A 144,179-nucleotide genomic window follows, 5' to 3' on the forward strand; every position below is an offset into this window, starting at 1 on the left:
GCTGGAGTGATAGCACAGCGGGTAGGGCGTTCGCCTTACAAGCGGCCAACATGGCCGACCCGAGTTCGATTCCTCCGCCCCTCTCGGAGAGCCCGGCAAGCTACCGAGAGTATTCGATATGCCAGACACAGTAACAACAAAGTCTCCAATGGAGACGTTACTGGGCCCGCTCGAGCAAATCGACGATCAACGGGAGGGCCTTTACCTTTATGAACAACTTGAGTAACTAGCCCATTCTTAGAATATTTGGAGAACAATCTCCCAAGACTAAATCAGGAGGAAATAGAAAACCTGAATAAATGAACTCCAAGCAAGGAAACTGAAATAGTATAAAAATCTTGCCTCAAATAAAAACACAGGATAAATTACCTTATTAGTGAGTTCTACAAAGTCTTCAGAAACAACTTATCTATCATTCTTGAGCTCTTTAAAATAATTTAAAGGATTTCTCCCAAAAACTTTTATGATGCCAACATTGCCCTGTCTTCTTCAATATTTTAAAAAGAAGATTTTGTCCATAAAATTCAACATTATAAAAATAAAATTAAAAGTCTAGAGCTAAAAAGTATAACAAGACAAATTATGAAAGCAGGTAACTGTAAACATTGAAGCATGATTCAACCCAATACAAAAAGAGCAAAAAATATAAAAATTTAGAATAAGTGAAATATATATGAGAAATGATTAAAAGGTCTGCCATATATACATAATTGTAATCAAATTAATGAAAACAAAATTAAAGGCATTATTTGAAAGCTAACTTTTTAAGAATTTCAAAAATTGACAAAAAAACTTCACATCCCAAATAAAGCACAATATGTACAAGTCAAATAACACTGAGGTATAAAAAAATTACTAAAAGACTGTATTGCTGTATCACTGTCATCCTGTTGTTCATTGATTTCCTCTAGCAGGCACCAGTAACCTCCTCTTCGTCCTAGCTCTGAGATTTTAGAAAGTGCCACATTCGAGGCTCTTTGACCCATCATTGTTACTGGGTTTTGGCATATCGAATACACCACAGGGAGTTTGCCAGACTCTGGGAAATGAACAAGATACTCTCAGTAGCCTGCCAGTTTCTCCAAGAGTAAGAACTAGATAATAAGATGCCATGTGGCCGCAAATGCAGCTGCAAGCTTCCAGGAGCTTGGTTTTATAGTCTCTGGTTCTTGGCCGTTGATGAGACAACATGGCGCCAGGGGCAGTTGGTTGGTGTAACGCCTACCTACTGGCAGATGGGGGATCTGGATGAAGGAAGCCCAGTCCCGATCCGAGCAGGCTTGGAGATCACAGCCCCGGATCCCTCATGCCTGGGTTCCTCTGCTGGTTCCTTCGTGTGTGAGCCTTGTCCAAATGTGTGGAGAGTGGTCTTAATCATGGTTGTGGCTGGTTCCGGAGGTCTTCGGCTGCCAGGGCTCTACTTGGGGTGGGGAGGGAAACTCAACCCGCCCCTCTCCAAGGGGACCCTGTGAGGACAGTCAGGCACAGGTGCAAGAGACTCTGCTAAAAGATAAAGCAAAATTATTTCAAAAACAGCTACTATAAAGACATATACAACTGTCCAAAGAACAACCTAAATTAGTAGATAATTGCTAAGAAGATATAGATTCTCTAATGGTAAAACTGTAAAATGTGTCTACTTCTGTGGGGAAAAAAACATGGAGATTTCTCAAAAATGTAGAGAAAAGAAATGCCAAATGATCCAATAATTATACTCTTAGATATATGGTTTTATAACTTCTCTTATGTACCTATCCCAACAACAAGACATTTAATTCAATATATGCTTTGAAAATTATTGTGATAATTTACAATCTCCAAGATCTAGAAAAAAACCCAAGTCCCCAACAAAAATTGAGTAGATGGTACATATCCTGCTAAAGAAGATGTGTGTGTATGAGAGAGAGAGAGAGAGAGAGAGAGAGAGAGAGAGAGAGAGAGAGAGAGAGAGAGAGAGATCTTGCGTTTTGGTGGTTGGACACTTGAGGGACTCATGTTATGTGAAATGCATGAGGAGAAAGATAAATACTTTATGGTCTCATTTATGTGAGGGACATAGCAAAGAGGAACAAAGGAAAGACAATGTCCAATGAAAATTAAACTTTAGACTGACCTCAGAACTGAAATTACCAAGGGTGGAGGAGGAAGTTGAAGAGAACCACTGACCTGTGGGTATTGGTATTTTGGTGGTGAGTGTGGCATGGTAACATTACACCCTAGCTCTGTGGCACTGTCCTTCTGTTGTTCATCAATTTGCTCAAGCGGGAACCAGTAACATCTCCATTGTGAGACTTGTTGTTACTGTTTTTGTCAGAGCTTGCCAGGCTCTGCTGTGCAGGCAGGATACTCTCGGTAGCTTGCCAGGCTCTTTGAGAGGGACAGAGAAATTGAACTCGGGTCGGCTGTGTGCAAGGCAAATGCTTTACTGGCTGTATTATCACTCCAGCCCTATCTATGTATCTATCAAAACAATATAGACAGATAAATAAATAAATAAGGCTTAGGGGGCCTGAGTGACAGTACAGGCAGCACACTTGTATTGTACATGCCTAACTCAGGTTCAAAGGTTCAATCCCCAGAATCCCAAATATTTTCTAAACCCCACCATAAGTGATCCCTGAGTCCAGAGTCAGGAGTAAGACCTGAGCACTTCTGGATTTGACCAAAAAACAAATAGGGTTCAGAGGTCAAAGAGATAGCTCATAGGCCTGGAGTGCAGGCACCATTAAATGAGAATCCAGCATTATAAAGATTTCCTTATAAAGCTGGAATTTATTACACAAGGTCCACCTAGCATTGCCAGGTGTAGACCAAAACAAAATACAACAACAACAAAAGGATTTGTGTCATTACTAAAATTTAAGGACCAGTAAGTTATATCAATATTTGTATAAATTTAACATAAATAGCTAAATTCCAATCCCACGGGTTACTGAATAGTTTCAAATTTAGAACTGCAATGACTACAATAAACATCAACTGTGTGTACAAACTGCCAACTTAGGAGCTTAGGTGAGCACATGTCTTGTATTTCTGTGGTCCTGGGTTATCACTAGCATCACACACAAAAAATTCTTTGATTTCTAGTAAGGTCAAATTATGTGTATGTTGTGGGCTATTTGATTCTCTTAAACTATTTGTGTCACTTACTTTTTTTCCTATTTAGGTTTGTGATTTTTATTATTTTGATAAAAGCTTTATAAATTATGGCTACTATCCTATTTGTCCTCACTTCAAATTTTATCCTCCCAGTTTTTAAACTGTCTTTTCATCCTGGCCTTCCTTAAGACCATATAAACCGATGTTACCACAATAAAAAGTATAATTAAAAAATTGTAATTTTTTTTGCTCGAGCGGGCCCAGTAACGTCTCCATTGGAGACTTTGTTGTTACTGTGTCTGGCATATCGAATACTCTTGGTAGCTTGCCAGGCTCTCCGAGAGGGGCGGAGGAATCGAACTCGGGTCGGCCATGTTGGCCGCTTGTAAGGCGAACGCCCTACCGCTGAGCTATCAAATCAGAAAATGAGAAACAAGTATGAAAACCAGGCAGGAAAAATAGCATAGCCTGTGAGATTTCTTTAGTAAAGAAAAACTAAATTAATTCTTCTATAAACTGATACATAATAATTGGATCAGATGAGAAATATATATATATTGAATCACATAATAATAGCATTATACTGTATGTGATCTTTAAGCTCAGGTGGCCTCACTGACTAATTTTCCATTTACTTAGAGAAGAAATAGTCCCTATCTCGCACAATTTTTTTCCAGATAATAGAAAAGGAGTGGTAACATTATGAGACAAAAAAAAAAAAAAAAGAAATCAATACGATCATCAGGAAAGAGAATACCAATAAAATTTCTTTCAGGAACGTTTAAAATTCTGGGTCCCTCCTCTAGGACTCTGGGTCTCCCACCAACCCTGACCCTCTTTCTGTTCGTCCCTAACGCTTTGCCGGTCTTCTTTCCCTCCCAGATCAGTTAAGCCACCAGTACTTGAACCCGGGAACTGGCTTTCTTCAGGCAAGCGCCCCAGGCATCGTCTAGGCCTCTGGGTCGCCCACCAGCCTGAGCCCCTTCCTGTTCGTTCCCAACACTGAGCCAGTCTTCTTTCCCTCCCAGCTGGTACCCCCTACACCAGGTACCTGTGGGGGCGTGGCCTCTTCAGAAGCAGGCCTGGCTTCGGCAGAAGTGGGCGTGGCCTAATTATAGGTGGGCCAGTGCTCACTCGGCTGCCTGTAGTTTACTCATACCAAGAAATCTAGTGTAACATCTCAGTCCCCATACCTCCACACCAACATGAAGAAACAGTGCAAATCCCCACCAGGTGGGGAGAACGATGAAAAGAGTCCAGAAGCCTTAGTAAATGCTTCACTTAAATCACTTAATCACTTAACTTCCCGTTAGTCATCGATTTGCTCGAGCGGGCGCCAGTAACGTCTCCATTTGTCCCTGTCGCGTGCTAGTGTAGCCCAATGGCATCTCTTCGCTCCGGGAACATGGAGGGCCTCAAACCGATCGTTCATGATCTTGACAAAGAAGTCTGACCATCTGGTAGGTGGGCGGCCACGCGGTCTCTTGACATCCCGTGGAATCCAATCAGTAACAGCTCTAGTCCAACGGTCGTCTTTAAATCTCACTACGTAACCAGCCCATCTGATTTTCGACACCTTGGCATATGAGACAGCGTCCCTGATCCTTGATCGTCGACGGATGTCAGAACTCCGGATTCTTTCTCTCATTTGAGTGAAACGTGATATTCCAAGCATAGCTCTTTCTATTCTTCTTTGGGAGACCTGAATGGCGTTCTCATCTTGTTTGCGTAGGGCCCAGGTCTCTGAGGCATATGTTAATGCAGGAAGAACAGTGGAATCAAAGAGATGTGCCTGGAGCCGGAGGTTCTTCGTCCTCTTAGCTATTTCTTCGACGTTCTTGAAGGCGTTCCAAGCCGCTCTCTTCCTCCTGCGCAGCTCGGGTGCCAGGTCATTTGTCATGTTGACCTCTCGACCTAGGTACACATAGCTGTTGCATTCGGAGATGGTCGTTCCATTGAGAGCGAATGGGGCGTCAGGAACAAGGCTGTTTCTCATAAACATTGTCTTCGTAAGATTCAGCTGTAGTCCTACCTTTCCACACTCACGGTCAAAGTCGGCCAGCATTTGTGCCGCTTGGCTGATGTTTGGTGTTATTAAAACAATGTCATCAGCAAAGCGGAGGTGGTGTAGTTGCCGACCATCTATCTTCACTCCCATTCCTTCCCATTCCAGTCGTCGCATGATGTTCTCGAGGGTGGCACTGAAGAGTTTCGGTGAAATGGTATCACCCTGCCGCACCCCTCTCTTGACATCAACGATCACTTCTTTGTAGAATGGTGAGATCCTGGTAGTGAATCCGCAATACAGCTCACGGAGGATCCTGATGTATTGGGCTTGAATGCCCTGATTGGCTAGGGCTTCAATGACCGCTTCCGTCTCAACAGAATCAAAGGCCTTCTTTAAATCAATGAACGTTAAGCAGAGCGGCATCTTGAACTCCCGAGAAACCTCAATGAGCTTGGTTACCGTGTGGATATGGTCGATGGTGCTGAATCCTTTGCGGAACCCGGCTTGCTCGCATGGTTGTACTTCATCTAGTGTTCTGCCAATCCTATTCAGGATGACTCGAGTGAACAACTTGTAGATGACAGACAATAGGCAGATTGGGCGATAGTTGCCAATGTCATGGATGTCTCCCTTCTTGAACAGTAGTACGGTCCTGCTGGTTTTCCATTGGGACGGAACCTTGCATTCAGACAGGTAGCGAGTGAAGAGCCGAGCCAGTGTATTGATGAGTACTGACGGCAGGTTCTTCAAGTGTTCAGGTCTGACCTTGTCTGGGCCGGGTGCTGTTTGCTTCTTTACCAACGAAATGGCATGTCGGATTTCGGAAGGGAGAATGTTAGGAACGACATACCCATCCTGTGGAATTTGGTATGTTGGCAAGTGGACATGGCTATCGAAGAGATTTGAGTAGAAGTCATGGATAATCTTCTCCATTGCCGTTCTGGAGGATGTGATGGATCCATCAGGACGTCGGAGGGCAGTCATCTTGGTCTTATAGTTGGCGAAGGACAGGCGGGCGTTACGAATACTTTTCCCGGCTTCTGCCGCATCTACCAGTACTTCTGCTCTTCTCTCTTTGAGGTCTTCCTTGATCGCATCTCTGCACTGCTTTGCAAGCTCGGACGTTAGCTTGCAGTTGCCTGAGGCATGCGCCAAACCACGCTGGCGAATTAGCTCAAGAGTTTTCGAAGATAGGCGACTTTTTGTGGCTATCTCTCTCTTGGCGTTCCTCGCACATTCATGGAGGTGCTGAACCAGTCGATCGTATTCCTCGTCAATGTTGTCAACAATGGCGTCTTCCCATGTTGCCGCAATAGTACCAAAGAGTTCCCAGTTGGTGGTCATTCTGGGAGTTCTCTTTTTGAACTTTGCAGCCCTTTCTCCCCGCTCTGTGAAGTAGAATTTTGCACGAAGGAGACGGTGGTCCGATCCCGTTCGAAATTTTGGGACAACAGCGACATCAGTCAGGCAAAACCGTCGATTGAATATGATGTGGTCTATTTCGTTGTGGAATCGTCCACCGGGAGACTCCCATGTCCATCGTTTAGATTCTGCCTTCTGGAACTGTGAGTTACCATGAATGGTCTTGGTCGACATGATGAACTCAGACAGTCTCTCACCCTGTTCGTTCCATTCTAGGCCATGGGTCCCGATGTGAAGTTCTTCAGCTGATCTTCTCGGTCCTATCTTGGCATTAAAATCACCCACAATGATCTTGTAGAAGGTGTGGTCTTCTTTATAGAACTTCTCTAGCTCCATGTAGAACTTCTCGATTTCTCTTTCATCATAATGAGACGTTGGTGCGTAGACAACGAAGATAGAAACTGCAGGCAGTGAGCCACATCTATTCAAATGTAAACGTCCGATTCGGGTTGTTAGGCATTCGAATGAATCAATGCTCTTGGCCAAGTTTGTGTTGACAAGGACACCGACGCCTCCAACACCTCTTTTATCGCATGTTCCGAGGAACAATTCTTCTCCGGTGTCGAAAACGGCATGGTGAGATTCGTGCCTTCTTGTCTCGGTCAGACCAATGATGTCGTACTTGATCATTCGCGCTTGTACCATCAGGTCCTCGATGGATGCATCTGATGCTAGTGTACGTGCATTTAAAGTACAGACGATCATTTTTGTCTTCCTTCGTTGTGGCAGCCTAGGTCGGCCTTCAGATTTTGTCGGCCTCTCCTTTCTCATCCTTCTCAGTGCTGCCATGTCGGTGAAGCCTTCAGGGTCAGGTGAATGAGACCAGTTGTAGTTACTGGTTTTGGCATATTGAATACACAGCGGATAGCTTGCCAGGCTCTTCTGTGCGGGCGGAATACTCTCGGTAGCTTGCCAGTCTTTCCGAGAGGTATAGAGGCTTTTGGGGTGACCTCTAATCACCCTTGTAGGTGTTACCATATTTGAACCCTATCAAATATGGTACGACAATTCCAGAAGATGGGTATTTAGTGTCTTATGATAAACAGCAGTTCAGGAACTTCATAGACTCAAAACCAAACATAAAAGAAGGGCTAAAGGGGCTACTGTAAGACAAGACAAACCCTACAAGCAAAACAGACCCTTACAGAAAGATGACACAAAACCCCATAACAATAATCTCTCTCAAAGTCAATGGTCTCAATTCACCAATTAAGAGACACAGAGTGGCACAATGGATTCAAAGACAGAACCCAAAATTCTGCGGCCTACAAGAAACTCATCTGAACAGTCAGAGCAAACACAGACTCAACGTTAAAGGATGGAAAACAATCCTGCAAGCAAACAGCTCCCTCAACAATTCTCAAAAAATTAGAATTTGATCTGCCATTTGACCCAGCAATAGCACTCCTGGGAATATATACCAGATAGGCAAAAAAGTATAGTCGAAGTGACATCTGCAATTGTTTGTTCATTGCAGCACTCTTTACAATAGCTAGAATCTGGAAAAAACCTGAGTGCCCGAGAACAGATGACTGTTTAAAGAAACTTTGTTACATTTACACAATGGAGTACTATGTAGCTGTTAGAAAAAGATGAAGTTATGAAATTTACATACAAGTGGTATTACATGGAAAGTATCATGTTTAGTGAAATGAGTCGGAAAGAGTGGGATAGACACAGAAAGATTGCATTCATCTGGGGAACATAAAGAAACAAAGTGGGAGACTAATACACAGGAATGGCTGAGATTAGTACCAATAATTTTCCTCCATGACTTGGAGGCCAGCCACACGTGCTAGGGGAAAAGGAAGCTCAGATAGAGAAGAGAGTACCAAATAAAGGGTGTTATGAGGATCCTCCCAGGGTGGGACAAGCATGCTGAAAGTAGACTATAGACGAAACATGATTGCCACTCAATGCCTCTCTTGCAAAACACAGTACCCAAAAGAAGAGAGAGAGAACAAGGGGGAATGCCCTGCCACAGAGGCAGGGTGGGATGGGGGGATGGGGGGTGGGAGGGATGCTGGGACCCGTGGTGTTGGAGGATGGGCGCTGGTGGAGGGATGGGTACTTGATCATTGTATAACTGAAACCCAAGCACAAAAATTTATAAGTCTATAACTGTACCTCATGGTGTTTCACTAATAAAAAAAAGCTGGGGTGATCATACTAGTATTGATTACATAAATTTCAGGTTTAAAAAGATTAGAAGGGACAACAAAGGCCATTTTATATTCATCAAGGGATATGTACAACAGGAAGAAATCACACTCTTAAATGTATATGCACATAATGAGGGAAAAGCTAAATATTTAAAACAACTGCTAACAGATCTAAGGAGGACATTGCTAGCAACACAATAGTGGCTGGAGACTTCAACATCGCCTTATTACCTCTGGATAGATGAACAAGAACAAACTCAGCAAGGAAACATGGCTTTGAAGGAAGAAATAGAAGAGAGAGGGTATTATAGACCTATACAGGGTTTTATACCCCCAAAGAAAGAATACACATTCTACTCCAGTCCACATAAAACATTCCATGTTCTAGGACATAAAACATACCTCAAAAGAATCAGAAAGATAGAAATAGTATCAACAATCTTTCAGACCACGATGCACTGAAGACAGAAGTAAATCACACACAGACAGAAAGAACCAAATCAAACACCTGGAAATTAAACAACTCAATGTTAAACAATGAATGGGTCAGGAAGGAAGTCAAGGACAAAATCATAAGATACCTGGAAACAAATGAGAATGAAGATACAAGCTACCAGAACCCATGGGATGCAGCTAAAACTGTGTTAAGGGGAAAATTTATGCCTTTGCAAGCATTTCTCAGAAAGGAAGAGAGGGCCCACATAAACACCTTGACTTCACAGCTCAAGCTCTTAGAAAAGGACCAACAAAAGGAGCCAAAACCATGCAGAAGGAAAGAGATCATAAAACTTAGAGAAGAAATCAATGACATGGAAACCCTAAAAACAATCCGAAAGATCAGTGAAACCAAAAGCCGGTTTTTTGAGAGGAAAAAAAAGATAAATAAACCACTAGCAAGACTCAGAAAGAAAGAGAGAGAGAGAACCCTAATAAAACGAATCATAAATGAGAAAGGAGATATCACAAGAGAAACCAAAGAAATTCAAAAGATCATCAGAGACTACTTTGAAAGTATGTATGCCACAATACAAGAGAATCTCGAAGAAATGGATAAATTCCTGGATTTCTACAATCTCCCAAGATCAAGAAGATCTAGAGTACCTGAATAGACATATTAACAAAAAGGAATTTGAAACTGTAAACAATCCAAAATATGAATTAGCAAGATAAAGATAAAATAATTGCATTGTAGCACTGTCCTCCCACTGTCCATTGATTTGCTCAAGCGGGCCCAGTAACGTCTCCATTGTGATACTTGTTGTTACTATGTTTGGCATATCAAATACACCACGGGTAGCTTGCCAGGCTTTGCTGTACAGGCGAGATACTCTTGGTAGCTTGCCGGGCTCTCCGAGAAGGGGAGAGGAATTGAACCGGGCTCGGCCAGGCCAGCCACACACAAAGCAAATGCCCTACCGCTGTCTAAGCAAAGATTTATTAAAAATAAAATACCATAAAATACAATTAAAACATATAATAAAATAAAAATACACAATCAGATTATATAAAAATTAAGAATTTTCATATGTCAAAAAACCTGCACAGCAGAGCCTGGCAAGCTCCCCGTGACGTATTCGATATGCCAGACACAGTAACAACAAAGTCTCCAATGGAGACGTTACTGGGCCCGCTTGAGCAAATCGATGATCAACGGGAGGGCCTTTTTTATATGTCAAAAAAATCCATATCCAAATAGTGAAAGGATGGAGGGAGGAAAGAAGGAAAGGAAGAAAGGAAGAAAGGGAGGGAGGGAGGGAGTAAGGGAGGGAGGGAGGGAGGGAGGGAGCAAGGGAGGGAGGGAGGGAGGGAGGGAGGGAGGGAGGGAGAAAGGAAGGAAGGAAGGAAGGAAGGAAGGAAGGAAGGAAGGAAGGAAGGAAGGAAGGAAGGAAGGAAGGAAGGGAGGGAGGGGAAGGAAGGAAGAGAGGGAGGGAGGGAGGGAGTGAGCGAGGGAGGAAGGAAGAGAGGAAGGAAGAAAAGAATGACTGAAGTCAGTCAAGCTTACAATAAGAAAGCACCAACAGAAAACTTACATGTGATGCTATGGTGCACAAAGACCCTAATGGCTAACAAGGGTATAGCAAATTATTCAACTTCATTAGGCATTATAGAAATTAAAATTTAAGTAACAAAAACAACCCCACTACGCAACTGAATGGGTATGAATAAAATTCTGACAATACCAATCATTTGTGAAGATATAGAGCTACTGGAACTCGCATTCTTACTAATAAAGGTAAGTTGCTGGACTGCTCCAGAAAACCCTTAAACAGAACCCAATAAAGCTAACATTACATATACAGCCAATATGAGCATCTATTTTATTTGTATTTCAAAAGATACTCATAAGAATGCATAGCTTCTCAAAATCTCAAACAACTCAAATGTTCACTAATCATAGAATTTTTAAAAATTATATTTTAACAGTAAGAAAGAGCAAACTATTGTTTCATTCAACAAATTGGATCAATCATGAACACATATGAGGGAAATAAACCATACATAGAAAGAATACTTAATATATAATTTAATAAAATTCAAAAACAAAAAAGCTAAGATCTTGTAAGTTAGAGCAATTGCTACCTTACTTAAAGATACGCTAGGGTAGAAAAAATGCTATTCACCTAAATTTTAGGGTAGATTACACAGGTAACATACTTCATAAAAAAAACTTTTGATTTTTGAAATAATATAATTTTATGCTAATGCAATTTTTAAAACAGAATAAACATAAAAGCAAAATAAAAATAAGAAACACCATTTTGTTTAAACACCTTTAAACCACTGGCATGACTTGCACCAGAAATTCACAACAGTAGCTAAATGTCCTGCCATGGGTTAAGATCTAGGAATTTTTTGTCAATCATGTAATCTGGATCTATTTTATAGACAAGTATCATGCGACTGGAGAGGTTCAACAGCTGTATAGTCACAAAGCTAGTGAAGACTGAAGTAAAGTATTGAAACATTCTCAATGTGGTCGGGTGACTTCCAGACCATATTCTTAATTGCTACTTAATTCCTGACACTATAATTAGTACTATGTATTGAGAACTATAATTTGAAGTGTTGAGCAATTAGCAAGGCTGAGGGATCTTCCACATTCCAAACTGTTTTCCTCAAATTTCTTTTCCTTTAATTTTGATGAACAGCGAAAATGTTGCTCAAGAAAGGAAAAGCAATGAGACTCTCACCTTGATTTCCTTCAAAGATGTCTAGATTTAGGTCAGGACAAGTTTACAGTCTGCATTTGCCTGTGAAGACAGTGAGACTGTGAAAGAATATTTATGCATACATACTAACTTCTTTATTTAGTAAAGAAAAATATCCTGTGCCCTCAAGCAAATTACTTTTCTTTCATCACTCTAAAAAATTTCCATCTTCTCAAGCTGGCCTTGATGCAAACTGACCTATTAGACCTAGTGCAGAGACCATACCAAACTCCTTCTATGGGGACTCCTCAATCCCCTACACCCTGCTTTGTGGAGGCAGTACTCACGTTTTCACTGGCCTGGTTTCAAATGTTTGATATTGTTTCCACTTCTTTTGAAAATTACTTAAACAGTGTTTGTTGCACACCTGCTGGTCCATTATCTCAGTATTCATCAGAAATCTTGGGCTTAGCTAATTGGGTCCCCGTTTGTAGAGGAGGAAACAGAAGATCAGAGATATTAAGGGCTATGTTTAAGATCACACAAATATTAAAGAACTGCTGGTCTGTTATCTTAGTCTTCATCAGAAATTTTTGGAGTAGCTAATTGGGTTCTCGTTTTGCAGAGGAAGAGAGAAGATTAAGGGGTATGTTTAAGGTCATACAAATATTAATGGGTAGTTGAGATCATTTATATGCTAGAGAGCTGTCTTTCCTTTCTAAGCACTGCTTTTAAAATGTCACAGTTGTAGCTTAAATTAAGCAGCAAGAATCTTAAAAATTAGGAATGTGATGTGCTCTAAACTGCAGATAGAGTAAAAAATCTCGTCAATTGGAGTTAAGCAAAGGTCCAATCTTCAGTATTTCAGTGGCCTTAAAAAAACATTTGCAATTAAATTATATTATAGTTGTTTGAATTTGCTGTATATTCATTTAGATCAAATGACATGTACATTTGTCAATCAGAGTTTTAACTAACATTACATGTCAACTACAGGGCTAAGAACTAGAAATTTAGATGAAACGATGATGGCTATAATGATGCTGATGGCAACAGCAATATGTTACCTATCCTCACAGAATTTGCAATATAATAGAAAGATAACATATAATTAAAGTAACAATGTCAATTTGTGGTATCTATTATGAAGAAGCTATAACTCAGATCAAATAGAAAGTACACTCAAGATTAGAGTCCTCTTATCAAGAAGGTACAAAACTATGAAATGTATTTTTAGATTTGAATCACAAGGTTGTTAAAATATATTTAAGGCTCCTCTGTGTGCACAAAGAGCCAGAAAAAAATTGTTGATAATATTTTTGGATGATACATAATTAATAAAATATTAGCATGATTTAGTATCTGCTCCAGACCCTTTGTTGTAAAATTAAAATGTATTAACATAAGTGTTGGTTCCAGTTCTACCTCTGTACCTAATCGTGTATCTTGGGAAGAGTTAGGGTTTTGGGGTTACAGTCCAGAAGTATAAGCATCAGTGTTAATTTCAATGACATTTCTAGTTCTTTATTCTATTCATTTTGTTAGAGTACTTCATAAGAATACAAGCATAGAATTGTTGTGAGCACCATCAAAGATGACGTATATAAATGTAATCTATTAGGATTTATATTGGTCAGATTCATTTTGATTGCCAGTGACAACCTTAATTCAAATTAGCTTTAGAACTGGTATTTATGAAAAGTTCATGTTGACACAAAAACTTGCACATGCATGTTCACAAGTTTGATTCTGATTGCCAAAATGTGAAGGTAACTTAGATATGGTATGTGATATTGTAAATAAATATGACCTATCCAGTGAACCATTAGTCTGAAAGAGGGAAAATCAAACCATGAAAGGGGCAAGAACCAAACCTAAGTGCATATGACTGAGTGAGAGAAGTTTATCTGAAAAGCTTGCATACTGTGTGATTCCATCTCCGTGACATTCTGGAACCAGTGAAATTGTGGGTGCAAGTAAAAGAATCCCCTATGCTATGGTGTTAAGCAAGGATAAACTTAAGGCAATGAAAATAATCCATATGATACAATAATGATGAACACATGTCAGTATATGTTTTTCCAAACCTGTAGAATATACAAGAGTGTAAGCATGAACCTTGATGCCAATGGACATGTGGTGATCATGATGCGTCTATATAGGTTCATCAGCTATAAGAAATGTGAGGGGAAATGGGTGAAGCTAACTGCAAAGGAAGGGGTGTCAGAAGCATATGGGAAATCTGTGCCTCACTCTTTACTTTATTGTGGATATAAAACTGATCTAATAAATACGATTTTGTTTGTTTTGTTTTTTATTACATCACATCCAGCAGTGTTCAGAGTATTCTACTGACTCTGAGCTCAGAAATCACTCCTGGCAGGACTTGGGGAAATACATGAGGTACCAAAAATTGAGCTCAGGCTGGGCTCATGCAAGATAAGTGCCCTACCCACTGAACTATCTCTCTGGCCCCCTAATAATGTCTTTTTTAAAAAATGATGTTTATTGACTTTTCTCTGGGAAGGGTGGGAGTAAATTTCTAAATGAACTACCTGGAGGTTTCAATGATCTGATTTGATATGTTCTCCATCTATTTCATGCCTTTGATATGTTTTTGACCTCTTTCTTTCCTGCTAAAAACAGTCTTTTTGTGTTCCTTTTTTGAGGGAGGGTATAGCCAGCACTTCTCATTGGTTATCTTAGCTCTGCATTCAGGAATCACTCCTGGTGGATTCAGGGAACCACCTTGGACACTGAGGTGGAACCCAGGTCGGCCATGTGCAAGGCAAGTGCCTTACCTGCTGTACCATTATTCTGACCCTTTTTTGAGTTTTCTTATCTCACATCGTAAGATGATTCAAGATAAAGGCTCTATCACTCCACTTTTGTCTACAAACAAATCCCAGACAATTGGATTGGTCAACTTTTCATCCTGTACCTATCCTTTGGGATAACTAATGGGTTAGAAGGAATGATTTTGACTAACTATTCCCAGTTTAACTTTTAGTTTGTGATGATATTGAATTATAAGTTCTAAAAGAAAAAATTTTTGAAGATAGGGCAATTTTCCAGAGGGGCTAAAGTTAAGAACTTCTTCACAATGTTCTGGTTATGTGATCTAGGCCTACCTAGATATTTCTCCAGTTTATTATTAAGTTTCTTTATCTAGAAAATAAAATAGCATAAGAATATTTCAAGCATTTAATAGAATAGTGAACACAAGATACTTTGGATGTGGAATTAGTCTTAGAAAAAATGATTAATAATATTAATCCACATCTCAAAGGTATAAGATAAAAATGATGCCTAATGTTATAACTTGCCTTTGACTGCATCCATTGAACTTCCATATGGAGAAAGCAAAAAATAAAGACAGGAATCTGGAGCCCTGCTGACATTTTTTGTGCTCTGGGAATTAGATGAGTGATTTATCAATTATGACATCTGGTCCTAAGGGAGATAAGGCTCACTTTTAGCTGTGCTTAAGGACAATCGTATAATAACCGTAATGCCTTGTGCTGCATGGTGCTTTCATTTTTCAAAGTGTTTCCCATCAATTACATCATTTTACTCTTAAATATCCCTTTGAGTCAGGAAAGGCATTATCACCATTAGTTGTTGTTCTTTTTATTGATTTTTTAAAATGCTCTGCTTGTTATAGAGCAAATACGCCCATTCCCATTTTTAAACTGTTTCTCATATAATTTTACAATGAATTGTGGTCCTTAGTCTCTGTGGATTTGAATTGTTGTCCCCAAATTGAAAAACATCAAGTTTCCATAAGAAATGCACAGAAAAAAAATTACTTTAGTAAGAGAAAAACAAAGAAGTGGATGGGCTGTATAATGCATTTTTACAAATGAATGGCTTAGAAAATCTGTGCCTCTTAATCCTGGACTTCTGCAGAAGCTCAAGTCAGGAGAACTAAGAAATCTGTGAACTAGCTAACACCACAAGTTAGCAGCTGTTCACATGGGACCCAGGCAGTTGCCAAATGAATACATTTCTCAGTGTAAACAGAACCAATGGAAAGTCTGGGACTCATACAATCTTAAAATCTGCCAAATCACTCCAGATGTATGAAAATGAGCTCTTATCTTCTTTACTTATTGTACAGAATAGAAAATATGATGCAGAAAGAAGAGTTCTCATCTAGGAAAAGATCAATGTCTATATTCAACCAATCAACTCTGTCATAGACTAGGTTTCAGAGGTTAGGAAAGTGACACCTACTCCTTCAGTTCAATTCACTTCTGGAGAATAAAAATATAATGAAATTCAGAGGAAGGTACAGTGTGTGGTATGAACTCAACTTTCATATATACTTTGTGCATGAAAGTTATCTGATATTCTGAATTCTAATTTCTTATTTTATGATTGATGATTAAATGCCATTGATAGGTACAAAAACTTGAAATGGTGCCTGGTATAAAATTATAGAAACTAATGTTAGACTAAAAAAATAGAAGTAGGAACAGCCATATGTTTTAGTATCAGACAAAATAGCATTCAAGCTAAAAGGAGATAGGTATGAATTTTATCTGGTTAAGGAGTCAATAGAGGAAGAAAACTTAACTCTATCAACATATATGCAGCAAGTGAAGAGTAATATATGAGGCAACTTTTAATAGATGAAGGACATACACAATAAATACACAACACACAATAATTCTTTTATCATTGGACAGGGCAGCCAGTCAGACTGTCAATAAAGAAACAAGAACCCTACTCGATGAATTGGAAGAAATGATACTAACAGACATGCACAGAACATTCCACTTCCCCAAATCTGAATACACACACTTTTCCAGTGCACACTGAACATTCATCAAAACAGATCAATGCTGGGGCACAATTCAAGTCATAAGGTCACCAAAAGTCACAAAAATGGGAATCATATCAAGTATCTTTTCAAACCACAATGTCATGAAGGTGGAAATAAATCAAAAAAGACTGTTTGGAAAAGCACCAATTTTGGAAGCCAACAACATTTGGTTCACTAACTATTGAATCAAAGAGGAAATAAAATAATAAATAAAAAGTTTCCTCAAAAAAATGGGGAATGATAATACAAATTACCAGAACCTATGGGATACAGCAAAAATAATAATAAGTAGGAAGTCCATAACAATGCAAGCTTGCATCATAAAATAAGAAAATGTTTAGATCAATTACCTAACCTCACAGCTTGAGAAAGTAGCAAAGAATGACAAATGAATTTCAAACTAAGAAGGGCTAAACAAACACTGTCCTCCCGTTATTCATCGATTTGCTCGAGCGGGCCCAGTAACGTCTCCATTTTGAGACTTGTTGTTACTGTGTTTGGCATATCGAGCCCGGCAAGAAGGACTAAAATGATAAAAATTAAAGAATGTTTTAGTTATAGCTAAAATGATTTATGTGATCAATTAAAACAGGAGCTTTTTGTTGTTGTTGTTGTTGTTATTGTTTGTTTGTTTATTTAGGAATAAATGAGATTCACAAATCCTTAGCTAGGTACATGAATAAAATGAGAAATAAAACTGAAATCAATAGGAACAGAGATAAAAAGAGAAATGATAAAAGACACCTCAGCAGTTGCTATAATCACCTCTATGCTTCTAGTCTGGAGAACCTAAAAAAAATGATTCTTTAAATCATACAACCTTTCATTATTGAATCAGGTGGAGGTAGAAACCATGATCAGACTAATCAAAAGTAAGGAAATTCAAACCATCACCCCATGAAAAAAAGCTTAGATCTAGTCTCATTCATTAATAAATCTAATAAATTTTCAAAGAAGACTTACTACCTGTACTCCTCCAGATCTTACAAAATATCAAAGAAATAGAAATCTTCTTTAATAGTTTCTATAAAACAAATTTTACCCTAAGACCAAAAGCAGATAGACATCACTTAAAAATAAAATTACCAAAAAAAAAAAAAACCCAGTCTGAACACTGACTCAAAAACTCTCAACAAAATCTTAGCAAAGCAAATCCATATGCACCATGATCGAGTAGGATTCATTCCAGAGTTGCGTAGGATGGTTCAACATATCCAAATGAATTCATACATTATACCATATCAATGAAAGAAAAGATAAAAGAAAACAAGGTCAGTTCTATTAATGCATAAAAGCTGTTGACGATTCAAAACTCATTTAGAGTAGAAATTCTCAATAAAATAGGGATAGAAGGAACATGACTCAAATCCATAATGGTCATTCACAACAAACCCAGTATAGATTATACCCAGCAGTAAAAAACTGGAAGTCTTCATTCTGAGATTAAGCAGAGGCAAAAGTGTTCACTTTCTCCATTATTGTTCAGTGTAGTTTTGTAAGCCCTCATAACAATTAAATAAGGAAAATAAATAAAAGGAACTGAAATAGGAAGAGGTTAAATCTTGCTATTAGCAGATGGCATAATAATATACATGCAAGACCTTAAAGACTTCACTTAAAAATTCTTAAAAACAACAAATCAATACAACAAAGTGCAAGCTACAAAATCAATGCACAGAAATCAATTTCATTTGTATATTTATATAATACTAATTTAAAAAATTAAAAAGAAGATCTCAATTTAAAAGTGTCTCCAAAAAGGGCCCAAGGGATAGCACAGTAGGTAAGAAACTTCTTGTATGTGGCTGGCCGAGATTCAATCCTCAGCATTCTATCTGGTCCCCTGAGCACCAACAGGAGTAATTCCTGACTTCAGAGTCAGGAGTAACCCTCATGCATTGCAAAAATATTAGGTCCCAATTCATCAAATACTTAAGGAATCAATTTAACAAAGGATATGAAAGACATAACTTTAAAACTACTAGTCATTATAGAAAGAAATAGAACACCAGTAAAAGAAAAATATTTTATCTTCATAAAGTAAAAGAATTAACAACTATCCTACTAAAAATATTATGCATAGTCAATGCAATATCCATCAAATTTTGAATGATGTAAAACAAATGCTGCTAAAATTTTAACAGGATCATAAAACTCTCCAAGTAGCTAATGCTAACATGAAAAAATGGTTTCCATTTCCTGGCTTTAAGTTATACTATGAAGCTGTAGTAGTCAAACTGTGAGGTATTCTGATAAAGGTAGACTCTCAGAACAATGGAACAGAATAGAGTATCCAGAAATAAATCCTCAAAATTATGTGTAAAGGCAATCTATGATAAAATTTCTCAGTGCATAAAGTGGAATAAGGTGTTGAGATATCTACATAGCTATAAACAAAAAAATTAACTGGATTCCTATGTCACACAACAAACAAAAATTAACTCAAAGTTAATGAAACTCCTAGAGATTAGACCAGAGTCCATATAATACATTGATGAAAATACAGACATAATTATCCATGACATAGGTCACAGAAAGGTCTTTAATCATTTAATTTTTTGCCAAACAAATCAAGACCAAATAAATAAGACTAAAGCAAAAAAAAACCTAAAACAAAGAAAATATTTACAAATCATAGATCAGATAAGTATATATAAAGCACTCACAAAGCTTAATAACAATAAAAACAATAACAACACATCAAAAATTGTGGGAAGGAGACAAAGTCACTTCCCCAAACCACTGTAGCACTGTCCTCACATTGTTCACTGATTTTCTCAAGCGGGCACCAGTAATGTCTCCATTGTGAGACTTGTTGTTACTGTTTTTGGCATATCAAATATGCCATGGGTAGCTTGCCAGGCTCTGCCATGCAAGCGAGATACTCTAGGTAGCTTTCCAGGCTCTCTGAGAGGACATATAAATGCCCAGTATGCATATCAAAAAGTGTTCATCATCACTTATTTTTTTTATTTTTGGGGGTCACACCTGGCAATGCACAGGGATTACTCCTGGCTCATGCACTCAAGAATTACTCCTGGCGTCTCTCGGGGACCACATGAGATGCTGGGAATCGAACTCGCGTTGACTGTGTGCAAGGCAAATGCCCTACCCTCTGTGCTATGGCTTCAGCCCCACATCATCACTATAAGTGAATTGCAGTTCAAATGATAATGAGAAATTATCTCATGTAGTTAAGAATGGTATACATCAAAAAGACTAGATCAATAAGTATTGGCATGTTTGTTGTTAAAAAAACACCCTCTGTTGGTGGAAGTGTCATCTGTCTTAGTCTCTATAGAAAATAGTAGAGGTTTCTCAAAAAGGCAACTGAAACTTCTATATTGCAGTTATTCCATTTCTTGACATCTACCCTCAAAACACAAAAGTATTAATTTGAAAAGCTCTATGCACGACTATTTTCACTGCAGTTCTTACTACAATAGGATATGGAAAAAAACAAGTGTCTAAAAACAGATACGATAATAAAGAAGTTGTGGCATGTATTTATATATATACATATATACATAACTGAATGTTATGTATATATACATATACATAACATTCATGTATATATAACATATATATACATAACATAACATGTATATATACATATACATGTACATATACATATATACATGTATATATATATATATATGCCATGTATATACAATGCTATGCAGGTGTTATAAAATATTACCAAGGAGGAAAGGAATAGATGGTCTGTGTGTGAAATAAGAGCACTAGAAGTGGCATAAGGACAGTGGTGTCTTAGGTATTTTGGTGGTAGTGAGGTACAGTATCTATGTACATCAAAACCAAAAGCACTAACACTATTCTAAACATGTTACCTAATAAAATTTTTATTTCATATTTTTACTTTGGGGGCCATACCTAGTGGTGCTCTGAGTTTTCTCCTGGATCTGCACTCCGGGCAGGGAAGGGAAGTGATGGAATCATTGATGGGTGTTGGGGTCAAACCCGGATTGGCCACATGCAAGGCAAGAATCCTATCCTCTATACTATCTCTCTGGCCCCTATTTTGTATTTTTGTTTTTTTTAAAAAAGAATATCTTTGTGAAAAATCCAGAGACAAGCTACCTCTATTCATCAAAGACTTCCTACATGCCAAACATTTCCTTTCATATCCATATCTGATAGTAGCCAAACAGAGGTGGTCTTCAGCCAGTAATTAATGAAGTTTAGGGCTTTATAACATCAGACTGTTTCTTCATGGTCTAGGAAGGGTGTCTATAGACTACATCAGAGAGTCACTTAATTCAGCAGCCTTAAAGGATTTCAGAAGGTAAAGAGAAAGTCATAGGATTACACATAGAGCAAAATGTGTAAGGGACTTCAGCAGTTTGGGGAAGAAGCTAAAAGACAGAAGTTTCCTTGATTAGAATCCGTGGGAAATGAGTTGAATGATAAAAAGTTCTTATCTAACAGGATCAAATAACCAGAAGCCATAAGACAAAGGTATATATTTCCAAGGAATTTCATCTTTTAAAAAATGTACACATCTACCAATACACAGTTCCTGTAAACAGGAGCTTAACTTGAATTGGAAGCCAAAATTTCTTGAATGGGTCTTTGAGGGTACAGATTTAAGATCCAAGCAGTGCCTTTGGGGAAATCTGGTTTTGGAGTCTGGCTAAATCATTCACCAGCATCCTTGGACTAGTTGTTTAAAACATGGGTCTTAGTTTCCCTACTGGCAGACTCGTGGGTTATAAACCATTTAATTCTTCTTTCTTAGCCACTCACAGGAGACTGATGATTTAGTGAGAGGGCTGTTTTGATGTCACCTTCAGCCCTATGATTTTATGTATTTATCATCAAGCCTGATTTTTATCACAGGCAGTTACCACTTATAAAACATTGGAAATATTTCTGCATAAGAAGACTCTTGTGGGAAAGATAAGGTAATTGGAACTCAAAAATCAAGTAGCAAAATAATTTAGTTGTTGATTCATACCAGACTAAGCTATGCTTTGCATGAGCAATGAGCTCAGCTTTGAATATAGCAGATTATGCTTGTTTGGGTAGTACTTTTAATCGAGGCGTATATATTTCCCCTCAATCACAGGAAAACAAATTGTCAGTGGCATATTGTTTTGATATTTCAACCATTTGCTGGAATTTCTGTCCTCCAAAATGTCTTAAACAGAAGCATGAAGCATGAATAGACCAAACTAGAGAACCCAGTATTTATGAGCCTATTCGAACCTTGTAAAGATTTGATCAGCAAATATGCCAATTGATACACCATAATGTTTTACAACTGCAGTTGTCTTGGTCTATAAAACTTATTATATTTCTGAAGGGATTTCTGCTTTCACAGACATTTCTGTTTTACTGCCACCTAGTGGCATGTAATTGGACTGGCAAATTTGCTACCGGAGTTCAGGATGCAAGATCTTTTTAAGCATCAGGTGCAAATAAATATATTCTTAATGGCATCTTTGCTCCTATTCCCTCCCTCGAACACACACTTTTCCAGAAATAATATATTGGATATGATGAATTTTATTGATTATGGCATATAAAATGAATCAAATTTGTTTTTGCTAACTAGCCCTAGGCTATCAATAAACCTAATATTTTAATTTTTATTTGACCTGCTGTTCCAAAATCTTTACCAATTGAAGTTCAATACAGAGAATTTTTTATTTTTCTGACAATAGAGATCAAGAAAATAAAGGTGTTGCAGTATTGATCCCCAGGAAATTCCAGGCTAACCTTGGCAAGGAATTGACTAAACAAGCACGATAGGGTTTAGTTCCTCTCTCAGTGCCTAGAACACTGTGCAAAGGATTCAGCAGAAATCACACTCAGAGGGACTGACCACTCAACCAGAATAATAAAGTTCCATTCTGTAGAGACTCTGTGGGAACCCAAAGAAATATTACCCCCCCCCCAGGGTAATGTTTAGTACCACTAAATCTATGGTTCCAACCCAAAAGTAGCATCCCTAAAATTATGTGAATTTGAAAATATTTTGATTACAGTGTTGAATGGATGGCATCTGTAGGATCTTATACTCAATATTCAGGGCTGCTATTTGTTCTGTAATCTTTTGGGCAGTTCTTCAAAATGAAGAAAGTGCCAACCAGATAGAAGAGTTGCAACTATAGACAATAAGGAATGCAATGAAAGTGAGGTTGTTTAAGATCATATGGCATTTGAGAATGGGTTTCTTCCTCATGATATTCCTTGATAGAGATGTTCTTTTGAAGACTGTGGTCTCTATTGGTTGTATTACAACTAGCAGCTGCAACCAAATAAGGTGTCTGGTCTTTGTCCATAGTCTGTGTCACATGCAACATACAATACATGTTACTCTAGAAATAATAAGCCAGTTACAGAAATAAATTTCTATCTATTTTTTGTACTGTAGGTAGAAATTAAATAAATATAAAATAAAAACTTTCATTTGAAAGTGGCAAATGTAACAGATGAGAAATGTCAGTAAATATTACTTTGGAAGTCTTTTGTTGTTGTTGTTGTTGTTGTTGTTGTTGTTGTTGTTGTTGTTGTTGTTATTTGAACCATAGCTGGTAATCGCCAGGAGCTACTCCCAGCTTTGCACTCCTGGTACTGCTCAGAGGACCGTATGGGATGCCAGAGATGCCTGAGTTGACTGCATGCAAGGAAAGCACTCTAGTGGCTCCTATGTTGGAAATTTTAATGTATTTCTATAGTGTTTGTAAACACAATCTTTTTCTGAGTCAGTGATTTCTCTAAAAAAAATGGGTGAGACAGAAGCTATTTGGCCCACCTCTTTCTTTCTAGGCAAATGGAAACCACGATTCTCAGATCCATTTTACAGAAGGTAAGGCCCTCATGCTCAAAGCAGTGTCCTCTAGTTCCTAGAATAGAGAGTACAGGTGGATGACCTTCCAGAACTTTCTTATCTTGCTATAGCTATTATTAGAGTATGTATTGAAAGTAGTGCCATCTTAGTCTCTCTGACCTACAGAGACTAAGCCAACTCACAGACAATAGGCTATTCTGAAGAATTACTTAAATCCATAACATGATTTACATGAATAAAAATAAATTTTTGTTTTCTTAAACCACTGAGATTTAGGTGTGGGCTAGAAATACAACATGACTTAAATTATCCCAAATGTGTCTAAGATAATTTCATTCAATTATAAACCAACAAATAAAGCTTTGTCTCTGAATAAAAAATATAATCATGCTTTTGAAAATTATATTCTCAGTCTTCTACTATTAGATTCAAATCTAACTCCCTGTTTCGTCTTCCACCATTCTTCAAATACAATTAGATACTATTCCTTGACCACATCTCACACTTAAAAATTACTTACCACTTACATTATTACTTTTATAGAATATATTATCTCTTATCTATCCACAGTATTTCCTATTTTCCTTTAGGTGACCAACTGCAAAAACTAAATAAAAAAGAATTCCCAGCTCAGGCTCACTTTCATGAAGTCTACCTTAACTTCAACTATTCTAAACTAATTTCTCTTTCCACCAGTCATACCTATTGACTTCATGCTTCTTCTGACCTTATAGCCAGTATTTTGATTAATTATGAGTATATCTTCATATTTCCTATGGTAATTTTAAGAGAACAATTTGTTTTATTCATCATATCTGCAACAACTCATCAGTCTATTAAAATTATATTCAATAGACATCTAATAAATTTAAGCATGTCACTGATGCTAATAGAGTAAGTTTTCAAAATACCACTTACTGTAGTAGCCTAATCAAATCAACCTCTCTTAGGGTCTTCTACCTTATGAGTTTTGAGATACAGTCTCTTCTCCATATCTAAGGGATCCTACCAATCATTTTGTACATGATTCTGCTATAATTTCTCTTCCTGGATGTAATAATTAATTTGGGGTGATGTCTCCCAATGAAAACAAGTCTACTTTTCCTCCTGGAAAATGGGACTAAGAAATTCTAGGTTCTACTAGTCTTTTGAATGTGAATGACATAAATATTTGAACTATGATAGGGAACTTCTTTTCCCAAGGTCTCAAGAGATTGGGGAAGTTTATAAATTATACTGGAATAAAGTAGGAGCTGAGATAAGAATTAGGCAAAATTTTTTTTTCCGTGTCTACATCTTCTAAAGACTGAGTTTTACTCCCCTTTTACTGGATTTTATTGTTATGAGATGTCTATTATTTGTAACCAATAGTGTTATTTAATCCAACACTCAGCACTCTGAGGCTAGTAAAACATACCCTTCAACAGAGCAAAGAAAATAATACATCCTTTATAAAATCATTATTGATTTTATATTAAAAGGTAAAAGGTAAAGGCCCTCCCGTTGATCGTCAATTTGCTCGAGCGGGCCCAGTAACGTCTCCATTGGAGACTTTGTTGTTACTGTGTCTGGCATATCGAATACTCTCGGTAGCTTGCCGGGCTCTCCGAGAGGGGTGGAGGAATCGAACTCGGGTCGGCCATGTTGGCCGCTTGTAAGGCGAACGCCCTACCCACTGTGCTATCGCTCCAGCAGCGGTAGGGCATTCGCCTTACAAGCGGCCAACATGGTCGACCCGAGTTCGATTCCTCCACCCCTCTCGGAGAGCCCGGCAAGCTACCGAGAGTATTCGATATGCCAGACACAGTAACAACAAAGTCTCCAATGGAGACGTTACTGGGCCCGCTCGAGCAAATCGATGATCAACAGGAGGGATTTTATATTATTAATGTAAAAATAATCATAAAGAGCCTTACCAGTGACTCATCAGAACCTTAAATAAGTTGTAGACCATACCTTTCTAATCCTCATTTTCTCATCATAACTATTCTTTTATCAAAAATTATTCAACATACTAGTTTTGTTTCATGCATTTAACATATGCCTGTGATCACATATTGTCAGCACTGTTATTAGAACTGGCTAAACTAATAGCCAATATTTCATATTAATAAGACCTAGTATTTGTCATCAACAGCAGTTGAACAGGGAATGATACAGGAGAGGTTATGTGTAAATTTTCTAAAAGAAAAATTATCTTTTAAATTAAAGACATATCAAAATGACTATCTGATATGTATACAAAAGCCTGGTGGTCTTTGAGATTCCAAATCAGACTAGCTTGAGGTTATAAACTTTTTGATAAAATGTGGACTTGAAAAACCATTCCTAGTCAGTTGTTGGAGTAATGTTCAGAAAACAGAACCCTTAACCTATTTCACTTTTCTCCTTGTTAAGCCCAATTACATTATTAACTCACATCCCTAGCTGCATGCTAATATGCTAATGATATACAGGTGATTTGTGGGCAAGTATGTTGTTCCTATATGCATGAAAAACTTTAGCACCATCCCCAATCATATGACTCATGGCCAATGCCTTATGCATATTACTACTTCTTAGTAACTTTACTCTTAGAAAAAATTGCTTTTATCCCAAGATAAGATATGCAAATATCTTTTGAAATGCCCACATTCATGTCTTGGGTGTGTACTATCTCTTTAACAAATCTTCCTGCTTTTATTTATACTCTAATTTGTCCTTGAATTATTTCTCTGACAAAGACAAGAACCTGATTTTGTGGTGGAGACGAACCTTATCTCTCTTTTTGTATCAAAAAATAATTCATTATGGTCCCATCCCAGCTTCTGCAGCTATTCCTTAGACTCAGGTTAATTTCTAAGTCATGGAGATCAAAGGAGCACATATAGGTGTAGTCTGATATGCACTTTTTGGACCTGTCAGGAAGATTGCCCTTGTTGAGTCACAGCTAACCTGGGTCCTACCTAACCTTCCTTGAGGTTCAGGGACAAGCAGGAAGTTACTAAGGTAGCTCTTCCTTTGGCTGTGTGGCATCTCTAAGTATGTTCTCTGGAAAGAGGGAGGAAGAGAGTTAATCAATAATTCCAATTCTGAGTGGTGGTGTTTAACCTGCCAGTTTCCTGATGAGAACAGACCTATTTGCCCAGGGATGAACGCTGAAAACAGATAGCTTCTTAGCATTTGTGAAATTTAATCATATCTTTAAATAAGACCATGAGGAAAACATTTCAAATGAAAACAACCACCTCTGCAAAGACATGAAGGTTATAACTTAATGAAAATTTGAGAAATTGCAGGTCAATAGGTGCAGTTTTGGTTAACAAGAGGCAGAGAGAAAGTGGTAAATTAGATTGAGAAGTGGGCAAGAAATGATTTAAGGAGTCAGTAAGAAAACTATATCTATAGCCCTGAGAGGGCAAAGACAATGGCAACAAGCTCTTAACACATAACAACACCCTGCAAATGTGTTAGTTCATTTTACTCTTAAGTGGTAGTAGAGATGGTGTTGTCCATGAATAAATAAAGTTTAGTAAAGCAGGGTTGTTTTTCTGAAGGAATTGCAGACCTAGTGTAAAGTCAGGTGTTAAACCCAAGACCTCAGGTCTTATTATGGGTTGAATAACATTTTACTCAGTTTGCTATAATAAAAATACCATAGGTTGGATTCGGAAAAAAAAGTGATTTGTTTCTCAGAACTCTAAGGACCTGGAAGCCCTGGCCCTTGTATCTACTGTCCTTTGGGGTCAGCCTCATGTTATGTTATTAAATACTCCACAAATGAGTGCTGTATTTCTATGTCTGTCCCTCTCTTTTTGACTCATTTTACTTACCATGATAATCTCCATGTCTATCCATTTATAAGCAAAGTTCATGACTTTATCTTTCCTAACAGCTGCATAGTATTCCATTGTGTAAATGGACCAAAGTTTCTTTAACCAGTCATTTATTCTAGGGCACTTGGTTGTTTTCAGATTTTGGCTATTGTGAACAGTACTGTAATGAACATATAGGTACAGATGTCATTTCTACTGTGCTTTTTTGCGTCCTCAGTATATATTCCAAGAAGTGATATTGTGGGGTCAATTTCTAATTTTTGAATGGCTGTCCATATTGTTTTCCAGAAAGGCTGGACTAGTAGGCATTCCCACCAACAGTGAAAGAGCTTCCCTTTTTCCCCACATCCTTGCCAGCACTGGTTGCTTTTGCTCTTTTGAATGTGTGTCAGTCTCTGTGGTGTAAGATGATATCTCATTGCTCCATAGCTGGAAGTCTGCCTCATGAGTAAAGCAGAGAAGGCAGCTGGAATAGAGAAGGGATCACTAAGAAAATGATGGCTGGAGGAATGGGTCGGGATGGGAGATGTGTGCTGAAAGTAGATAATGGACCAAACATGATGACCTCTCAGTGTCTGTATTGCTAACCATAATGCCCAAAAGTAGAGAGAGAGTATGGAGAATATTGTCTGCCATGGAGGCAGGGGGAGGGTGGGAAAGGGGGGCGGGTATACCGGGGATATTGGTGGTGGGGAATGTGCACTGGTGGAGGAATGGGTGTTTGATCATTGTGTGATTGTAATCCAAACATGAAAGATTGTATCTATCTCATGCTGATTCAATAAATTAAAAAAAAGACCTAGAAGCCCATGTTCTAGATGACAGCTAATTGGGTTTCTAGAAAGAGTCTTTTCCTGGTTTGAAGAGCACAGCTTGTTTCTATTTTCTCAGAGTTTATAGAAAGAGCTGCTCTGAAACCTTGATTTCTTTCTAAAGATGCTAATCTCATGGGAAACCTCTTCTCAAGATCTCATCTAACCCAAACTACTTGTTATCTGCCTCACCTCCAAATGCTATCTCAGTGAGGCATAGAGATGCAACCTACTCATTTGAGAGGTCACAAATGTGTCCTAATCCTAATTTCCTAATCTTAAATTCCTAATCCCCTATATCTCAGAATATGGTGATGAAATAATATGAGTGCAGGATCATTAGTTAAGATGAGGTCATACCATAGACTAACGCATCCTAAATCAATAGAATTCATGTGCTATAAAAAAAAAAAGGTGGGGGCAATCTGGATACAGACTCAGACCCAGAGGAACATGCATACAGGCATGAAGGTAGAAGTATACAAGCCAAGAATAACCAGACACTGTCAGTAAATCACTGGGAACTATAACATAGAATGGAATAGATTTTCTTATTTTATGACCAGAAAGCATAAACTCTATTTCCACCTTTTTGGATTTCCAGCTGTTACTTTGCAGTAATAAGTGTCTGTCGTTTAATCTGCATGCTTTGTAATACACTGTTATGGAACCATAGTAAATTGATAAAGGACCCAAAGCCAAGCAATCTAATCAGTATGTGACAGGGTCCTGTTTTTAAAAGAGCCAGGAGTATATTCTAAAAAAGGAAAGAAATGTGACTATGTTTGAATTCTATTCTAAAATCAATTTACCCTTTCTCATCCTTTGACCTGAAGCCTCTCACTAGTCAGGAATACTATGAGATTCTATCCTATATGTTTCAAGGAAGGGGTTAGAGAAATACCCCCACATTCTTTGTAATTTCTCTAAAATTAGCCTCTGTTTATCCTTTATCTTTTGGGACAGGGATTCCATTTCAAAATGTCCATTTTCACTAATCTATGTTAAAACTGTTCAAAAAAGTAGTGTTGCTTCCTGTTTATAAACTCATTCTGCTTTGAATTATATGGGTAAATACAAAATATTGGAGACAATTTTTTTCCTCTTCCTTACTCTGTTTGACAGTAAATGCAAAATCACAAAGTTTTAGGAGAGGGCATTCTGTGGGCCCCTTATTACAGCTATTCATCTTTCTTTGGGGACAAAAGGGAGAGCTGACTCTATTGGATGAGTTGCTTCTCTGAAATCTTTCTCTGGTGACTCGTAATATAAAGCTGTTGAATTCAAGGAAGGCAGTTTTAACCACAGTATTTAATCTTATGGAGACATTTACTGCATAGCATTTTGTTTTGCCTTGTTTAATATAAACCACTGGAGAGAAGTTTCCTGGTTATGTCATTTTATAAAGGAGAGTGAGAAATAGAAAATCTCAGATAAGAAAAGGCCAATGCTATTTAAGAATTCTGTTATAGAATCTACATTATTTAAAGGATGCAGAGTCTTAAAATAATTACATTGAAAACATTGACATCAATAACAATGATTACAAGAATAGTAATAGCAATCACAATGGCTACCATTCATAGAGCAGGTACAGAGTAATGCCTTTAAAGTAAGACAGATATGGAGTCAAACAAGCCAGGCTTGCATTGTCTTTTGGATTCTTCCTAGGTAAATGTCCTTAAACAAGTGATTTTTATCCTAATAAGTCTCGAGTTTTTCATCTCTAACTTGAGATTTAACTCCTAGAACAAATAAAAGAATAATATATAAGGAAATGTATTGGTATTACTGACAATGGGAACATAATTAACCAAAAAGTAGAATAGGAGATTAGAGTCATGAGTAGACTGGGTTGCATGGGATACATCAAGTCTGGGAGAATAGTAGGAGCCCGGACTTAGAAGATTTTGAAACATGAACAAGTTCTATAGTTGATGGGAGTCCCTTTAAATCTTTGATTAATGTAGGGGACTTAGAATTATGCCTGGGGAAGACTAACCTAGCAGCAACGGTTCGTCAGTACTCCACTACCATGACCCTTAATATATCATCAAGTGTGCCTACACTGTAGTCCTCTGAAATGCAAACTCCAGAGATTTCTGACTGCACACGATTCAATAAACTAATAAATGCAGTCCAGCTATATGGTATAAAACAGGAGCTGAGGTTTCCAGGGCTGCTGCTGGTGAATGATAACACTATATGTAGACAGCTATAGGTGCCTTTATCCACATGGGCTGAAGACTTCTGGAATAAGGTGAAAAGTGTCTGGAAACTTAGGACTATATTTAGAAATTTAGCCCTATATTCGGGCAGAGCGACAGCACAGCAGGTAGGGTGTTTGCCTTGCACGTGTCCAACCCGGGTTCGATTCCTCCATCCTTCTCAGAGAGCCCAGCAAGCTAATGAGAGTATCCCGTTAGCAAGCTCCCCGTGGCATATTTGATATGCCAAAAACAGTAACAAGTCTCACAGTGGTGCCCGCTCAAAGCAAATCGATGAACAACGGGAGGACAGTGCTACAGGACAGGTCTGTATTCAAATCATGACCCTGTCAAATGCCTCTGTGGGGTAATGGGTAAATTTTCAACACTCCAAGCTTTGTTTTTCATATTGTCTGAGACATATATAACTATATTTACATAAAAGTAAGTAAAGTAAAGGCCCTCCCGTTGATCATAGATTTGCTCGAGCGGGCCCAGTAACGTCTCCATTGGAGACTTTGTTGTTACTGTGTTTGGCATATCAAATACATCACGGGGAGCTTGCCAGGCTCTGCCGTGTGGGCGAAATACTCTCGGTAGCTTGCCGGGCTCTCCGAGAGGGGCGGAGGAATCGAACTCGGGTTGGCCATGTTGGCTGCGTGCAAGGCAAACGCCCTACCGCTGTGCTATCGCTCCAGCCCATATATATAAGCTATATATGTGCATATAATTTTAAATTTATAAGGTTATCTGGTTCAAATTGAGTTGCATATAGATGGCACCCAAAATTTGTTTTAACTTGGGTCACCAGTAATTCTTATTTCTGTTCTATCTTGCAGATGAAGAAACTGAATTTCAAAAGAAAGAGAAAGAAAGAAAAGTTTTGAAAAGAAAAGGAAGAGAAAAGAAAAGAAGGGGAAGAGACGGAATCTATATTGCCAGAAGCTGAATTTAAAACTCCAGTAAGATTGCCAATTAGGCACCAAATCTCAGAAATGCTAAGCAAGCTTTAAGAAATGAACAGGAAACCCAGGGTGTCCCAGGAGGTGAGAGAGGTGGAAAGGTGCTCAGGGCTGCCAGAGAAAGGTGCAAAGGATTCAGACACGCAAATGCCTACTTTTCAATTGTTAGCAAGGGATTCAGGTATGCAAATAGTAATTCTTGTTAGCAGCCAAACCCTGGGCAACAGAGAAGGAAGCTAGCCCCAATTGAATGGAAACTTGGTTCCGCCTAGCAACAGGCTCCTGCGTCCTTAACGACCGGGAGGGAGTCGCCTCGGCCTGAGAGTTGAGAGTCAGGTCCCGTGATTGGCCCAGCATCTGGGCGCCAGTCCCCCGCCCACCCAGTTGTTGGTGCCAGGCCTGGTCTGTGGGTCGAGCTCCTGGGAGAAGCACGCACCACACCGCGTCCCCGAGAGTTGCCTGAGTGGGGGGACCCCGCCTCAGCGGTAAGGCAGCTCCCCTGGGGAAAAAGGCTCAGAATTTAGCGCAGCTGCAGAAAAGAGAGGGAACACTCACTCCCCAGCCCAACCCTCCACCTTCTACTCTCTACCTTTCTCCCTCCTCCTCTCTTCCCCTCCTCCCTCTCCGCCCCCACACACCACACACACACACACACACACACACACACACACACACACACACACACTCACAACTTCTAGTGTTTGGAAGTTCCAGACCACTCCATGAAGATTGCAGGACCAGCAGTACTGAGCTACCTCTTCAGAACAGCTTCTAGAACAATCTAATACTTAGCGAGGCCCGGTTTCTGGTCTTGCTGTTAGACCCATGAACTGGAAACAGTTTTGTTCTTATTGACTTTATGCCAAAAACAAATGCTCTCTGGGTTTTGATTACCTGGTATGCAAAACCAGCTTTGGAATCAGAATTATTTGCACAGACCTTTCCATTTTTGGAAGGTACTGAAAGGGGACTGCTCGGTCTTGGGCCGGTTTACCCCCCATCTCTTTTCCTTGGCATCAGATCTGTTTTAACACCCAGTGATTATCTAGTGCAGGGTTTTAATTTAAGAAGAGTTGCATAAACAGATCAGTGATGGAATAGTCCCCCTTTCCGTTGTAAAGAGCTCTTTCTGGATACATCATTTCACTGAATTCTCCCAATTTGTATCAAATACACAGAACTAGAATCACTGTGGTTTCATAAAAGCAGAGACTATATCGGTGAAATCTTGTTTTTTTCTCTCTTACTTCACGAGAATCCTATGTATAGTGTTAGAGCACATAAAGAGAGAATCACCACAAGTGATTCCTAGATCCTTTTTTGCAGATCTTCCAGGTAAGATTCCTGACTGTACTAATAACTAGTTACGTGATTCTGAGTAAGTTATGTAACTACAGTAGTCAATTGTAATAACCGTTAATAACAATAATTAGGGTTGTGATGCTTATGTCTTTATTAAGGATGTTAAATATAAAACAATTGGTCTTGTTTTTATTGTGGTTACTGTTATTGTTGACAGGGATTCTAAAGTTGCCTAGTGCAAAAACCAGGGGAAGAGACTTATTTTTCCAATCTTAAGAGTTTGAAGGGATTTTGAGAAGAATCATGTCTTCCACTTGGAAGCCTTCCCATGGATCAGATGCAATACCTGAAATCATGGTGAAAATTATTGGAAGTAAACACTTTCGATACCTTGTGGAAAAGCCAAACATGTAAGTTTACTATTTTAAAATTATCTAATTGGCTTGGATGATAATTGCAGTTTTGGTACTTTTAATCTAAGAATTTGCATTTTTGGTTGCTATTCCCTGAAATTTTAGTCATTAAGATGTACAGTAGCAATAGTGTTGAGTAGTTCTGTACATACTGTTTTTCTGGTATTCGTCATCTTAATGCTTTCCAATAGTCCTAATTGCTTGGACTGATATTCCAAATTGATGAGGAAAATATAAACATTGAAGCATTTATAATTATTAAAGGAGCATTTCTGCCTCTCCTCATCAAGTTTGTATCCCACCACATGTAGCAGTTATTTTTGCATGGGGGTTAAGAAATGGACAGAAAGGTTGCTAGACAATTTATTGTGAATTAAAAGAGTGAAACTGATAATGAGTCATAAATTTATTTTTTACTTTCTTATGTTGATAGTCTACCTACCTCTAAACTAAGACCTTGCAATATAACTAAGCTATCTTCTCTTCCAAGCTCATCAAATCCACAACTGAGGAATATATTCATATATTCTAAAATTCACTATAAAGAGCACAGAAGGGTATGATTTCTTCTTCTTTACAGAAAGTTGGTGATTCACAGAAGAAGAGTATGTACCAAACTCACTATTCATTTAGTAGACATTATGTAATTTTTAAAATTATTTTTCTCTAGTGCAGACACAAAAACTGTCTGGGGGCTGGAGAGATAGCACAGTGGGTAGGGCGTTTGCCTTGCATGCAGCTGACCGGGTTTGATTCCCAGCATCCCATATGGTCCCCCAATCACCACCAAGAGTAATTCCTGAGTGAAGAGCCAGGAGTAACCCCTGTGCATCGTCAGGTATGACCCAAAAAGAAAAAAAACTGTCTCAGTGTGCATAAGGTACAGAAAGTAGAGAATACCATACATTTTCTTGACACAATCACCTAGAGAGTCCTCAAAAATAAAAATTTAGGGTTCAATTTGAGACCCATTGAATCAGAATCTCTGAAAGTGTGACATCAGAACCACTACTGGTTTTATCTCCTCACTATCATTATTGTCATTTCAGAGAAATTCCAAAGTGCATTCCTTAATCAATTAGTAATTCTGCACAGCACAGGAAGTGAGCTTTGCAGTACATGGTGTATATCTGGAATTCCTATGGAAGTTGAGAGATGTGAGTTGAATCCTGGTTTTATACCTTTATGGACTGTTAACATTGGCAAGTAAATTAACATCTCTGACCTCTGATACTACACCTATCACAGGGATAGATGTGTAATTAATGAGAATCAGCAAAACAATGCTTACTAGTATGTTCAATATACCTAATAAGTGATTCTGCTTTTGGTACTAAAGATTATTTTGGTACTGAAGATTATAACTTTCTATGAAAAAATGATGTTTAATTAAAAAGATTAAATATATCTTTATAAAACACATGTTGGTCCTCTTCTATCCTCAGGTGATAATTTATCTCTGTGTTGTATATGAGGAAAAGAAAGCACTGTGATAAGATGTATTTTGTCTGCTTTCAAGTTACAGATATTTTCATGGAAAGTAAATAGGATCAGTTGGGTGTCCTTCATAATTCCTTTCCTCTCTCCCTGGGAAATAACATTACTTCTAAGGAATTTGATGCCATGCTGATGTTTAGTCCTTTTCATTTCAAACCCCTTCCCCACGTTTTTTCCCAGAGTAATCTGAATTTTGTCTGTTTGTGTGGTGGGGTGGCCTACTGGGCCGTACATACCTGGCTATGTTCAAGACTTACTCAAGGCAAGCACCTTACCTATTGTTCTATCTCCCTGGCCCATATAATTTGACATATCTCTTTAAAATTTGAGTACAAAATAGGTCTTATATATTTAAGTTTTAAAAGGCTTCTTTTGTTCTACAATAAGGTACCTTCTAAAAATATATATTCAGAATATGAGAGATAAAGAAATGAAAGAGTAGAAAGAAGGGTTCATTGACTGTGGTGAAGGGTTATTATTTGGTGGTGTACTTGATGTGGTAAAGTTGTGTACCTGATGTATGTCAATATTTACTCTCATTAACTTAGCTTACCCCCAATAAATTAATAATTAAAGCATGTACAGAGGTCAGAGCTATGGTACAGCAAATACAGTGCTTGCCTTACAGATTACTGACCTGGGTTTGATCTCTGCCATCCCATATATTTCACCCCATGACCTGAAAGAGTAATCCCTGAGTGTAAAACCAGTAGTAAACCCTAAGTACTCTTAGATGTGGTACAAAAAAAAAACAATATAAATAAAATAAAACATGTGCAAAAAATAAGCTACATTAATTTTGAAATACATGTGACACAATTACTCTTATTTCCTCTGACACTGAGCACTTATTTTCCTATTAAGACTGGTTGCTTCTTTTTGTTTCCAAAGGATTTGATGCTGCTATTGCTGCCATGATATAGGATAATATACTTTGTAGAACTAGTACTTTCTAATTCAATAATTAAAAATTCTTACAGGTTTTTTTTTGTGGGCCAGAGAGATAATACAGTGAGTAAAGAGTTTGTTTTGCACAGGGTCAACTCAAATTCAATCCCTGCCACCACACAAGGTCCCCCAGGACTTGCCAGAAGTTATCCCTAAACATAGAGCTGGGAGAAAACCCTGAATACATCCAGATATGCCCCCATGCCATAAAAAGTGGGTGGATACATGGTGAAGCTGAAACAATAACACAGAGATTAAGTCTCTTATCTTGCACATGACCAGTTTCAGTTCAATCCCAACACTGCATATGATCTCCCAAGCATCACCAGAAGTGTTTCATGAGCCCAGAGCTAGGAGTGAGCCCTGAGCACATCTGAATGTGCCCCCAAAACAAACTAAACAAAGCAGTTTTCTTGTGATGAGGATAGACCTGCCATTATCATTTGTGTCCTATATGTCCCAGTTTACCCCCAAGGCACTGTGGTCTATAATCTTCATTTAATTCCTTGAGCAAGGACCTGAAAAAGATGTATATTTTTTATGAATCTCTTGATCTCATTAGTAAAAACTCCATCTAGATGTGTAAAACCCTCCCTGCATTCCATTGAAACAAGCTGTCTCTAAAGGGGAATGAACTTAAAAGAAAAATAATAAATAATGGAAAGAGAAGTAGAAATCTTTTTCTATAATCACAATTAGTTCAGATTTCCTATAGAAAAGGTGGAGAAGTGATTAGAAAGGAATAGGTAAGCATACTCATTTTCTGGAGCTGCTAAATACAAGTAAAGCACCTCCCAATTAGTTGTCTCACTATCTGGGAGCAGAAGTGGAAATCATGGTATTATTGCAGTCATGCTCTGTTACAGTGCCCCAAAGTTGCAGTTCTCTCTCATTTCTTTTGGTTCCATGACTTGTGGTAACATGGCTGCATGCTTAACAAGATCCTTAACCTTGTTGGTGTCTGTCCAAATGTCTCTTTTACAAGGATACCCACTCAGTTGGATTTATGGTCCATCTCACTTTAGCATGTCCTTCTCTTAACTAATTGTAATAGTAATTCAATTTTCAATTAAGAGCACGGTCTGAATTTCTGAGGGGTTAGTACCTAAGCTTTATGGGAATGCCACACTAAAATGATGTAGTTGAGGCCATGGTAGACTTAAAGCAAACCCAGATATGAAAAACTTAGACAGATCAAGCTCCTTTCCACTTCCTTTATTTATCATGTGCAACTGTTGATGAATAAAAAGAAAATATTCAAGGTCTGTTTTTATTTCATTAAGGAAATCTATCTCCTTTTGAGAGTGATAGAAGTTTGTGTTATCATAATTTTGCCCCTAAACCCCATACCAGTCTTTCAACTCATCTTTCTGTCCCTAGTTCTCTGAGTCTATTCTTTAGTCCTTCCTCTCAAAGTGCAGTCTGTGAACCATCATCAAACTATCCTGGGAGCTATAGCACAAGGGATAGGCATTTGCCTTGCATGCGGCTGACCCAGGTTCGATTCCCAGCATCCCCTGAGCACCGCCTGGAGGAATTCCTTAGTGCAGAGCCAGGAGTAACCCCTGTGCATAGCCGGGTGTGACCCAAAAAGCAAAACAAACAAACAAACTGTCCTGGGAACTAGTTCGAAATGCAGAACTTCAGGCTCTACTTCAAACACGTTGAGTCAAATTCTACAATTTTAGTCAATTCTCAGCTGGTTTGTTTGTTTATTTATTTATTTATTTTTTGCACACTACAAATAAAGAGGCCCAATCCTGAAGTGCTGCCAAAATTATATTTATAAAATGCAAATCTAGGAGCTAGAGCAATAGTACAGCGGGTAAGGTATTTACCAAACATGTGGTTGATCTAGGTTCAGTTCCTGGCACCCCAGATGATCCCCCAACCCCATCAGAAGTGAATCCCTGAGTGCAGAGTCAGGAGTAAGCTCCGATCACTGGTAGGTGTACCACAAAAACAGAAACAAAAATGCAAATGTTATTAGGTGCATCAGTCCTGATTATCCTTCCCCTCTGATACCTACAGACACCTGTAGCAACCATAGCACTCTGAGGGATTATTACACTCTTTGATGATTCTTTATGCATTTCTGCCCTCCCATTACAACTATAAATTCTATGTGCATAACTGTACTCTCAGAAACAAACACAAAGACTCATATATGTTCATGTTCAAAGCCTGCTATGGATTCCTAATAGTAATTATTGATAGGTCATTGAGATGATGTGCCCACACATGCTGTCATTTATAAAAAGAGATAAAAGTGAGTAATAAACCTCTGAACTATAAGACTGAGGGAAATCATTGGCAAAATTACTGGCCACCTATTAAATTAATTATAGCACAGAACACAATAGCGATGGTCACTTGTAGTTGTTGTCAGTTGACTAAAAACAGATCACGTCAAACTGGTTTCATTCCTTTTATAAGTGAGATTGCCATAGTTCAAGATTATATAACATTATCTTAATTTCCTAGCATAACTAATTTGGAAACAAGAGAATTCTAAACTGAATAGCAATAGGGTAAGTGCCACACCAATAGGAAGTTGATGAAACAGTTGATATAAACACAAAGTATTGGAGGGAGAGAGGTTGAGAGGATTTGTGTATAACCATGTCCTTAGTCAATATTTTTCATTTATAGTTGAAGAAAGAAAGACAAATCAATTTTAATAAACATATAAGTAGCAGAATTCTGAGAAGTCTTTGCAGAAAATGAGCTAAAACTAAAATCAAGTCAATAGAGATATATGCTGTCTGTCTTCTACATAATAATTTAAATGAATAAAAGTATATTTAAGTGATTATATGAAGATATTATTAAGGCTTTCTTGTGTTAAACAACAAAAATATATGTATACCTGCTCACAGTTCTTGGCATGGAGGCCGTATGCCCTAAATTTTATAAATGATAAGAATCTTAGGAACATTTTTTGTTCTAAGGATCTGACACTTGTACCTGACACAGAAATTAGAAATTCCTTGAAATCTTGGGAAACGGGGTATTTTTTTCCCTAAGGAGGTTATTTCTCCTGGGCCACTAGCTAGCTTCAAGAGGAAAAGTATCACTAAGAAGGAAAAAAAACGCGAATAAAATATTGGAATTTTTCGTCTCACCTTCTCCCAACCTACGAGAAAGGGGGAAGTGATCAGACCAGGGCTAACAATCATTTGTGCCCCCAGAGTTATAGTGTTCAGAGAGATTCTGAGTTGCTGATACAATTATATGCTTGGGAGGGAGGTCGTCAGATAGGAAGCATAGATTTGTGACCTTTCTTACACAACTTGTCAAAATGCATCTCGTCCATATGGCCATTCCTGAGTTATGTGCCTATAAGTCAGTTATCTCATAAGTAAACCCATTTACTTAAAATCTGTGAACCACTCTAGCAAATGAATCAAACCCAAGTAGGGGATCAAGGGGAGCCTGAATTATAACCAGTGAGTTGGAAATATTGGTAGCAATGAAGACTTGTAATTGATATATGATATATGACTTCTAATTGAGAAGACCATAATGATAATTCAGTCAGGAGATATAGCACCAACCATTTGTAGTCCCAATAAAACCGGCATGAACTTTATGATTTACAAATTCTTGCAGCTTATGGGGCCATTCATGCAGCTTATGGGGGCTCAATTTGTAGAACAAATACCTTAGATGTGCCAGACCCTGAGTTCATGCCCTGAGTTTGATCCCCAGCACTACATGGTCTTCTGACCATCACCAGGTGTGGTCTTGATACTCTTAAAATACCTCTGGTCTGAGCACAGTAGCCAAGTTCTTCCTGGAATGACCACTATTAAAAATTTAAGTACCGTACTTATTAATTATTAAATAATGGATCATTAATGTCTTTTGTGTTTATTGCTTATCACAGAGTAATCACCCTAACAAATTAATATTTGTGAACTCAATCTCTCCTTAAAACTGAGCAATTTCTCAAAGTATATACTATTATCTTTGTTTTCAATAGTTTCAAAGTGATCAAAGTAATACTAGAATCATGCCATTCTTACACCATTTCCACTTTTTTAAGTTATTTATAAATTTCCTACATACCTACTGCTATTATCTGTGTATTCAAAAAAAAGAATAGAGCCGCTATGCTCTCTCGCTGCCTACGTTCACTGGACTCGGGCTGCTTCCCCCACTCAGGATGGCCCATGGTAATGGGTAGAGGAAGGAGGAAACAAGGGCCAGGCTGCTTGGTATCAGTTGCAGTTTATTCCAATCTCATCTCCATTCTCCTCTGATCTCCTTCCCCCATTTCCATATTCTTTCCTATTCTCCTTGATTCTCCCTTGGATTCTCCTTGATTCTCCGCCCCCTGCCCACTCTTACAGCCTTAGTTTATCCCAAATCATGAGGTGTTGGGGTAGCAATTACTCATAGGTGTGGTCATACAATCAACAGATGTAAAGTTCTTCCCTCAGGGGAAGCTTCTCCTAGGGCAAATTCTCATCCAGCAAAATGACATCCCTAAGGGTGAAATACCATCTAGGTGTGTGTTCATTCATCTTATTTCTACTCCTTAAAAATATTAGTCATTTTGTATGGACACAGTAAGAGATACAGTAAGCTTATAGGATGACTCTCCTGGGGATATCTCACTATAGATCTCAGACTACAGTGCTCAGGCAAGATTAGTCTTTCCTAACCCCTAGCAGGATCCTAATCCAGTTGTTATGACCACACCTATGTATAATTGCTACTCCAACCCGACTCATTTGGGATATAACTAAGGCTGTAAGAGCAGGCAAGAGAAGGATTGAGGAGAATCGAGGAGAATCAGAAGGAGGAGAATCGAGAGGGATAGAGAAGGAATACAGGAGTAGGTGAGACTTGAAGGAGGCAGAGGGAGATGAAATTGGAATAAATTGCAACTGATCACCAACCAGCCTGGCCCTCCTTTCCTTCTTCAGCCACCCATTGCCATCAACTATCAGTCTTGGGTGGGGGAAGTACCTGAGATCACCAAATTCCGGCAACAAGAGAGCGCCTCAGATTTGGATTTATTTTTCATTACACAATATAGTTCAGTTCCAGGAAAGATAAACATTGGTTGTCTTCATTGGTCTCTGATTTTGGATCAATGGTGAAGAAAAAAATGAGATACTTTAAAAATAATTTTGGGTATATAATGTATTTGGGTATATATAATGTATTTTTAATAAATCTGTACGAGTAGTGATTTACAATACTGTTAATTTTAGTTCGATTCATACATCATTCTGGGAACACAGTGCATTTCTTTTGCCTGGAGAAGTTAGAAATCATAAAGTAAATGATAGCTATTTCAGTGCTCTTATTAGGAAACGTTAAATCTAATGACAAGATGACATAGATGCCTCTTTACATTTTGATTTTTTTAAAGTTACCCTACCTAAATCCTGTTCTCTAATATGGATATTTTCTATATTTTGCATATAAAACTGAGTAATATATAAGAAAGATCTTAGACTTTGGTGTTACATATATCTGAGCATTCATGCTAGGTCTCAAGTTAGTAGGAAAGTAGCCTTAGATATTTACATAAACTTCCTGATCACCCATTTTTGAACATATACAATGATGATAATAAATGCTTTTCAGGATTGTTAGTGTAACATAAAAGAATATATATATATATATATGGTAGCTGACACATATGAGAATTTAGAATATACTTACTGTTATTTTGATATTGAAGGAATTATCCCAGCATTTTAGGTTAGCCAGTTATTTTAGTTTAACATATTTCTAAAGACTAGACCACTAAAATAAGAATACATAGTGTGACTCACTGATGTTAAAAAGAAAAAGAAAACCCTTGCACTTCATCACTGCTCCACTTGCTATAGGTTTCACGTTTCTGCTTCCCCATGGAGTTTGGTGAGATTTTCAGCTGCACTGCCTTCCCCAGTCCCACTTTTATTTTTTATTTTGTTGTTGTCTTCAAAAGAAAAAAAAAGAAGTCTGGTTGTGTTGATTATCTGTTATTACTTCCACATAAGAACACGCTTTCATTTACTGAAATTAGATCCCCATTCACTGTGTTGGCACACTCTGGGCTGCCTTCTCCAGAGGGTTGGGGCCTGTTACATGGCACGCAGTTGGAGAGTAGTGGTGTTGAGTTCGTGCCAAGGCTGGCAGACCTTTAAGATGGCATCTGGTGACCTTTTTGCTGAGCCCCCTGGGTCTTCTATTTGAGATTTGATGTTCTCAGCAGGGGTGTCATCCAAATCAAATGTGAGATCTGGTGATCTGGAGTTACTTGGGAGGTGGGGGACAACGGGGGGGGAGCACTACATTGCTTTGGTCAGAGGATATTACTTGAAGCCCTTACAGTGGTTCTTTATAACCACAAGACTTGGAGCTAGCTCCTGTGCAGGAGGGCATTATGCAGCTGGCTTGCAGGAAGAGCTTAGGGCAAAGAAGGAAACAATAGAACAGTTTTTTCACCTTATTAATTTAGCATCCAGCAATACAGTAATCCTCCTAATTGCTGTCACTCCTGGATGACACCAATCTCTTCATGGTATCCCTGAGAGCAGCAGCTGAGGTTTATAAGTACATATATGGAAGCTAGACGTGTCTGGCTTCCAAGAGAACATTAATGGCATCTTCTGCTCACCCCTTTTGAAATAGCAAATTTCTGTTTTTAGCATTGCAGGTAAATAACACGCAAGACTAGGAGAAAGAACTGTGAGTTTGTGAACAGCCTAACTACTATGTGGGTTGAGGAATTGTTTGTGCGAATAGCAGACGCATGCAGTTTCTCAGTTGGAGAGTCATTCTCATGATGATTTTAAAGTGCTATGTATCTTTCTTTAAAAAACAGCTTTTACTTTGAACAGATTTAACAGGTTATTTTTGGTTTTACTTCTACTGTGATTGTCTTAACAGTCAGTCGGATAGATTACATATCTCCCAGGCAATTCTGTCTCAGGCTGCCCACAAAAGGCTTTGGAAGGTGATTAATGCAAGAATGGCTTACCTACCTTGCTTTCAGTCAGAAACATTAACTCTTCCCTATGACCATGTTTGTCTTTCAGGGCTGTACTGCCTGATTTGGTTGACATCTATTCTACTTTCTGCTCAGCATATATTCCCAAACTTTCATGGATTCTTTCCTAACTGCTGGTTGTAGCACCACCTGTGTGACCCAAAAAGAAAGAAAAGAAATTTAAAATAAAAATAAAGCAAATTTCATTATTAAAACAACAACAACAACAACAAAAGCAGAGTTCTCAGCCTGGGTATGGGGTACCTGAAATTATTTTCAGTTTAGCATCTTTGCAGAGAATATTTGTGGAGGTAGATTTGAGCCCTTGGTGTGGCTGCAGTGGTGGCATGTGGTTGCCACTCCTGAGACTTCGGTTGGGCAGTTACTCAGCTTGCCTGCTTTCTGAGGATACCCTGGAGGTTTCAGCTGCAGGGACCCAGAATTCCATAAATTTTAGCTGCGTAGCGTGTGTCTCCTAGGAGATTTCACTGGGAATCAGTAGAACAGGCCCGGTGCATATCATAACAATTTTGTGATTGTTGCTGACCTTTGTTGTTGCTCTTTCTAATTTCAAATAGCAATGATTCTCTGTAAATTTTACTTCACATTTAGTTGTATGCTCACTGCATTATTTATGACAATTTTGTACCAATTTTAAAACATTTTATAGAAATGTATTGATGTGTATAATCACATACACATGAAAGTGCACATCATTTGTAGATCACTCAATTAGTTTTCACAAGCATGACATATCCATGATGCAAACATGGTTTAAGAAAATAATCCCAATATATTCAGAGTGCCCCAGGCTTGCCCTTCTGAACTCTGTATCACCCTAAAAATATCATCAATATCCTGGTATATAGTAGGTTCATTATCTACTTATTAATTTCATCATTTGTGTTTCTTGAGGCAACCAAATAAAATGACGTTTTGAGGTCAGGGATTCTATGCCTTTTCTCATTGCAAGAATAATTAAGTACGCGCTCTGCTTCCAATATTTCTAATATGCTCTGTGGTCACTGAACTATGTTCACATGACATAACCCTAGACCTGAATGTGCCCCACTGTTTGACATCTCTGCATCACCACAAAAGCTACTGGGAAATCCTAAAGGACAGCATGCACCATCTCAGAGCGAGAACACGAAATGTACCCAACATCTGCCCTTCAGTTGTAGCCAGCCAACTTTCCTTCTCTTACTGATAAGTTCTCTTCTGTACTTCATCACAAATATTTTAAACCATCTGATCTTAAGACTTTCAACTTTAGCACACTCCCCTTAATACCCAACAGTTAAATCATACATCAGATGTCAAAGAGAAACTCAATGCTGTCACTAAATACACAAATGTACCTCTGTCCTGAATTATCTAATTCTAAGTACAAATTTTATCTTTGTTCTATCAATGACTCACATCTCATCTTCCTATCTCACTTTATCAGGATTCACCTTATGTCATCAGTGATACTTTTTCCATTCTCTAGTTTATTTGGGTCTTCACCAGCATTTTAATGTCTCAATTTAAATTTGAAATGTGCCTGCCATGGAGGTGGGGAAGGGGGGGAGGGAGGGGAGGGGGAGGGATACTGAGAACACTGATAGTGGAGCGTGGGCACTGGTGGAAGGATGGGTACTTGACCATTGTATGACTGAAATGTAATCACGAAAATGTGTAAGTTTGTAATTCTATCTAATGGTGTTTCATTAAAAAATAATTTAAAAGGTCTCAAATCCCCTATTGTCTTTAATTTTTTTTTCTTTTTGGGTCACACCCAGTGATACACAGGGGTTACTCCTGGCTCTTCACTCAGGAATTACTCCTGGCGGTGCTCGGCATACTATCTGGGATACTGGGAATTGAACCTGGATCAGCCGCGTGCAAGGCAAACGCCCTAGGTGCTGTGCTATCACTCCAGTCCCCCCGCCCTATTGCCCTTAAACGTAATAATAATACTCCATCAAAAAATCTACATTGACCCCAGTTATCTCAATCATCTTGTTATTTGTCCCTTCCTTCAACCACATTTCTCTCAAGAAATCTACATATTTTCTGTCTTTATTTTCTTATACCCACTTTTATCTAGCATCAAGGTTCATTACCTCTTTGAAGCTCCCTTTATCGCATTCTTTTCAGGTCCTTATAGCTTGACTCAATGGACATACTTCAGAGTCCATTACATTACATTAACATTTTCTCAGTAGCACTTGACACTATTTATTGTACCTTGACTCTGTGACTGAAGAGCCAGTACAGGGGTTATGATGCTTTCCTTGCACATGGCTGACCCTTATTAATCCCTGATACAACGTATCTTCCCCCAGTACTACTGGTGTGTCCCCTGAACACAGATGCAGAAATAGCCCCTGAGCACTACCAGGTGTGGCCCCAAACATCACCACCCAAATAATAATTATTATTATTACTTCCAAACTCCGAAAAATTCACATCAGTTTTTGTCAAGACCTTGAAACTTTTGCTGAAAATTTTGTTTAAATCTCCTTATTTCCTCCTAGATACAAATAAATGTTTCTTAGAGCTTTCTTTGGCCTAATTTTCTTCTTATGCTCCTAATATTAAAAAGGCATATATTTGAATATGTCTATATTTGAATATATATACTTGAATATACAAATCATTATCTATGTTTGGGTTTACAAACAAAATATAAAAATTTATTTCGAACTGTTTATTATATGATCAAATAACCTTATATACTTTAAATTGTAGCAAAAGCCAGAACATGTTGAAGGGAAGGCCTTAGAAGCATACAGTATAAACATGCAGCTTATATAGCTAAGATAACAAGATTTTTTTTTATTTATTTATTGAATCACCGTGGGAAAGGTTACAAAGCTTTCAGGTTAGATAACAAGATTTTTTGTCATTAAAAATGTTAATAATTATTGGAGCGATAGCACAGTGGGTAGGGCGTCTGCCTTATAAGCAGCCAACATGGCCGACCCGAGTTCGATTCCTCCGCCCCTCTCGGAGAGCCCGGCAAGCTACCGAGAGTATTCGATATGCCAGACACAGTAACAACGAAGTCTCCAATGGAGACGTTACTGGGCCCGCTCGAGCAAATCGATGATCAACGGGAGGGCCTTTACCTTTAATAATTATGTAATAACTATATATCTTTCATATAAGAATTAAATATTCAGCTTATCCACTTAAAACAAAATTCTTAGTTTTCAGTTTTTCTTCTTAAGATTCTCCTATAACATATTCTTAAAATTTATTTTAGAGTAAATTAAGTAAAGTAAAGGCCCTCCCATTGATCATCGATTTGCTCGAGCGGGCCCAGTAACGTCTCCATTGGAGACTTTGTTGTTACTGTGTCTGGCATATCGAATACTCTCGGTAGCTTGCCGGGCTCTCCGAGAGGGGCAGAGGAATTGAACTCGGGTCGGCCATGTTGGCCGCGTGCAAGGCAGACTCCCTACCCGCTGTGCTATCGCTCCAGCCCCGGTAATGAATGTCAAATCCCTAATCCTTAATACATTTTCCAAACTATCCACTATTTTTATTACTCCTATTTATGTGGCAATTAGCATCGAGTTTTTATTTTCAGAGTTTTCTTTTTTCAGAATGGCATATGATAATTGTTTTGACTCATGTTTCATTATTAAAGTTGAATAGCTTTTAGATTAGTTTATCATTTACATTATTTGAATCACTTTTTTCCCCTTTTCTCTAATATAAAAATTAGAAGACACTAAGAGGAAAAGTTGCTTCATAGTAAAGTAATTGAGAAGAGATAAAGCAGAGTCAGAATTGGCAAACTGCCTTGACTTTCTTCCTTTTCTAGTTGCAGAAACTAAAAATACCTGTTAGACTGGTAAGTAAGATACATGATAACCTCCAGAGTTCATTTTTGACACTGCCATTACTTTCTTTGGAGTTTCAGAGCAGATGGAGGGATTATGTTCGTGAGTATGAGGAAGAGAGTGGGAGCAGATAAAACATGAGAAGATAATAACATGGCCTTTCCTTGGTAAATAACCCATAGACAAATAACCATCATTTTCTTCTTCACTACACCATGTGGAGTTAACCCTGTTCACACACCAGACTAACACCTTCTGTTCCTCATGCAGCCTGTACATAGAGAGTTTGCCCTGTGAGTAACATGGTACAAAACTGTGTCTTCACAGTAAGGAGAATGAGAACTTGAAGGCAGAAACTCAACCCGTACACCAGAAATCCGTGACTAATAATGCAGCACGAGTGAGCGGAGACCCCTCAGCTTCTGCAAATCCTGCTGATCACCAAATCAATAATGAAACAAAAGAGGTGAAAGAGAATAAACATCTTGAGAACACCCAGAAACCAGAGAGCATCCAGAAACACCTAACCGGACTGCATGGTAGAAGATTTTTGAATGACAAAGTGAGTGACAAATACCAGAACTTTTCTTGGCACTTGATTAGGAAAACCCAGGCTAGGAAGGAAACACATATTCACAGTAGCACACTCTTCTGACACTTGATGCTAATAATGTGGAATTATAAATTAGGTCCATTTATTTCCAATATAAAATAAATTTGGAGGCATACTTCATCTTTCTTAACTACCAAGAAAGCAGCATCGGTCAGTTTACTCTTCGTGACTAATTTTGTGGCAGTGATATAGGCATAAATGTTACTGTGATTCAGAGTGTGTTGGAAAGTGAAACTTTATATACTTTAACATTGCATTATGATATCATTATCTTTCAAAATCTAAAGCAACCATATCTAGATATCAAAAGATTGTCAACCCAAAACTCTCAATCTTCATAGAGACCTAGATATCAAAAGATTGTCAACCCCAAACTCGGTCTTGATAGAGACCCATAGCTCTGCACTCTGTTAAGAATTAACCAAACACTTCACAACAGACTAACCGGATAATGGTGAATATAAATGATATTTAATTTGCAATTAAAAATTTTAAAAAAATAGCAGCAACTGAAAACTGGATCCAAATCAAAACTAAGCTAATGTTTCATTGATAACAAAGTACATTTCCAAAAATTGCTGAAATTGCAGTTAAGCAGATACATAGAGTGGGAGTTTTGTAGTACTGCCAAGCATTAAGTGACAGCCAGATATTTTTGTAGAAAACTGAATTAGTATTCAGTAAACTCTAACATAATTATTTTTAGTTTATAATTTTAATAACCCTTTCTAAATCTGATGTTAAGTAGTCTTTAGTCATGGGAAAATGAAAGTAAGTCTATGGATCTGTGCTCTTCAGCACAGAAGAATTCTGAAGTATTATGATTTGTAGTGGTTAACAGCTACCAATGGACTTCAGCGCCCCTGGTACAAGATTTCATTAAACATGAATTTAGAAATAAATGTGACTTGATAAAAATATTAGTGGCAGACACTATTCTTGCACCCAGACTTCCTAATCTCCAGTTAATGTCTTCTTTTAGTTAACTCATACTGAATCCTTGAATCAGGGAATCGTCAGAGTAATAATTTATGCACCTGCAAAGAATAACATTTTTCTGCCAGTAAAATAATCTGATATGAACTTCTGAAGTTTTCACTCAAGGTTCTTACTTAATTTTAACTCTTACTTTAATACATTTGTTGATAAATAGTAAAGTAAAGTAAGTAAAGGTCCTCCCGTTGATCGTCGATTTGCTCGAGCGGGCCCAGTAACGTCTCCATTGGAGACTTTGTTGTTACTGTGTCTGGCATATCGAATACTCTCGGTAGCTTGCCGGGCTCTCCGAGAGGGGCGGAAGAATCGAACTTGGGTCGGCCATGTTGGCTGCTTGTGAGGCGAACGCCCTACCCGCTGTGCTATCGCTCCAGCCCGTTGTTGATAAATATATATTTATATATGTATGCACACACACACACATATATATATATGTATAGCTAACTTAATTTTTTCCCTTAAAGTTGACCCTAGGGTTAGAATTATGGTTTAAAGATATTTTATTATTAATCAGGTTTTTCATATATTTTTACCATTTTATTTTTGAACTTAACCCTATGTGATCATTTTTATTTTTTAAACTTAAATTGTTATTTTCATTTATAATTTAAAGATTACATAACCTTAACTTACGCAACAATTTGGGGAATAGAAGGAGAATATAGATAGAAAGAATACATAATCAACCAAAGAAAACTTGGAATATGTTTTTCCGTCTTCTTTTCTCAATGCATCTTAGATATAAAGTGAAAATTATTATTTATTACTATCTTTATCCAGACTGAGGCGCTTCAAGATTTCTTCCCCTGGATTCACAATATGCATCTAAAGAATCATCTTGAATAGATCTCTGAGAGTAATATTCAGAACTAACATAGATAGCATATACTGTGCCAGACACTATTCTAGTTTCTCTCTCTATATATGTATATATTCAGATATATATTCATATATATATGTTTCTACACACTAACATACTTCTCCAAGTATCCAGTGAAGTAAGAATTCTTATTATCTAAAGTTCATTGATGAAGAAACTGAAGAAATCAAGTGCATATATCATAAGATTGAGAAGTGACATTTTTGTGTGGACTGTAAGTCCTTAATCACCAGACTGCATCCATTCCTTTTAGATGACTATAACATGACTATTTTTTATTTTTTAATTTAAGGCCATTTAAATCTTCTCTGTTTTTTTTTCTCCTAAGAGTGAATGTTTGTTTTATGACACCACATGTACCACATCAAACTGCCCATTCTGGTCGATACTAAATTGGCCATTATATATTAAACACGTTCTTTTGAGTATACTCTTCTTCACTGTCCTGTCACTGTCCTCCTGTTGTTCATCGATTTGCTCAAGCGGGCCCAGAAACGTCTCCATTGTGACACTTGTTACTGTGTTTGGCATATCGAATACATCACGGGTAGTTTGCCAGGCTTTGCTGTGCGAGTGAAATACTCTCGGTAGCTTGCTGGGCTCTCCAAGAGGGGCAGAGGAATCGAACCTGGGTCAATCTCATAATTTGGATTCTTTGCTAGGTCCATAGTGTGAGAGAAAGGTATTTGTGCCCCCCCCCCTTTCCAGAAATCAATGAAGTTTCTTGGAAGAGGCTCAGTAGGGTTAATACCCAACCACCACACACAAAGCCTGGTGGGAGGTGTGTGGTCTAATTGGTTCTGTCTGCTGAGTGTATGGGACTGGCCTGCCAGATGGCAGCCACACTTAGTATAGAGAGCCTCATTACCACCTTGACTATGTGGTAAATGGAATCCTGCTGCAGCCACAGAAGCAAACCAATCAGAATTTCTTCTAGAGCCTTATCCTTCACAGATAGAGGAAAATAAGCTTTCCTGCCTAAAGAAGTAACAGGCAATCTGGGACCACTGAATTTGTTCCAAAAGAAAAGCTACTGGTGAAGACTAAAGACTGTCATGGCTAGGAATGGGCAAGTGGGCCTCCTCTCTGGATTGTATACCATTTGAAGAGTATTGTTCGTAGGAGGTAACTTACCTGTAAAGGTTAAGGGACTCCATTCATTCATGTAGACAAGAATGAGTAGTAAAATGATGTGAACACATCAAGTATAAACCATCATTTCACGAATGGTGAATGAGAGGTCCAGAGAGTTTAAATGATTAGCCAAAGATCTCACAAATAAAGAGCCTACCTCTTCTTACTACCAACCAAAGGATACGCCGTCCCCAAATTCCATTCCTTACTATTTTAAAATAAGTATGTTTTGTGGATACTGTTTTCCAGAAATAGACAGATATCAATAACATTTCTATTTGACTGTGCATTAGCAGTTCAGATTCAATACATTCAAAGCCGAATCTTTGACCCTGGTTTTTGTTTCTTATGGTTTGTGGCTCACAGCTGTCTGTGGTCACAGAATTGCCCACAATTTTCTCAGTAATGCCAGCAAAAAAAAAGCCAGGCACCGAGAAAGGGACACTCCTTCACTGTTGGTGGGAATGCCGTCTGGTTCAGCCCTTTTGGAAAACAGTATGGACGTTCCTCAAAAAATTAGAAATTGAGCTCCCATTTGACCCAGCGATACCACTCCTGGGAATATATCCCAGAGAGGCAAAAATGTATAGTCGAAGTGACATCTGCACTTGTTTGTTCACTGCAGCACTCTTTACAGTAGCCAGAAACTGGAAGAGACCTGAGTGCCCAAGAACAGATGACTGGTTAAAGAAACTTTGGTACATCTACACAATGGAGTACTATGTAGCTCTTAGAAAAGATGAAGTCATGAAATTTACATACAAGTGGTACAATATGGAAAGTATCATGCTAAGCGAAATGAGTCAGAAAGAGAGGGATAGACATAGAAAGATTGCATTCATCTGGGGGATATAAAATAACAAAATATGAGATTAATACCCAAGAATAGCTGAGATCAACACCAGGAGGATTACTCCATAGCCTAGAGGCCAGCTGGGTATTCTAGGGGAAAGGACAGTTCAGATAGAGAAGGGAGCACCAAATGGAGGGTATGTGGAGGATCCTCCCAGGAGGGGAGATGCAGGTTGAAAGTAGACTGGACTGAACATGTTTGCCACTCAATGCCTCTTTTGCTGAACACAACACCCAAAAGGAGAGAGAGAACAAAAGGGAATGCCCTGCCACAGTGGCAGGGGGGGTTGGGGGGAATGGGGGGGAGGGATATTATCCTGGTGGTGGAAAATGGGCACTGGTGGAGGGATGGGTATTTGATCATGGTATGACCGAAATCCAAGCACAAAAATTTGTAAATCTACAACTGTACCTCATGGTGTTTCACTAATAAAAAAAAAAAAGAATCAAAGGTAGCGAGAAACAAGAAGAAACTGAGTGTGAGAGTGAGCCCAGATGAATCCAAAGCCTTTGCAATTCCATGCCCCCTTAATTACCACATGCTAATCCATAAACTACCCAACAGGATCTCCAGTGGAAAACTAAGGGTGTAAGGGAGGGAGCAGATGCTGAGAAATAAAAGATGCTCATTGCCTACCCTCACGCGTTCATACTTGAATGCAGTGGATGCTTCTTCCCCTGGGTCTTGCTTTTGTTATTTATTGCTCTTCAACTGTCCTTGTGTGATAACTTTTAAACTTCAAGTCATAGTGGATAAATCCATAGGGTGTTTTCTGAGCATGACCAATAATAACAAGTTCCACATAAAGAAGCTATCAGAGCGTCTACTTTCCTCAGAAATATACTTAACAGATTGTTTATGCAATAGGTAACGCACATTTTCACCTGATTTATCACCTGTGCTAAAAAAAAATAAAATCCCAGGTGTCATTAAAAAAAAAGCCAGGCATGTTTTCATCCTTTTTATTTTAATATAATATAATATCCAATGGAGTCCTTAATATGTACATTGTATATCCTTTATGTATTTCTAATAATAACTTCTATTATCTCTGCCATTTTTCTAGTAAACCAGCATTACACACCAGAAGGGTTAATTTTATCTTTCAATTTTTTCCCTGATTTTAAGCTTCCCTCTCTGTATCAGTCAGGTATTATAACAATATGACTGTGTAAAAATAATTCAATATTTGGTGGTTTGTATCAATAAGTTGTGTTCACATCTCTGTGTCCTTCAAGTTACAAGCAAATAACTTACTTATTCTGGTTGCACATTCTTAGAGTGGCCTCAGACTATAGATGTGGTTCAGGCTTGCTACGTGAAATTATTGTTCTGAAACCACTGAGCTCCTGAAGTTTGCTTATTCTTATAGTGATGAAAACATTTCAAGAATAAAATTAATTAGATGTATATTTTGTGGTTTTTGCTTGTGTAATGTTGTTGGTAACACAAAGTAAGTCCTGTGGCAAAGCTCACAACCAATAATTCAGGAGCATTAATGTTACCTCTTTTAGGAAGAATTTCTCCTAAAGAACACTACATAACTATGACCTACATAAGGAAGAACACTACATAAGCATGGCCTCTATGTAAAACATTTAAAACTATTGCTTAATCCCATTCTCTAGTATAAAATTTAAATTCCATGACAAACCATCCCAATCAATACTTTGCAATACTAAACTTTAATTTTCAAGGTAGTATTTTTCTATTTTTATTTTCCATGTTGTCCCATTTGCATGAAATTTTCTTCCATTTTAATTTAAGTTCAATTATAGTTTAAATTAAAATTCAACTAAGTTAATTTAATTTAAATTTAATTAATTTAATTTAAAAATCTCGGATATCCATCTATCAAGAAGCATCATTGTTTGATCGCCAAAATTAATATGAGTGTCTTTTCTCATGATTTATTGATCAATCCCTACATCTATAGCAGATGTTGCTATGTTCTTTAGATTGATTGTTTCCTATCTCTTTCCATGTATCTATATGATCCCTGAGAATTAATTTTGTTCATTTTTGTTTTCAAATTGCCTCTGTATTATTCTAAAGCCAATATTTTATTTAATGCAGAAACACTGGAAGCTTTAATATTAGTATATGAAAGAAGTAAAGGAAACCTACTGTATCTCTACTATATGATGAAATATTAATTAATGAAACTAAGTAAAAGCAATTTGCAGACATAATACTTAGACAGGAATATAATAAACATTTTTGAAGATGATAAGATTATACACATAAAACTCAAAAGAACTAATAAAAACATTGTCAAATATTTGACAAGAAGATTGAAAGACAAAGTAAGACCCTTGCCTTGCACACAGCCAAGCCAGATTCAAAGCCTGGCACCAAATTGTTCCTCTGATCACTGATAAGAGAGATATTTGAGCACAGAGTCAAGAATAGTCCAGGAACACTGTTCTGTGTCGTTCAAAACATAAATAAATAGGTTCATAAAGATAAACAAATTGGCAAAAATTAAATGGAACACAACAGCTTATATATAAATATGTATACATACATGTTAGAAGATAAAGCAGAGAAGGCACCATTAGCAAGGCAAATAAATGTATAATTTAATTAAACAAATAAATTAAATGCCTAGGTATAAACTTGAAAAGAAGAACAATGGAAATGAATGTTGTGTTCTGAAAAAGATGCAGGTTTATCAAAATTTCAGTTATATTTTTGCAGAAATATGAAAATTCATCATAAAATTTGTAAGTAATTGTAATTGACCATGCAGATTCAAAACAATCTTGAAGAGGAACTGAGTTGGAGAACTTAGATTTTCTAATTTCAAGGCTTAGTATTAATGTGAATTAATGAAGATAATATAATACTGGCATACAAATGCAAGACATGTGCTCTTCCAGTGAGCCACGTCCCTAGCCCCACAGTGTAGTTTCCTTAACAAATAAATTGTAAGCAAAGAAAGCTGCAAGAAGAAAAAGGGTTTAGTAAGACCTAGAGATTTTAAAATACGTCAGAGATATAAACCAAGTACAGCATATGGGTTGTATTTGCCTCCTGTTTTGAATAAACCAACAATAAAAGTAAGGTTCACAAATAATTGGAGGGTTTGGGGTATTGCATGGTTATTTAATGATATTAAAGAATTGCTGTTCATAATAAGGGATTTTTAAATATTAAAATGTTATTGTGGTTATATTTAAAAGAATATTTGAGTTTTGGGCAGTGATTCTTAAAGTTACTCCAGTAAATACCAGAAGGCTTATTAAAAGACAGACTTTTGAACAACAGTCCTAGAAATTCTCATGTACTGGGTCTGAATTGGGTCTCCATAATCCATCTTTCTAACAAGTTTATAGGTCCTTTAAAAAAGAACCATATACAGGTCCCCTATTCAAAAATCTCTGCTTCACAGGCACATACTGAAATAATGTGAATCGAATAAAACACTATCCAGGGTGCAGCTTATGGATGGTAATGGGAGTCCCATCAAAATAAGATTTCAGATGATAAATGAAGGTTGATGGTGGCTATTTGGAGTTTTGTTATTCCTTTATTATTGCTCATGCCTATAATTGAAGTTTTTCAAAATTGGAAGTAAAATATGTTTTACAAATATAAAGTAGTCAAATAATTAATTCTGATCATCACATTATTAATTTTTAATAACAAATTAAATCACCTGTTATATGTTAATTAGTAAGTATTAAAATATACTATATATTTTTCATTCTACAGTGCTATAGAACTTTTACACATATCACTCTTTCCAGTGATTCTAATTATTGTTACTAATATTCCTTTTATTTTTCAGTGAATCAAAATATTTTTTACCTTAAGAAATTGACTTAGAGGAGTGTGAAAAGAGAGAAAAAAGAGAAACACGTTTTCAGTAGAGAATAGGAACTTCTCTGAGTCGAAAATACTGATATTCCTTTTAAATACACTTAAATATGTTTTCTAAAACATATCAAGAACTTGGTCTGGTTGGTTAAGAACTTTTCTAATCTGCATTTGATGCTGCCTCTGTAAATTTTCTCTCAAGTAACAGCTGTGTGTGCAACAATGTAAAGATAACTTTTTTGTTCATTTTGTCATGGAGAAGAGTGTTAGTGACTTTGCCTCTATAATTGCTTCAAATATTTTGATAAGAAATGTTTTTCAAGCCTTCTTTGCACTTGCAGTACTTCCAAGTTCCAACACCCTGAAAAGAATTACTTAGTTTCTGTTAAATTTCTATGCTTCATTTGCAAAAACAATTTTTAAGTAAACAGCACAGCATTGGCATTACTTGTAAATCTCTTCGAGACTATTGTTTCTTCCCTGAACAGTATTTTGTGAACAAAGCAAATCAAATATGCGTTAATATCATATTGGAGACTGACAACTACTCTCAGAACTCTTGAAGCCATTAATATAACTACTGATCAAAATTTCCCACCTTACCTTCTTTGACGCTGGATACACTCTGTTCTTGCAAAATAACAGCCCAAGGTTATTAATTCAATGAAACAGGAAAATCTGAAACCCAGTGCATTGCCATATCTTGACACTGTTCCTCTATCTCCATCTTAAAATGTTGTATTTAATGCTGGGAATTAGCAGAATTACAATGTTCTTGGCCTATACTCAGTTCAGAGTCTGGGAAGTGATATATAAATAAACATGTTAAAATACACAGATAACATAAATGTATGGCATAGTTTTCAAAGTTAAAAACTAGTTAAACTAGTTAGAGCACACATGATTTACAGCACTCATGGGTGTACAATATAGAAATCTCCTACTTCTATATTTAAGATGACAAAATTTATTATTCCATGTGTAGGACAGTGAGAGTAGGTATAATATCAGCCTTGTTCATCAGCATCTGCTGTGCTGAAGATTAAGAGAGTCAATAAATGTTGGTGTTTATATAAGAGGAAAGGGGCCTAAAGACAGAATTATGGGGTATTGACAAATGTTTCTTTGGAATCTGTAATTGGGTATTAATTGTCAAAGGCATAAAAAGTATACCTTGGGTCAGAAGATGAAATTGTTTATTACATGTAATTTCTGAGGAAACATACTTTTCTGTAAACTGTACCATTGTAGCACTATCCTCTCATTGTTCATCAATTTGCTTAAGTGGGCACCAGTAACATCTCCATTGTGAGACTTTTTGTTACTGTTTTGGCATATCGAATACACCATGGGAGCTTGCTAGGCTCTGCCATGCAGGTGAGATACTCTCAGTAGCTTGCCGGCTCTCCGAGAGGGACGGAGGAATCGAACCCGGGTCAGCTGTGTACAAGGCAAACTCCCTACCTGCTGTGCTATCACTCCAGCCCTTTCTGTAAACCACTCATCTTAAATACTGATCCAGTTATTTTACAGCAGCAAATTGCTCTTTGTGTTGGATAACATGGGGTTGCCCTTGCTCCTACCTCAAGGAGCTTAAGTTTTTAAGTTTTTTGCACAACAGTGCCCTTGAGGCATACCCAATACCATCAAGCACTAATAATCCTAGATTGCTTTATCTTTCCTGTATGTCATTTGAATGGCTAATTTATCAATGGCCTTTTTGTACAGAGACAGGAAGACAGTTGATGGTATTTTATTATTGTGTTGAAGTTAATTGACTCCAAATAATATTTACTCCTGGGAAACCCATCATATTTACTAGACTTAAGCTTCAGTTGCCCTTTCTTCCTAACATCCCAAAAGGAGCGTCCCAATGAAGGGACTGGATGGACCCAGGTCAAGCTGTAAGCTACCCTGGCATTGAAAGGGGACAAGCTAAGTGCCATAAGTATAATAAGTTAAGAGCATGGTCATGGATCAAACTTTGTCATGTCCTAAAAAAGAAGTAACCGAATAAGGACCCTGCTGGGGTTAAGAAAGACTAACCTGGCCTGAGGACTGTGGTCTGGGATATACAGTGAGATGTCCTCAGGAAGAGCCAACCTTTAAACTTAATATATCTCTCACTATGTGTATACAAAATGACTAGAAATATTATAAGAAGTAAGTTTACTATGATTGTTTAAATTGATTACTAGCTGAGGAAAGGAGAAAGCAATACACCCTAGATGGAATCCCACCCTTGAGTGGATCTCCTAGTATTCTGGAGTGCTGGACACTCAAATGAGATTTTTGTTCTTGAGTTAACCTCCTAGAACTTTCCCTGAAAGTGTATCTTTACCTCTGTTTGTTGTTATTATAATGTTCAACCCCACCTATGTGTACCCCACCCTTCATGATTTTTATATAACTATGCTGTAAGGTAAAGAAGGGACTATGAAGACAGAAAGCTGAGGTCTAGAAGGATTGGTAGAGGACTTTGAGGTCTACAAAGAGACTAGGATGATGGAACTATGATGACTGGGAATATGACTAAGGCCCTCCTGTTGATCGTCGATTTGCTCGAGCGGGCTCAGTAACGTCTCCATTGGAGACTTTGTTGTTACTGTGTTTGGCATATCGAATACTCTCGGTAGCTTGCCGGGCTCTCTGAGAGGGGTGGAGGAATCGAACTCAGGTCGGCCATGTTGGCCGCTTGTAAGGCGAACGCCCTACCCGCTGTGCTATCGCTCCAGCCCAGGAATATGACTAAAACTATGACTATTATTTTGCTGTAAGGGAGAGATTGGACTATGCTGGGGAGAAGAGAGAACTAAACTGACTACTGACCAGCCGCCCCCCCCCCCCCCGCCATCCTTTGTCCATCTGTTGCTGTGGGCTGGGTAGGGGAATGATTTTCGGCCACTGGACACTTGAGTTCCATAAGTGCCCATGCTTTTCTTTTGAAACTCAAACTTTAGACAAAGGGTGGAATCTCTATCAGTTGAGGATAGTGGTGAAAATGCAAGGTACAAATTTCTGCACATTTTACTAGGGAATACATTTTTTTAGCAATTCTGATTTAATTACGTTGTACAAAAAATATTTCCATGACTCTTCATGACCAGAATAAACCTCAGGCACTAATAGACCTACAGTGATCTGCCTCTGTTCTCTAGCCTTCCTCTCCAGCCTTATCTTTTGCCTTGGAGCATCCATCTAACCATTTTCTGAGCTGCTTTGTATGTTCAGTTTCCTTTCCCTGTACCTTTCCTTTTCCTTTCCCTCTTCATTCTATTACCTATCGAAATACAAACCTAACTCATTGTTCAAACCCAGATTTTACATGTCACTTGCTTTCTGACCTGAACCAAAAAGAGAAACTTAGTGGGAGAGAAAGGAGACGACTCCATAGGCCATACTGATAATGGCCCTAATCATCCCATGTTGTACTATGAGTTGTTATTTTGTCTCTCACTCTCAGCAATATCTTGGAGAAAGAGGTCATGTCTGACATGTTTACTATAAATCCCATAAATGTTCTTCTATCAAACTAGGCAGATCACAGTTATTTTTTAAATAAAAGATTAAAGCTACTTACTTCTGCAAGCCTGTTTTCTTAGTATAGAAGAATGCTAACTGCCTACCTTATAGGATTTTTATAGTATCACATTTAATGACATAAAGACTGTGTGCCCATTTAATATTTCTTGTTATTTTGTGCTTATTTCTAGAACTATACCAATCTTGCTTGTTTTATCCACTAGAAAGTCTCTTAATTTTTCTTGAAGTGCTTCCTGTCTATTGAACATCTATAGGCTTCTATCCAGACTCAAGTTATGTAAGATTGCTATGAATAGGGTATTGATAGACATTCAATTTTCAGTGAGTTCTTCTGATAATGTCTGCTTTCAATTGTGTGTGATTAAAAATATCCATATATATTGATTTATAACTGGAAATTTATTTTAATCAGATATGAATCAACGTAAGGACAATTATTTTTGAAAACCATGATATTATTCATATTTCCATGGATAGTGAGGCATGTCTCAACATGCAGGGTCATAAGGGGAAGCACTAGTGTTCATCAGGAGACTGGAAAAGTGAAGAGAAAGCACAGATTGTAGTGCTTAGTGGAATTTCCACAGGAAAAGAAAATTAGGCTTAGGGCAGGCAGTTTAGGACTCTCTAATCTAAGGCATGAGACAGTCCCTTCTTGTCTAATATCAGGACCAATGTTGGTTTCATGCTCGGTATTGGCTTGGTGTAAGATAAAAGGGATAGTGGAAGTTAGGAAGTCAGGATTAGTTGTTTTTTTTTTTTTATAGGAAAGCTATATTCACAGGCACTGTTTACTATCCCTAGGAATAGGGGATAGTTAATGCTAATTAATCAGTGACAGATTTCTCCAGCCAGCGTGGGTCCCAAAAATGTCAAAACATCATAAAATATTACACATAAAAAGTATAGTTAAGACACCCTACTGTATAGCAGGAGAGAATAAGGTTTTATCAATGATTCTTGTTCCATCATTTTCCCTCTTGTAACTTAATAACATTGCTTTTGTGGGCTTTTGAAATCTCATTATTCCATTCTTGACAAAGTTCACAATTGCCTTTGTGCCCTCCGTGAACCTGTTAATTAACACAGCATCAGGACACCCTTTCCTCTAATATAAACACCTATGTTCTACCTAATTTTTCTTTGCCACAGACACCTTTCACAAATGATTCAGTATCTGATAATATGTTTGTACAGCTTGTGTTGATAATATGATGTTCAGGTTGAGGTTGAGGCAAGCTTTCTTCTTTAGGAACTCAATAACCCCGTGACTACGTGGGCTAAGGTTAACTGGAACTACAATATGTTTTAAGAAATTGGTTTGTTCTTTCATATTAGCTTTTATTCTTTCTTTTTCATGACCATATTCCATCCCTTACTGACATTTACCTTTGTTTCTTTAAGGTTCCCAACCAAGCAAATATCCATTGTAGCTCTGTCCCAAGTGGAGACCAGACCTTATCCTATATCCACGGTCTCCCCAGGAAAAATCTAAGAGACTTGTCCTTGGAACAGATGGTGAGAGATGGCTCTGACCAGCCTGAGGTCTGTATAATTAGAGTTGATATCTACTCATCTTAGACTATATATTTTGATGTAACACTATAGCACTGTCCTCCCATTGTTCATTGATTTGCTCGAGCGGGCACCAGTAATGTCTCCATTGTGAGACTTGTTACTATTTTTGGCATATCAAATACACCACGGGAAGCTTGCCAGGCTCTGCCGTGCAGCTGGGATACTCTCTGTAGCTTGCCAGTTTCTCTGAGAGGGACAGAGGAATTGAACCCAGGTTGGCCGCATGCAAGCCAAATGCCCTACCCATTATACTATTGCTCCAGTCCATATTTTTATGTATAACTGATAATTAAGACAACCTGAGGAGGGGCCTGTGGACCATCGACTTCATTATGTCCAATCTGTCTATTAATAATGTTCCATGTGAAGTGCCCAGAAAAATATTAAATATCACAGCTGAACTCATCTTCCATCTTCCACCCTCTTCCATTTCAAGAGTATCGAAGCCCGAAAATGGCCACTATAATCCCAGCTTATTTAGAATCTGAGTATCATCTCTATCTCAACCTCTGAGGATTGAATCAAGAGATCCAATGGGTCTCTCATATTTTTTATTATAATTTCTCATAGAACAAAAAGATTTTCTTTCTAAGGAAAATGATACATCTTCAAATGCAGCCTAACAGAAGGTGTACTCTGGAACAGTTTTGTTTTTTTTCTTCTTCAAAAGTTCCTGACTCACTGCAAACTAATGAATATCCCTAAGATTAAGCAGATCTTACCATCATTGGTACAGACTGCTGTTTTGTCTTCTTCTAGGAAAGTCCTAGAGCTTCATGGCACTTCTGTACCTCTTTATTGATTTCTGCCATCTTTTTAGTGCAATTTTTGTGGTTCTTAATTGTTCTATCAGGATGTTGGCCAGAGACCAAGTGGAACAACAAGACAAGATAATTTTCTTCTTGCCTTGGTCCAAAGTGAACTCAAGTCACGCCCTTTGAGTTCCAGTTTATTAGAAAAACTTCAAAAAGAGCTGAAGATCCTGGATCCTATCTCTTCAGGATTTCTTCTCCAATCTCAGCTAAGCCGCCTTTTCCTGAGACACAATGTTCCTCTGCATCTACCAACAGTAAAGATCCTTTGCCACAGATTTTCTAAAGAGGACTCTCCTGAAATGGTATGTCCAGTTTATTATTTAAATTCTAGATTCCTTTTGTTTATTTGACTCATGTTTTCCCATATTAATATTGTAATACTAGTTTATATCTTAAAAATAACTTTTAATAGTCTTGCCAATCAACATAATGCCAGTTAAAAATAATATATTCCATTCATGTAGCAGCTAACTACAAGATCTCATATTTTATTGAAGTTGAATTGTATTTTATTGTGTACCTGTGTCACTATTTCTCTATCCACCCATCTATTATTACTGACTTGTTTCCAGATCTTGGCTATTGTGGAAAATGCTGCTGTTAACATAGAAGTGCAGGATGATGATTATTAATGATTAATGATAATTATTAATGATTCCAGGATGTTAAATGACTTGATGTTTAACCAATTTTTTCATATTTAAAAATTTAAATGTGCTGATGTCTTATCAATACATGGAGTTAGAGGGTATTGTACTGAGCAAAGTGAGTTAAAGGGAGAGAAACAAATACCAAATGATCTTTGTAATATGTGGAATCATAAAGAAATGACTAGGGAATGAATAGTGGCGAGTGATAATAGACCTGGAGAATCAGCTTATAGTACTGAATTTGCTAATTAGGGGGCAGAGGATGGTAGAGAGTAGTGAAGGGATACTAATACTCTTGTGGTGAGTCTGATGTATCAATGTTATATGTCCAAAACATTACTCAATAGTATTATAAGTAATAATATAATAAAATTGTCAAATATAAGAAAAGATACAATATTTTGAATGATAACTATTTGTTTACTACTGGCACTAGATAAAAAGCTTATTTCAATCTACAATTCTACACAAAATCACAATAGAAAATATATTAAGGATTCTTATTTTTAATTAAATAATCTTTAGAGGACTTTCCTGTCCTGACTTTCATTTCCTGCTCTTAATGTTTAAATTAATGAACCCACTTGGGTTCACTTACAAGCTGACTCAGTCTTCCTAGGCTCCACAGTTGGTAGGAAGCCTTTGACCAAGATCTCCTAGGCCTTTTGTTTCCTATGTATCAACACCAGCTTTATATTAATGGACCAAGTTTTTCCCAACTTTTTTCCTGCTGAAAGGTTTTTCTTGTGATTTTTTTCACTTAGCATTATAAGGCCTTATACTTATATAATCTAAATATACATATGTATATATATCTGCAAACTATTTATAACTTCTATTATTTTAATATGTACAATATATAGTATATAGAGAATATATATGAGATGAAGGAGAGAGACAGAAAAGGAGCAAGAGGAGGCAGACTAGAGACTAAGTCATGCTATTGTAATAAGTAGCCCCAAAGTCTCAGTGGTTTAAAACAACAAATGTTAATTTTTACCTCAATTTACATAATAAGTCACCCACACGTTTTCAAGTCCCCCGTTCCAAATACTGGTCAAATCTTCCACTCAGGAATCTATTTGGACATGGCAGTAGAGGGTAGAAAGGATATTTATGGTGGGTCATGTGTTAGCAGTTATATTCTCAGCCTGAAACAATGCATGCCATTCCTGCTCACCACTTGTTAGGCAGAGCTGGTTACCTTGCCATATCCAACCAGATGTCAACCAGGAAGCATGCTTTATCATTTTCCCCAAAGGGCGAATAGATATGTTTGGCTTTCAAAAAGTACTAATGGTTATACTATATTTAAATACTGTATGGATCTATTATAGGTGTGTATATATATATATATAATTGCCTAGTTAAATTTTTTAATTATAGTGAGTCATATCAATATATGAATATGTACACACTCCAATAGAAAAACACTTTTTTTTTTTGCTTTTTGGGTCACACCCAGCGATGGTCAGGGGTTACTCCTGGCTTTGCACTCAGGAATCACTCCTGTCGGTGCTCGGGGGACCATATGGCATGCTGGGAATCGAACCCGGGTCGGCCACATGCAAGGATAAACGCCCTACCTGCTGTGCTATTGCTCCAGCTCCAAAAAACACTTTTTTAAAAAAAATTTAAAAACTTTAATGGAGCTGGAGCGATAGCACAGCGGGTAGGGCATTTACCTTCCACGCGGCTGACCCGGCTTTGATTCCCAGCATCTCATATGGTCCCCTGAGTACCGCCAGGAGTAATTCCTGAGTGTAGAGCCAGGGGTAACCCCTGTGCATCATCAGGTGTGATCCAAAAAGGAAAAAAAAAGGAAAAAGAAAAAAAATTTAATGATGTTTTCTAAAGACATTTTAACTTGGCAGCCTATATTCCTTACAAATAAATTAAAAGAGGATATTGAGTTTTATGCTTAATTTTCAGGTGAATTATGAAAAACTTCTCTGGTTTTTAAAAGTTGCTACTTCCAATGATCCACAGCAGAGTGAAGGATTTGTGGACAATGATCTGAGGAAAACTCAGGGTCGTGTTCTTCAGAGCCGAAGGTATTTTATCCTTTTCTAGGGTCATATAATCCTTTCACTTCTCTAGCAGGCATGGTCTTGGATGACACGCATGAAAAAGTTCACTATTGTGTAGTCTCTTCACCCATGCTTGGCTTTGCTTATAGTTTTCTCTCTCTGCAACAAAGGTACTTTCAATAATCACATGTGTCTCTTAATACACCCACCGTGTGTCTTCTCTTATGAGGTGGCCTTCTGGTAATAGAAAGCCTCACTATGAAGTAAAAAATGATCATGTACTGGTGCATAGCTCATCTGTGAAATAGTCTTCCAGAAGTGTTTCATTGGAAACTCCTGGATTAAAGGCATTGGCAAAAAATAGAATAATATTAGATAAGGAAATCAATAAGATACAAAAAAATAAGATATAAAAATCAATATCCTTTTCAAAGGTATCAAAGGGGATATAATTCAAAATGAAAACAAAATGTGAGGAACATTATTAAAGTGAGACACAGCAAAGCATGGTAATCTCTGTGTTATCCCTGAAATATGACCAAGAGGATTCTCAAGGGGTATAATCTCCAAGGCTGAAAGCCTGGGTTCCATTCCCACGTCTTCCATTAGTGACTCTGTGACTTTAGGCTAGTTGCTTAACAGATACTTTATGCTTCCATTTTCCAGCAATAAAATGAAAAAAATCATAAACTTCATATATTTATAAAACTAACAGAGTTCATTAATACAACATTCTTAAAATCTACCTTAGTGTATATTTATCTTAGAATCTATCTTAGTGCTATGCAAGTTTTCTAGTATCAAACTCACCTACCAGAAGGCAGTATTTTCTTTTACAAATAATATAGTAAGTTGAGAGGCATGGTTCACTCTACGGGGAAGAAAAGCAAGCTGTAAGTGTGCTTTTTGACTGAATTTTAGACTTGATTACTTTCTCTAATGTGTTCTTTGGAATGTATGCTTGATTCAGCAAGCACTCACTGAATGCCAGCTGCTTGCTAGGCACACTTTCCTGGGCATACTAAACTCAGAGATTAGCAAATCCCAGTCTCTCCCTCACATTTAAAGAAAATGAAGGTACCGTGCACCAAATACTGCTGTAGGAGCAAATGTCGAATGGAGGGCCACACAGCCCTAGAAATTCCAAATATTCGGCAACCATACTTCATAAGTAGAGAGCATTAGATCTGGACCCTAAGAAATAGTAACCTTATTTATTAGAATCCAAATAAGAGTTTAAAAGTTTTAGACAGGAAAACTTTCCTGAACCCGAGACTAGATTTGACCTCTTTGGTTTAATGGCACCATAAGTGTTTTCTTCACCACATCAGTTTACCTGTAATTAAATGTTTGACAGTTGGGGTTCAGATTAGTTTCTGTGCAGTCAACTCAGTGCATTCCCTAGTTATCTCCAAGCTCCAAGAACTTAGAAGATATGTAAGATACTCAAGGAATATTTGTATTCTAAAATCTGTTCTCTTGTAACTTGCAGGGACCTCTAGATATGTGTGTGCCCTCTCTCTTGATCTCTCTCTCTGTACATGCATATATATATTATTATTATTATTATTATTATTATTATTTATAAATACCTAAAGAGATTGTTTGAGCTCATCAGAGAAGGTGCTGTTTTATATGCAAACCAAATAGTGTGTTTGGGGAAGTGCAGGGCAGATGGCTTGAAATGGATTCAAGATCTTTTCTAATTAATGTGCTGCTCAGGAAAAGGCCCTCCCATGTTCTGTCAGGTAGAACCTTTAATGAGGCAGTTCTGTGATGTTTACAAAGACTCCAGCATCCCAAGTGGCTGCAGGAATGGCAGCAGCTTTTATCACCTAACTTGGACCAGATGAAATGAACTCCCACAACAGGTTTCCGAAGAAACCTACCAGCTGCAACAAATGGGTTCCATACAACACCTGCCTATTCCGTACTTGGTGTACTGAGCAGTGGATCAAGGCTTTGTGAATTCTTGCCCCTGGGAAATGGCACAGAAAAAAATGGTGTGTATTGGGGAGGAGGGTGGGCAGAGGAAGAAAAACTTCTGATCAATTCTGTTACAGAACATCTGATTGGCAAGATCTGGGCCCTATGTCCTCTCACCAAAGAGATGTTACTGAAGCAAATAGTTGGTATTTTCCTCTGCTAAAAGGAGAGGCTGACTCTAGGGCTGGGAAAGTCCCTATACAGGGCAGAAGGGTACAGAAACGAGATAGATTGCTAAACCCAGTCATTATCCCTTTTGGGACCAATCTTGGGAACAATATTAAGTCGTTCAGAATGGTCTAGTTTCTAGTTTGGGGACTAAATTCCAAGTAACAGTCACAGAGCAAAAATATAGAAGATGACCTTTATGAAAAGATTTATAGATTTATATCTATTATAAATATATATGCATAAGTGTGCATCATATATATATATATATATATAAGCAAACTCACAACATTTTATTGAGACATCTTCTGAGGAAGTCAGTAATGAAATAATAATCAAGGATATAGGATTGTAATTCAGGGGATGCTATTTTTAAGGGGAAAGGCAAGGAATTTTGGAAGGCAGATATACTTACCACTATACCACTAACGTGCCAAGGCAAGGAATTTTGGAAAATTTTATCCACCAGAGGGATACTAGATCTGGGTATGAATGTCAATTATAAGCATAAATTCCCGTCTAATTATTAACTCTCATATTAGCTTAAAATTGACTATGGTTGAAGTATTTACACCATTAAAAATTGCAATCTTGGGGTCATAAAGAAAGTACAATGGTTAAGGTACTTGCCTTGAACACAAATGACTCAGGTTTGATCCCAGCACCCCACAGGATCCCCAAGCCCACAGCTAGGAGTAGGCTGGGTGTGACTCAAACAAAAACAAATTGCAATGCTTCAAATCAGTGCTTTATCATGGAAAAGTGACTGTTAAGTATTTTCCAGCATAGCATCAAATGGAAAAAGGATTTGCATAAGTGGAGATTGTGAAAATATCATAGAATGTTCCTCTAGGGAAGTACCATTTAATATGATACTGTGGAAACTAGAAAGTTTTTACTGTAGATAAGGTGGCCCAGTTGGGTCCGGAAATACCTGTGCCATTGAATGTTAAACAGGTAGCACTGTAGCACTGTCCTCCCGTTGTTCATCGATTTGCTCGAGCGGGCCAGTAACGTCTCTATCATGAGACTTGTTGTTACTGTGTTTGACATATTGAATACATCATGGGTAGCTTGCCAGACTTTGTCGTGTAGTCAAGATACTCTCGGTAGCTTGCTGGGCTCTCCGAGAGGGGCAGAGGAATCGAACCTGGCTCAGCCGGGCCTGCTGCACACAAGGCAAACACACTACCACTGTGCTATCGCTTCAGCCAGTTAAACAGGTAAATGTTTCTAATTAAGTTTTGTAAAATAAATGACTGTAATGCTTTATTTACCTACTGTTTTTCACTAATTTTTAAAAGTAACAATAATTACATAAACCACCTTAATAATTCCATATATTTTTATGTCATAAATAGGTACAAAATGACATCAAATTTTTCTTCTGGGGTCTCCAGATGCAAAGGGAAAATTCAAAGAGGAAACAGGAAGTTCATCTGGTTTCAAGATTTCCTTCTTTACAGTTTCTTAGGAATCTGAAAAGAACCGTTTTGCTTTGCTTGTAACAAAGAATAGTTTGGAAATTTGATTTATTATCAATAATGATTAGGACTTCAGAAAAAGATCAGACAGGTTAAAGTAAACTACTATAATCATTTATTGTTTTTTTTCTCTCAGCCTGGAAAAAAATAGAGAGAAATCTGGGGTATATATTTTGGTCTATGTTCTAGTCAAATCATTTGGTACCTAATGGAAAAAAGAACACAGAAATCTCTAGACTGAACAGACTTTAGTTAATCTGTGACTTTAATGCACACAATCCCATGAACAGGTTACCAAAATGCAGGAATCCTTGCTGGGTGGGACTCAGGTAGCAAAGTGTAGAGAGACATGAGATCCATGTGAAAAGACTCAAGACTCATAGCCACTGTGGGTGGATCATCTTTACAGAGTCTTTTCCCTGTGCCTCCAAATAGAACTAGCTCTCAAGACCCCAATTCACTATCAGAAGTGAACAAGAGCCTGGTGGAGATCTTGAAGATGGCACTAAGGGCAACCAACGGCAAACTCAACATAGAGAATCTCAATCTGAGTTTTCGAAAAGAAGATCGCTCCTTCTCTGGGTACCTACCACCACCCAAGGTAATCAAAACTATATTTCAAATCTGTTCATACCTATAGACTGCCTTGCATTCTGGGTCTTTAAAAACAATAAATAGTTAGATCTGTATTGTTCCTGTGGGTAATATTGAACAATTGCTTTATGTGCCACAAAAAAAAGAAGGGAAATATAAATATTGCAGAATTGCCCCAGGAAATTCTACCATTGAGGTTTGTTCTGTGTAATAATAGAGAATATAGAAATATTCACAGAATAAGTCATAGTGGCAAAAATGCATCATATGTTTCCCAACCCCAAGTGTTTATATTCAAACCCTCTACCACCTTCCATGAGGTCAGTGCATGCTTAGGGACATCACATTTTTGGACCTGATTTTATTTATGGCTAACAAAGATTAGCATGTTATTTGAGCATTAATTATAAGTACAAATGAGTTTCATAAAATCAGGTTCTCATCTGTATTCACGTACCATTATAAGTCAAACGAATCCCAGTTATGAAACTACCATATATAAGGAAAATAATAAGTACATTGATTACTCAATTCTACATGACAACTTGTTATCACCAGCCTTTATTGAGTTCTTACTAAGTTCCCAGCATTGTGTTTATTATATTCTCTAAATTAACACTTACAAAGTTAATTGCTTAAAAATAAATACAACATCTGGTAGATTTTATAGTGCCTGCATAAGAAATGAAAAAAGTGTCACAAAGGTCAGTTGAATCAATCACCCAAGGACCAGTGAGCCAATGGAGAATCAACATTCAAAGTATAGGCAAGTACTATAGATTGAAAACCAGAATTGAAATTCAGTTAGGCAAAATACATATGGAATATTTCAGTGAATTTACACACAAAAACTAGAATTCCAGAGAAATAGAAAAAAATTGAAATAATGTGAGAAAAATACCCTGTAGGAGAAATTACAAAATGCCTCTTATATCGTTACTGAGGATTAGAATGGAGACAATGAGAAAATTTTTAAAAATTAGTAATGATTACTAAGAAAGCAAGGACATAAAATGCTGGAAAAAGTTCTATTGTGAGGCAAAAAGCAGTTTTTCGATGCTTTTATATTTCAGTCCTCCAGTGATGCAAGGTCAAAGCCCACATTGATGTGTATAAGTTTGTGTAAATATGTCAATGATACCCATGCAAGCATGTTTCGCTTGAAAGAGAAAACATGACCAATTTCACATGGCATAAATGGCCTTTATTATGTTTATGAGAAAATTAGTAGAAATAGAATAAGAAACAGAAATTGTCATTATATTGGAAACTATATAACACTATCAGAGAAGTTTGAATTGTTTTCAGATTATGCTAGTAAAACAGGACATAAGTGACTGGAAAATCAAAATAAATTTGCTTAAACTGTTTGAGTATCAAATTTTTCATCTGGAAAATATGGGTTCCAAATATCTACCTCCTGTGTCTATTGGGAAGATTATTTGATAAGTATACGAAGGCACTTAGCACTGGCCATCAGAGTAGACATTCTTCCCCCCACAGCTGGCCCTGAAAGCTTAAATTTGTGTTCATGTCCAAGGAAATAGGGCACATTTTCCTTGAAGCTGGTCGGCCTCTTGTGAGCCATCTGGCATCTTTTAAGACATCTGGAACTCACTCAAAGTATATTACAGTTCTGGGAGGCATATAAAATAAAATTTTGTTTCACCAGAATGTGAGACAAATTGAGGCCCAAGGGACATTGGATATAGAATTCAGCAAGACGCACTCCAACATCTTGCTTTAGGACATAGAGCTTTAGACTAGACTAGGAAAGGCCATCAAAGTTAGAAGGGTTCTTTTTTCCCTTTTCTACCAGTAGTCTAAACTCTTTAGGATGACAGGAAGAATCCTAGAATTCTAAGTATCCTGTAAAGTCTTTGTTATCCTGTCCTTCAGGGATTGACGGTCAGAGAAACACCTGCTCAAGAAGCAACATTTCAGAGCATTCCTGGACTATCTACAGCATTATCTATAGGTTCTCAAATAAATAGACACAATCTTAAAAGCTAATCATGGATGTTATTGCTCAAAACAATGGAATTTTGAGCAGTCTTAAAGTATAGTGAAAAAACACAAATATCTGTTTTTCTAGCTCTGTGGCTTCAGTTCTTCTGTTCATAGTGTTTCCCAAAGAAGGTGATGAGGCCTCCCCCCACCCCCTACTCAGACCAAAGACTCTGTAATGATGCAATTTGATGGTTCTAGTAGCCTCTGATGAAACTGGTGGGTACTCTCTATTTCTTCACATGAAACCTAGCCATGTGTTGATTTTTTTTTTCTTTAAAGGGGTTGGTACTTCAAATTCCAAATGGAAACTTCTGCTCCAACACATTTTTTAAGTGTGCTATGCTTTTATTAAGAAAATTATATACATGATGAATGTTTATTTGTATCTGTTTGTATTACAAAATTTAGTGGAGCGAATAATTTAAAAAATCATTGACATTGGTAGACATGCTGGTATTCTGGTGTTGGGCATAGTATTGGAACATTGCATGCCTGGAACATTATTAACCATATTAAAAATCATCATGCCTAAATTAAAACTGAAAAAAAATCTTTACTTAGATTTCTGATTTTAACCTGGCAAGCTCCCCGCGACGTATTCGATATGCCAAACACAGTAACAACAAAGTCTCCAATGGAGACGTTACTGGGCCCACTCGAGCAAATCGATTTTAACAATGAAAGTGAAATTGTACTTGGAATTTTCAGCTCAATATAGCTAAAATCTGGAAAATTACTTTATGTGTAAATATAGCCAATATTAATTTTATATTTATTTAATAAAATATGCCATTCAGTGAATACATCATAGTTTATGATACTGATGAGCATCTGTGGTCTTCACTCTTTTAATACTTTAAATAGCAACTATAAAAGTAAAATATCTTTCATAGTTTTACAGTGTTACCTTTATTATATTTAGTTTCCTTATGTAATGAAAACTACTTTGGTTTCTGCAGGGCAATTGAAGTAGTATAGATCCCCAAATAACTACACAGACCGTTTTCTACATCAGACATAGATTTGATTGATTTGTAGAAGCTAAGAAATTCCTGAATATGAAAGCTTAATCCATATATCTTCCTCATTTCTTGAATTCATCATTTTTCTGCCTCACAACCCATCCCCATCCATAACTGTTTCCATATCTTCAACCCCAGAAGAATTAATTAGAACTCAGATTGATTTACCTGTAATTACTCTCTCTTTGCTTTCAAGAAACTTCTTCATGGCCATAAGGAGGGTATTCTGTTAACTGAATAAAGCAGGGTTTGTGATTGCAAAATCTACTCTTATGGTAAGACTCTTGCTATTACACTAGTCTACCTTCTGATAAGGACTGCAAGACAGTCTTCTGAAGTAAGTCAGGCTTCATTTTTTAAATGTAGTTGTTTCTATATAAACACATCTCCCCTAAAAAAAACAATAAAATTATTTTTACCAACATAAAACTAATTCCTTCCCTCCATTTTTCTAATCTATGTGCCATGTTCAATCAGTTTTTGCATTCAGAGTATAAATTTTAAGATGCATTCTAAACATTGATGAAGCATTGTGGACAACAGACTGAGAACAATGATATCAGTCCCTAAGTTCTCCAGGAGCTCAGGAAAAAGAGCAATATTTTAACCGTGTTGTCATATTCTGTATGAGAAATCAAATCAGTGATGATTTGATGACTGTGAACACAGAAATAGCATCAGCATAATCTAGTCCAAAAGCTCTTCAGAGGAGGTTTTACAAATAATGAATCTTTGAAGAGGTATATTTGGCAAAGAACCGGGGGTTTGAGACAAAGGAATGAATATGTAAGGTGCTCCAAATAAAGAAGCAATATGAAATAATAGTTTTGATATGGAAGATAGCTGAATGACATTCATATAGATGAAACACAGAGAATGGATAGTGGTTAGGGACAATGGGAGATAGTATTGTCCCTATATAAGAATGTAAAGATGATATAAAAATGTGAAGTAGAAGCAAGCTTATGATTTATCTTTCTAAAGAGTGTGAACTTAATCCTGAGGCCCAAAGGAATCATCAAAGAATATTAAAGAATATTAAACAAGTGAGTGATAAGACCAAATTCAAAGTTTTAAAATAACATTCTAATATAACATGGAGAATCAGAGGCAGGGAGTCTCCATAGGAAGCAGTTTCAATAATCCCAGCAAGAAATTATGAGGGTATAAGCTAGGCTAGAAAGAGAAGGGATGGAGATATTAAAAAGGTAGAAAAGTAGGTCTTGGGGAATAATTGGATGTGGGCCCTAAATTAGGGGGAGTCAAAAATGACTCCCAAGATTCTGGTTTTGGCAACTTGGTGGATTCTCTAAGACAGGAAAGAGGAAGAAGTAGTTCGGAGGAGGAGAGAACAGGATGATGAGTTCAGTTTCAGATGTACAGATTTGAATTGAAAGTCTACAGCTAAATTAATTGTAACTAATGTAAAACTGAGGAGATCAGTTAGAATTACCCAAGAATAAAAAGAAAATGAGACTGAAAAGTTGAAAGGATATTGTAAGTAAATAGATGCCAACAGAGGAGATGAAAAAATAATGAATAGGCATGGATTGGTCAGAAAATATAAAAGAAAGTTTTGTGAAAGGCTGGCATGGTCAACCATTATATATTATATAGTATATGTTATATATAAACTATATAGAGAGTATTTATAATTGGGACAGAATACATATATTAAATTTTTAATTATGGCTAATGATAAGACTTGGTATCACTGTATCACTGTCACTGTCATCCCGTTGATCTTTGAATTACTCGAGAGGGCGCCAGTAACGTCTCTGTTCCTCCCAGCCCTGAGATTTTAGCAGCCTCTTCTTACTCGTCTTTTCCCAAGTATTGGAGGCTCTTAAAGGGTCAGGGGCCAGGGGAATGAGACCTATTGTTGTTACTGTATTTGGCATATCAAATACACCACAGGGAGCTTTCCAGGCTCTGTCCCTGCGGGAAAGATACTCTTGGTAGCTTGCCGGGCTCTCCTAGAGGCATAAATGGGTAGGAAGTGTCTTATAATGTGTCGGTCCAGAAAGCAGCCTGGACCGTGGCTGTGGTTGGGCAGTGGAGGACAGGTCAGCTGCTGGGGCTGGGTCCCTTGGGTTGGGGAGGGCTCTCTCCCGCCCCACAGCCTGGTGCAGAGTCCAGTGGCATGGTTCTGGTAAGTAAGACTTGGTAAGTATAATTTAAGTCAAGTGATGGAGTACAGTGCAAATGGATCCAGAACTGAGAAGAGAAGTGAAGAACATCTGTGTGGCACTCTTTCAAGGAGCACTTGGGGAATATGCATATTTATTTCCCATCTCACTTATTGAATAACATTATATTACTACCGAGAGTATCTCGCCCGCACGGCAGAGCCTGGCAAGCTCCCCGTGACGTATTCGATATGCCAAACACAGTAACAACAAAGTCTCCAATGGAGACATTACTGGGCCCACTCGAGCAAATCAATGAACAACGGGAGGGCCTTTACTTTTTTACCTTTACCTGTTTACTTTTGATAAGGAATAATTTTATTTACAAAGAAACCCCACACAGTACATTTTTTCTTAATGAAAAAATGGTCATCATGATGAATGCTCATGCTGTAAAAGATTCTAATAAGACAAAAACTAGGTTGTCTAATAGATGTTTCTATTGCTAGAGTTGTCTAATAGATGCTTCTGTTGCTCTTTTACAATTGTCAACAGTAAGTTCTTAGCAGCTATCAATCAATCTGCTTCTATGAACCCTGATATACTATTTCTAATCTGCTGCTCATTGTAGCCTAGAGCAAAACTCAATGCTGCCAGAAGTAAATGAACTGTTTTTAGAGTAATCTCTTCTATTGATGTACAAAAATACATCAATATGTTCTGATCAGGAAGATAACTCAATTCTCAAGGGATAAAATGGCCTGACATAACTAATTTCCATCACTAAATTAATTCTATTTCCAATATCTGACTATTCTATTTTCATTCACTTTCTACTTCTTCCATATATGTATCCATCTATTTAACAATCACTGATTCTCTATTTTCCAGCACTGTACTAGACAATGGTAATAGGATAAGGAATGAAAAAGAATTCCAGACTTCAAGCCACCATACTGTAGAGAAGATCTCATTCATAATTACTTCCCAGCCACAGAGAAAGAGTATGTAATTCTGTTTTAGTACAGTAAATATCAAAATACATGAAGTTTCTACAGAGCCCCATGTTCTAACTAGTTATTTAATTATTTTTTTCTCTATTCCTGTTCTGTCAAACTCATTCACTTTTTTGTGATTAATGTCCATGATTTTCTCTTTTAAATATTAACATGCATCCTATACACCCGATTAGTTACATATGCATGCTTCAGACTTAGATAAATTGTTCCTTTCTTCCTATGGATACAAATGAAGATAAAATGTCTATCACTATGTTAAAATGTGGGTTTTATTATCAGTCAGGTCAGATAAGATCAACAGATCAGTTGATGGCTGTCATTGAAAAGATCATTTATTATTCACAGTCCTTAAGACTGTGCATTATTATTATGTGTGTGGTATGTGAAAATACAGATTCACATACCACAGGTCATTGGGGAAAGCATGAGTCAAGAGACAGAGAGAAATGTGAACAATAGCCTTTACTGTATATTGGAAGAAGCACAGTGACCAGGGTTGGTACTGACTAGTTCAAATAATTTCAGTGGACACTTTGGTAGAGAAGTTGTCCTTAGTTTTCTGGTACTTGGCTCTGGGGTGATCAGGACAGAGAAATAGCTCAAGTATGAGAATAAAAATAATTGATGTCCACATATATATAAAACACTTTCAAGCTAGTCTTTTACTCTTTCTAGGACCTACCTAGCTCTGGGAGGTACAGTCCCCCAAGGGGTAAAAATACTCTAAGATATCAACATACAAAAATGAAAAAAATGTTCAAAACAATCACAATTCTAAATTACAGTCCTTCGAGGGGTAAAAGGACTCTGTGATATCCACATAAAAAGATGGAAAAAAATTTCAACACATTCACAATTCTAAATTACCTCTCAAAAAGTAATAGTAGCTACTATTCAATTAAAAACTTGGATACTCTCCATCTGCTTTGACCTCTTTTATCTCTTCTTACTTCAATCACTATATACTTCATCTTATTCCCATTTTTTGGTCCACTCTCTTGTTCTCTAACCCTTCTCCTCTTTCCCCTCACCTCCTGTCTTTTATCTTTATTCTCTCTTTTTCTTTTTCTTCTAACCCTCCAATTTCTTCTTTTCATTTTTGGAGGAAAGAGTATTAATCAAATGCCTACTCCTCTCCCACAAATCTGAGTATTAAACTGGTTTATGATCTATGAAGACAACCCAAATCCCCAACTCTAGGTGAATGATCAAGAGGTCTTGGTGTATATACCAATGGAATACTATTCATCTCTAAGAAAGAACAAAATAATGTGATTTTTCACTGGTGTGAATGGAATTGGAAATTATCTTGCTGAGTGAAGTTAGTCAAAAAGAAAGGGATCGATACAGAACAATTTCACTCATATTTAGGACATTAAGTTATACACCAGCTAGTAACAAGTGGCTAAAAACCAACACATTAGAAAAATTGATCAACAAAATTACGTTAGTTGGATTGGACCTTTACAGGGCGAGGCATTGTGGTACTTGGGGGAGGGCGGTGGCTACACAGTGATGTATGCAATATCGGAATTATGTGCTGGGAAACAATAACAGTGTTATAAATCACAAAACCTCAAAAATTTCACTGTAGCACTGTTCTCCCGTTGTTCATCGATTTGGTTGAGCAGGCACCAGTAACATCTCCATTGTGAGACTTGTTGTTACTGTTTTTAGCATATTGAATACATCACTGGAAGCTTGCCAGGCTCTGCCTCACGGCCGGGATACTCTCAGTAGCTTGCCGGGCTCTCCCATAGGGATGAAGGAGTTGAACTCAGGTCGGCTGTGTGCAAAGAAAATGCCCTACCTGCTGTGCTATCACTCCAGCTCTCAAAAATGTCAAAGAATAAATATGATGCTTTCTAAATATATTGTTAGAATGATGAATAAGGTGTCACTAACTTTTTCTGAGTTCAGAATATAAACTAGTTTTTTTTATTCTTTAAAAAATTTCAAAGAACAAAAAATAAACTAGCTTATAATCTGAACTCAGAAAATTTTAAGTCCTGATAAATTGCAGTTAGTGACACCTTATTTATCATTTCAACAATATATTTAGAAAGCATCATATTTAGAGTCTATGACAATCAAGCTACCGAGAGTATTCGATATGCCAGACACAGTAACAACAATCTAATATTAAGGAAATAATTTGATATCTCTGTTCTTTTTCCTTAAAAATTAAGTATAGATATTAATAGGGCTGGAGCGATAGCACAGCGGGTAGGGCGTTCGCCTTACAAGCGGCCAACATGGCCGACCCGAGTTCGATTCCTCCGCCCCTCTCGGAGAGCCCGGCAAGCTACCGAGAGTATTTGATATGCCAGACACAGTAACAACAAAGTCTCCAATGGAGACGTTACTGGGCTCGCTCGAGCAAATCGACGATCAACGGGAGGGCCTTTACCTCGAGCAAATTAATATTAACTATTAGTATGATGAGTTTGTTTTATAAGTGTAATGGATGAAGAAAACTATTTACAATTCATCTATGTAATAGATGATATCCAACACTCCATTTCATCCGTAAAGAAGCACCAGCCCAGACAAGGTCAGATTCGAACACCTGAAAAACCTGCCATCAGTACTCATCAATACACTGGCTCAGCTCTTCACACACTACCTTGTCTGAATTCAAAGTTTCGTCCCAGTGGAAAACCAGCAGGACTGTACGACTGTACAAGAAGGGAGATATCCACAACATTGGCAACTATCGCCCGATCTCCTTGTTGTCTGTTGTCTGCAAGCTGTTCACTCTTGTCATCCTCTATAGGATTGGCAGAACACTAGGTGAAGGACAACCATGCGAGCAAGTCAGGTTCCGAAAAGGATTCAGCACAATCGACCATACCCACAAAATAACCAAGCTCATTGAGGTTTCTCAGGAGTTCAAGACGCTGCTCTGTCTAACGTTCATTGGTTTAAAGAAGGCCTTTGATTCTATTGAGGCTGAAGTGGTCATCGGAACCCTAGCCAAACAGGGCATTCAAACTCAATACATCAGGATCCTTCGTGAGCTATTACGGATTCACTACCAGGATTTCACCATTCTACAAGGAAGTGATCAAACAGGTCAAGACGGGGGTTCATCAGGGTGATACCATTTCACTGAAACTCTTCAGTGCCACCCTCAAAAATGTCATGCGACGACTAGAATAGGAAGGAATGGGAGTGAAGATAGACGATCGGCAACTACACCACCTCTGCTTTGCTGATGACATCATTCTAATAACACCAAACATTAGCCAAGTGGCACAAATGCTGGCCAGCTTCTACTGTGAGTGTGGAAAGGTCAGACTGCAGCTGAATTTTATGAAGATGTTAATGAGAAACGGTCTCGTTCCTGATGTTTCATTCACTCTCAACAGAACAAACATCTCCAAATGCAACAGTTATGTATACCTAGGTCGAGAAGTCAACATGACTAATGACTTGGCACATGAGTTGCACAGGAGGAAGAGAGCAGCTTGGAACGCCTTCAAGAGCATCGAAGAAATAACTAAGAGTATGAGGAACCTCCAGCTCCGGGCTTCAATTCCACTGTTCTTCCTGCGTTAACATACACCTCAGAGACCTGGGCCCTATGAAAACAGGATGAGAACGCTATTCGGGTCTCCCAAAAAGGAATGGAAAGAGCTATGCTTGGAGTATCATGCTTCACTCAAGTGATAGAAGTAATCCGGAGTTCTGACCTCCATCGATGATAAAGAATGAGGGATGCTGTCTTGTTTGCCAGGATGTTGAAAATCAGATGGGCTGAACATGTAATGAGATTTAGACTACTGGACTAGAGCCATTACTGACTGGATTCCACCAGACGTCAAAAGATTGCGTGACCGCCCACATATGAGATGGTCAGACTTCTTCATCAAGACCTCGAACAATGGTTTGAGGCTCTTTGTATTCCTAGAACAAGGAGACGCCATTGGACTACATTAGCATGTGACACGGACGAATGGAGATATTACTGGCGCCCACTTGAGCAAATCGATGACTAACAGGATGACAAGTGATCAAGTGATCAAGTGATTGTGCGTCTCATTTTTAAATGTCAATTCCCTTAATTTTTATTATAATTATCATACCAGTTTTAGGCATAGAGCATCTGTGTATTTTTTAACTTAATACATACTTTTCTTTTTACTTAAACACCTTCGTTTACAAAATTGTTCATAATATAGTTGTTACAGGCATTCAATTGTCCAACACCATATCACTGTCAGTGTGACCTTCACTCACCACTGTCCCCAGTTTCCCACCTACCTTACAAGCCTGCATCTTCGCAGGCACAAAATCATTTATTTAATATTGCTTGTTATAATTGAAAGGCTAATGGAATTATAAAAATATTCTTTAATAAAAGAAAACTTATGAAAATTGTTCTATTTCACAATGTGGTTATTAAATAATATCTAAGGGTTTACTATACTGTTTGTTGCTAGTTGACCTCTCTGTGTTACTTTCTTTGTTTATTGAGCTTAGTAGGCTTCTATACTGTTTTTCCTTCTAATTTGATGTGCTCCTACTGGGCTGTCAGTATTGTGGAACTCGGAGGTGCCATGCAGCCACATATGCTGCCACTTACTCCAGGAACTCTAGCATATACAGGACTGGGCCCACAAATTTCCAAGGGAGCTGCTGTGGCATGTGGGTGTGGCTTCTGGAGCTCCCAGAAGTCTAGTGGGTGGGTGCAAGCTGCCCATTCCCACTCCTAGAAGACCCCAGAGTTCTCTGTCTGAAAACTGATGTACCTGAGATTTTCGTTGGTTTGTTGTCTGCAGGGATTAGTTGTGAAGAAGTGAAGTAGTGGCTGTGGGGTATGGGGGCATCTGCCAGGGATTGGCAGGGCAGAGTTTTTATGTAAACTTATATTTGTGTTTTTAATATGAACATTTCCATTTTGAATAATATATCTTTAACAATATAACATGCACCATATGGATTATGAAAAAGGAACACTTCAAAGAATGTACAGAATATGCACATAAATATGCTAAAAAACACCTTCTTGTGGCCAGAGCGATAGTACAGCAGTAGGGAGTTTGCCTTGCATGCAGCCGACATGGGTTCGATCTCCAGCATCCCATATGGTCCCCAGAGCACCGCCGGGAGGAACCACTGAGCATTGCTGGGTGTGACCCAGAAAGAAAAAAACAAAACAAAAAACCAAAAAAACCAAACTTCTTTTACAATTTAATTTAATTTCTTGGTTTACAATACTATTAATAATAGTTTCTCGTGGACCAAGGTCTAGCTTCCACAAAGCATTGTAGATTGACTCCTTTCTGTAATCTACCCAAAATTCAATGGTATCTAAATAGTGAGCAGTAGAAGTCTGTTAACCAAATAAAAATTTACCATTGATGATGATTCACCTGAATAGGCTATCCTGAATTACATGTTATTATGGTATGGTGTACTCATGGGCATTAACACTTGAAATATAAAATCATATACTTGTAAAGGAAAACTTGAAACTCAATTTTATTATAGTAAACTTCCTAATTATTTGTAATTTGCAGGTCAGGGCTATATGTGGGAAGCATGGAATATATCTGACTTTGAGCCTCCTAGAAACATTGCTCAACCATCAGGATTTGGGTTATCAAGATGAAATAAAGTAAGTTGATATTTTATTCACACGACTTTCTGTTGGAATGCCAAATACAGAGACAAGTTTTATGTATAAAGTCACTGATTTCCATCACTTGAATAGAATGATTATTGACTAACAAGAATCAGATTTACCATTTTACTTAAACTATAGAAGTATAGACTTGTCACTTCACTTTGACTTCAATCAGCATAATGAACAAGAGGAATTTAGAAGACAGCCAAGAGGCTCTTCAAGCCCATGTTCTCCCTTGAACATATATTTCACTTGCTTTTTTCTATGTTGTTTATTTCTACTCTGGAGAATCCTGTGTTCTCTCTAGAGCACATATCTTCTCTTTCTCTCCCCTTCCATCTTTCTAAATAAGTTTCAATGAAAATTCTCTTGCTTGACAAAAATAAATTAATTAAGAAATAAATGAAAGCCTAGAATTTTCCTGGCATTTAAGAGATAAATGGTGGAATTAGAAATGGTGAGGAAGCTAATATGCACAGTGCAGAAAAATAGAGGTGAGAGGTGACCAAGAAATTTTTTCTGAAAATTTACAAAAAGTTTCCTTCAATTCTTCACATCAGTATTGGCTAATGTGTCCATTTGAAGAAACTATCCAAGCCAGGGGGAAACAAACCAAGAGGCAGAAAAAAAATGTTATAAATATTCAGAGGCTTGGAAATAGCTTGTCTTCGAGAGAGAAACATGAGCTATGGGGTAGAATCTTCAGTGGATATTATGTTATATTAGAGCCAAATTAATTACCCAAACCTAAACAAATAAAATCCCTTAATGCTTTAAAATTATAAAACTGTTTCTAAGTTATTAGTGACATCCAAAAACTTATGTGTATCTAAATGTTCTAAGTAAAAAATAAATAATGCAAGATGTAAAATTTTCTATCTCCTGAGTTCATACAAAAATTGCTAAGATGATAATAACAGAAAAAGCTTAATCAATTATTACAATTTAAAATTAAAATAGTAACAGGCTATTCATAACCAACACAGGTTAGAGAAGTACTGTACAATGATATAAAATCATAATTAAAAATACACTTCACATGGTCAAGAAAGTATAGGAAAGTCTAATATTGCCCATTCATTCTATGGGCAATATTAGAAAAAACTCAAAACTTCTGAGATCCAAAAATAATATTTCTTCTTGAAACCAATAACCTCAGTTTAGTAATAAGGAAAAATTTTATGAAATACAGACAATCTATATTTTATAAAATACCTTGACAGTACTCCACACGATTATGAACATTATGAAAAGTAAGAAAAATATGAGAATCTATCACATCCAAGACAATCAAAAAAGACATAAAGACATAGTAATGTTGTAGTGGGCATGGAATCCTAAATAAAAGATGAATACCATGTAAAAACTAATGACATAGAGTATGGATTTTAGTTGGTAATAATTTATCAACCATGTTTTATGACTTGTAACAAAGGTATCATTCTAATGTAAGATGTTAAAAAGAAATACCGGTGAGAAACATGTTAATTTTCTATTATATCTTTAACTTTCTCTCTAAATATAAATTTATTATTTATTATGAAATTAAAGTAGCACAGCGGGTAGGGCATTCGCCTTACAAGCGGCCAACATGGCCGACCCGAGTTCGATTCCTCCGCCCCTCTCGGAGAGCCCGGCAAGCTACCGAGAGTATTCGATATGCCAGACACAGTAACAACAAAGTCTCCAATGGAGACGTTACTGGGCCCGCTCGAGCAAATCGACGATCAATGGGAGGGCCTTTACCTTTACCTTTACCTTATGAAATTAAAGTTATTAAAAAATAAAATATCCTCAAAAGGGCTGGAGAGATAGTACAGAGAATAAGATATCTGTCTTGCATGAAATTAAACTCATTCTCATCACTGGCAAATGTATATTGTCCCCTGAACACCACCTGAAGAGATCCTCAATCAGAGCCAGGAGAAAGTCCTGAGCCAACAACCAGACCCCCTCTGTGAGTTTCAAGAGAAGGGCACTGACACCCGGAATTTGAGCTTTCAGTGGTCTAAGAGCTGTTCCCCTGACCGAACCACAGTGACAGATGGACGAAGGACCGGAAAAACAGGACCCCAGCCTTGTTGGTAGTCAATTTATTTTTCTCTCCCCCCAGCATAGTCTGATCTCTCTCCGTACAACACAATTGTAGGCCCAGTCATCACAGTTCCATCATTCTTGTCTCCTCCTAGTCCTCCTAGTCCTCATCTCGTCTCCTCCTATTACCTCTTACAGCATAGTTATATAGAAATCATGAAGGGTGGGGATTCACATAGGTGGGTTTGAGCATTGTTGTAACAAACAGATGTAAAGCCACTCTTTCAGGGCATGTTCTAAGGGATTAATTCAAGGACAAAAATCTCATCTGAGGGTTCAGCACTCCAGATTACTAGGAGATCCACTCAACGGTGGGATTCCATCTAGGGTGTATTGCTATCTCCTTTCCTCAGCTAGTAATCCATCTAAACAATATAGTAAATTTACTTCTTATGATATTTCTAGTCATTTTGTATGAACACTGTAGCACTGTAGCACTGTCCTCCTGTTGTTCATCGATTCGTTCAAGTGGTTCCAGTAACGTCTTCATTGTGAGATTTGTTACTGTTTTTGGCATATCGCATATGCCACGGGAAACTTGCCAGGCTCTGCCGTGCGGGCGGGATATTCTAGGTAGCTTGTCAGGCACTCTGAAAGGGATGGACGAATCGAATCTGGGTAGGACACATGCAGGGCAAGCCCTACCCGCTGTGCTAGCTCTCCAGTCCATGCCCTCTGCATGAAGTTCTTATACTGAAAGTTAAGTAATATAGGTTTTAAGTAATATTGGTGTGCTTCAAGTGCAAATAAAGGTCAAAGAGAGAGTACAGGAAGTAAGGTTCTTGCTTTGCATGCAGCCAACTGGGTTCAAATCCTCTGAGCATAGCCAGGAGTGATCCCTCAGCACAACCTGGAATAAGCCCTGAGCACTGCTGGTGTGCCACCTCCAAAAAGGGGGGCTTTCATGCAGAGAAACAAAGAATTACAACAAGCTTCTTATCATAAACTACGTGAATCATAAGACATTAAAATTATATCTTAAAAATACTAAACAAATAAAACTATCAACCTGTGGGGCTAGAGAGATAGTATGATGGACAGGGCATTTATCTTGCATGCAGAAGACCTGGGTTTGACCTCTGACATCCCATATTGTCCCCTAATCACCTCTGCTCCCACTCACTTCTCATTTAGCTTAATTTGCTCAAGCTATACTTGTGCTTTATTCCTTGTTTTCTTCAAACACACCTGCAAATCTCCATGTAGATATCAGTCCTCTGAACATTTCCCACACCTAGAATACTAGTTCAGATATCTTCATACTAATTCCTTTATCTTCAAATTTTTACACAAATGTCCCTGTCAATGATGGCTACACAAACTACCTTATTTGAAGTCGTAGTCTCGCTTCTTAATTCCTCTTAACTGCTTTTATTTCATCTATATATGTATCAATTTTTACTGTATCGCAGAAATGTTCTGATTCACTTTTTGTTATTACCTGTCACTTTCTGACAAACTGTGTAATACCATTACCAAGGATCTATCCATTGTTCTTTGCCAAATGCTAAGTGTCTAAAGAAGTTTCTGGCACATAGTGGACATTCAATAAGTATTTTGGAATTGAATTGAAGTAGGAAAGGAATAAGTTTTCAAAATACTCTTGGAGATAATTTGACTCAGTAAACTGACTCAGTAAATTTGACTCAGTAAAATGAAGAATAGCCTCTCTAATCATTTCATCAGAGTCAGTTCCCTTGCGTTATTAGCCCTCATTCTTTTTATCTCTTAGAACTATTTATAATTACATTTTGTCTGTGTAACTTGTTTGCTTACTGTCTACATACTACATAATGAACTCATCCTGGCGAAAAGCATGATTATTTCCCCCAAATCATATTCACATTATCCTGTGGCCCAGTAGTTGGCATGTAGTAGATACACAATAAACATCTGATTAACTCATTTTTCACTCATTCAATAATATATGTCTAGGGGCTGGAGCAATAGCACAGCAGGTAGGGCATTTGTCTTGCACGCGGCTGACCTGAGTTTGATTCCCAGCATCCCATGTGGTCCCCTGAGAGCCGCCAGGAGTAATTCCTGAGTGCAGAGCCAGGAATAACCCTTGTGCATTGCCGGGTGTGACCCAAAAAGCAAAAAATAATAATAATAATAATAATAATAATAATATGTGTCTACTGCGTATAAAACACTATTCTAGTCACTGGGAATATATATGAATAAAACAAACCTTCCTTTCTCCTGAAACTTATATTGTGGGGCAAAAAAACATAAATAAACTAAAATATATAATGTACCACATTTTATATGTCTGTATAGAAAAACAAAGGGTAAGATTTATAGGGGAATAAATTAATAAATCAATTTTTATGAAATTAAGTAAAATCAATAAATTTACACTGGCCCAACTTTGGACATGGAGTTTGCCTTCTCCAACATACGGGATTTAGTTGGGTGAGGGCGAGTAGAATGGTTATATAGCAAACACAGAAAAGTGAAGTAATTTCAGAATATGGATTTAATGTTTCAGTATTCATTGATTAAAATCAAGGATTCAGAATTAAAACAATAAGAACCAGAATTATAAGAAAAAGGGAGAATGGAGCAGGTCTACTTATAATCTCATTTATAGGTCTCAATTAGTGCATTTTATGCACAAATCAGAAGACACACATTTCTTTAATCACTTCTCTTTTATTTGAATGTTCAAGGACATCAGAACTATGAGAATCTTATGAAGAGTAACATTTGCAAATGTTAAACCTGTTTCTGGCATATCGAATACTCTCGGTAGCTTGCCGGGCTCATCCCCAAACAGTCATTGGCTAGAGCTCCTTCAGTGGAATTAAATCCTTTCTGTTTAGAGCTTTGTATGCAAACCTATATCCTTAAGAGATTACAGATGCAATTTAGACACACATTTTAGAAGCTGAATGCTCGAATCATTATTTTAGTACATATTGTCCATTAATCTGCTGTTCAATTGGGAACCCATTTGGTATGTAGCTGCTTGCTAATTAGCAGGATTCTAGTGCTGAGCTGCTTCCTTTAGAATCAATAAAACATCAGGAGGGATTATGGTGATGTGGGATTAGCCCCCATCTAACTAAATAAAATGAGTTGTGTTTCCTTCTTAAACTGTCACATCGAAAGAGCTGATGAGAAGAGCAGTTTTGCCAGCGCTGTAGCAAAGTTGTTGGGGGTGATTTTTGTTTTCTTTTGCTTTGTTTTTAACTTTCAGATTTTGCGATTTTGCCATTTGCCTACCAATTAGCAGAGAGAGACATTAGTGAATGACTGCCAGGGTAAAGCGATTTTGAGAAAGACTTGATTACGATTTCAAATCTCTACTCTGAATCACCCTTATATAAAATGAGTTCAGGTTGTGCTGGATGAAAATCATTATCCCTGTTCTTGGCCACAAACATGTAAGTCAGAATTAGCATTTAATGTTTCTGTGTGACTTTACAATAAATGGTAATTAAGGAGGGCAGAAAGAGAACAGGAGGCAAACTAATACTCTAAAATTATATTGGCAAAATTAAATGCTGCAAACCCAGTTTAAAATATAGACTCACGCCAAATTGTGTTGAGGAAAGGGATGAATAATGTAGCTCTAGGAAGCTTGGTAAATAGAGAGGAGCAATTGACACAGCCACAAGTAGGACTTATCAAACACATCTGGCTCATTATTGAGAGTGCAATTAGGTTGAAAAGGACTGGTTTGGTAATCCCAGGAACAACTAGAGGATTTTAGTCGATAAAAGAAACAGGAGGTGTCTGATTCAGCAATTACTTTTTAGTGGGAATGGGAAAAGAAACAAGCTATTAAGAGATGTGTTATGAGTCTTCCCGTTGGTTGGAAATTAGGAAACAGACCCTATTTTAAAGAGTTTATTAATTTCAGTCTTCTCGTTGAGAATGCCATAATTCATATAGGATAATAGTTTTAATATAATATTAATTATAATCATGATGATATTGCTAATGAAATTAATGTAATTATAGTCAGCATTTATGCAGTGTGTACTTCAAAAATTTTATTTTTCATAAGTAGTTATTTTTGAAAAATCTTTGCAAGTGTCCCCTGAGGTAAGTTCTAAAATTGAGTTGTGTTTCATCAGTGAGATGTGATGGCATAAGATTTGAAAGGTTGAAGGGATAGAAGAGATAATGACAGAGATATTTTGTGTTTATTTTCCACAGTAAAATAAACTACAGTAAAACTCTCTCTGTTTTATTTATTTATTTTTTTATTTTTTATTTGGAGGGAGCACACCCAACCATGCTCAGGGCTCACTTTTCACTGTGCACTTACAGGTAAATCCTAGTGATCTCAAGGTACCATAATGGGGCACCTGGGACCAAAACCAGGTTATTGGCTACTTTCAAGGCAAGCGTCCTACCCACTATACTATCTCTCTGGCCACAGTAGCAGCTACTCTAGATTCTGTCAGAAATCACTTTTTTCCAGCAAGTAACCAAAATGCATTTTGTACTGTTGGATTACCAATTCTTTCTCTTGGGGCAACTGAAACATCAGGCAGAATTTCCTGCAGTTTCCTGGACTCACGACTAAATTTGCTGACACTAAGCAGACACGAAGTTCTACTTTAACAGCCTTTTAAATAATTTTATGGGCACTTTATTCCTTATATCGAAGCTCTTCCTAGTACAAATACCAAAATAGGTTTCCATCTCCTGCATGTCCCCTGTATGGCACAAGTATGAAATTCCCATTTAATATCTCTATCCGTATAAACTTCTACTTGATTGTACATTCTTCCAGAGTGATGATATTGATTACCAATATTATGTTTCTTTTTCTTGCCCAGGTGGCAGAGTTTTGTTGAATTGTTGAGCAAAGCTTCCTCTGATTTATCATCTGATTTGCCTACAGGTGAGTAATTATTTTGTTGCTCGAGAAAAACTCCTGCTTTTTAGCACCAATAGTTTGTTTGTTGTTTGAGTTTCATCTTTTGGTGCCAGAAATGTAAATATCCCAACATGAAAAATATAGAAATAAGGATTGTATTAATGGCAGTTTGTTTGGATCAATTGAATCATAAAAGGTATAATTCCTTGTGTTTTAATATCTTTTGAGGCATTGTCTAGCAATAGTCTTTTAAGAAGAACACAGTACACTTACTCAAGAAGTTAATATTATTTATTAGAATTTTCGTTACAGAATTTCTTACATCTAGAAATCTTACAACTTATTCTGCTTATTGCCCATAAAAACTAAGCTAATGAAAAGTTAGTTTTTAAGAGATATTTATTAAATTATACTGAACTGCACTGTCCTCTCGTTGTTCATCAATTTGCTCGAGCGGACCCAGTAACATGTCCATTGTGAGACTTCTTATTACTGTGTTTGGCATATCGAATATGTCACAGGTAATTGGCCAGGCTTTGCTCTGTGGGCGAAATACTGTCAGTAGCTTGCTGGGCTCTCCAAGAGGGGCAGAGGAATCGAACCTAGCTCGACTGGGCCGGCAGCTTTCAAGGCAAATGCCCTACCACTGTGGTATTGCTCCAGCCCATTAAATTAAATTATACTGTCACTGTCCTGTCACTGTCCTCCCAATATTCATCGATTTGCTAGAGCGGGCCCAGTAACATCTCCATTGGAGACTTTGTTGTTACTGTGTTTGGCATATCGAATACATCACAGGTAGCAGGCCAGGCTCTGCCATGCAGGTGAGATACTCTCGGTAGCTTACCAGGCTCTGCGAGAGGGGTGAGTAATCGAACTCGGGTTGGCCATGTTGGCTGCCTGTAAGACAAACGCCCTACCGCTGTGCTATCGCTCCAAATGGCTGGAGCCCAAATGGCTGAAGCGATAGCACAGCGGTTAGGGTTTTTGCCTTGCACATGGCCGACCCGGGTTCGATTCCCAGCATCCCATAATGTCCCCCAAGCACTGCCAGGAGTCCCAGGAGTAACTCCTGTGCGTTGCTGGTGTGACCCAAAGAGAAAAAAAAAAAGAATTACACTAGATTAGTAAAACAATACAGCTATAAAATAAGACAGTTTGGATGATATAGAAGATTAATAAGATGTTCAACTAAGTGAAATTATAAATAGTAGCACTGTAGCACTGTCCTCCCATTGTTCATCGATTTGCTTGAGTGAGCTCCAGTATGGGCCAGAGCGATAGCATAGTGGGTAGGGCGTTTGCCTTGCAAACGGCCAACCTGGGTTCGATTCCTCCGCCCCTCTCGGAGAGCTGGGAAATTATAAATACAATTGAAAGTATTTCAGCTAAAATTAACACAAAATGATGTATGGTCCCCAACTTGGGATCAGTAAGTGATAGAAGTGATCTATGTGACAAAGATCAAGAAACAGTAAGTTTAAGGCAAAGATGTGGTCATAAAGGAACTCTCATTTACTGTTGTGTGGCTGTTGCATAATTAAACCTCTCTGGAAAACAGTTTGGAGATCACTCAAAACATTCATTTTGATCCGACAATTCCACTCCTGGGAATCCACTACCAAGAACACAAAAACATTCATCCAAAATGATGTAAGTTCACTTATGTTAAATGCAGCGCTATTATTTGCAATAGTCAAGATCTGGAAGCAACCCAGGTACCCAACAAAGGACAAGTGGACAAATAAATTGTGATATATATCACAATTTATGTATATATGTATATGTTTATATAGCATATGTACTTATACCACATATACAAGTATACATATATATACACACAATAAATACTGTGAAAGATCATGAAATTTCAGTTTGCTTCAACTTAAATGAATTTACAAGGTGTCTCATTGAGGGAAATAAGTCAGAAAGGAAAAGATAAATACCAGATTATAGCTCTAATAAACAAAGAAAGAGATTAGACAACTTCCACTGGAAAGAAGTCTTGAAATATAATCAACAGAACTGGGACTGAGGGGTGAAGGGAAGTGGGGAAAGGGATCATGGAATAATGCTGGAGGTATCTTGAAACACTAGTGGAGGAATTACTATTGTTTGTGCTCTGTGACTATAAAATAATGACTTTCACATGATTATAAACTAGGATATCTCAATAAAATTTCAATACAAAATAATAACAAAGAGAAAGAAGTGGACACAAAAAGCAAAGCACGGGACTACTACTAATGAAGGAAATTAGGAGGGGATGATGGTCACCTTAGAGGTAACTCACTGTATCACTGTCATCACTGTCATCCCATTGTTTATAGATTTACTCGAGCAGGTGCCAGTAACATCTCCATTAGTCCCAGCCCTGAGATTTGAGTAGCCTCTCCTTACTCATCTTTCCTCTTTACTCATTCTTACAGTTTAGAATTATAAACTGTAAAAGAGAACACGGATAAAAGAGGGCCAAAATGCTCACAAAATTCATATATTTCATTTACCTACATATTCTTTCAATCTTTGCCCATATTCCCTAATTCTTGAGAATACCTAATTCTCAAGATAAGACAAAAAACAAAAAAGAAATCTGCTTGGCCTCCTTTTTGTCAAGGAAAAAATATGTATTCATAATCACTTCTTATTGAAATGACTTACAGTGAAGGAGTAGAAAAGTCATCTTAGTTGATTTAGAAAAGAGCTTCTCAAAGTTTCTCCCTTCTAAAAGTTTTTCCCTCTGAGAAAATTTTAAGTAATCTTTGGCATATAAAATAGTTATACTGCACTGCACTGTAGCACTGCCCTTTCGTTGTTCATTGATTTGCTCGAGTGGGCAACAGTAAGGTCTCCATTGTGAGACTTCTTGTTACTGTTTTTGGCATATCGAATACGCCATGGGGAGCTTGCCAGGCTCTGCCATGCGTGTGGGATACTCTTGGTAGCTTGCCAGGCTCTCTGAGAGGGACAGAGGAATCATCAAAGCATATGCTGATAATAAACCATAAACTTATCTTAAAACAAAATTTTCACAGCACCCATATTCAGTTATGTGACCTCATGTGGAGTTACAACCAAGAGTTTAAGAAGCTAGAGTTCAGACAATAAAGATATTTTGGTTTATGTAACTTAAGAAATCTGACAGAAGAAAGGTATAAATCTTGTCATTAATCTGATTTTTTTTCTCTCTGATCTGTTTTGCCTGGTGTTAGTATCATGTTCAGGTTCTACATGGTGGTCCCTAGTTGCTCTGAGAACTCCTTTTACAATAGCAGATTAAGTCTAGAAGCTATGGTCATCACATCGTCTCAGTATTCCCTTTTGATAGGGCCTGCCAAGAAAGCATAAGATTTACTAGCCAAGAGAGTGCAGAAGTTTCTCCTCTTGTCTCGGAGGCCCAGATTGAGTTTTCTGTCCCTCATTGAACCAAGACTGTGATTGAGATACATCACAGTCTTTAGGCAGTAAATAATCTCAGAGGCGGGACTCTAGATTGTCAGTCCTACCATACCATAGCACGGGGATGGGGATAGAACTAGTCCTCACAAAGAAAAGAAGTTGTTATCACTAGAAATCTATAATAGCAGTAATCACCGGAGAGGGAATGAGTGTGGGAATCCTATGGGAAAAAGACTGTCTCCGGTCATGAAGCATTATCCATGAAGCATTTCTACTCTGTGAACACTTAACCCACTTCTTCCTTTTCATCATGCATCAGTAAGGCTCTCATTTCTTGCTTGAATGGACCCAACACAGCTCTCCACGGCCTTTGTCCTTGAGATCTTTTGCTTGAAATGCTCTTTCCTCTAGATATTTATTTGAAGACTTTCTCCTTTGTTTATTAACTCAGGACTCACTTTTCGGAGTGTTTTGATAATTCGTTGACTTAAATAGCAACTGTCATTGCTTTCTGCCCTATAATTGATTTTCAGGGATAGCACTATCTCTTATTACTATTTGGCTTTATTTTATGCATTTATTTGATTGCCTTTGCATTGGAATATCCATTTTTATGAGAAGATTCTGATTTCTTCATTGTTTATCAGAGTGCCCAAAACAGAACTTAGCGATCAAGTGTTTGTGGAATGAATAAAAGAGATAGAATGTCAGCACTAATCCCATCTCTTTTCTCTTAGCAGTTAACTGAACATTTTCATTGCCTCAGTTTCCTCATAGAAAAAAATGCAGATAATTTCTACTTCAAGGGATTGTTGTGTAGATTATGGTTTTTTAAAAGTGTGAAAGATGTCTGATATATATATATCTTTCACACATGCATGTGTGTGTATGCATGTGCACATTTCTGTGCTTGTGTATGTGTGTTTGACAAATATTAGCTTCCTCACAAAAGCTTCATTTATTAGGTCCAAAGAAACCAATCACTTATTTAAATTTCTTGTCCTAGATTCCTTTGAGAAGCCTCAGTACTTCTAAAGAATTTCCTAAGGAATTCTGAGCTGGAGTCTCATCCCTAGAGCTTCTGATTTAATGGGTCTGCTGTGACATCTAAGAGTGGGGAATGTTTAAGACTCCCACCTGGTGGGAGCTTTAACCCACCGTGCTGAATGGCCACCACTTCAAGTCATTAGTGGGGGTAGGGGAAGACTGGCTGGCGTTGTAACTATAAGAGTCCACTGGAAAACGTGTAAAATCTGGCCTTCCAACACCTGGAAATCTCAGGGACCGGGCTTGGCTTGTTTCTGCCAATACAAATCCTGAACTGGCAGACTAGACAGATGGTTATTATTTATCCTTCCTGCTGTGTTAGAAAGAAAAAAAAAATGCTCTGCCTGGGGTTTTTCGAACAGTTTTTGCATGGTTGCATGGGCAAGCCATTACTTTTTATATTCTTCCAGGTATTAGAAAAGAGAAAGGGATGCCTTAAAGAATCCAAGAGAATTGGTATTCTTTTCTCCTAATTGAACTTGTAGAAGTACAGACAGCAAGGACAGACAGACCTGAGAAGCATTCAAGTTCTAGATCTCATCCTAACGCAGATCTTGCTTGTGAAAATGCTGCCCACAGAACTGCAGTGAATTCAGGCTAGCATCTCTTCTCTGGGGGAACCGAATTTGCTTCCAATCATATAACAAGAATAGCATTGTAGCACTGTCCTCCCATCGTTCATCGATTTGCTCGAGCGGACCCAGTAACGTCTCCATCGTGAAACTTGTTGTCACTGTGTTTGGCATATCAAATACGTCACGGGTAGCTTGCCAGGCTTTGCCTGAGGGTGAGATACTCTCCATAGCTTGCGGGACTCTCCAAGAGGGGCAGAGGAATCAAACCTGGGTCGGCCGGGTTGGCCAGGTTGGCAATATGCAAAGCAAATGCCCTACCTGCTGTACTATTGCTCCAGTCCACCAAAAATAACAACAAAAAGAATTATATTTCAGGGGTTGGGTAGATAGCTCAAAGGATAGGAACACAGGCTTTGCATGTGTGCGTCCCAGGTTCAATTCCCAGCACTGCATGTCCAGGTCTCACTCAAAAATAACCCAAACAAACAAATAAGCAAACCAACAACAACAGAAGAATTATATTTCACTGTGAAAGCAGAGTGTTTCTCCTTTAACATAAACACACTTGCATAATTTGTTCCCAAAGAACTGAATATGTTTTAGAACTACTTTGTTCTTTTACGTCTATCAATTTAATTTCAATGTAATTAGATAAGAATAATGCAATTAAAAAATAATGTCTTGAATTATCTTCCCAATTTAATTCTATGTGGGTATATTTTTAAACAGCCACTTTACTACTAATCACTGATATCCTCCTCTTCTCATAGCTGATAAAATTAGGATCCAAAACTTGGCAACTTGTGAAAGGAAGAGAGATTCAGGATCAACATTTAGCTCTGACATCAATGTATGTCTTACTCTCTATGCTGCTTTTAGATTCCCTTTAAAATTCATCCTGATGGTTTGCAGTAATTTGAACTTTTTTTTTACCTGCAGTAAACAGAAAGTTTTTTTTTCACATATGGGGTGAAATAAGCATGGGCCGGTGTTAGTAGGTTATGATGAGTTTCCATGACAACCTAAGTTTATATGGAATGAAACCAGAGCTTCCTGGAAAGGACTGCTAATCTGGCTGCTATTATGATCCTCACTGAGCATCTATTTTATTTTATAGAAGATCTCATCTGAATTTGATTTTGGAAGATAAAGAAATGCAGAGAAGTATTTCTCCAAGGGCAAGAAAAGGGAGTTCCAAGTTAAGGCCCATTGGTCACTCACTAAATCAATAAGTATGAGTGGAATCTTGATTCCAATGCTGAGTGCAGAGGACCAGAGAAGACTATGAACATCACATTGTTTTCCCCATGAAAAAAAAAGACAAAAGATTCATTACATTCATAAATATTAAAAAGAAAAAAAAGGCCTTTACTCTTGGATAAGAATGCATTTATATAAGCATTCATAAGATAGCTTATTATTAATTAATTTTTGAGAGCTTGCTGGGCTGCCAGTATTTATTGGCTTTCTATTTTTTAGTACAATTAATCCTCAAAATTACCTATAAAAGTGATTGTCCCCATATCACAGAAAGGAAAGTTAAACCACAAAGAGAAAGAGCAATCTGTCAGGTCAAGCAAATGAAAGACAATGGAGTGAATACTCAAACCCAAGGCATCTGGCTTCAGACTCTCTACTCTCCACCACTGTGTAATACATTTATCTTCCACCTTCTTTTTAGCACCTACTGATGGAATCTTTTTATCAAAAATAGTAAACTCCAACTCGGAAACATCATGCATTTGTTAATTGTATGTTTGAATCATTCGCTAAATATTGAAATGGGAATCTCCCAGTAATCTGTGCTGTGTGGTCATGTCATTGTGTGAACTTGTAAAATACATCATTAAGTTTCTGTGATTTAAAGAACTTGCTGAATGAATGAAGAGTGAGTCATAAATGAATAATGAATGATACCCAGTTCATTTCTTCTACTCATGAGGGCTTCCGGGTAGCAGAATTCTAAGATGATAGACGTTGTTCCAACTTCTTGCCACCCAGGCTCTCTCACCGCTTAAAGAAGCAAGGGAGTGAGAAGTTAATGGGTTCTCCTTCCTCCCCCCATTCTCTTCGGTGCACACATATGTAGAAAGAGATAAAGCACAGGAAGAGACCACATCCTGCTCTTCAAAGTGGAAAAGTTCCAATTCAAGGCTGGCTGCCTGTGAATTTCACTGCTTATCTGAAATTCTGTGCCCAACCAAACCCTCACAATCCCCTCTGCCACAAAACACTTCATATTATCAAATTAAGTGTTACTTCATCTAAAAAATCTTTACTAATAATTTACCACTCTCACCTCTACCTTGAAAACCAGTTTAAATACTGTCATATTTTTTTCTCAGTGCTCTGTAAGGTAATTTTCAATGAAATAATTACTTGGGGTAATTATTTAGCATCTACTGCCCCTTCCTGAATTCCGTTAAGGAAGAAAGCAAGTCGTGCTGATCCAGGATGCATGAATAGGTTCATGTTCCCTGACACAGTATCTGCCAAGGCGCAGAACGCCAGGGTTTCTTGCGCTTGTGTGTATATCTGTATGAGTTTAAATTTGAAAGACAAAACTAAGTCCTTCATTTTTTTCTTTCTTGTTCAGGAAAAAAAGACAAGGGAACTTCTGCTACTGCTATGCCACCTGAAGAACGTGAAATGTCTCAAAGCAACTCTGAGACTTTGGTCAGTATGCTCTTTAGTAAGGCTTGAGAAAAACTTCACCATTGAAACCAATTCTCCATCTCCATTTTTTTCCTTTTGCTTTTTTGAGTCATGTCTGACAATGCTCAGGGGTTACTCCTGGTTCTGCACTCAAGAATTACTCCTGGCGGTGCTTGGGGGACCATATAGGAGGTTGGGAATCAAACGCGGGTCAGCCTCATGCAAGGCAAATACCCTACCCCCTATACTATCACTCCAGCCCCCCTCCTCCATCCTCAGTTGCCCTACTTTGGAGGATTTTGTTTTTAACTCAATACCTCAGTGTCAGACTGTTTCTGACTTGGATATTGTCCTAAGAGGCAGAACAGCACCACTAGTATTAGTTGGTTCCTGCCCAAGCTGATTTGCATGCAGATACCTGTTCTCATGACAGGTCAATGGGCATGCCACCTATTCCAAGAAATTAGACTTACAGCTTGTTTTGAAACCGCTCCCAGGGTCCAGAGAGATAGAACAAGTTAGTCCGCTAAGCACCGCCAGGGGTCACTACTGAGTACAGAGCCCAAAATAGCTCCTGAGTTTTACTAAGTCCCTGCAAAAAATAAAAAATAAAAAAAAAATAAAAAAGCTTCTCCCAAAGCCTGTGACCAGTCTACCAACTGCCAGCAAAACAAAGTTTAGTTATGAGACTCCTTTTAGCATTTTAAGTCCATTTTCCAAAAATGGAGGGTGACCTTTACTGAAGACATATCATTTTAAAATGGAATAGCTCTTAGATTTAAAAAAAAAAAATCTGGCATACAGTTAAAATTCACTTTAATATTCCCAGAACTTAGCCAGGAGAAGATGCAGACAGAATTGAAAAACAGCCTGAGTTTTTCTGTTGTTGTTGTTTTTTTCAATGCTCGGATTAGTACATAATTCATCTTTAAATGACGGGAGGCCTCCTCATGCACTTCACACTTTGAAATATTTTAGAAAATAGTATCCATTTTGGCAAGCCTCTTGCCATGCAAGAAACAACAGCAAATGCTTTTCTCCTTGAGTGTTAAGTCTGTTGTGAATAAGATTATAAAAAAATATACTTTGCTCTTTTATTTTGCCTCCTGTATGAGAATTTTACTGTATTTCTGGAATAATTGATTTTTTCCCTCTCACATTCCTGTATAGAAGCAGCATTCATTGTCCCACTTTTTAGAAATGAGCATTAAGGTAAAGAATTGGAAAAGCAAATTTTCGGTTGTCCCAGGGAAAATTATTTATTCATTCACTGTTTACCTAGTAAGCATGTCTTACAACCTCCTGTATGTCACACTCTCAGCACACCTGGGGGATACAAAAAGGATGATTGCACAGGCCAAATCTCCAGATCTGTGGTAGAGGCAAGAGACTAGCCTTACTATTAAAATATCTATGGATAAGTGCACAAGAACCACACATTATTTCTTCTCTAGGGGAAGGCATCCCCGAAATAAGATAGACAAGTTGGATCTTGAAGGATGAGTTTGAACCCAGCTATTCAAGCCATAACTGGCAGGAAGGGTTTTACAATAGAAATAATAGCATGTTGTGTAAGTAAGAAAACATGACATACATCCACTTTTATAATTGGAATAATACATGTGTACACACACACACACACACACACACACACACACATACACACACACCACGGTGGAAAGAAGATAATTCAAGAACAAGAACTTAAGTGGTCTTATGTGCCAAACAAGATATTTGAACCTTATCTGGATATGATGGAACCAAAACACTGGAGGTTATGTTAGTCAGTTACTAACTGATTGGCTTATTTACTTATTTACTTGATCATAATTCACATCAGTACAAATTTTCCTTTCCTTCAATGATCAAAGAGACTATTGAAGTCTTACATTAAAACTCTTTCCGGGAAAAAAAATTTAAATCATTTGAAATTGACTTCTCAAATCCAAGGACAGCTTTTGAACTCTCTAAAATAACCTACTAAAATATTTGTAAATGCGCATCTACTTATTATCTAAAACTTTTGACTAATTTCTAATGTGACCCAGAGTTCTAAGAAATAATCAAATCATTGCTCTAAACTTAATGAAAACTTTTAGCTTTTCCTCACATTGAGCTTATTAAAGTAAATTTCTTTTATATTAATCTCTTAAAATTTACTGGTCACCCATGTAAATGTAAATGTTTCAAATAGCCTCAAATTCTATTAGTACAAAACAAAAAAATTCTCCACGCTCCCCAATTGCAATAGTAATATGAAATTATTATTCTTTAGAGCTCTGGAAGTTTCAAAGATCATATGTAAAAAATTTTTGAGACAAAAGTGAAAAATTAGAGAAATTTGGGTGTCTGGAAGTTGAGGAACAAAAGTTAGAGGCATAATTTTGTGATGCATTAAAGCTACCGAGAGTATTCGATATGCCAGACACAGTAACAACAAAGTCTCCAATGGAGACGTTACTGGGCCCGCTCGAGCAAATCGACGATCAACGGGAGGGCCTTTACCTTTACCTTACCACTAACAAAACCAATTCTACCAGTTTGTTAGAAGGATAAAACATTATGCGGTGCTGTGTAAGAACCATAATGTAGCAATGAATTTAAGCCAGGGATTTCAGCAGATTTCAACATTATCAAGACTTCTTTAGCACATTTTCTCTTCTCTTTGGTATTTTCTATCAGCTTTATATTCTCTGTGTATATGCATCAATCAGCCTCTGCATCTTTATCTCTGTCACTATTTCTCTCTTCCTCTCTCTTTCTCTCTGAATCCCCCTTCTCCTTCTCAGACTACCTTTCTCTTATTTCTGATATACAAAGATAAACTAATGGAATTCCAGCTTCTACAGGATCACTCAGAGTGACCTCAACTCATCTGTATTTTTGTCTAAAATTCTTGGGCAGTGTGTTTGTTTATTGGTTCACTTTGACTCAAGATGCCCAGTACTACACTCTTGTGTAGAAAGAAACATTGTTCTTTCTATAGCCAAATGGACCAGAAGGAAGAGAACTTCCTCCTGCAGGAGAAAAAGTGGAGATAGATAGCTTACTTAATGGACTCTCATCATTTCTGACATATGTGGCATGGCAGGAATTATTTGCTGATTTATAAACAAATATCTTTAGTAGTTCAAGAGATGGTACAGGGGTTAAGGTGCATGCCTTGCGTGCAGCCAACCTAGATTCAGTCCCACCACCACATGTCCCCCTGAGCAGCTCAGGGAACAGTCCTGGGGGATCCCGACTACTGCCAGCCTGGCCTGCAGAATCCCCTGCAACACATAATATCCTCAGACCCACGCCATTGGTCAGGAATCAATGGGAGGGAGGTCTCAAAAGATAAATTTTTATTTTGGGCTGGAGCGATAGCACAGCGGGTAGGGCGTTCGCCTTACAAGCGGCCAACATGGCCGACCCGAGTTCGATTCCTCCGCCCCTCTCGGAGAGCCCGGCAAGCTACCGAGAGTATTCGATATGCCAGACACAGTAACAACAAAGTCTCCAATGGAGACGTTACTGGGCCCGCTCGAGCAAATCGACGATCAACGGGAGGGCCTTTACCTTTACTGGACATGGGATAAAGATACTAATATGAGTTATAAATAACCAGTACCCTTTGGTTTCAGTTTTGTCCCCTCCATTCCTCCTCTACGTGATCTTAGTAAATTACTTCCACTCACAAGACTTCAGTATCATTGGTTAAATGAATATAACAGACTCAACCAGAGGTGCTTTGTCTTACCTGGAATCAGCCCCTGAAGTAAAGATGATATCACTATTCTTTTAGTCACTCTTTGTCATGAACTTCACACTCATGATCCAGATGTTTTTCCACCACAAAATTATAACCATTGCCTCAAGCCTACACTCTCTGGATCCTACTAACAAAAAACAGAGTAGAACATCATGGAAAATCTCCAGCAGTTACAAAAACCAGTGACAAATCAGAAATTCAAACTAAACAAAAATCAGGACTTTACCCTTTTCTTAAAGAATAATTCAACATAATAGTTTATATCCAACAAGACTTGGCAGATATGGGTCTATGGCACTAAGCATTTGAAACTCATACTCTCAGCTTTACAAAACCAGAGCTTTAATAAATCTTGCATGTTGTGTGGCCTTGTCCTTTGGCCAATAGACCAGTGAATCTCTGAGTGGTGAATACCTTGCCAGTAAGATGCTTATATTGTTTTTGTAGAAAACGCCAGAAGAGCAACAACAGCTGGAAAACCCTCCTGTTGAGACTTCATTGGCCGTAGATCGCCTGAACTCTTTGAAGATCAGACCAGTTTCCCAACCTCTTGTGAGTCCAGTAATGAAGGCGTCTGAAGAAAGTGAGACTTGGATGGACAGGTTCAGGAAGCTAGAAAATGCCCTCTACCTGTGTGATCTGAGTAACACAGGTAAAGTACAAAGCTTAATACGGGGAGATCTTTTCACTTATGTTCTAATCTGAAAGTTGACACCTCCTTGCAAGCACCTTTTAAGACATTCAATCTGTAAATAAACCATGTGCCTCATTCTGCATTGAGTACAATCATGAGGTGCAAAGAGTATTCATATATGTTCCCCACAATATTTTTTACAGTTTTTTTGTGACTTCAATCTTCCTCCACTCCACCTCCAGTGTCTAACCCACAACACAGTCTTGTAATTCCTAATTTATCTATTATGGGAGTTAGCAGACTGACTTCCAGACACTCTGGAAAGACAAAAGCAAGTTCCTGTTCATCCATGCAGCCTTTTCTCCTTCACGTTCTCTCAGGATGTCCTACACTTCTAAAGAAGAGTTTGTTCTCTGCAGTGCACCTTCCTTGCCCCTATAGTGATGCTTTTCCTAATCTGTGCCCTTCTACTGAACTGTTTGCTCTTCTTCTACTATCCCCACCTCTTTACTTCCAAATCTTGTCCATCTGATTAGTTATGGCCAAAAAAATTTTTGTTTGTAACCATAGTCCTTATTTTCTGAAATTGTCCATGGCTAACCTTATCAAGGCTTTAGCGCTCAAAATCATATTTGACGTACTGCCCTTTTTTCAACTGGGGGGATAATTACTCTTTTGTAGCAGACTATATTTCTTTTTATCCCTAACACTTTGCACACTTCTGCCCAACAACTTTTTCGGAGTCAGTGAGTGAACATTAGTTACAAAACCCCAAATGAAAGGTGATAACTACTGGTAGAGTGTACTATGTAGGCATTCAGGAGAATTAAAGACAAATTCCTAATTAAGGAGTGATTAGGAAAGGTTTTATAAATGTGAAAGGATCATTAAATATTAGGTATAGAGTGAAAGAAAGATAGTGCAGTGGAAAAGCACTAGCCTTGCGTGCATCTGACCTGTTTTTATCCCTAGCAACACATGTGGTCCCCAGAGTATTGGCTAGGAGTGACTTGTGAGCACAGAAACAGGAATAAACCCTAAAAAATGAGCGTGGCACCAAAAAAATGAAAGCACAGTTTGTATTAAAAGGAATGATATAGGAAACCCTTTATGGAGAAATATAATTAGAAATACAAGTTAACCAAGTCCAGTGTTATGTATAAAACTCAATTCAAGAGGGTTGATTTAGAGAGACTTTCGTGGCTATTAAATGAATATTAAATGATAAAGGCATAAATATAGGATGCAAACATATCTAGAAAAGCTCCTTTTTGCCCCATTTTTATTTAGGTACCATACTTTACAATATGTTATGTTAATGATAGATTTAGAGAATCCTGGTCTGACCAGGAAATTTGAACTTAATTCAAAGATGGCGAGTAGCAGTAGCATCAAGAGTTTCTAAGTAGCAGAGTGGTCCTTAATGACTGTGTGCTGAAGGAAGGATAAATTAAAAGCAGGAACAGCTATTGTAAAATCCGAATAAGAGAATGAAATCCAGATCTGAGTTAGAGACCTGGGGTGTGGGGAAGAAGGAGCAGATTCAAAGCATATGCACTGAAAGTGCTGCATCTAATCACATACTGAGATTAATGCAGTTAATGTATAATATATGGAAACTGAAAGCATAGACACAAATTACAGAATGGTGATTGTTAGGAGAAGTGGAGACATATTAATCAAAGTATAAACACTTTATAAGAAAAATAAGTTCTGAGGATTTAACATACAACAGGAAGATTCCATTTGGCAATCCTTTTATATAACTCAAAGTTGCTATAAATATAGAGCTTTCATGTCTTCATCATAATAACAACAAAATGGAAATTGTGTGAAGTAAGGGATGTGTTAACTGGGCTTATTTTGGCAAACAATTTTCAATATATATTCATTGAATCATTAAATGGTATGCCTTAATGTTGATGGTATATTAAACCTTCTTTGTCAATTTTCTCTCAATAAAGATATTAGAAAATAGTGTGGACTATGGGATGTGGTCGAAGTGACAGAGTGCATACTTTATATTCCAGCAATCTGGGGTTTATGCCTGGTATCACACAGTTCCCTGAACACTGAGGGCTGTGGCCCCCATAATAATAATAGCTTAAAAAGAGTAATCATTTACGACAGAAATAATTGAATTTTAATTTTCTGTATAATTTTATTTGTTTTGTTATGAATTTTCAAAGATTTTCTAGAGAACATCAAATATAAATATTATAATATCTAAAGATTTCTAATAACTAGGGCTGGAGCGATAGCACAGCTGGTAGGGCATTTGCCTTGCATGCAGCCAACATGGCCGACCAGAGTTCGGTTCCTTTGCCCCCCTCGGAGAGCCCAGTAAGCTACCGAGAGTATCTCGCCCGCACAGCAAAGCCTAGCAAGCTACCCTTGACATAACCGATATGCCAAACACAGAAACAACAAATTCTCACAATGGAGACGTTACTGGCCCACTCGAGCAAATCAATGAACAACGGGAGGGCAGTGACAATACTAAAGAAAGGGGGTAATTATTATGAAAAACCCATCAAGCTGATTTTTTTTCCTCCATACTGTCTGAAAGGCTGAACATAAATCAGAAAAGAAGAGGCATGTTCACTGGCCTCAGCAAGCTTTGATAACTATTTTCAGTAACCGCTAAAAAATGAATATCAAGATGACACTAATATGGGATAATTAAAAACACAGTAAGAGTTAAAGGATGCTAAAGTAAGGAAGAAGAAATGAAAAGAGGCTTGTTATCAAAAGTGAATTGGGATACTAGGAGAGGATTCTATGATGAAAGAAGTTTAATCTGAGATTTGAGGAAAAGTAGACTGAATAATTAAAGCATCTCAAATTTGAAACATCTTAGAAGGGGAAAGATTCAAAGATAAAAATGTGTGTCATGGGGAAGAAAGGGAGAAAGAAGCTGGAAAGGTAGGTTGGTTTGAACATGAGAGTTAAGGCCCATGTGTGAAACTTGAGGACCCAAAAGAGGCTTCATTCTTTACCTCAGATTCACCCAAGGGTCACTGGAGGAGAACATAAAGGAAACAAATGAGGGAAAATCTTAGAGAAAAGATCAAAGGCTACTGCAGTCGTCGTGAGATAGGGATTTATACCAAGATGTTCGAAGTGGTTATGGTCTTATAAACACAACCCAAGTCAGTAATTGAGTAGGAGAGACAAGACATTTCCAAAGAAACAAATACTTCATTGTGATGATGATGATGGATCATAAACTTAGTTGCTAAGAGACTCCTCAAAGACTGGAACTGGATCATCTCATAACTTCTGAACTGATCTGAGGAAAACTGGAGCTTTGTTGACTTTGGAGGCAGATTCCTGCCGAACTGAAAGGTCTTTCTCATGGCCTCTTCACTATTTATGCTTGTTTTCTCTGTTTCTATGAAATTCATTAGTTCCTTAACGGCCAAGGAATGTGTCATCCAGATCTGGGAACATCCACAACTCTCATTAATGAGGAAAGGGGATTAACTGAGGTCACTGGGGTTGTTTATTAACCACAATATTTAGCAGACCACCACTGTCCCATTCAAGACACTGAGCAGATGATACCTATTTTGCCCACCGATGAATCACTATTCTTTATTATGTGCTAGGGAATATGTAGGCCAGGGTGTTCTTCATCCAGGGTGAAAGCCGACCATCCATCATCAAATTAGTGTTTCTGGGAACCTACTCTGTGCTTATTCTCTAATGGGGCTTGTCAAGAAAATATCCACGAGGAGACAAAATAAGGAATGACTATGAATAACCGGTCATGATTTCTAAAGAAAGAAGGGTGCTTGAGATAAATGTTTAGTTAAATGGTAGATTTGGAATCTTCCCAGTGAGGACGGCTTGAGAGAAAATATTTAGAGTTCAAAGAGACAGAAGGCAGTAAGGACATTCTTTGCATGAGTTCTGAACTTCACCATACATTGCATTACTAATCCCTCACATCAAACACATGCTTTTTGAATTAGTGTTCTTGTTTACAGAGGAGAAAATCCATGCTTATAGTGATAGAGTAACAGCCAGTAGAAAACAGAGCATAATTCAAAACCAGTTCTATTAACTTCCCACCATACCAACCTACACTTCACATTATATCACGAAATACCAGAAGAAAAGCATCTATTAATGTACTTCTTTGTGATGGTTTGTTTGCTTATTTAAACTTTGTTTTCTTTTAGCTTAGGAAGGTAAAAGAGTGTTAAAATTTATGGTATAACTGATGTAAATAAAATTTAAAAGCTTTTCATTGATTTCTGTAATGTAGACCACATCCTTAAACTTTTTTCAGACCTCCTTCTAATCTTGTTTTTCTTCCTCTGATCCCCATCATACTAGTTGGCTCCCCTTGACTTGTGCTGTGCCCCCAACTAACATAGATTTTACCTGTGGACTCATTGGAATATGGAGGACAGGGGGAACGCATAGCTTCTATTTTGAAAACTGATGATGTGGACCATTACGATTCAAGGGAACATCTTTAGGAAATAAAATGAGCCCTACTTGAGACCATTTCTCCCCCTCATTGTATAATGTAGTGCTATAGCTAAGTGGGTAAATTCTTGCCATCTTTAACCTCCATTTCTCCCTACACAATGGGGGTTGTTTTAAGCAATAGATAACAATATTGATAAACTGTTTGGAGGGGCACCTAAGACATAATCAATTTTATTTACAGGTCTCTGTCATTCTTGTTATTATAGTTGCACTCCAGTCATTGTTCTGCACCTTGTTACCCACAACCAGTCCAGAACGTTCTTTTCTGGGCCAGGAATGGTGTGGGACCACACACAGAGGTGCTCAATTACACTGGCAAGCCACTAGCAAGACCGGCACCCTACCATTCTTTTATATTGCAAGATAGCTCCTCCTAGACCTTCTTAAAGTGACAGATCACTCCTCCAAATCCTCTAGAACCCTAACTACAATGTCTGACATATGTAAGCTCACAATTAGGGGCTTATGGATGAGGTACTCATCTTTACTAATGTTGTGTTCCACCATTAAATTCTTCTCTTCCACCTGCCATAAGGAGGGAGTGCATAGGAGAGTTGGCATATATACCATTTGGGTAACAGAAAATATTTCAGGTCCTCTTTATTGCAAATTTCGACTCCGAGTACAGAATATTAGATAATTTACCTCTGATCACTCTGTAAACTGGTGGGAAACACAATAATTACATTTCCAGAAGTGCATAAAAATGAGCTACTTAAACCCTGCCTGTTTGGAGCATGTTTGGATACTTCAATCAGATGAAAAATAAACCAGAACAATTGGGAATTGTTTTGAGCAGGCACCCCACCTGTTTCAAAAATTGGCCTTTAAATTTTATGACTACAGAGAACAAGCTTAAATTGTTTTAGAATTTATCTATGGGTTTTATTGGGCCCTCTTTGTTTCCCCCAAATCACTCCCAAATTTCTCCTGGCATCTACAATGCACATCCAGGATAGTAACTACCTTAAGGTACCACCTGATCTTTTAAGAAGCTTTAACTTTCCAAATACTAAGATGTTATGTTCAGTTCAAAGTCATTTAAGCTAATACAGTTTTTTTTTCTCTCCCCCCCCCCGACATTCTCTTAAAAACCTCCCACCCACCCACCCAATCGCAGGAGTCCTGGAGAGGGAACGAGCCAAACGTCTCATTCACAACTACAATCTCATTTACAACCTGTCCCTGAGCCCTCGGAAAATCGACCAGGCCTTGCGCAGATTCCGTGAGGGGGAAAATATGCTTTTGGAGCCAGCGCTTCGGTACTTAAAGGAGCTATGATAACAAACCCATATTGTGAGAACAGATGTTTCCTTTATCTCCCTTTTCACCCAGACACGTGGTACTCCGCAGCCCAAGTACGGGGTGGAGGCACTGTCAGCGTGAAGGCCTAGGCAGCTACTGCAGACACTTTGGACTGGGGCTTGTTTCTGGCGAGGATGCTCATTCAGAAACCATTCCAAATGATCTGAGAAAACCAGGCCTCCTCTTCTGAGGTGGCAAGAACCCAATGACTTAGAATCCTCTTCTGTTCTAATAAAGTGTATTATTGGTATCACATACTCTTTCCTTATGTGTCTGATCAAACTGCGTCTTTCCCACCCTCATAGTCCAAGCCAGTGAAAATATGCAGATGTTATGAACCCCATAAATGCCTGGCACAAGGTAGATAAGAGATCTTGCATTGGGCATGAGAAAATCAGCCCTTCCTCTTCTCACTATCCTAGGAAAGAATTTCACATTAAACAGAAAATAAAAGAATTCACCACAGGTAACTTAATACTAAGCAGCAGAAGAGTAATTCCAGGCATTTTTCTGAATAAATTTTTCTTAGTGAACAACTAGGTGTGTTATGCTATCTCCATGGATATGAATATTTTCTCAGAGAGTTGGATAGAATTTTGTTTTCTTCTTCTTTTTTTTTTTAATGGAGGGTGGGGAGTTATCCCAAGCAATGCTCCTGGGGCCCAGGGACTGAGCATTATTCAACCAGGGCTGGCCAGAGTGTTCAATGCTTGGGCCCACCAATGCAGTGTTACTGGTACTCAGGCACCATGCAGAGCTAGAGATAAAAATTCAGGGATTCAGGCATGCAAGGCACACCCTCTCTCCCATTGAGCTACCTTCCTGATCGAAGATAGATGTTTTGAAGGGAGATTTCTGGAACAAAGGATTCTAGAAACATGCCATTTCTTTGCTCCCTCTGGCAGGAAGATCCTGCAAAACGGCAGCAATTTTTGGTCCTTAACAACCTCCTGAGTCTACACTTCCATGCAGTACACACATCCTTGCACATCTCACCCCATAGGCAGCATGATCTCACTGAAAGAGCCCTGGCCCTGGGCTGGAAAGACAAATGCATTCCCAGAACCATCATCACAGCCAGTGACCTGGAGCCTGATTTTTAAATCTGTGTGGGAGACAGGGTGAAGGAGTCAAGCCAAGGGAGGAAGAAGACACAAGGGTCTTTGAGAATCTCACTTTGTCCATTTACTATCGTAGGGAGTCTCATAAAATCTGATGAGCAAAAATATTTAAGAAGAAAATAATTTGCATCCATTAAAAGAAGTGGCGAAAGGCCAACTAGTATGAGCTGCTTCCGTGCTTATAATTCTTGTGTTGCTCAGATTTTATTTTCTCTGAAGGCAAATTCTTCCCAATATCTTAGAAACTTGAGGGCCAGGGATATGACTAAAATGCTGGAGCAGATGACTAGCATTTGCAAGGCATTGAGTTCAATACTCACCACCTCATGCCTCCAAGCATCTGCCAGGTTGAAACAAAACAAACTAAGCAAAGAATCCTTGGGTTTACTAACTGCCTTTTAGGTCACAGAAGTAAGCAATCAGCATTTGGTTTCTCATGATATCAAAATACCAAATTAGAATATGAGTAAAAATTGAGTCATTTCTCCCAGAGTTCTGTGCCTACAGACCATGGACACCCCTTATTTCGGAAGTGCTGGCTAAATGCTTTTACAAGTGGCATAGTCCTGGCCGGATCGGGAGCCACAATCAAGCCACCAGCACCTGCCCCATAACAGAGAGTGGGAAAACAAGTATGTTTCCAAAGTATCCCAGGATGTGCACTGGCTCTTAGAAATGTTTGTTTTATCAAATTATTCATCTCCCTGTATTTATGGCCTGTGAAGGAGTCATCTAATTTTCTCACGGGAGTGGTATAAACACTGAAATCAGCGCCCTTCAGGCAGTTTCTTGCAGAATGTAGAGATGGATCTTTCTTACGTTCCTTCAGTTTGATACTGAGCATCAGGAAGCTTAACCAATGTTCTACGAGAAGCACAAAAGGAAGGGAAAATCAAATTTGGGATATTTATTCTTTGGTAGTCTTCTTTTGAAATCCTCAACTACTTCAACCCAAGAGGGGTGTGTGTGTGTGTGTGTGTGTGTGTGTGTGTGTGTGTGTGTGTGCGTGCGCGCGCGCACGCGCGCCTGCACGTGTGTGCATGCACATGTGTACATGTGTTGTGTGTGTAGTGGTTATGATGGTGGGGGTGAGTTGTTCATTTTTAAGACTTACACATTGCATGAGTAAATGGTAGACTTTCTTTGAGTGTGTGTGTGTGGTGGTGGTGGGGGGGGGGGGTACACACGGTTGTTCTCCAGGCTCACTCCTGGATCTGCATTCAGGATTGTTCTTGGAGGGCTTAGGGGGCCCTTGGTATTGGGGATTGAACCCAGGTTGGCCGCGTGCAAACGGACCACTAACCTAACACTCTGGTCCCAAGTTTTAGACTTTGGATAAACAAGAACAATAAAGGAGCTAATATTCCACTTCCTTTGTAGAGCAGACCTTCAGCATAAGGTGACAAAATGGTCATAGATAATCTACGCCCTGGGGAAGCAAACAGGTAGGCACAAACAGGAAGATTCTATAAATTATTGTTCTTCCACACATTGCTCTGACCTTATGGCAAGAGCATCTTTATGCTTTACTTTTAGAAAATAAACTTCATTCTCTCTGTTACATCTCATACACTTCTCAAGGTAGAATGAATACTGGGTGGAGAAAGCATAGCCTCTGTGTTCTGCTTCATCCAACAGAGCCTTTCCTAATGGGTATCTGTGCAGAGGGCTGACAAATCTACTGTTTGTCCTGGAGAAACTTGGTGTCCACCTTGTCTGCCCCCACTCTCATGGAACTCCCACCTTTGAGCTGTGTAGACATGGTGGAGGCTGAGTCTCGCCAGCAGAGTTGATTCTTTCCCAGGTGTAAGACCAGAATTATTTCCCACGTCCTCCATGGAGTCTTTCCCAACAGATCCCTGACATGTAAGTCATGCTTCTTAAGAGAAAATTTATTTCCTCTTTGACTTTTACACAGTATTTCAGTTCACCTCAGCCACTGGGCCTAATGGTTCAGAGCCCTTTCAGCACCTTTTCCAGGAGCCGACACCTTCTAAAGCAATGGCCATCTCACTAGTCTTGTACCCCCTGCGTGCCATCCTGTCTGTTCTCTCACTTGCATCTACTCCTCGTAGGACTTCAAGTCAAGTCAGTCTTTGGAAAGGGCTTGGACACTGCCCTTAGGAAGGTGAGAAACTGAGGCTTAGGCAGGAACTATTCTTGTCTGAGATCTTAAGGCTATTGAGGCACTGAGCCAAGGAGTGTTCCATGTTCAACTAACTTCTGGTCTCATGGTTCTGCAAGTTCTGGAAAAAACAAAAAATCACATGAAATTTCCTTGAATATGTGTTGTCTATCTTCTCCCTGTGTCTGACGATTACTCTGTGCCAAGGACCAACATCTTCATCTTGGTCCTCAGCCCAGAGCAGATTCACCATCAAGTAGGCACCTGACAAAGCTCTGCTGAATGGAGACCCTATTGGGAAGGTCCTGCAGCCTTTCACCTTGCTCTAGTTCTCCTAGATATATCACCACCCTCTGGGGTCTGGGATAAAGGGTGTTTTCAGGACTCATGGCATGAAATGTTCACACAAGCCAGGAACACAACTGCTCCAAAGAATTTGCTAGGTGCTTGCTGACTCTTCAAAGGAATTTCCCAAGATCATTAAGAGAAACAATAACGGGGTTTGATATTCTAATTGGGATCAAAAATTGGACAGCTTTGGAGCTGGCCAGAGAACTGTGAAGCTCTGAAAACAAATGCTTGCCTTTCTTCTCTCCCTCTCCTCCCACCCCCTCTGTAAGAGCCTTTCAGCTACAGTTCCAGCGCTCCTTAGCAACAAAGGCGGGGTTCCCAGAGCCAGGGTGCCTCAGGAATGCCAGCCATCCCCCTCATTAGCATTCAGGGCCCTTCGCCTGTCTTCACAGTTGGCCACAGGACTATGCAAAAGGCAAAACGGTTTGGGGGAGAACCAGCATTTAGTATGGTTTGTTGGGAAGTGGGAGGCCTCCACAAAGAGTTTCCAAACAAAAGGCATCAATATTATTTGTGGAGCCATCAGACTGCCTGGGGCACAATATGGCTCTGGCTCAGACACATGCCCGTCCCCCCGCCCCCTCCGGTTCCATGTGAAGGCTGCATAGAACCAACCCAGGCACATCTTGGCCCTGGAGGCCAGCACATTGGAAGGTCTCCTTGCTCCTTCCCTCTCTCCTGTCTTGTCTCTCCTCAGGCTCAGTTTGTCCAGGTGAGACAATGAGTGGACTCCAAGTGGTGGCGGGAGTTCTCGGAGGAGTTATGAACAGAGGGTTAGTGGTCAGATGGAAGGACAATTGTGAACAGATGGCGCTGCTGGGAAAAGACCCCAGACACACTCCCAAGCAGATTGGGCTCTGACAAAGACTCATCTGGTCGAGAGCAATTGATGCTTTTAACCAAACCCTGGCCCAGAAACATACCCCACTCTCCCACGCAAACCTCAACAGCTCCCTGAGGAGACCCCTACCCGCATTCTGTCTCATTGGAATTCCAAAATACAGAACAATGGGCCAAATCTTATAAAATTCCAACCAGCAAAGCTATTTGTCAACATTAGTCCAGAATCAGTCCCAAGCTTTCTTTCTGCCTCCTTATGTTCCAATGTTGAACACCTTTATGAATGTGTAACCCCCTCATTGTTTGGTATCTTTTCCTCTACTTTTGTTTCTCTAAAGTCAATCTCTTTTTATTCCCTCATCCACCCTCCCTGGTGGTTAAAGAGAGACAGTAAAATTTGGTCAGTCACAGATTGGGGAGATAACTAAAAAGGCGTGTGTGTGTGTGTGTGTGTGTGTGTGTGTGTGTGTGTGTGTGCTTTGCATGCAGAAGGCCCAGGTTTGATCCCTTGCATCACTGTAAGATGTGGCCCAAAGACAAACAAACAAAAAAACTGATTAAACATTATAATGATAGTACTAATCCTGTTCTTGAAATAATCAGGGAGAGAGAGAGAGAGAGAGAGAGAGAGAGAGAGAGAGATGGTCCAGAACAAGAACTATTTGCAGAGGGGATTAAGAGGGACAGAAGGGAATTGGGGGAAGTAGTTGTTCATGCAAGTTAGCTAGTTTTCTAGACTAAGTACATAGTACGTAGTAAAGGTAAAGTTAAAGGCCCTCCCGTTGATCGTGGATTTGCTCGAGCGGGCCCAGTAACGTCTCCATTGGAGACTTTGTTGTTACTGTGTCTGGCATATCGAATACTCTCGGTAGCTTGCCGGGCTCTCCGAGAGGGGCGGAGGAATCGAACTCGGGTCGGCCATGTTGGCCGCTTGTAAGGTGAACGCCCTACCCGCTGTGCTATAAATTAAGGGTCTTGAATAGCATAAATTTATTGTATCAAAATTGGGGAGGATAGAAGGACAAAATTTGGGTTGTCCTCAGAGCGAATTCCTAGAGGAGTGAGGGCATTCTGTTCATGCAGTTTGTTGGCAAGTTTCCAAGTTTCTTGACTTGTGATATATCACCTGGATCTCTGCTTTTATCTCAAAGAAGGCTCATGTACTTGTCTATCTCATTGTCCCCGTTTTTCATTTTTATAAGAACAGTAGTGGCGGGGCTGGAAAGATAGTACAGTGGTTAGGGTGCTTGCTTTGTACACACCTTACCTGCATTCAATTCTTGGTGACTATGTGGTCCTCCTGAGCCCTTCCAGGAATGAGACCTAAGAGCAACGCTAACAGTAAGATTTAAGTACTGCTGCTTAAATCCCAAAACAAAACAAACAAAAACATCATTGGTAATAAATCCTGGCCCATTGTAACGACCTCCGGTTAATTTAAGTACTCTTTATAGATCCTAGTTCCAAACAGATTCCACTCTCTGTACTGGGGACTTAAGTCCCTGATACAAATTTCATACAAGGTATCGTGAAACCCATGCAACCCATAACAGCAAAGAGGTAAATAGTTGAACATCTGTGATCAGCACATTTTTTAGATTTGTCCTGGAAATAAAGAAGTGAATGGGGGGTGGGGAAGGAGTCATTATCTCCCTTTGAGGAAAATAGGGCTTCCTGGAGGAAAAGGTACTTGTCTCCATCTGAAATAAATAGTTGGATTTTTCCAGATCATGAAGGAGAGAAGTCATTTCCAAGAAAGAATTGCATATGTGCAAGGTATATCTGATCTCATCACCTAATATTTTTAAAGATTTTTCCATTCTCTCACCTGCAACACATACCCCCCCCACACATACACACACACACACACACACATACACACAATATTTTATATATACACTTTCCTAGCTCTCCGTAAGTCAGAACTCAGGTTCCTTCCCATTATCTTGGACACTGGACTTCAGAGATTTGGACACACAAGGCTCCATAGGTGCTGAGGGCAGTCCCAGCTAAGTAGGACTTTACTTCTGATATTCGCAGAATTAAAACTTGAATCCCCCGTTAAATGAGGATTGGTAGAAAGTGTAAATTGCTCTTGAAATAGATGAGAAATTTCAAAGACTATCTAGTGCACTAACATTAAAGGATGGGAATTCTAGTTCCTGTGGATGATAGAAATTGTGATACTGTATTATATAATATCATTATTTTTAATTATATTCTATTATATCTCATATATTATTTTTCAAATTATTGTTCAACACTTTGGCCTCCCCTGACCAGTAATACTTTCCCATTCATTGACTTCAGACATGATCTGTGACTTCTCAGTGAGAGAATTGTCTACCCCACCTAGGACCCCAATCACTCAATAGTGTGATTTGGTCAATAGTGTAGATGAAACTTGTGAATCCAACTGTAACCTTTAAGGACATTGTGTGGTCCTTCCCTGTTCCTTTTAAATATTCTCCTACTGTAACTTAACAATTCAAGTTTGAATTTCTGTAGGATGAGAATCAAAGGCAAAGTGGAACAGAATATAAGTGTTCCTGCACATTATCAGTGACAGAAATTTGAGTAAAATTAAAAGGTTGAGTAGTACGGGGGGAGGAAATGTGCTATTAAGAATTGGACAGAGACAGATAGAGAAGAAGAGCTCCTGCCATAGAGACAGACTGGGGATTGGGGCGGAGGTGAGGGGTGGGGGTGATGGAAAGGAACCTGGGGACACCAGTGCTGAGAAGTGTACACTGGTGGAGGATGGGTGTTAGAACACTGTGTGACTGAAACCTAATCATGAACAACTGTGTAAGGGTCTACATCACAGTGATTCAATAATATATATAGACATATACATATATATAATTGAAGATGATTTGCTATCAGAGCTAAGCATATGAGTAAGCTTATTGAGACATCCTGTCAAGGAAAAGGGACACAATTCCCAATAAAAGTCTTTCTACTATGGTTGTATAAAGAAGTTGCATGAACAATACCTTGAGTGTCCTTGCTCTGATTTGTCATGAGTTTCCATACTGACTTTCAGACGCCTGTTGATCTGTTTCTCAGAATGTGTTCCTTGGAACACCAAGAACTCCAGGCAAGGGTTTCCTTTTTCCATAAGCTCAGGAAGCAACATTTCTAAATCTTGGAATGCCCAACGCATAGGTGATGAAAACTGAACAAAATTTCCTCTTATCTTTGTTTGACCCCAATTAATTGAATATACCAAAGTACCTCTTATTTTAACAGCCCTCATCAACAGTAAAAAAAAAATTAATCTTAAATTCTATCACCTTTAGCTCATAGACCATCAGTTGCTCCTATTTACTCATCGAATATATAAATACTTTGCCCCAGGCCTTGTTCTCCAAAAGTGCCAGGGCTTGAATAGGGCTAGACTAATAGCAAGGAATTATATTTTTATGTAAATAAAAAGAATGTTACATCTAAATGTCTCCTTTCACCCAACAAATAAAACCAGCGATTGTTTAGATAAGATATTATTAGAAGGAGAAAACCCAAAGGGTTGGTGCTCAGGCGTCACATGCTGGAGGCCTGGATTTGATACCCCCAACACTGAATGCTCCCCAGAGCACTGCCAGCCAGCAGTTGCCCCTAAGTACTGCGAGATTTGGTCCAAATACAAAAACAAACCAAAAAGATCTTATTTAAAGTATTTCATATCTGTATATTCTTTTTAGTTTCTTTTTGTGTCACACCTGGCAATGCACAGGGGTTATCTCCTGGCTTTACACTCAGGAATTACTCCTGTCAGTGCTCAAGGGACTACATGGTATGCTGGGAATCGAACGCAGGTCAGCCACGTGCAAGGCAAACACCCTACCCGCTATACTATTTCTCCAGTCCCTCTCTATAATCTTTTATCTCTCCACTACCCATTTCACTTACTGCTTTTCCATTACTTTACTTCCCCATCTTTATTTCAGCCACACTGACTTTCCACTACTTCCTAAAGATATTGTCTACATTGTTGGACTGTTTTTCCTGCTGAAATTCAATCGTCTTTCTTGTATTTGCTTACTTTAATTTTCAAATTCATTTTGACCTACAATATCAAAATTCTATGTCCCTTACTGGGTAAAACTCAAACCCAAATCCACACATGCCCTTCATTTCAACCAATTCTGAATAAATGGCCCATCCCAAATAAACCATCTCAAGCTCAGAACACTCCACCAAGGCTGACCTTGATACCAACACTTTCGACTTCTCAATCATTCAGCATGTTAGAAAGAAAGAGAAGGAATAGAATCTAGGTAAGTAGGAAGGTTATCTTTTCTCTTTATGTCCAAGTAGAGTGAAGATTGAGGAACGGTAAAGGGATATTGATTTTGTTTAACTTGAGAAAAAAACGTGTTAACAACCAGAACTAGGAACCAGGAAGTGGGCTGCTACTATAACTTTTGGTCCCCAGAAGAATAGACAGTGTCTGAAAAACTTGCTAATGAGAAGAAACATTCCAAGAACAGATTTCAAGATTTCAAGATTCCAAGATTCCAAACACAGAATGTTGTAAATGGCAGAATGCTTAGGTTTTTAGGTAGCAGCTGGAAGTTTTCTGGGTCCTAGTCTCCTTATGCCTGTGAAGAAAAAAATGAGAAGGTAGCATTGCCCTAAGATTGAATTAATCTCCACTTCTTTGTGGGAAGTATATACAGAAGGAGTTTTCAGAACCTTAAATGCAATCTTCAATCTGAAAGCAGTGAGGGTTCATGACTCACCCCATCCTGCAATCATTCAATTTCTGACCAGGTCCATTGTAAGGGCCTCTGTGTTCCACAGGACCTGATTTCCCTACAAGATATCTCTTTACAGGGATCAAAGTGAGTAATAATGGACCTGGCATTGAGGAAAAATGCAGGAAAACTGGTGAGCAGTTTGCCTACGAGAATGCTGACTTTGCTACAGATGCAGCAAAAGCTGGAGACAGAGATGAGGAACTACCTTCCCTCCACGCAGTTCTGGTTGCCATCCTTGCCAGAGCTGCCAGCCTGACTCCCCACTGACTCATGATCCAGCTGCCAGCTGCAGGTTTGCCTCGTTCAGAGTCAGACTGCAGCGTGCTAATAACTGTGTTCCCACACCCCAGGGATGCTTGGTATTTGCTTCCAGATGCCTGGTGCCAAGATTCCCTGAACCCAAGGGAAGGGGCAAGAAACTCTCATTGTGGACACATGCAATATGCCATATTTGGGGAGTTCCTCTCATTCTTGTGACAGCATTCAGAAACAGAAATTATTTCTATGTTATGAATAAAGATCCTTGCGTTTCAGATACTCAGCTGAAGAATGGTTAACTCATCATTTAAACACAGATATTCCCAAATCTTGGCAGCTGGCAAGGGCCAGTAATGACTTGGGTTCTGTATCCATTTGGACTTAGGTATCTAGGAAAGGAATAAACAGGCTCATCCTCTCTGAGTACTTATGAATCAGAATATGAAGGTCCACACCCCACTTCATCCCACTCAGTGCAATCCCTCTCCCAGCTAAATCCTCACTTTTAAGAACACCACTCATTGATACCAGGGTTTCCTTTAACTTTTTTCAGGATTCCTTATAAGAATGGTCTGAATAACTTACACATATGCATAGTTTAGTTATATATTAACTGGAGATCGTCGTGTATACCACCAGTATACCAAGCAACGTCTTAACAGTAAGTCTTTGAGATTCTTATCCATCCCATCTGTTCACCTGTTCATTAAATTGGTTCCAAAAAGTACAACCACCTCACTGTTCTTGGAGCCGTTCTGGGCACAGAACATTTAGAGATGAGAGAGATAGGACTCCTAATCTATTTGGTAGATAGTAAAGCTGTTGAGAACAACAGAGTGTACATGCTGAGTGAGAGAAGAGCCAGGAAAACGTAGCTACTTGAGAAGATATCTAGTCCTCAGTGACAGGAGAGTCACTTCTGTCAGGGAAGGCTTCCTGGAACCCTGCTGAGAGAGCTGAGTCCTGGCAGGAGAGGAGCAATTGGCTCCAAGTGGGACGGAAGGGAAGCCATGGAGAGACAAGGCTAAGTTTGCCAGGGAGGTCACACAAGTGAGCAAAGTCTCTGAGAGAAAACTCTGGAAACTTTGAACTATGGTTCATGAAGCACCAGAAAGGAGGGAAAGCACAAGTTCATTCATTCAATCTTTTGCAGCCGGATGTCCTGTCTATCCTCCAGACAGACAAAGGTCTGCGACCAGATGACTATTTTGATATTTCTAGGGGGGAAATCTTTCAAGGGGAACGCTTTGAGATACAAGAACAACATAAAGAAAAAAAAAGACTCTTGCATACTACTTAAGTGAGTTAACAAGGTGATTTGAGTAAATCGCTTAATATGACTGATTCTCAGGTTCATCTGTAAGGCCAACTTTAATGGCCCTACATTGTATGACCATCATAAAATATGAAAACACCACAAGAGGTTCTAACCCTAAAAATGTCTTATAAAATCATAACTAAAGGGGCTGGAGAGATAGTATAACAGAAAAAGGGCTTGCCTTACATGCCCCCAACCCTGGTTTTATCTATAGTATTGTACATGATATTGTCCAGATCCCTACTAGGGGTCACTTCTGAATACAGATACAGGAATAGCTCCAAGCATTGGGTGTGACTCCAACCCCCCAAAACAGAATAAAATGAAATAGTAACTATATATATACTCTATAATATATATATATTATAGTTTTCATCTCCTAGAATGACCCAATCTAAAGAAAAAGGACCTGTGATGAGAATGGCCTTTCTCAAAAAACCCAAGAGAGAGAGCCATCAGCTCAGCCACTTCAAGGTTGCACCCACAAGGCATGACTGATGTGTTTAGATTAAGTTTTAAAGCACCATTATTTTTCCTCCTCCCAGCCTCCCAGGAACGCTGGTAGTCGTCGTACATTAGTTAATTTCATGGCCCTGTTGTGAATCTTACAATATTTCATCTTCCTAATTCAAAATACTCATTCCAAGTGGTTCCAACTTCACAAATAAATAATTCCTGTTGGAAAATGTAGTTTTTCCATCTGCCTAGCCCATATTCCATCTGTTCCTATGAGCTTATGGTCAGACAGTGCTGGGTCTCGAGGCCCTGTTGATTAGTCCTGATTTAGGAAGGAATAGCTTTCTCCCAGATGGACTGTGCATTAGTGATAATGATTAGTTTCCACTGTTATTAGTTACTGTGTTAGGTGACAGTTTTAGAGATCCGGAAGTGGATCTGAAAACACAAGCTAATGGGAGAGTAAAGTCATGTTGAGCGCCCACTATGCATTTGACATCTTTCTTGGTACCGAATAATTGAACCATCACAACAACCCAAATGGTAGATGTGATTTATGAACCTCAGTATATAAGGCAACTGTGGGTCAGAGGGATATAAAGACTTTCCCAAGGTCACGTAATTTGTAAATAAAGAATCTATGAAAACTCCCCTAAACTAAGGCTCTTTCCACAATATCTGAGTTTTTTAAGTGGATTGTGCTTTTAAAATGAACAGTGCATTCAACCAACAACAGCAGTGAATGGAGTATGAGCTCAGACAGAAGGCTCTGAGTTTCATCTCTGGCACCAAAGATTAATAAATAAAACAAAGATATTTTTATCACATAATTGTGCTTTTGTTTCTTTACAACACCATGGCATTCTGTCACAGGAGAGTTTCAAGAAGTAAAAGTAATCTGTTTTTATAGCCTCATAATGCCATCAAGGTGGACAGAGGAAGAAGGTACTTTCTGGTGTGATTCAAGTTTCATCTTTAAGATGACAGAAGAAATTGAGTTTGGAAACTTAGATTCTATCTTGAATCCTAAACTTTTTTTTTCTAGCTATACCTGACTGTGCTCAGGGCTTATTCCTGGCTCTGTGTTCAGGCATCATCTGATGCACTAGAAGAACCATATGTAGTGATGGGCATTGAATCCAGGTAGGCCACATGCAAGGAAAATGCCCTAAATGCCGGACTATCTCCCTGGCTCCCTGACTAATCACCTTAAGAGTGAAGAAAAACCACTAAAGTGTCTGGAGCTTTTCCCTCCCCGAATGGAAAGTGACACTTTATCTTACTCTAAGGTAAACCCTTACATAAAAGTCAGCTGCTTAGGACCTATGTGGCATAGCTGGCCTTGTCATCAGTTCTCTGCACTGAGGTCTCTGAGATCAAATTAAGATCCTATCACAGGATGGACTTTACCTGAACTTGTGGTTCTGTATTCTACCACCCCTGGGAGACCTTTGAGACTGTGATGTTCACATATATATGGTACTGAAAGTAAAACTCAGAATATCAAAGACATTCCTCCTTTCTCTTCTGTCTACTGCTGAAAGGGATGTTCTTGGATCTTCTACCCTTTGGTTGGTCCTTCTGAGAGTACACTCCCCAGGATGCTTGGCGAATTCAAAGTCAAGATCATCAGGTTTCCCAGTGAAAGCTAATATTGCTCTGTTCCCGGTGCCAGTGGCTGAGAAGATTATGAAAGAGAGAGGTAAGTGTAAGCCAGAGTCCCTGCAACTCAGAGACTGGGCTTCCTCTCCCAGACAGCCTGACATAGAAGACAGTATTGTGCAAGAAATGGTGAAATAGCGTAAAAATAAAGGCAATGAAACTGGAGTCATAGAAATCTAGAATATTATAGCACTGAAAGAATCTAGAAAATTTCAGATTCAAAGGGTTTTATGAAGTTCTCTCTCTCTCTCTCTCTCTCTCTCTCTCTCTCTCTCTCTCTCTCTCTCCCTCCCTCCCTCCCACCCTCCCTCTCTCTCTCTCTCCCAACTTGGCCCTGATTCCTCACCTCCAAATTGAGCGTATTAATATTGTTTCCAACCTCATACTGCTGTTATGATAGTTTAATGAGTTCATGTATATCATGTATATAAAGTGTGTAGAACAGGGCCTAGGAGGAAGCAAGTTTTATGCAGTGTTAATATTCTAGTCATCCTTTTCCTTTCTTCCTTTCTGGTTCTTCCTAGTGAAATACAATAACCAAAAAAAAAAAAATTCCTCTAAGTCACAGAACTAGACAATAGCTAACAGGGAAGAAGAGATCAATACTGTACAACCAAAGAACATCACCCCGCTCCACCCCTGCAACAACAAAAACAAAACAAAACAAAAAACAACAAAATTATTTCCACGATTAGGAAACAAGAGCTCCCTCTGCCGCCCAGAACCAAACTAGCACCGTCATTCCCTCAGATTCATTAATATTCTGTCCTTTCTGCCCTGCCAGTCTTGCCTCTTGAAAATGCGCTTCCCAGACTGATGAAATTGCTTCTATGTACTAATATCATCAGTGAGACATTTTGCTAAGCAGCTGACTCATGACTTTTTTTCCAATCAAAAGGAACCATCCTTCTAGGCTCTCGTTAGAATTTGAACAGCTGCCTGTTCTCCTGTTCCCATAAGAAAGCAAGGCTCTGAACTGTGGAGCCTCAGTAATGGAAGGAGGACATTGTACCCACTGGAAAAGGAGAAGAAGAATTGGAGCATTATGGCAAATGGTCCCACCCACCAATCACTCTGTAATGTGACTGTGTTCAAGGTAAACTCATCTGTCTTATTGAACTTAAGAAAAAAAAATGGAGCCCTGGCTTTGCATTTCTGACTCTCCTCAAAAAAACTATTCACAAGATTTTGAGATGAATTATCAATATTTTCGCTAAGATGGATCCTGTGGATGGAATAAAGTGGGTTCCCATTTCCTCAGAAAGGAGACTAGAATTCATTGGAAGTCCATTTCACCAGACACATCCAGTCTTCACCTCCATGAATCCTTGTGAAGTCAAATTTACTGCACATATTATAGATACAGGCATAGAGCTTCCAGAATGTGGCCCCAAGGTCACAACACTGGTCAGTACAGAGTCACATAAGTACCTGAGTTTCTCATTTGTTTTGGGACCACACCAAATGCTGGTCAGGGGTTACTCCTGGTTCTGTGCTCAGGAATCACTCCAGGAAGTGTTCAGGGTACCCTATGGGATACTGGGGATTGAACCCACGTCAGATACATGCAAGACAACTGCTCTACCTGCTGTGCTATTATAGCTCAGGTCCCAAGTAGTTGAGGTTATGCATGGCGCATGCTATATTCTAAGCATCTAAAACTATCCTGAGAAAACTGTGACCTACAGGTTGGTAAGATAACACCAGAAGCATGTTTTACAGAGACAGGGATCCCTTATTTCACTCACAGGGATCTTATGAAGTACTTAAGGTGGGATAACCTCCAAACTTTCCCCAGGAAGGACCCTAAGTTTTCCAGGGCCTACCTAGGGTACATAAATCTTCAAAGTGATGGAACATACTTAAAGACTTAAAAAAGGAATAACATCAATTCTACACTAATTCTCCTAGAATTTGAAAGAGAAGAACATACTGCCCAGTTTATTTTTTGAGATTACCTAGAAACCAGCACTAAAGGCATGACAAAGAAATATAGAGACCATCATTCCTCTTAAACACATCTCAAAATTCTTTAACAAGATATCAGCAAACTAAATCCACAAAGATATTTGGGGCTGGAGTGATGGCAGATCGGGTAGGGCGTTTGCCTTGCACGCGGCCGACCCAGGTCGACCCGGGTTTGATTCCCAGCATCCCATATGGTCCCCCGAGCACTGCCAGGAGTAATTCCTGAGTGCATGAGCCAGGAGTTCACTTACCAGGAGTAACTCCTGTGCATCACCGGGTGTGACCCCAAAAAGCAAAATAAATAAAAAAATAAATAAATAAAATAAATCCACAAAGATAATAAAAATACACTACCAAATAAGGATTTGCTGGGCATGCAAGATTAGCTCAACAATCAGAAAACTAATGTAATCACCATATATATTAACACACCAAAGAAGAAAGCGCAGATGATCACCTGAACACACAAAGAAAATGATGGTACCCAAGTCCAAAATAACTTGCCCCTCTATATAAATCATCAGACACATCATCCCCATAAACTATTGTTACACTCTATTGTTACACTCCCCTTCACACATACAAATATAACACTCATAGGCACATAGACACATACAGACACACTCCTCACCGTCTCAAATTCTCTTCTTCCTTTATCTGGTTCAGAACTCTGGGCAAATTCCGAACCACTCTCACCACCAGTCAGTAACTGACTATGAACTAATTTCCATCCCAGCATATACAGAGTGAAGCAGGGGATGAGAGAGAGAGAGAGAGAGAGAGAGAGAGAGAGAGAGAGAGAGAGAGATTAGCAGACTGGAACACATGATTAACATGCAGGAGGCTAGGTTGAGTAGAGAACATACCTCATATGGCTCCCCACAGTTACAGAACACCTAGGCAAGAATAACTCCATGCACTTTCTCTCTGATGATCCTTCTTAAGTTTACAAAAATGGTTTCAGTACTTTATAGCTCAAAAGGTTCCCATGTAGGATCATTGCTCTCTCGTTCTCTGGTGGAATGCATATCACAGCTTAGGATGCAGAATTTTTCATCTTTTTTTTATGGGCAAGCTACTGTGGCATATTCAATATGCCAAAAGCAGTAACAACAAGTATCATAATGGGCACATTACTGGTGCCCGCTCAAGCAAATTGATGAACAACGGGAGGACAGTGCTACAGTGCTTTATCAGACTCTTTCTTCTCCCCACTACCCCATTCATATGTTCTAAATAAAACTACACCTCTGTATCTTGAGAGAGTGTACAATGGTTAAGGTGCTTGCTTTGCATATAGACAACTCTGGTTTAAAGCCAGGCAAAACATATGTGCACCACCAAGAGTGATCCCTGTTCATAGAGCCAGGAGTAAGTGATGAGAACTGCTGATGTAGCCTCCAGACCAAAACAGAACAGTAGCTATGTACTTCACTAAAATAAAAATAAATGTAGGGACTGAAGAGATGGTATAGGTTTAGGGTGTTTATCTTGCATGAGATTCACCCTGGTTCAATCCCCTACACCACATATAGCTCCCTGAATGCAGAAGAGTAAGCCCTGAGCACATTGAGGTGTAGCCAAGATCCCCACCCCCAAAAGTAAGGTAAAAGGTAAAGGCCCTCCCGTTGATCGTTGATTTGCTCAAGTGGGCCCAGTAACGTCTCTATTGGAGACTTTGTTGTTACTGTGTCTGGCATATCGAATACGTCACGGGGAGCTTGCCAGGCCCTGCCGTGCGGGCGAGATACTCTCGGTAGCTTGCCGGGCTCTCCGAGAGGGGCGGAGGAATCGAACTCGGGTCAGCCATGTTGGCCGCGTGTAAGGCGAACGCCCTACCCGCTGTGCTATCGCTCCAGCCCAGCGGGTAGGGCGTCTGCCTTACACGGGGCCAACATGGCCGACCCGAGTTCGATTCCTCCGCCCCTCTCGGAGAGCCCGGCAAGCTACCGAGAGTATTCGATATGCCAAACACAGTAACAACAAAGTCTCCAGTGGAGACGTTACTGGGCCCGCTCGAGCAAATTGATGATCAACAGGAGGGCCTTTACCTTTACCTTTACCCCCAAAAGTAAACAAAGACAAAATTTACTTAATTATTTTAATGCTCCAGAGAATCTTGTAACCCCAACTTACAGAGAAGGAAATTAGAGTCAATGAGGAAATTTTCTCTACTCGCCTTCTTCTGTTTGACAGGAGCCATGAGCTAGGATGAAGGTATAGAACTTACCCGCTTATTCTGACATTTGACCAGAGTGGATATGTCTCTCGATGGCATCGGGGAAGTAGGTAACCATGCAATGAGCTTGTTCTATGTTCCATACGCTGAGCAGCATGCCTTCCTTTGCGTATCCCACTGGACCTATCTGGTCACCCAGTGGAATATGTGTGATAATGAGGATTTCACTGACGAGGAACCTCAAACTGGGAGAAGCCACTGAACACATTCAGAGCTGTCCGTAATAGTCAGCCACAGTCATGAATCAGTGTCCCTGGCTTGAACCTGGCTCTTCACTGCACGTGGCAGTTCTCATAAAGTCAAAGGTCAGGAGGGAGGAGCTCACAGGATGTGGTATGGCTAAATCTGCAGTGGAAGTGGCAGGTATTCGAGTAGGGGAAAATGACTGAGCAGTCATCACTTTTTTAAAAAAATTTTTATCAGTGAGACACCATGAGGTACAGTTGTAGACTTACAAATTTTGTGCTTGGGTTTCATGGAGAAATCAGCAAAGATTGCATGGCAGTAGCTGTCTGTCTTGATTGACGGGATTTGAAAGGGTAGCGATGAATGAGAGAAGGACATCAAGTCTCATCGATGGAATGGACGCTGCAGAAGAAAATACATAGGACACCGTACTCTATATCCAGATTAAAAGGTAAAGGTAAAGGCCCTCCCGTTGATCGTCGATTTGCTCGAGCGGGCCCAGTAACGTCTCCATTGGAGACTTTGTTGTTACTGTGTCTGGCATATCGAATACTCTCGGTAGCTTGCCGGGCTCTCCCAGAGGGGCGGAGGAATCGAACTCGGGTCGGCCATGTTGGCCGCTTGTAAGGCAAACGCCCTACCCGCTGTGCTATCGCTCCAGCCCTTATATCCAGATTACAAACAAAAATATGATCATTAGTTAATATTAGTATCTAGCTTGAATAACTTGAACACTGCCTTCATTAATAGTGATAAAAAAATAATTCTACTAGTTAAGGACAGAGTTTTATTTCACGTTCTTCCTTTGCATCATAGGGACCACACTTGATAGTGCTCAAGAGTCCAGGCTTTCTGCCTGCAGAGCTCAGCCTTGTGAGACCACTAGTGTTTAAGTCAGGGGAGCTTGGGGACCACCCAGTGGGCCTCAAAGGGCCATCCCATGCCATAGGTACTCAGGGTTTTAAGCTATCTCCCAACCCTATTTTATGTAATTTTAATTTAAATTACAGTGAACTGGGGCTGGAGAGATAGCACAGCGGGTAGGGTGTTTGCCTTGCACGTGGCCGACCTGGATTCATTCCCAGCATCCAATATGGTCCTCTGAATGCAGAGCCAGGAGTAACCCTTGTGCATTGCCAGGTGTGACCCAAAAAGCAAAAAATAAAATAAAATAAAATAAATTACAGTGAATGTAATCTTATAAATTTCATGGTCCTGCACTAAAGAAGTTCATTTTGTCTTGGGAAGATCAGCCAGGAGACAAGTGTTTCTGACACAGCAGCAAAAACTCTCCCCAGGAACCGTCACGGAGGTTGCGCCAACTGGGACTTCATGCAGGCCTGCTTAAGAGTCATGCAGAGAGGGGGTATGGTGCCACCAGCAGGTCTACCTGTACCTGCGGGGTGAGTGCATCAGCAGCCTGATGGTGCCTTCAGATGTTCTGATACCCCAAAATTGCCACTGTGCCTTTGGCCAGACCCCAACTACTTGGGCCAAGTTTACAAGAAATTAAACAGACAAAAATTAGGTATGTGGGAGCCACACCCACAAACCACCTCCAGCTCAGCCATATAAGCTCATTTATTGGCCTTATTTCAGAGACCCATAAATCTCAAAAGAGATCAAAAGCTGCAGTTAAGGGAGGCGGTATAGCTACCATGGGTGAATGGGCATGCCCTGCAAGCCAATAGTTTATTTCTCTGGAAAAGATGGAAACAAGGGCCAAGATACAGAGAAAAACAAAAGAATCTCCGAACAGAGCAGCTTGCTGCAGAGATGTCTCCAGACATCTTTAAACCAGGCCAACTTCACTGGGGTGCCTCAAACGGGGGCAAGTATTGTCCCTCCACCTGTCCCCCAAAACCCTGGTTACTGCCAACTTCCAGAACCCAATGAGAAGAGCAGGTACGCGGGTTCATTGACAGCGGACTCCAGGCCTCAGGGGATAGGGGATGGGCGGGTCCTTCTCATCCCCCATCCCCATGGGACCCTGGAGGTCACACTCACAAACTGCCTCCCACTGCTACTTAAGCTCCTTACTGGCCATGATCCGAAGATACACAAAAGAATCTCCAAACCGAGCAGCTCACTGCAGAGACTTTTCCAGATCCTAATTATTCTAAAATTTTAGAATTCTAGGAACATGCAGCCACTCTTGTGACTGCACAACATTTTCCGCTATTCATAACAAGCAGCACAAAAGAGAGTATGGGGGAAATTGTCTACCATAGAAGCAGGGGGGAAGGGTGGGATGTGGGAGATACTGGGGACCTTGGTGATGGAAGATGTGCACGGGTGGAGGGTTGGGCGATAGATCATTGTATGACTGAAACTCTAAAAGGAAAGCTTTGCAACTATATCTCATGGTGATTAATAATAATAAAATAAAATTAACATTCTGAATAAAAGGTAAAAGGGTCACGCTGAGAGCTGAGGGGCATCTAGGGGTCCCACACAATGAAGGATGGATCTGGGGAAAGACCACAGCTGTGTGCAAGTCCAGAGCGTGTCTGGGAGGCTGCAGGTGTGTGAGAGGCAGGAGAGATGAGAGCAGGTGCAACTGATAACATAGTGAGGTCAGAGGGGGCCGACCAGGGGTCAGCATCTGAGGACACGGTAGGTGGTGCTAGAGGGAGTGTGGAGTGCCCTGGCCCGCCTGGGCACGGGCTGGCTTCCCACTTTCCCATCACAGTCAGCAGCAAATCAATTACGCCCTCCACCGACTTTCACCTCGTGTATTTAGAATGCATGGAGTTCGCCTGCCAAACATCTGCTCTCGCTATTAAGCATGCCATGGTAACCACTGCACTCCTGTGCGTCAGCGCCACCAGGATTGGTAATAATCACAAGTGTCAAAAACGAGAAAGAATGGAGAAGGGACGAAAGCTGTGCAAAACCCAGCCGCAAGATGATTGGGCCGGCGGCCGCACTCTGGGGCCAGGCCAGCTGCACCTTCTGCTGCCCCTGTCGGGGGCAGGGGAATTGATGCTGCTCCGGCCTCCCCTGGCCCCTTCTGTTGATCCCCCTCCCTGTATTATTCATCCGCTGCTTCACCCGGCGTTGGAAACGGCGCCTTCGCCTTTGCCAGAGCAGCATATGTGCCTTCGCGTCATTGTGTGTGATAGATCCACCCGCCAACAGCTCGCCAGACCCAGGGGCCCTCGGGGTGAAGACCCCACCTTGGCACAGGCAGGCAGCAGGGTCGCCTGGCAGGAAGAAAACTGGCTTAGCATTTCAGCATCGCCACTTTGTAAGGCCTGAGACCTTGGACAAAGCCCCTATCTGCCTCGGAGCTCCCTGACTTTTTTGGAGACCCCCACCCTCCCACCACACACACACACACACACACACACACACACACACACACACATACACACACCCCTATGCTTCTTTTATAAATGGAGGTAGAAAGGCTTGCCTTACTTCATTATGGCACTGGAGGGCTTAGTAATAAATGGGAGAAGGCACAAAACCTTTCACAGAATTTGTGATCCAAGTCAGTTACAGTGATTTTGATTTTTTAATTTTAATTGGGGAGGGAGGAAGGAAGGAAGGAAGGAAGGAAGGAAGGAAGGAAGGAAGGAAGGAAGGAAAGAAGGGAGGGAGGGAGGGAAGGAGGGAGGGAGGAACAATGGATAAAGAGATGGGGGAAGGAAGGATGGAGGGAGGGAGGATAGGAAGGAGGAAGGGAGGAAGGGAAGGAGGGAGGAAGAAGTAGAGGAAGGGTGGAGGAAGGAAGGATGGATGGAGAGATGGAGGGAGGAAGGGAGGGAGGAAGGGAGAGAGGGAGGAAGGAAGGGAGGAGGGAGGGAGGAAGGGAAGGAGGGAGGAAGAAGGGGAAGGAGGAAGGATGGATGGAGAGATGGAGGGAGGAAGGATGGATGGAGAGATGAGGGAGGAAGGATGGAGGGAGGGAGGGAGGAAGGGAGGGAAGAAGGGAAGAAGGAAGGAAGAAAGGGAGGGAGGAAGGATGGATGGAGATATGGAGGGAGGAAGGATGAAGGGAGGGAGGGAAGGAGGGAGGGAGGAAGGAAGGGAAGAAGGGAGGGAGGACGGGAAGGAGGAAGGGAGAGAGGGAGGAAGGAAGGGAGGAGGGAGGGAGGAAGGGAAGGAGGGAGGAAGAAGGGGAAGGAGGAAGGATGGATGGAGAGATGGAGGGAGGAAGGATGGATGGAGAGATGAGGGAGGAAGGATGGAGGGAGGGAGGGAGGAAGGGAGGGAAGAAGGGAAGAAGGAAGGAAGAAAGGGAGGGAGGAAGGATGGATGGAGATATGGAGGGAGGAAGGATGAAGGGAGGGAGGGAAGGAGGGAGGGAGGAAGGAAGGGAAGAAGGGAGGGAGGACGGGAAGGAGGGAGGGAGGAAAGATGGATGAGGGATGGAGGGATGGAGGAAGGACGGAGGGAGGGAGGAAGGACTGATGGAGGGAGGGAGGACTGATGGAGGGAGGGAGGGAGAGAGGGAGGGAGGGAGGGACGGAGGGAGGAAGGACTGATGGAGGGAGGGAGGACAGATGGAGGGAGGGAGGGAGAGAGGGAGGGAGGGAGGGACGGAGGGAGGAAGGACGGATGGAGGGAGGGAGGGAGGGAGGGAGAGAGGAAGGCAGGTTGCAGGCAGGATGCAGAGGGAGCACTTTCTTCAGATGTGTGACTGCACAATGCCACGTGAGGTCAGCAGTGCTGCCCTGGGGTGCAGATAAGGGATTGCCCAGAGCTGGCGATGGAGGCGTGTAGGGTGGAGCTCAGGGCTGCTGCGTAGAGCAGCCGGTGACTGCTGAGGCCTCCTCGCCACCGTGAGCGCTTACAAAGTTCGCTCTCAGCTGAGCTGAACTCCTGCGTGCACAGCCCCAGCTCGGAGGCTGGCTCCAGCACACAAGCCGGTTTCTCTCGGGGAAACAGAGGTCCTTCTGACCTCCGCTCCCCTCCCCTATCTCAGCTCCGCACGGAAAGGCGCCGGGCCCCTCCGCGGCTTCTCTGGCCCGGCCGCACGGTGCCCTCCAGGCGCCCAGGGGTGCAGCATCTGGCGCGTTTCGTCTCTCCTCTTCCCACCGCAACCCGGAGCGCGCGGGCGGCCGGAACGCCCGTTTGTGCCTCTCCCTGGAGGCGGCTGCCGAGCGGCCGGTAACGTGGGCTCCGGCGCCCTCGTGTGTACAGGGAGAGAAACGCGCGGGAAACCGCACAGGACCAGAGCCCGCAGCCTAAGGCCACCTGCCCACAGGGCTCCTTCCTGTCTTTGGCTTGAAGGACCTCTGCAGGTGGCTGGGCGTGGGACCTTGCGGGGCAGGGGTCCCTGGTCTCTGTCGAGGCTGCAATACACGTCTGAAGGACAGTCTTAACGCCGCAGTCCGTGTGTCCTCTCCACTCTGCTGGCAAGCTTGGAGCCAGGGACCTAGCCAGGCCTGGGTCCAGGCAGCTCAAGTGGTCAGTCCCCCAACTTTACCTCACAGAGCGAGGGATAGGGGTGGAATAGGGGTGGAATGAGGGGATTCTTGGGGCGCTGATGAAGGGCAGTTAACATGAGCTATACTTGCCTTGGCATTCAGGGTTGCAGAAATGTCTACCCCTGGCCCAGCACAGCTATCTGCTTTATCCAAGAACTATCTCGGATGGAGGTTTTTGTTGTTGTTGTTGTTGTTTTCTTTTTTTCCCTTTTTTTATTGAATCACCATGGGATACAATTACAAAACATGTTTGAGTTTCAGTCATACAATGATCTAACACCCATCCCTCAACAAGTGTACATTGTCCACCACCAATGTCCCCAGTATCTCCCCCCCACCCCCAACCCCCGCCAATCCCAACCATTCCCTATGTCTATGGCAGACAATTTCCCCCTACTCTATCTCTTCTTTTTGGCATTATGGCTTGAAATATAGATACTGAGTGGCTATCACGCTTGGTCTTTTATCTATTTTCAGTACACTTCTCCCATCTCAAACCATCCCTCCAACCATCATTGACTTAGTGATCGCTTCTCTATCCCAGCTGCCTTCTCTTCCAGCTCATGAGTCATGCTTCCATCAGATGGAGGTTTTGTCCTGTAAGTGGAGGGAACTTTCCTCTATCCAAACCCCAACTTCCTTTCTCACTGTGGCTTTGGGGGCATGTCATTCTCCCTCTCTGGACAAGATGGTATCAGAGTTATATGTCCGCCACCCCAAGATTCAATGAATACCTCACGTATAAGGCAGCCATCTATCAGGATTTCTGGGATTTTGTGGCAAACCAGAATTGCGGGACACATTTCCATGGGTCCTGCGCTAGCATTAAACATTTGCTAAGCATCTACAGTCTTCAACAGACGCAGTGCTGATGCCACGGGTTTCTTCCCTTCCTGCTCACGAATCAGTCCTTCCCAAGGCCAGGAGGAGCAAAAATACCAAGTCTGGAGTTCCTGACTTTCTCTACCACTGCTATTGTGTTTATTCATTGGCATCCTTGTAGTCCAGGCCACATAGATGCAGGAATCCAAGGAAGAACCTACAGCTGTCCTAGAGCCCATGCTGGGCTTCTGAATCCCCCACTGTTCTGAGTATGATGAAGGATTTCTCAGCATTATGAACAGCGTCAAAAAGAAGGCACAGGGAGAGCACTGCACAGCAGAAAACACTGCCTTGGCCACCTCACTTGCCCCTTGTGCCTTGGGGTGTGCCCACTTCCTCAGACAGTGCTCCTCCTGACTTTCCCGGCAGCCAGAGGTGATGAAAGGGTCCGGGGTCCTCCATGGCTCTGCTGAGACTCCCCAGGGAACAGTTCGCTGCTCATAAACCAACTCTGGCCAGGCTGAGTCTCTCCACGCTGGAACTTTGAGCTCCTCAAGCAACCCGTCAACTGACCTTTGCAAGAAGGGTCCAGTTATGTCTTTTTGGGGGGCAACTAGCTCAACAGGGAGAGTGGAGTTGACAAGAGAGAAAACAGGCAAGGGGAAGGCAAAAGCCAGAAAATAGAAACAGTAGAGAAACCCATTACAAAATATTCTCATATGACACCACTCCAATAAACACACTTCTCATTTAATGACTTTCAGGGTGTTTGTAAGCATATTTTTTACTTCAGTTTTTATTTATTTTTCTAAAAATCCACCCCTTTCCTTCTCTCTGTGTTCATCACTACAGCTGTGAGGACCCAGGCTCTCAGACATCCTTGGTTAGTGGTGCTCACACATTTTATTCTAGTGCTCATCAGGCACTGTCATGGGACCCCAGTGCCTATCAAGTGTCACACATATTAGTTGCATACCTACTCACAAGGCCCACACTGTGGAGGTGTTGCTGACATGCTTCCTCTTTGCAGTTCCAGCTGGGGTGGCCACATTGATTCTTCACATACTGACGGGGGACTGCACGCCTGGCCGTGAATCTCTTCAGGGGTATCCCCCTTCAGTTGCAGTGTTTGCACACATTCTGGTTGCACAGTGGGGATCACGGAGGTGTGGGAGTGCAGGCTTCCCGGGGGTCACACCCCTCTTGGTTGAGGTGTTCCCACACTGTGTAGCCATAGGGCTTTCGGACGTCACCTCCATTTTCTGTGATTCCACCCTGCTGGGACACAAATGGTTCTGATTTCAGATTATTAAAATGCCAAATGGACATAAAATGGACCCCCACACCTGTAGTGCTTCCCCAGTGATAGCAACAGTGATGTGCCAGGAGTGAACCCTGAGTGCAGAGTTGGGTCTAAACCCCAAGCACAGCCAGAAAAAGAAACAAAAAAAAAATGGTATCAGTAATACCATGGAAGTCAATATTTTTGCACTGAAAAAAAAATTTGTTATAGAGGCCAGAAAATAGTACTGGAATTAAGGTATATGCCTCATAAGCAGTCAACTCTGGTCTGATCCCTAACTGTAGCACGGTAGCACTGTCCTCCCATTGTTCATGTATTTGCTCAAGCAGGCACCAGTAACGTCTCCATTGTGAGACTTGTTGTTACTGTTTTTGGCATATCGGATACGCCATGGGGAGCTTGCCAGGCTTTGCCATGTGGTCGGGATACTCTCAGTAGTTTGCCGGGCTCTCTGAGAGGGACGAAGGAATCAAACTCAGGTCGGCTGCATGCAAGGCAAATGCCCTCCCCGCTATGCTATCGCTTCTGCCCTTCCCCTAACCATTGCTAAATTTGGCAGCCCTGGAGTCCCCCAAGCACCACAAGCCTGAACCAGGCAATTTGTGGAACAGTGTGACCAGGCAGAACCATATCCCTCAGACTCTTGCATTGATCTACAAGCCCGGTTGGCTGAAAATTTCCAGGACAATCCTCGGGGTTTCTGAGCACTGCTTGGAAGCAACATTTCAAAGAAAAAAAAAATAAAGAAGCAGATTACAGCCTAATCCTGCCTTGTCCACACCCCACGAAATCCATTTCTTCTTACAAGATAGGAAAGTGACATGAACTCTGCCCCCACGACTTAGACACAGGAGGCAGAGTATGTTTGCCCTCTCATTCAAAATTAAAGTCTGGAAAGACAAGCTTTGCTCACAGATATGTGCTCAAAGACACCCCACACAAAGACGGCGTCTGCTGCAAGACACAGATAACAAGGCAGGTGCAGGCAAGCAGGGGGTGGAGGTGGGCTGGAAAGGCAGCACCAGCCCAGAGACGCCTTGATAACAGAATTCCCATCCCCACGGTGAGCCATGGGCCCTGTTAATACAGCTTAAGGGTTACTTTATCCTATAAAGAATAAGTTGAGTTTCCAAACCTCATCTTGTCCCAGCTGGCAGGCTCCTGCTTTGCCAAGCTCTGTTAAACACCGACTCATTGGAAAGGAACAGCCTTTCCAGAGAGGAAATTGGATGTATATTTGTGTAAACCTCCTCTAAGAGGTTTGCATAAACCCCTTGTGATTACACGGCCTAGAGATTTGTTCCTGGCTTTGTGGCTCTTCCAACAAGAACTTTCTTTAACGGTTATCTCCACTCATTCTTAAAACTTGTGTAAGCTTTTGTATCTGGAGTTTTTAGCCTCGACCATAAAACAATGTCTGCTCAAAGGCTGGCTGGTTCAGAGGCTGAAGCCATGGTCACATTTCAATGGGAGAGCCAACGGGAAGTCTTGTGTTTACATTGTCATTGTAAAATTACTGCTTTGGGAAATAATTTTGTCCAATGAGCTTCAATTTCTCTCCTCTAATACCTTGTCCCCTTCAACTACCAGAGCTATCTAACTTATACACGCACAAACAACCATACCAGAAGTAAAAGATTTCAAACATGTCTTTGGTTTAAAAATGCACTGTAGCACTGTAGCACTGCCCTCCTGTTGTGCATCGATTTGCTCAAGCAGGTACCAGTATCGTCTTGAATAATAAGAGCACTGTTGTCCCATTGTTCACTGATTTCCTCGAGCAGGCACCAGTAATGTCTCCATTGTGAGATTTGTTGTTACTGTTTTTGGCATATCTAATACACCACGGGGAGCTTGATAGGCTCTGCCATGCGGGTGGGATACTCTCGGTAGCTTACTGGGCTCTCCGAGAGGGACAGAGGAATCGAACCCAGGTCGGTCACATGCAAGGCAAATGCCCTACCTGCTGTGTTTAAAAATATAAATAAAAATGTGTGCTATCTTCTTTTTCCCTCCAATATAAATTTAGCCAAAGTAGAGATGTGTGATGGGTCCAATCTGTTGAATTTCTTGTCATTCACCTTTTTCATTCATTGAATCATCAAAATAATTACTTTAAAGTTACTTTTAAAAGATATGGCTTTGTTTTTCAGTTTGGGCATTTTTGGGGTGGGGAGGGTCTTAACCAAACCCAACTTCATGTGTTATACTAAAACGCGAGTCCTCACTAGCCACCACTGCCAGTTATTAGTGAGTATTAGATGTGTAACTAGTGGAGCGAATGATTGTGAACTTTGGAATCCAGCAGATCCTTACTTAGCTATGCCATTTACCAGCTGGGAGATCTACCTGAACCTGCATCTGTAACTATTAACAAAAGGAATTAAAAAATCTGTATCCCCATTTGACCCAGAGATACCACTCCTGGGAATATATCCCAGAGAGGCAAAAATGTGTAGCCGAAGTGACATCTGCACTTGTTTGTTTATTGCAGCACTCTTTACAGTAGCCAGAAACTGGAAGAAACCTGAGTGTCCAAGAACAGATGACTGGTTAAAGAAACTTTGGTACATCTACACAATGGAGTACTATGTAGCTCTTAGAAAAGATGAAGTCATGAAATTTACATACAAGTGGTACAATATGGAAAGTATCATGCTAAGCAAAATGAGTCAGAAAGAGAGGGATAGACATCGAAAGATTGCATTCATCTGGGGGATATAAAGTAACAAAGTATGAGATTAATACCCAAGAATAGCTGAGATCAACACCAGGAGGATTACTCCATAACTTAGAGGCCAGCCGGGTATTCTAGGGGAAAGGACAGTTCAGATAGAGAAGGGAGCACCAAATGGAGGGTATTTGGAGGATCCTCCCAGGAGGGGAGATGCAGGTTGAAAGTAGACTGGACTGAACATGTTTGCCACTCAATGCCTCTTTTGCTGAACACAACACCCAAAAGGAGAGAGAGGACAAAAGGGAATGCCCTGCCACAGTGGCAGGGGGGGATGGGGGAATGGGGGGAGGGATATTATCCTGGTGGTGGAAAATGGGCACTGATGGAGGGATGGGTATTTGATCATGGAATGACCAAAATCCAAGCACAAAAATACAAAAATTTGTAAATCTACAACTGTATCTCATGGTGTTTCACTAATAAAAAAAAATCTGTATCATACAGCTATTTTGATGATTCAATGAATGAAACCATAACTATCTTTAAGGAATGTTAAAGGTACAAATCCTTTCAGAAATGTTCATGAAAGAGATCAAGAAAAGATCAAGTAGAAAGTCCTTCAGAGGCAGGCAAAGATGATGAAGATGATAACATGACACTCTCCATAACCATGCTGCCGGACCCTGTGTCTGGCTGTTTCACTTGGGGTGCCCCAGAGGGAGGCTGGTGAAAGACCTCTTCGCCCCAAGGGACCCAGCCCAGCAACAAAAAAACCTCTAGAATTCAACTGCTGCCACACTCAAGGCCGCTCTCCACACGCTTGGGCCCAATCGCAACCATGAGTCAACCTATTCCTGGACACTTCATAGGACATAGCCTACCCATACTTCAAGAGTACCACACTGTAAAATCTTACCACGCTGAAGGTTGTGTGTTGCTGAAGGTTGTGTGTTTGCAGGCTCTCTGGATGGCTCTGTCTCACCGCCCACGTTCGGTGCTCTTGAGCCCTGTGTGTGGCCTGGATCAGGACGGCTGTTCTCTCTCTCAAGCTTGAGCCCCTCTCACTCTGACTCTGGATCTCTCTCTCACCCAAGCCTACAGTCTTAGTTTATGTAGCAATCAAGTAAGGCGGTGACACAAAGGTGGGTTGAATATTAACAAATCAACAAAGAGAGGTAAGACCATTCCTCCAGGAGATTAACTCAAGGATAAAATCTCATCTAAAGAGATTGCTCCAGATTACTAGGAGATCTGCTCATAGGGGGGTACCCAACGAGAGTGTGTTCTTTCCTCAACTAGTAATCTACTTAAATAAGGTAAAGGTAAAGGCCCTCCCGTTGTTCGTCGATTTGCTCGAGCAGGCCCAGTAACGTCTCCATTGGAGACTTTGTTGTTACTGTGTTTGGCATATCGAATATGTCACGGGGAGCTTGCCAGGCTCTGCCGTGCAGGCGAGATACTCTCGGTAGCTTGCCGGGCTCTCCGAGAGGGGCAGAGGAATCGAACTCGGGTCGGTCATGTTGGCTGCATGCAAGGCAAACGCCCTACCACTGTGCTATGGCTCCAGCCCAGCAGTAGGGCATTAATCTACTTAAATAGTTGTAGTAAATCTACTTCTAATATTTCTAGCAATGTCATTCTGTATGAGCACAGTAAGAGATATAAATTTACAGTTTGGTTCTTCCTGAGAACATCTCACTATACATTCCACAGTCCTCAGGCCAGGTTAGTCTTCCTAGCCCCAGCAGGGTCCTAGTCTCGTTATTACTTACTTTTGGATCACGACAGCATTTGTCCATGATCATGCCCTCAACTTATAGTTGAGTATCTTCGCGCTTTGCCCTGGCCCATTTCAATGCAAGGGTAGCTCACAGCTTGCCCTGGATCCATTCAGTCCTTCATCGGGACCCTGGGGTGCTAATAACTAAGGGCAGCTGAGTCAAAAAAGCAGGTGCTCAGGAGTAACTATTATTCAGAGTCAATCAACTCCCAAGTTACAAAGCATAATATTAACTGTCTTCCTGTGTCCATACAGAAAGGACTTTGCTTTAAGGTAAACTATGCAAAAGACATAAGGTGATTAACTGGCTGAGGAGGAGAGCACAGAGAAGAGTTTACAGATAAACAAAAGAATGGGAGTGACTCGGGAGCACTGGGATGGGTGTGACAAAACAATGTTATCCTAGACCACACCATGTTTGATGAGATTCAAAGTAGTAGGCAACAAACCTTAGAGGGAAATATATATATGTATATATATATATGTATATATATATATGCACATAAGGCTCAACCTTTAACAACATATTAGTGATCTCTTATCACTTAATCACTTAACTTCCTGTTAATCGTCAATTTGCTTGAGCAGGCGCCAGAAACGTCTCCAGTTGTCCCTGTCGCGTGCTAGTGTAGCCCAATGGTGTCTGTTCACTCTAGGAACATGAAGAGCCTCAAACCGATCATTCATGATCTTGATGAAGAAGTCTGACCATCTGGTAGGTGGGCGGCCCCACAGTCTTTTGACATCCCATGGAATCCAGTCGGTAACAGCTCTAGTCCAGCGGTCGTCATTAAATCTCATTACGTGACCAGCCCATCTGATTTTTGACACCTTGGCAAAGGAGACAGCATCCCTGATTCTTGATCGTCAACGGATGTCGGAACTCCGGATTCTTTCTCTCATTTGAGTGAAACGTGATATTCCAAGCATAGCTCTTTCAATTCTTCTTTGAGAGACCTGAATAGCATTCTCATCCTGTTTGCGTAGGACCCAGGTCTCTGAGGCATATGTTAATGCAGGAAGAACAGTGGAATCAAAGAGATGTGTCCGGAGCCGGAGGTTCTTTGTCCTCTTAGCTATTTCTTCGACGCTCTTGAAGGCGTTCCAAGCTTCTCTCTTCCTCCTGCGCAGCTTGGGTGCCAGGTCATTTGTCATGTTGACCTCTCGACCTAGGTACACATAGCTGTTGCATTCAGAGATGGTCGTTCCATTGAGAGCGAATGGGGCGTCAGGAACGAGGCTGTTTCTCATAAACATTGTCTTCGTAAGATTCAGCTGTAGTCCTACCTTTCCACACTCACGGTCAAAGTCGGCCAGCATTTGTGCCGCTTGGCTGATGTTTGGTGTTATTAAAACAATGTCATCAGCAAAGTGGAGGTGGTGTAGTTGCCGACCATCTATCTTCACTCCCATTCCTTCCCATTCCAGTCATCGCATGATGTTCTCGAGGGTGGCACTGAAGAGTTTTGGTGAAATGGTATCACCCTGCCTAACCCCTCTCTTGACATCAATGATTACCTCTTTGTAGAATGGTGAGATCCTGGTAGTGAATCCGCAATACAGCTCACGGAGGATCTTGATGTATTGGGCTTGAATGCCCTGATTGGCTAGGGCTTCAATGACCGCTTCTGTCTCAACAGAATCAAAGGCCTTCTTTAAATCAATGAACGTTAGACAGAGCGGCATCTTGAACTCCCAAGAAACCTCAATGAGCTTGGTTTTTTCCAAAATAAACACACCAAAGACATGGAAACATACCCAAGATAACACAAAATCATAATACATTTGATCATCAGAACTCATGTGTGCCCAGGTAACTAACACAGCACACAGCCATACAGCCATTGCTAATCTAAAGTATCCACATATCCACAGATTTGGCACAGAAAAGGGATATTTGGGGAACTCATGCTGTCAGCAGACAGAAGCTGACCCTTCTGATGGAGAGTCACCCCATTTCTTATTCTCTGTGTCTTTTCAAGCCAATGTGATCAATCACTTCTTGTATTAGTGGCACAGAGTTGTACTAATCCAGGTCTCAGCCCTCTAAAAGCTGTTCTTTTATTTCTGCATGGCCTCTCTTATTGATTTCATATAATTCATGACTTTCTATATCCAATATTTCCCAACATACATCTCTAGGCTGGCCTTCTATGCAGACACCTGCTTCCTAATCTATATCTTCACTTGCATGTCTAAGTTATTTCAAATTTAATAGCATCATATTTAATAGCGTCCGATTTAAAAGAACAGTTCATGAAAATGAATACTTCTCCTCCACCACCATCATATCAAACTTGCTCCACCATCTTTTACAATAGACAACTCAGTTAAAACCTCAGAATCATTGTTGATCTTGACTCTCCTCCTTTTTAAAAAAAAATATATACCACAATCATGCTATAGTAAATACTATGCACTTTCTATAGTAAATATTATGCATCACAATAGATCCTCAATATAACCTGTTCTTGTGTCTTTCTAACATTATTCTACTATAAACTCCCATAAACTTTCCCCTCGGCAGAGCCTGGCAAGCTACCCGTGATGTATTCGATATGCCAAACACAGTAACAACAGTCTCCAATGGAGACATTACTGGGCCAGCTCCAGCAAATCGATGAACAACGGGAGGACCATGACCGTGAGGGTGAAACTTTCCCCTAGATTGATACAAAGACTCAAGCTGGTTCCATGTTCCAATCATGCTATTTTCTGATACATAGTATTTCCAGAGTGCATAAGGAGATATTCTTTAAAAGGTAAGCCAAATGAAGCCAGGTCATTCTGACACAGTGGGTTCACAGAACCTGCTGGAGAGCCAGCAGTGGCAGTGCACCCACCCACTCCTATTGCACACTGAACAGGGAAGGAGGCCAGCCCCTAGAGAGAGGATGAGAAAGAAAAAGGCAAGACAGACAAAGACAAGATATGTGCTCCCGCCTGGATCCTCTGCAGGAAGAAGGCTCACTTTATTGCAATCAGGCTTAGGTTTATACACCTTAAGAGAAAAAGAGGGAACAATGGATGAACACCTCCAGGGGGAAATTCCCACACAAGCCTTCCAGCACAAGCCCACAAAGTGTCGAATGAAGTGTTGAGGCGCCTCACTCTGCCCTGGCTGGCTGTCAGTTAGCTTGTGCAATGGTCCCTGACTTTTTGTTTTGGATATTGTGACCTGACATTGCATCCGGCTGTCTGAGGAGGGAGGAAGGCATTGCTGCTAGGAAGACTAGTGGTCCCTTTGGGGGGAGGGCCACCTACCGCTCTTCAGCTTGGGTCAAGTCTTGGGGGCTCACTCGTGGCCCCAGCTGTTTCCTCAATTGTCCCCTGCAGCACCCTATGAAGTCACTTCTCTGCTCAAAACTGCCCATTGATTCAGAGTTAAAGGTAATCGATTGTAGTGTTACAATCACCCGAATTTTGCTGAATTAATTATCGCAATTTTTAAAGCAAATCCATGATAGAATATTTATTCACATTTCCAGAGATAATAAAACACAGTGCAGAGATAAGTATCAGTCCCACTAATGATCAGCCACAAATCTTGGGTTTATTTCCTATATTTAGGAAATTTGTAATTTAATGCATACCATCACCAGAGAGTAGAAAACAGAGCTCCATTTTCTAATCTCTTTTGCAACTAGATTCTACCTAATTGCAGACTTGGCAAACGACATTCTTGCACAACATAAAACGTGTGAAGAAGGCGTGGGTCTAATCCATCCTTGGTGGTAGAGTGGTGATGATGAACATCCATAGATATCAGTAGATGTTCTAGCAAAGTGACACTAATTGTCTGAGATGTGCTAAGAGCAGAATTTATAGTCTCAACATCCATGCTTCTAATTTCTTGCGATAAAATGCATTCTGGAAAGGCAGTTGGATATTGTTTAGACTGTGTAAATTCCAGCCCTTTGTTTCGACCCCATCTGGAAAAGCTTCTTTGACCAACCTAATATATTTTCATGAATATTGCTTAAACTTTTTCAAATGGGTTTTATTTATTGTCATGATTTATCAAAGATCAAATATCTCAGTACCTCAAAAACTTAGAAGGATGATCTTGTGCTTTTAAGAAGAGACATATAATGAACTAAACAGATGTAGACTGTCACCAACAGCTTCTGGTTTTAACTATAAAAACCATATTTATTATGATCATTATCCTGCATTTTAAATTTATAAATATATTTTTACTAAAAAACACAACTTTAGCGATAGCACAGTGGGTAGGGCGTTCGCCTTACAAGCGGTCAACATGGCCGACCCGAGTTCGATTCCTCCGCCCCTCTCGGAGAGCCCGGCAAGCTACCGAGAGTATCCGATATGCCAGACACAGTAACAACAAAGTCTCCAATGGAGACGTTACTGGGCCCGCTCGAGCAAATCGACGATCAACGGGAGGGCCTTTACCTTTTCAAATGAAATATTGAGATTCAATTAAATATTAACAGGTAATACCTAATGGTGCTCTAAGAGAAAAATTTTAAACCTTATTTTATTAACAACTGAGAAAACTGAACTCAAAAAGAAAGTTATTATCAATGACTTTGAAGCTCTTTATAGGCCCAACCAAGACTATTCTTAAGACCTTCCACCCCTAACCTTTCCTTTTATCTCTGGTAATCATCATATTTTTCATTGAATTGTGGTGTTTGTGAATTTGGTTGTGTTTTTCATTTGTTTGTTTTTCCTAGTTCCCTTGTTTAGTAATTCACATTGCACATGAGTGAAACTATTAGATTGTTGTCTTTTACTTTCTTATTTATTTCACTTAGCATAATCCCCTCTTTTTTTTCCATTTTCAATGTGTACTCATAAAACCTTACCAGTAACAGAATTCTAAGTTTCTGCACTTAGAATAAAAATAAATGACAAATAAATAATATCAAAAGAAAATAATTATTCAATTTTATCCCAAAATACATGATTTCATCTCCTTTACCATCAGAGGAATATTCAACTGGGTATACATGCAACAATATTTTTTTGTTTAATCATCTGTCAAAAGAAGTTCAGGTTGATTACTGTTTTGGCTACTACTACTGCTTTAAATGTAAGAGTAAAAGTATTTTTTTGAGTCAGCGTTTTCATATACTTTGGATATGAACTACCTCGGAGTGGTATTGTTGAATCATATGAAATTTTCATTTTTTCAGTAATCCTTCAGACAATTTTACAGAGCAATAAAATTGGTTGTGTCAATTTACATTTGTAACAATATTAGAGTTCCAGAGTTCTCAGTGTATCAGAGTCCCTTTTTCTCCACATCTTTTTAAACATATGAGTGGATCAAAATTCACGTTTAAAACTTGTGAAAATATAGTGTCAATATAATCCTCTGAACTCATAATCAACCACATATCATCCCAATTCTACCATTTAACTGGCGTGTTGCACTATTGTCAACTGGAAAAAGTCAAGTCTAACAATATCTAATTCACTGTCACTGTCCTGCGTTGTTCATCGATTTGCTCGAGCTGACCCAGTACCGTCTCCATCGTGAGACTTGCTGTTACTATGTTTGGCATATCGAATATGTCCCGGGTAGCTTGCCAGGCTTTGCCATGCGGGCGAGATACTCTCGGTAGCTTGCCGGGCTCTCCAAGAGGGGCAGAGGAATTGAACTCAGGTCGGCTATGTTGGCTGCGTGCAAGGCAAACACCCTACCCGCTGTGCTATTGCTCCAGCCCAATATCTAATTATTACACTATTATCATGCAAAAGTTGTTCACTGGTAAGCCTGATCATTCACTTTGATTGTGTGTGTGTGTGTGTGTGTGTTTAACTTTGTCAATTTGCCTTTGTTTAAAAGGTTATGTGGTGGCCACCGCTGGAGCTTGGGTCCTCTGCAGGGTGACTCTGGAATGTGTCTTCACCAAGTGGTCTGTGAATTCCTGATACGGGGACTTGGTGAATATGGTCTCCTTCCAGAGGTCTGGGGTCAGATAGCTGTAGGTCTTGGAGATGGCATCGAACGTGACCTTGGCAAAGTTACCCAGGGTGGCAGTGCAGCCCCTGGTCAAGGTGTAGCAATTGTCGATCCCAGCCATCATCATTGGCAGCTTCTTGGGCACGGGTGCCGACGCGATGCTGGTGCCCCTGGGCGCAGGGATGAGGCACACCAGCACCGACCCACAGTGGCCTGTCACCTTGCAGGAGACGGTGTGGGGTTTGCCAGTCTTGTTCCCCCAGTCGCCTCGCTGCACAGGCACTATGCAGAGATTGGCCAGAATGATGCCCCCCCCCCATGGCAGTGGCCACCTCTTTGGAGCACTTTACCCCCAGACCCACGTGTCTGTTATAGTCCCCGATGGCGACGAAGGCCTTGAAGCAGGTCCGCTGGCCATTGTGCGTCTGCTTCTGCACCAGCATGATCTTCAGCACCTCGTCCTAGAGCACTGGGCCCTGGAAGAAGTTGATGATCTCCAGCTCCTTGATGGGCAGCGAGAAGAGGTAGATCTCCTCCAGCGACTTGATCTTCATGTCCTTGACTAGGCGGCCCAGCTTGGTGACGGGGATCCACTGCTTGTCCTCGGCCGTTCCTCCACAGGCCCCGCGGTGTGCCCGTGACCACGTCCACGGTCACGCCCCCGCAGGCGGCTGCTGAAACCTCCACGGAAACCCCCACGATTTCCCATGGGGGTGGGGAGACGGCCTCCAGGCCCTCCTGCAGCACCAGCATCATCAACCATTTGGTGTGTTCGTGGAGAAGAAACTGTTTTTTTTTTTAACGTTTTTGTGCGTGATAATTTTCTATTTAGGTTCCTACATTGCAGCTTTAAATTCCTCTAACTCTGTAAAAGTCAGTTCTTGAATATCTTTCACAAGGTCAAATTCACCACATAAATCACCTGATCACTTGATCACTTGACTTCCCATTAGTCATCAATTTGCTCAAGCGGGCACCAGTAACATCTCCATTTGTCCCTATCTCATGCTAGTGTAGCCCAATAGCATCTGTTCGTTCTAGGAACATGAAGAGCCTCAAACTGATTGTTCAAGGTCGTGAGGAAGAAGTCTGACCATCTGGTAGGTGGGCAGCCACGTGGTCTTTTGACATCCCGTGGAATCCAGTAGGTAACAGCTCTAGTCCAGCGGTCATCTTTAAATCTCATTACGTGTCCAGCCCATCTGATTTTTGACACCTTGGCAAACAAGACAGCATCCCTGATTCTTGATCATCGAAGAAGGTCAGAACTCCAGATTCTTTCTCTCATTTGAGTGAAACGTGATACTCCAAGCATAGCTTTCGATTCCTCTTTGGCAGAGCCAAATAGCATTCTCATCCTATTTGTGTAGGGCCCAGGTCTCTGAGGCATATGTTAATGCAGGAAGAACAGTGGAATTGAAGAGATGTGCCGGGAGCCAGAGGTTCTTCAACTTCTTAGCTATTTCTTCGATGCTCTTGAAAGCATTCCAAGCCATTCTCTTCCTCCTGAGCAACTCAGGTGCCAGGTCATTTGTCATGTTGACTTCTCGACCTAGGTACACATAACTGTTGCATTCGGAGATGGTCGTTCCATGTTCCATTGAGAGCAAATGAAGTGTCAGGAATGAGGCTGTTTCTCATAAACATTGTCTTTGTGAGATTCAGTTGTAGTCCAACCTTTCCACACTCACGGTCAAAGTCGGCCAGCATTTGTGCTGCTTGGTTGATGTTTGGTGTTATTAGCCCTTTCTCCCTGCTCTGTGAAGTAGAATTTTGCATGAAGGAGACAGCGGTCTGATCCTGTTGGAATTTTGAGACAACAGCGACATCGGTCAGGCAAAACCGTTGATTGAATATGATGTGGTCTATTTTGTTGTGGAACCGTCCACCAGGAGACTCCCATGTCCAACGTATAGATTCGGCCTTCTGGAACTGTGAGTTACCATGGATGGTCTTGGTCAACATGATGAATTCAGATAGTCTCTCACCCTGTTCGTTCCATTCTAGGCCATGGGTCCCAATGTGGAGTTCTTCGGCTGATCTTCTTGGTCCTAACTTGGCATTAAAATAACCAACAATGATCTTGTAGAAGGTGTGGTCTTCTTTATAGAACTTCTCCAGCTCCATGTAGAACTTCTCAATTTCTCCTTCATCATAATTGGATGTTGGTGCGTAGACAATGAAGATAGAAACTGCCAGCAGTGAGCCACATCTATTCAAGTGTAATCATCCGATTCGGGTTGTTAGGCATTTGAATGAATCAATGCTCATGGCCAAGTTCGTGTTGACAAGGACACCGACGCCTCTTTTGTCGCATGTTCCAAGGAACAGTTCTTCTCCAGTGTTGAAAATGGCGTGATGTGATTGATGCCTTGTTGTCTCGGTCAGACCATGGATATCATACTTGATCTTTATTGTTTATTATTTATATTATTTTCAAGTTGTTGTTATTTTCAAGTGATTCTCTAGAGGCCAACGAGACAGTACTCTGCTCACCTCTCACTGGATTCAATTCTGGCATCATGAACCCGGATTTGGTCCTGAGCACCTCTAGAATTATCTCTGAGCACAGAACCAGAATAAAACTCTGAGTATCACCCAGTGTGATCCCAAAACAAACCAAAAAAATTAAAATCAAATAAAATTATAATTCTCAGTTTTGCTTCATGGCATCTACCCAGAAATTTCCTTTGTTGTGCTACAGGAAAGTTCCTTTTTATGAGATGGTGGGTTATTAGTATACATCTCTCTAACTTTATTTCATTGACTTAGCCAAAGCAACATATTTGTTAGCAAATTCCTAGGCAATAATTATTGTGAACTACATATTTGACAAAACAGCTTTTAAAAACTGTTTACATTCTATATTATTTTGTATAAAGTAGCAATATTGCTATTGGCATGCTGTAGGAGCTTCCATTTAATATATACAATGTAATAGTGCTCTTAGTAATTTAAATATTGGTGCAAAGTTTGCCATAATTTATTTTTAGAGCATTTTATTACTGTGAGAAGAAACTCCATAACCATTAGCATCACTTTCTATCTCTACCTCACCATGCTCCAATCTCTCGGGATCTATCTATTTTGGATACTTTGGACTGAAAAGCAACCATACATTATGTGTCTAGCTTTCTTAAGAGAATGCACTATTTTGGAGATTTGTTTCTTTTGTCACATGTGTTAACACACTTTATACTGTAAGCCATTATTTATAATTATTTTTGAATATTCCCAGGTTTTTGTATGGGTAGATGTTTTTGTCTATTATAGGTACATTCCTATATAGTAACGGAACTAATGGATTATATGGTAACTCTATGTCTAAGATTTTAAAGAACCACCAGACTGGTTTTCAACATTTCTGTACCATTTTTCATTTCTACAAGCAATGCACAAGGTTTTCATTTGTCCACATCCTCTCTAATACTTTAATTCCATGTCTTTTTCTTTATAGCTACTCTAGTGTATATAACATAAGTTTGGTTAAAACTTGATCCGATCCACATATCCCTGATAATTCATGACACTGATTAATCATCTTTTCATGTGTTTTATTGGCCATTTATACATCTCCTATGAAGAAATAATTATTGATATCCTTTGCAAACTTTAATTATGGTTATGTATCTTTTCTATTATTTATGAATAGGGATCAATTATTGGATATCACTGTCACTGTCCTCCCATTTTTCATCGATTTGCTCGAACGGGCCCAGTAACGTCTCCATTGTGACATTTGTTACTGTGTTTGGCATATCGAAGACATCATGGGTAGCTTGCCAGTCTTTGCTGTGCGGGCGAGATACTCTCAGGATATTTTCAGTAGTTTGTGAGGCTCTCTGAGAGGGGCAGAGGAATCGAACCTGGGTCAACCAGGTTGGCCGCGTGCAAGGCAAACACCCTACCTGCTGTGCTATTGCTCCAACCGTATAATTTTAAAATATGTTCTTTACTTTTGTAGGGTGTTTGTGATGGTTAAATGACGGTTCATTTAAATGATGGTTCACTTAAAATGCAAAGTATTTCATTTTGATGAAGTCCTACTTAGTAAAACTTTTTTGTTCTATTGCTTGTTTATTAATTTTAATCTCTGTGAAGATAGTGTCTAACTAAGATCATGAAGATTTACTCCTGTGTGTTTCTGTAGGTTGTATCACCGTGGGTTAATTTTAATGTATTATATAAGAAAATATATAATTTTTTTGCATAGTGGATTGTTACATTATAGAATAGGGAGTGATTGAGTGTATCAAAAAAAGTATATTGTTTCCAAAAGAAACTCATGTGGCAATGAAGAATCCAGGGCCACTGTTCACCTCCAGTTCTAGTGACACCTTGATTGATGAATCCTCCAGTTGATATGTTTGTACATTTGGAACTGTCATTTTTTTTCAAACCTCACAGTTTCTATGCACCAAGAATTCCAGAAGCACCAAAGTTGAGATCCTGAGGTTTTAGAGTCTCAAATGCATTTTAGTCAAATTTTGATATAGAAGCAAGAAGAATTGGCATCTGAAGCAATTTTAGGGCTCTCTCCTCTGCTAAACTCTAAATATTTTCATCTGGCCTCACTCTCTGGGTCACTGTGATGACCTGAAAGTGGTAAAACTGTGCCCCTGCTGACCCACAGCTAAGAGAAAAATGCTAATGCTGAGTCTGCAGCACCTAGTTGCAGGAGTCACTTGACTAATATCTCTGAGTCCACTGATGAGCAGATCCAAGGACAGGAAAGAAAGAAAGAAAGAAAGAAAGAAAGAAAGAAAGAAAGAAAGAAAGAAAGAAAGAAAGAAAGAAAGAAAGAGAGAGAGAGAGAGAGAGAGAGAGGAAGGAAGGAAGGAAGGAAGGAAGGAAGGAAGGAAGGAAGGAAGGAAGGAAGGAAGGAAGGAAGGATAGGTA

The 144,179-nt window shown here is 39.6% G+C and overlaps 1 protein-coding gene and 1 pseudogene across 1 annotated transcript; one reads left to right on the forward strand and one right to left on the reverse strand.

The window, feature by feature from the left end:
* The first annotated feature begins 32,805 nt into the window (after positions 1-32,805).
* CUNH1orf87 (chromosome unknown C1orf87 homolog) lies at positions 32,806-104,014 on the forward strand. The gene is made up of 11 exons (XM_056122301.1): positions 32,806-32,993; positions 46,602-46,836; positions 59,520-59,660; positions 60,547-60,810; positions 63,091-63,212; positions 67,262-67,427; positions 79,126-79,223; positions 86,126-86,190; positions 93,784-93,863; positions 98,044-98,248; positions 103,854-104,014. The coding sequence occupies exons 1-11, from the start codon at positions 32,887-32,889 to the stop codon at positions 104,012-104,014; spliced, it is 1,644 nt and encodes a 547-aa protein (XP_055978276.1). The 5' UTR covers positions 32,806-32,886.
* Positions 104,015-139,161: 35,147 nt separating this feature from the next.
* Positions 139,162-140,043, reverse strand: LOC130031064 (40S ribosomal protein S2-like; annotated as a pseudogene).
* Positions 140,044-144,179: the final 4,136 nt, after the last annotated feature.

The sequence above is a fragment of the Sorex fumeus genome, unplaced genomic scaffold (genome assembly GCF_029834395.1).
Source record: "Sorex fumeus unplaced genomic scaffold, SorFum_2.1 ptg000045l, whole genome shotgun sequence".
Taxonomy (NCBI): domain Eukaryota; kingdom Metazoa; phylum Chordata; class Mammalia; order Eulipotyphla; family Soricidae; genus Sorex; species Sorex fumeus.

Excerpts from the sequence above, each read along its gene's own strand:
- CUNH1orf87 (XM_056122301.1), top strand. The coding sequence starts at position 32,887 with ATGTCTTCCACTTGGAAGCCTTCCCATGGATCAGATGCAATACCTGAA. Across the intron at positions 63,213-67,261 it reads CGTGTTCTTCAGAGCCGAAG|AACTAGCTCTCAAGACCCCA; the intron begins GTATTTTATCCT and ends GCCTCCAAATAG. Across the intron at positions 67,428-79,125 it reads GGTACCTACCACCACCCAAG|GTCAGGGCTATATGTGGGAA; the intron begins GTAATCAAAACT and ends TGTAATTTGCAG.